The 103,948-nt window shown below is 36.5% G+C and overlaps 1 protein-coding gene and 1 long non-coding RNA gene across 3 annotated transcripts; one reads left to right on the top strand and one right to left on the bottom strand.

Moving 5' to 3' along the window:
• Nucleotides 1–3,465: 3,465 nt before the first annotated feature.
• Nucleotides 3,466–99,139, bottom strand: Itga2 (integrin subunit alpha 2). 2 transcript variants are annotated; one of them, XM_063258132.1, is made up of 30 exons: nt 98,633–99,139; nt 73,125–73,245; nt 60,248–60,357; nt 57,674–57,765; nt 54,442–54,556; nt 54,158–54,285; nt 52,526–52,674; nt 48,731–48,881; nt 48,284–48,449; nt 46,479–46,555; nt 44,627–44,765; nt 43,755–43,900; nt 41,963–42,106; nt 40,167–40,370; nt 39,328–39,464; nt 36,635–36,774; nt 27,138–27,289; nt 24,892–25,002; nt 24,249–24,331; nt 23,699–23,840; nt 22,481–22,573; nt 21,849–21,925; nt 21,681–21,764; nt 17,785–17,887; nt 16,519–16,629; nt 15,351–15,455; nt 13,456–13,569; nt 10,292–10,381; nt 7,843–7,959; nt 3,466–7,107 (listed from the first exon to the last, which is right to left on the bottom strand). In XM_063258132.1, the coding sequence occupies exons 1-30, from the start codon at nt 98,991–98,993 to the stop codon at nt 7,027–7,029; spliced, it is 3,843 nt and encodes a 1,280-aa protein (XP_063114202.1). In that variant the 5' UTR covers nt 98,994–99,139; the 3' UTR covers nt 3,466–7,026. The 2 variants fall into 2 exon arrangements, with proteins under 2 accessions (XP_063114202.1, XP_063114203.1); XM_063258133.1 differs by lacking the exon at nt 73,125–73,245 and having other exon boundaries at nt 98,633–98,791.
• Nucleotides 27,284–29,010, top strand: LOC134478089 (uncharacterized). The gene is made up of 2 exons (XR_010050471.1): nt 27,284–28,392; nt 28,811–29,010. It is a non-coding gene; the product is annotated as an uncharacterized LOC134478089 (long non-coding RNA).
• Nucleotides 99,140–103,948: the final 4,809 nt, after the last annotated feature.

The raw sequence follows: 103,948 nt of genomic DNA, 5'->3' as shown, positions 1-103,948 counted from the left end.
ATATTTCGTTATTAATCAGTATACAAATAAAATTGTTAAGAAACAACATGCTTTGTACTAATATGTGACTTAATGTTTAAAATGTAACACTAACACAACCGTTAAAGGAAATTATATTAAGAAAATTAATATTAGAGAAATTATATGATTGCTAAAGTATTTGAGGCTATTTTTCTCGATACTTATGCAGCATTATCATTAGTGAAGTCATTAAAAAATAAAATTTCTGTAATATTTCTGTATTAAATGATAATTTTTGGTTGAGCAGCCTATATTCTCCCTTGATAGTTTGAGTATGTAAGTCTCATTCTTTTTTTAAAAAAATGTTATCAGCCTATTGAGGTATATTTGACAAATAAATATTACAGATATTTAAGGAGTACAGTGTGGTGTTTTTGAAACCACACTGATAAAGGGATAAAGAGATAAAGGGATAAAATACCAGGATCTGAGTAAATTAAAGGTAAGATAAACCTTGAGAGAAATCAGCATGCAGAAGATAAAGGTCTAATAAAAGCTGCTGCTGATGAGAAACCTGACAAGCAGTAAGTAGCAAGCCCACCGTTTTGCCCTTCTCTGCCCCTTTGTCTGCCTTCCATGTGTGTGTGAGGCACAAAGCTGTGTATTAAGTGTCCAGATTCAAGCTTTGGTGTCCTTGCTCCCTCACCTAGGGTGAGCTGTCCTTTGTTCTAACAAATCACGCCCTGTACTGTTCCCACCACTTGCTATCTTGCTATCTCTTGTCCTCAGGATAAGAACCCAGAAAGTAATAAAATGTTTGCATAATTTGGATATCAGCATCACAAAATTAGCACTGTATAAAGAACAAAGACTATTTTGACTTGAAAGTTGCTGGGTTTTTTTTTTTTTTTTCTGTTGTACATCTAGTGATTGTGTTACACTAATGATAACATCTTTTATCTGCAGAATTCCACAAGTATTTATCAAATGCCTGTTTTGTGTCAAACAGTCATCCTTGTCTCCCAGCCTTAAATCCACTGAGGAAGGTGGTGCATCTTGTCTCTGACTGAGGGATGCAATACAGTCATGGTGGTTTTAGGAATCTCCTGGTTCTTTGAGGTCTGCCCTTAGCCAATGCAGAGGGACTAGGGCAGAATGAAATTGTGAAGGCAGACAAACCTTCCTCTACTTCTCTTCCTGAGTTAGGAGTCTCAGCCCTTCCTACTGGAGGTCAGGCTGGGCGTGGGACAGTCAGTTGCATTGTGTTTGAAAGCTCAGTAAGTTCATGGGATGATTGTATTGTTAACAATTGATTTCTGTTATTAGTAAGATGTGTGTTATATTGTGTATACTGTTTATATGAGCTATACATGGATTTCAAGGTTTTTGTTCTCAAATATTTTTAGATCTTCATACTAGTGATTATGTGTTTAAGAAGTGTAGAGTGTTCTTTACATACATTTTAAAGAATCATGTCATCACCTAGTAGATTTTATACTAAGTTTGGGACCCAGACTATTTAGCTTTTAAGTCTCCAACAAAGAGATGAAGGATTTCATCTGGAGCATCGCTGGAACTAAAATGGAACATTCTTGAAAGATTTTAGTGCTCTCTTCTAAAATAGGATCTCCATTAATTCTCACTTTGGAGTCACTGAGTTAATTGGTAGTTGAGATATTAAGAGCTGAATCATTCTGATATCCAGCCTTTGCCACTTGGCTATTCAAGTAATTGGAGCAGTAACTAAAAGAAAAGTAAGTAAATAAACAAACATCCTTTAAGCAGGTTGCTTGCAAAATTCTCAAGGACACTTAGAATTGTGACTGAACTTTTAGTGTGATCGCCAGAAGAGTTCACTTAAGGAATAGGGAACTCATATTTATGCTTGAAGTAGTTTTGAACAGGTAGCAAAATGGAAACGGTTTTATCATTTTCAAATGAAAGTAACAGCAGATGTCCAATGAGTGAAGTATTCTGTAGATGTTTTTGTTTTTTGGAAATGATGTTTAGAGTCAATACATTTGCCTCTTGTCTCCTTCCCAGCTTGCTGCATTGTTACGGCAGGTTTTGGCAGGCTACCCCTGCCTTTGACAGCCTTGATCTGTCTTTCTGACATTGCCAGGGTGTGCTTCCTCTCTGTATTTCAGTCTCTGATTAAATTTTACCTCCTCTGGCTACCCTTTGCAAAACCGGAATTCTATGTCTCTATCGAATGAATACCAACACACTTGACGTGTGTAGCTGTAGCGCTTTCAGATGTGAAAAAGCATTCGGCTAAATAAATGATTCTCAGCTGCAACTTTTGTCCTTCATTCCCTTCCCCGCTTCTATCCTTTGACATTTCACTGAACTTTTAAGTCTGGTCTTAAGGTATTGATTTGTGCCATAGTTAGGTGGATCATCCAGCAGAGGGCAGTAGAGTCAGGGCTATGGTAAGAACAACTTGTTTTTTTGTTTTTAAATGGAACAAAAAGTAGCAGTGTTCTTTAAAATAAATTTGCACAAACCTTAAATGAAAATTAGAATCAAATTTTACATCATAAGATGTCCAATCTTTAATTGTCATATTAGTTTAAAATACTAATGGGTTATGATGAGAGGAATTTTTTAAATGGTGTTTGCAGTTTTTAAAAGATAATATAAATTTAAAACATGAATTGCCTTTAAAAAGTGAATAAACAAAATTATTTTATAATTAACTACATGGGACAAAGTAATAGCTTTAATACAGTTGCTTAGTACCATTTCCTATATTACTATGAAAAACCAGCTAATCTTATTTTCTCTAACATTTTCCCCTCATATTGGAGAATGAACTAAGTCTTTACACTGAGCTACATTCCTAACTCCTGCTCTCCCTCTCGCTCTCTCTCTATCTTAATGGTGAGAAAGGGTCTCACTAAGTTGTTAAGTTGCTCAGGCTGGACTTGAACTTGCAATCCTCTTACCTTTGCCTCCTAAATTATGCCCAGCTCCAAGTTGTATCTTAGTACATGTGCTGCCAAAGTGAGCACTCTAGGTTGTATTTTATTGAGAGATAGATACCAAATACACTAACAGGTGATTGCTGCCCTAATGAGATGTTTCCTCACATTGAGGTGCTGAGGAGGCACGAGAGCACACTCGATTCAGGAGGCGGTGTTGGTGCACTGGCACAAATGGCAGTGCACATGTGTTCCACTCAGCTTCGCAGTGGTCTCCCCTCTGTATGGCGATGAGAGTCTGTGATCCTGATATGTACCTTTGAATTCTTCAGCCCATCTAAATTTTTAAAATATTTAGGCCCTCAATATATTTTTGAAAATTATATTTATTAACTCTACCTGTGCATCTTGTAGCAGTTAGCCTGTTTTTTTTTCTTATCAGACAAATCCTATGTCTAGTTACATCCCTAATCCTCTGAAATTGAATCTTGAATGTATTCTGAAGCCAGATAAAGCCATTATAAGATATATATATAGTGCAACGCATAACCTGTAAAAATTCACACCCAGAGAAAGTCACTTTATTTTCAAGGCAATTTTAATAATGTCATATGAAGAGTGGGTTTACATTTACATAAAAATTTTCTGTTTGGTTCTTATGAGAAAAGCTACTAATTGATCTGGGTTGATTACTTCCAATTTAATTTTCATTTCTTAGAAATCGAATTAGTTGTTCAACTTGATGTACAGACATACATTCACTTTTACAGTTTTAGTGGAAAGGAGACAAAGTACACAAAAAAGCAAATTTGATATCCAAGACCTGTGCATTATTTATGAAGAAAACAGGACAATTTTTCTAAAATGCAACAGTTTTGCAATATATACATTTATATTATGACTTCACCCGCCAAAATAAATCAAGTGCATATGATTTTTATATTTACATGATGGCTACATTTTTATTTTTTAAAATTACTGGTTAATATTTTCACCTGATCCCATGTTTACCTTTTGATTTAGATATTTAAGTTAAATTTTCAAATGGGTTAAAATGAGTATACTCACTTTATGTACATGAAAAACATAGTCCTAAAAAGCTATGTATAGAATTGCTGCATACGTGCTAATTGAAATATCAAAGATGTATTAGGAAACTAAATTTAATCTTGCCTTTTTAATGATGTCTTAATTTACAAGATTTTCACAGATGGGGTTATAGTTTATCAGGATAGTAAATATCACACCTTTTAGAATAGCTTTCAGTGTTATATGTGTGACATAATTGGCTTTAGTTTTTTTTTTGTTTATTCACAGTTAATAGATAACTTTAACTATTTTACAAAAATAAGACTGCCAGCTAGAAAAATGTACAGTTAAGAATTTCAATTTGCTGCTAAAATGAGTAATGCACAATTTTCAATCTCAGTGCTATGTCTTCATCAAGCTCTGTCACTATTTTGTAATGCCTGTGTGGCAGCCGTGCCTGAAAACAGTTTAAAGTTTATATCATATTCTATACAACTTGTTTATATACCATTTATGAAATGGAAATTATATGCTTAAAGACGTCACTTTTTTAAAAAAGTGTGGTTGAATGAAACATATAACTTGAAAAGTGTGCAATTTTTATTTTTTCTATGAATACTTGACGTTGCTTAAAAGTGCTTAAGAAGTACTCCTACTGGGAGTCACTTGGCAATGTCTGGAGGTATTTTATTATTGTCATGACTGAGGAAGAGGATGTTACCAGTATCCATTAGATATAGGCTGGGATGCTGCGAGATAACCTTTTACTCCCCCAAGTAAACCACCTGACCCAAAATGACAGTTTTATGAAGCCCAGAAAACCCTACGCTAGGGTGATAAATGGTTAGGAAATAAGTGACTAGCGCTTCAGCCTAGCAATCCAACTGCTCCATGGAAACTGTGACACAGGCAGATTGTGGCAAGGATAGCCCAAGTTCTCAAGCTCAGTGTGTGAAGTATGCGGCCTCTACCTCTTATCTAAGGGAGGTGAGGCAGGATCAAATAAAAGGGAAAATGTATTTTGTAAAGTACACTGGAAAACTAACAGTAGTTACACAGTTTATTAAATATTCTTTATCAACGTGATGACTAGTCTATTTTTTTAAAATAAAATTTTGTTGGAATGAAACAGTGAATCCACAGCTGTTAAAAGAACTGGGCTCTGGCTCACTTAACTACAGAAAATACCATGCTGTTTTTGCTATAAACCCATGATATTTTATTTTTTCTCTTGCTTTGTCGGGATAGTTGTGTATGCCCACTCAGAGGCCAGGCCAGCCCCACAGTCGAGTCCACACATAAACACATGGGCAGATTCCTGTTCTCCTCTGATTTCTCAGAGAATTGTCTGTACTATAGGAAATTGAGATCATAAACGTAAAAGTATCACTCCTGAGTTCCAACCTAGTCTCCCCATTTTATAATGAGGACACTGAAGTTTGCAGAATTAGAGGACTTGTCTGAAGCTTTATAGTGTCCCAACATGCAGTGGTCCCTGTTGCCCTTTCCCATGCCCCTTTCCTCAGAGTTATCCCTAGAGAATGTGCAGGCTCAAAAATGGAGACAAAAAAGTGGGAAATGCTGGTGTCCCTCAAAATATATCTACTACAGTATAATTTTGGGTGCTTGTCAAAATGCAAATTAGGGGGCCTCATCCCAATCTGACCATATAATCTCAGGAGTTGGAACAGAAGAATCCATCTTTTAAACATGCCCAAGTGCAATTCAGTCTTCTAGAAAAAAGAAGCACAGCAGATGCACCTGCTAATATTATGGTTTCTGATGCCTCAGCCATAATTTCTTGCAAGTTCCTAAGATGTTTTACCTTATTCTGTTTATACTGCCTGAGAGTCCAGCATTGAGAATTTTACCTAGTCTCCTTTTCTTGTTTAATAGTAAACAATGGCCTCCTAAAGTTAAGGAGCATATATAGTAATTCTCACAGGTGTGCGGGAGAGCTGATGGTAAAGGAAGGTAGATGACCACGGGAGAGGAAGGTGGGCTGGGAGCTTCTGTCACACAAGGCACATTGGGACCGTGAGAGAGTGTTCAGCCGGGGAGCAGAAAGGTTGCAAAGAATTTGCTCATCTTTTAAAAATTCATCAAATTTCCGCCAGCCAGCTAGCCAGCTCCTAAAAGAGAACTGTTGTGCATCCATTAAAGGAAGTTTCTTGTCCTTCCCTGGGCTTCCAGCAGATAGGATTTCACCATATATTGGTTATAGTACAGGATATAAGCAAAATTTTGTTCCATTGCTTCTAAACTGTCCTTCACCAGTTTAAGTGGAGATGTGTTTAGTAGGAGGTACCCTTAAGAGGAAGTATTGTCTATGCTGCTTCCAGTTATTTAAGCATATTTGGACAATGATAGCAAGGTAGGAATCTGAAGAGGTGGCCATAGGCCAAAAGAACCAATAACAAATTTTCACTTGTTATAAATAAAATTATCACTTAAAAGTGTAATCTGTTCCCACTCCGGATGAACAGCATAAGTTGAAAACAACCTGTGCAAATTTCGCCACTCTTGTTAACATTACCCATGATAATTTTATACATATGTAAAAATATCCAGCATGATATATAATACATATTATACATATAGTGTATACATATAATATGTATTATGTGTAATGTAATATGTATTACATAATATATTTTATACATATAAAACTGCTGTACATAACTATATTACTATATATTAATATTTATGTACAGTATGTATTATTACATATATACTTTTAGTTTTGCTGTTTAAATCAAACATTTTAAAAAAAGCATTCCCCACCCCCAAAATTTGAGAAAGTGTTACAATTTAATACTTGCGTACCTGGAAACTTGTTTCCAACACAATACATTAGAATGTAAATCCTGGACCAGCCAGTTTAAGGGTTACTTGTTTTTTGTCTCTGTAAATAATAAGTCTTTTGCCCTTTTTACCCCTAATCCTCATAATTTCTTCATTCCAAACTGACAGCAGTTTCTCTGAAAATATCAGGTTCATCTACCTATTAGTGAAAAACTTGGACTTAAAAGGAAGATCCATCCATGACAATAGCATATCCTGGCTGGACGCCGACAGTTCCCAGTGTAGTGGCGATTGCCTGCCAGATCACTCAGCTGTGGAGTTCTGTGCTCTCATCCATCTCATCTGGATTTTTCATCATTTTTTCATATTTTCTTTTGAAGAAGCCCAACTGTGAAGATGAAGATATAGTGTTACCACTCTGTGTTTGACAATTACCCTGACTCGAGCACTGCTCAGTGAGTACTGTATCACATACAGTTACCTCACACTGCACCCAGTGAGTGTACACAATTAAAAATGACATTTCTAGGACTTATTTCGTATGAAGACTTTGACATTCTTTGCTACCAACTACTTTTGAAGCACCTATGGGAATCCCTAAGGCTCTGGAGAAAGTCCTGAGCAGACTGTTGAATCTATCTGTCATCCTTTTAATGAGGAAATTTATAACCAGAGTTCAAAACTGCACAAAGATAAGTTTCTGCCTTTTTTTTTTTATAGTGCTAGGGATAGAACTCAAGGCCTCACACATACTAAATACTCTACCACTAAGCTATACTCCTAGACTTTATTTCATTTTGAGACAAGTTTATGAACTTGGAATCTTCCTGCCTCAGCCTCCTGAGGATCTGAGATTACAGTCATGAACCAGCATTTTCAACTTAGAGTCTATGTGTCTGAAGCAAAATAAAATGTCTAGGGTCATAGAAGGAAGGAAAATTTTTTTAAGAAAAATAAAATCAATGGGCTTCCAAAGGCATGAATGAGAAAGTGTAAACAAATTTATATTTCTTTTCCCCATAATAGAGGAGTACCATATAATATTTAAAATTGCTGTTTTGTAAAGGAATTTATGACCAGCTTTCAGGAACCCTGCCTTTTAGAATGAGAATTTTTTTCTTACCCTCCATAAGACAGAAACCAGAGCTGCAAGCAGAAGAATGCCAGCAATTACACTGCCCACTATGACTCCTGTTGGGACTTCAGCCTTCTCATTGGGTTTCATTATCATGAGAGGAATCTGAAAATACACATTCACACTTCAGTTATCAAATATTTACAGTAAAAAAAGGGAACGTTGTTCGATTCTGTAATTCTATAAATAAACATCCCGGCTCTAGAAAGGTGATGTGATTCCTCACTGTGGTGAGCATTATACAGAGAAATTCTTTGAGAAAAAAACCTGCAAAATTTAGATAAAGAGTGCACATTTTCTAGGTTTTTCCCCTTGATTGCATTAGTATTTTATATCTGTATCATGCCTGACAATCCTAAGTGCTTTGATTATTTGTAAAGTGGGGACTTTAGTGTCTGTCATCAGGTGAAACAAAAGGGCCTTGGGGAGAGAATTGGAGCAACCTAGCTCAGCACTGGGGCACTCGGGCTTGCGGCAGTACTGACTTCACCTAAGCCTCACTGCAGGTTGGTAGCAACTGCTGGAAAGTAGAAATAGTATCTCAGTGCTCGAGCTGACCTTTGCAAAAGTGAGGAGCTTGTTCGGAGGATATTTATGTCTCCTCATGCCCACTTCCTGAAGTCTTTGTGGTGCTGTAATGGAATGGCTGCCCTAAGAGTTTTAATAGCAACATTGTCTATTCTTTTTCTTTTTTCCTTTTCCTGTAATTGGGGAAAGAGTCTCAATCATTTCCTTCAAAGGATATTCTTAAAGACCTATATTTTATAGAAAAGAAGAGGACGATCTCTTATTTATTTGACAGTGTTAAATTTCAGTGGCGAATGAGCAGCTGTATTTTACAAACTTTGTTGAGCTAAACTGGAAGCTGGCTTGCTGACTGGATTTCTCATTATTAAAAATTTCAAAAACTAAAATATTTTTAGTAAGTTTAATAATAAAAGTTGTTTCAAATTCCTATCAGGTTTTCTGTATTGGCAGTTATATGCCTGCTTCTCTTTCTCTGGCCTATGGATCTCTGGAGTCATGAGTATAAAGTTTGATTTTTCAGACTTTTAAGTAGGCCTGGGATTGAAATAAATGTAACTACTTTCCTATAGGAAAATGTCACTTTATTATGTAGAATCAAAGCAGTATTTAAAAAATTATCCAAATTACTATTTGGATTCAAAAATATTTTTATAGATGCAATTAAATAAAAGTTGGCTTCTGTTTATTAGTATGAGAAAACGGGAAAAATATATTGGGTTCATTAAAATTGATCACTGGACTTCTCAGTGAATATATTTATGACTGCTTTCTAAAAAGAAAAGTCCATAACTGAGTGTTGCATATTTTTTGAAAGTTGCATTGTTCTAAATGAGCTTTCAACAAAAACGTACAGTGCTTTCTTCCCAGGGCTAAATTCAGAGCAGTTCAAATGTGAAGTCTGCATTTCCTTTGGCTCTATTTCCGACTTTCCATGCCAGTCTCTGAAGAGAGACCATGGGCTTTCACTGAGTTTCCTAAACTGGAGGCAGAAAACCTTTGTCTGTTGTGTGGACTCCTTTTCTCCGGGGCAAGAGTGGGATGGCACTGCTGTGAGCTGTATTCTCAGGCACTGAGAGAGGCAGGCAGTTCACAAGGACACCGGTCTTTTAAGCAAGACTGTGGGCTGGAGCTGTGGATCAAAGCCAACTGCCAAGTTGAACTTGGGGGCAGAGTCATGAACTCTCGTCCAACCTTGAACAAAAGCTGTGAGAGGAAAATGCCGAGAGCTCTGCCAACAGATTAGGCATGGAAGTCCCGCCATACCGTATCTAAAAATGGCATATGCTACCCAGAGTGTCAGTGCAAAGGAGAGTGGTCTGTGCCAGTTTCTGGAACAGAAATGCTTTGTTTTCTGTAAAAAGCACACTTCTCTGAAGGACCATTTCTATCAACGGGAGCATTATAGTTTTTTAGACTGTAAGACTTGCCACACTGTGACAGTCTGCTTGTAAGATGTACTATTAAAAAAAAAACCTTCAATAATAAATGACTGATTTATTAAGCATGCTTCGGTATTTCTTAAAAATACTCTAAATACAATTTATAATTTAAGTAGTCATAATGTAAAGCCTTCAGTCTAGCTGGTTTTATACAAGCACAGGGGAAGAAAGAGCAGTAGGGCTGGTGTAGGGCTGGAGAAGAGAGAGGCAAAGGGCATCCCTGGGAAGACGAAGCCCTTTTGTTGAGCCTTCTGTTGGATCATTACTTCTTGGAAGGCCAGCATGGGGACCTGAAGTGGGCATTTATATCACTGAACTTTCTGAATAGCAAACACCCTTGCCAAACACAAGAGATGTTAGATTCACAGAGTTTCAGTAAGATACTTCCTTATACGCAGTGGTAAGAAAAATGATTATCTGCTTCTATTGAAACAGAATGCCTTTTGGGGGGAAAGATGTGGTACACTCACCGTGACAGTGTTTTCTTCAATCACATATATTTCAGGATTATAGGTATTGATTTCTGCAGCTGCTGTCAGCTGTACTGTCTGGAAAGTGGACTAGAACACACAAGAAAGAAAATACTTTATTGTAGCAGCAGAAAACCTGACACGTTTATAAGTTATTACCTGGCAGAAAGTAATGAGCAAATGAATGCTAATTGTGAAGACACAGGAACTTCTGTATAACAGGCCTACTCAGCAAAAGTTGCTGGACCACTTTTAAAACGTGCACATGACTGGGCTCAGTCATTAAACAAACCTCTAGGGTGAGGTCCAGACCTAAGCCAGTTAAAACATCTCTGCAGGTGATTTGACTTAAAGAGGCTTCAAAATAAGGGTGTAAAATCAGTGCTTTTAATTGAGAAAGATAAGATTTTTTAAGAAGTTCAAGAGGTGATAGGCATTTACATGCAGCATTTTTATATTCTTACCTAAATGAACCACATATGGAAATGGAAAATCAACATTTAAAAGATAAGACAATTTTCTTTTGAGGTACAGATGCATTACATAACACTTTAAAAAATATACTTGAACTTTACCTTTTGACACATTTTATCATATCAGGAGTAATTTCACATTTCCTAACTTAAGTGTTTCTATGAAATTATACTGGATATATGAAGTAGGTGTGTAGGAAGGTCATATATTGTATGTTGACATGACTTGTAATTTACTAATATGAAAATATCTTTACACATATTCTTCACTCTATTTACAGAAAAGAATATTTTTCAATGGAAACATTGATGTATTTACTTCGCTGTGGTTGTTCTCTTTGCAGAACAAATATTGGGTCTGATGCTTACTGTCACTCAGATTTTAGAGCTGTTTCACATGTTCTAGCTACTAGGACTCAGTTTTTCTGGTTACTAGGGCACAAGATTCAACACACTCCATGAAGTCATTTGCTAAGCTGTATCTAGCAGCCAGAAAGAGAATATATTTCCAAAAAAATGAGCAATTTATTTCCTTCACACTAGCTGAGTCTCTGGTTACTTTTAATTGCCTCAAGATGAAACATTGCTTCAGAAGTTAACCCTCAGCACGGGTCCCTTAAATATATACTATGTGGGAAACATTAAGGCTATCAATAATGATATAATTTTGTTTTTAAAGAAAGAGGCAGTTAAGTGAATGCATAGCTGAAAGATACATTACAACACCGCTAGGCCTGCACTCCAAAGGCAGGCTCTTCCAAGTACACGATATCCTACAGGTTTAACAAGCAGAGGTAGGCAAACCAGCCATGGGAGAACCAAGTAGCGAGGCTGCCAGCCTTCACCACAGCTTCGTACAAAGGCATCCACTCAGTTAGGAAGGCTTTGTGATAAAACCACTTGAAGCCTTTGTGATAAAATTACTTGAAATGTTAAGTTAACTTGAACTATAATCAGAAAAAGAATGGCAGGAGAAGGCAGCACATCACTAGGTTCTAATAGAGAAAATAAGATAAATATTTTAGACTGGATCTCACATGTGGTCTCAGAAACATTTCCTTTGTTATTGAAACAGCTGGAAACCAAGGGCGTGGTGGCAAAGGTAACCTTTCCCAAAGAGAGATGATGTTTGAGACTTGAGCTTCAGTGACTTCTCAGGGATGTTTTCTCAGTTTAACCAACATAATCATGTTGAAAAGGATAAGCAATATACTTTATGTTGGTTTCTGAGAATGAAACTGCTGCTTCTAAAAACTGTTCTAAAAACTGTCTTTTAAAAACGTCTTCTAGTTAAAATGCTATAGCTTTAAATAAACTTAAGAAAAACCAAATGCTTTCTGCAGAGCTGGCAGGATTGTGTTTTGATGTGGAAAAGTCAGTTTTCCTTCCCATTTGGCAAAGTTTCCTATGAAAACACTTGTTCCTCAAACTCACAGAGCCAAAAACAAATTGGTGAAGCTGAGTACCAAGCTGCTGCAGCTAGGCACTGCTACAGCAAACAGCAGGCAGTCCACCTTAGAGAACTCTTCTTCTCAAGGCCTCAAAACAAATGCAACTAACAAGGAGAAAACAAGCAAGACAGAAAATCAAACTTCTTATTTCGTTACTCCTCCAATTCTGTATTTTTTTCCCCTGACCTTTGAATATTCCTTTTTTATTGCATCTTCATAAAAGAATATTGCTCATATTTTGGATTCAGGGAGAAGTTACAAAGGCTGTCAGTCTTCTAATCTTGCACAAAACTCCATGGCAAAGAATAATGGTTTTTGGAAAATACATGAAAAATACAAAGTAGAATATCATTCTAAGAACCTTGAGAACTGATTTATTTGTTTAAAAAAAACAAAGCAAAACAAAACAAACAAACAAAAAAGAAACCAAGAAAGTGAAAGTCACACACTATCCCAAGGTTTTAGACTAATTTGTATTTTACCACCTCAATCAAAGCCAGTGTTGGCAAATGGAATGGCTAATCACTAAAGCACCAGATTTAAGCAGGCCTGTCTATATGCATAGTTTTCACTCTAGATGGAAATTCTGGCTATGCAAATCCATAGTGAAATACTGCTATAGTAGCCACATGCTTACCCAACAGAAAAACCACACTGGCATTGTTTAGCACTTCCTTCAAATTTCGCATGGGAATTGAAATGATTTAAATGTTGTGTCTGACTGGGTTCTCAGCAGAGGGAAGGTAAAGCAAGAGAATAGAGGGTTATTGCTAAATAGGAAGATGGATCCTTTTGCTAGATTTGTCTCCTGGGTAGTTTGAGATCCATCCAACAATTAGATGTGACCTCAACCAGAGACAGCTGCATTTTGGTGGGGGTGTGGTAGAGAAGACCTGGAAAAGGAAAATGTGAGGACTGGGTGGAAGATAAAGCAGATGCCATCTGTAGTCAAGAGTAGCAGAGGTGATTTTGTCACCATTCTGTAGATACTGATGGCTGGCATCTCAGAGACCTTATGAAGCAGACCTTTTGATGAGCTCCCCATAGATTCCAAGGCACAGTCAGATCAGGTGAGCCCTGGAGAGGGATGGCAGCACACTGCCTTCTCCAGTAAAACTGCTCTGGGTTACTCAGCCACCACCATCAACCAGAATGCTATTTTGTCCAAGGGTACAAACTCTTTGACAATGAAGGTATATTTCCTTATCATTGATGAGTCCAATCTGATGCTGATACTTACTGCAGCGAAAGTCCTGCTCCAAATTCTGGTGGACACATTAATGAAGTATTCTTCTTTTATGTCAAGGTTTTTGAACATGCAGATGACATCACTACAGGAAGCAGTTCTGCAGTCCTTTCAGATTAGAGTCAATGGTGAAGGAAGAGAAGGTTAGTATGGGTGTAAAACAAAAATGAATGCTAAAAGTTTAAAAAAACACATAACCCCAGTACTGGGAAGGATTTAGGGAAACAGGCAATCTGATGAACTGCTTGTACTTATAATCCCTTCCAAGGGATTTTGGTACTACGTCATAAAAATTGCACTCTTTCTCCCAAGTTTTTTGTATTTGTATAGACAACTTCAGGAAACAAACAAACAAACAAAAAACCTAGAAGTGTGTGGAGCAAATATACAACTGTGTTAACTGTACTACTAACAATAGTAATAACAAAACACAGTCACTCAACTTGCTAACAATGTACTCATTAGGTAAACAACATTAAAAAAGAGTTATAATTTAATCATTAAACCTAACCCTAAAGATACATTGTTTAGATTTGAAAAAGTTGGTAGTAAAAGAATTGTGATTATTAGGAGTCTGGGAGGAAGAAGAGATGAACAGTTCTTAGAGCACAGAATTTTAAGGGTAGTGAAACTATTTTTATGATACTACAATTGTGGATACATGTCATACATTTTTCAAAATTCGCAGTGTGGATTTTTACGATGTTGACAGTAAACCCTCAGATAAAATGTGGAGTTTGGGTGACAGTGACGTCAGGACACCTTGTAACAACTGTACTACTCTGGCTCAGGACTTCGACAGTGGAGGACACCGAGATTATGTAAGGAGAGAGAGTAGATGGGAAATTTTTGAGGATTCCACTTAATTTTGCTGTGAATCTAAACTTGCTTTAGAAAAGTCTGTGTTATACCAGCCCATCTCCGAGGACAAAAGGTAACATGGCCCATTGATGCAACAGCATGCATATATATATCTCTAAGTGCAGTAATGCCATTAAATGAAGCACAATTTTATTCTATTTTTCTGCTTCTTTTTCATCGTTCATAAAATTAAACAGTTGTAATGAAAGGTTTAAACCAGGAGAATATCACACAGTATTTTTGATAAGGGAGAGTAATTGAGGGTTTATTGTTTACTCAATATTTACTCATTTGACTATTTACTATGTGACTTAAACATAACCCAAGCACTATGCTAGGATGCTAGACTAATGTCTTTCCCTAAAGGGAATAGCTCAGGAATAGAAGGTAATACGATATTAAAAGGCAGAAGAGGGTAGCATATTTAATAATTAAGTAAAATTCATCAGCTGTGCATAGTAATCTTACTTTTGTAATCTCAGTACTAAGGAGGTTGAGGCAGGAGGATCAATGCAAGTTTAAGACCAGCCTGGGCTACAAAGCAAGCCCAAGGCCATCTTGAACTGCATAGTGAGACCCTCTCTCTCTCTCTCTCTCTCCCTCTCTCTCTCTCTCTCTCTCTCTCTCACACACACACACACACACACACACACACACTCACAAAACCAACAACAACAAAAAACCAGTCATCAGTGGTTAACTTGCAGGGAGACTTGAGGTAAGTATATGCCCGTTCATTCACAGCTCTGACACAGTTTTTAAGTACAATATACAAACACAGTTATTTCACTTGTATCCTTTTGTTATCAAAAAATCTGGACATTTAATGTGGAAGTAATGGTTTAAGTAATAATATAATAACCTAGATTTGAGAATGTATTTTCTAAATCTTAATTCATATAAGCCATCAAAAGCAAAAAAATGAGAAAACTCTGTGACACCAGATGGTTGGAGAAAAGATCCTTGATTTCAGGTAAAAACAAACCATGAACTCCTGGAAGAAACTTCAATTGTTAATCTGTTCTTACCAATTCTTTTACGTGCCGAAAGTTTTCCCTCTTGAAAGATACAGAAGAAGAGGTCTGACCCAGTTTTAGTGGATTTATTTCTGCTTTACAACTGATGTCACCAGCCTAAAAAGAGGAACCTCAAATCAGATTTGGAAGCAAAATGTTTTTATGATGTTCTTTTCTCAAGTTAGGAAATCTTACTGTCATCTGTCGGAGAAGGGAGAGAGGATCTGTTAGGCTCTTTCCAAGAGCCCAGACCTAGCCAGACTTCCTGTGACCACTGATATCAACCATTGTATTCAAATCTTACAATGTGACTTGATAAAATGGCCAGGTTTTATAGACTGCTATGGCTTAGATGTGTTTTGTGATGCAAAGTTCACTGGAAGCTTAGTCCCAATGAGGACAGTGTTGAGAGGGAAGGGGACCTTTAATAGTTGGAGCTTATGGGAGGTCTGCATGTGAACTGGGAGCGTGTCCTTAGAAGGGACAGTGGCATTCCAGCCTCTCTCTAGTTTCTGATTTGGTCATTGTCTCTTTCTTCCCTTTCCTCTTCATTTTTTCCCTTCCTATTTCTCCTCCTCTTTCCCTTCCTCCCCTCCTCAAGCCCATGCATGGGCTTTTCCTACCTTCCACCATGAGATCCTCACTTGAAATGATGCTGAAATAATGTGCTTGAATCTCAAGGACTGTGAGCTAAATCTCTAGAACTGTGAACTTTAAAAAGATGTTTTTCTTTAGGAAGGTATCAAGGCTCAGTTTTCTTTGTAAGAATGCCAAATGGTTTCCCACATAGCTCATATGTAATAAGATAAATTTGTAATGCAAACACACTGTGAGTGATTAATTCAGGGTTATTTTCTGTGGAAAGGTTTAGGATTTTGATTTCCAAGTCTTGCCACAGGAAGACACCATTATAAGATGAGCACTAATACATTTCAACCTTTGCCTGACCAGACAAGGGATTTTAGAACAATTTTTGCTCTCTCTATATATCTAGACTCAGACATTCTTTTTAAAAATAATATATTGCTTCTAATATGAAATTAATGATAGTTAATTGGTACCTGGGATGCATAAGTATTATCTGCTGTTTTTCATCTACAAAATGTCAGAACTAATCATCCCAGGTGGTTATTTCCATCTTGAAAGTGCCCATTTTTATAAGCTATTGTGTTATTCTTACCTGGTCCGTGTGTATGTCAGTCAGGTACATCAGTGGGTTCTTTTCTTTGGTGTACTGAGGAATGTGGATGATTACAGATGCCATGCTTACTGGGACAAGTCCTGTCGTGACCTGTGTTGGGAACAAAATGTTCTAGAATCACTACGTGGTGTGATGCAAGGCAAATGATTAATAGTTCCTGTGCTGATGAGGGGCAACTATAAAGTACAAGTGATCAGAGATATGACTTGGGCAGAGAATCTCTCTCTGCTTTAATTTTTCTCATTCATATAACAAAGTTAATCAGAAATTCAGTAGGTTTGTGCTGGTAAACAAGCTGTTCTCACTGATGGGGATTTTCTTCTAAGTGGCAGTGCTTGTGCCTTGCTGGCTGTTAAATTTTTTAAACAACAATTACTACTAATAATTCTACTCTCATAACCAGTCTGGCAATTAAATAGCATAAAAGCACTTGATATAATGGCTTATACTTATTACACTCTATAAATGCTATTTTATTTTGCTGTGAATCAATTAACTACCCTACTAAAAAATGTGGCTACTGGATACCCTTCATACTTTATAAATTCCTGTATCTGAGTAACAATTCAAGATTCTTTTATAATTTTAAACTTCACAAAATTGCAGGTTGTAGCCAGGAAATAGACTCGTAGGAAAGGTACAAAAGTAAAATGGTTTTAACTCAAGGTGATGGATGAATTCTTTTTTACTTTCTAGAGTTTTCATATTATTGACATGCTATGAAATAGTAATTTTTTACAACTAAATGTCTTTTTATGTAATTGATTGTTTGTTTTGGATTAATACTTACTCATAGATATTAGAATTTGACTCAAAAATATTTTCAGATACTAGGCCTGGAGGTGTAGTTCAGTGGTTGAATGCTACTAGCATGTTCTTCTAGCATATAAATATATATATATTTTCCCTAATTACCTAGTCCAGCACATGTAAACTAAATGCCAACCCCTGTTCTTTACTTATCTGTTTTCCCATTGGTTCTCAAAGTATGGCACCTGGGTTAGTAGCATTAGAACCATGTGGGAACTTTTCACAAATATAGAATTTTTTAGACCCATTCTAGACCTCTCAATTACTCCAGGGGTAAAGGCTAGCATCTGTGTTTTAATGAATTTTCCAGATGAGGCCCAAGTTTGAGAACTATTGGTATATTTTGACCTCATTTAATTTTCCCCTTCTCTTCCCAGACTAGTTTTTTCTTTTCCCTTCTTCCTAATTTTCCATCCTTATGAGAGACTTACCAACCTTAAGAGAGAAGATGAACTTTGGACCAATATCTTCAAAATTGTGCACGACAGAAGGAACATTCTTATCCGAGGAAACTTCATAAAAATTTATGTTGGTGGATCTATTGGATATTTGTAAAGTCAATGCTTTTAGTTCTGTTGTTTTGAAGTTTAATTTCTTTTATTTAAGTATTTTCTAGCTTTCATTACAAATAAAACAGTTTATTTTTAGTTACAAAAGCACCGAATGACTATTCTGCATTAAAATCAACTTTTTTAGCTCTCTCATGTGAAAGACAATTTGACGTACTTGTCTTTCAGTGTCTGATCAGAGGCTGGGAAGGATGGTGGCGAGGGAGGGTAGAAAGAGGCTAAAAAAGAAAATACAGCTAGAAGTAGTAAGTTCTAGTTTTACAGCGTAGGGAGGTAACTATAGTTCACAGACACCTTTCATACATTTGTAAATAATTAGAAGAGAGGAGCTCAAAGTCTCCAAAGATAAAGTAATGACAAGGACAAAGAAATTCAAATTGCCCTGATTTGTTAGTACACATAAAATATACATATATTGAAATTGTATATGTATACTTAAATATATCATACCCCATAAACATGTAGTTATTTTTTGTGTCAAATTTTTTAAAAAAATTAAATAATGAATATGTTAACTATCTCTTGTTTTATAATACATTCTATACATTTTCTGAATTATCACTCTGAAATGCATGTATCTGTATGTACTGTCAAAGTTATAATAATAAAAGTCTTAAAAAGCACTAGATGAAACCAGTAGTTTGTTATGGTCTATGGTCTAGTGCATGCTTTTAAAACTAAGACAAATTCAAGATACATCCCTTTATGGCCTTTCTGCTGAGATTCTGTGTGTTATATACTTGTGAGTTGTCAAGTGTCTGAAATAACTATAAAAGTGTTACTTTAGAACTGATAGTGGAACTCTCTCCAGGGTTGCTATATTAACTGGTATTTTAATGTACTGGACACTGAATTCTTGATGATTGGACAGGATACATGGATTTATAAGCCAGGGCTTTCCTATTTGCTCTGGGAGAAACACAATGATGGGTTATTGGGCGTTAGCTCCTGCATTATTCATTACTAGATGCCTGTGAAACAGGATATACAGTCATTTTATTAATCCTTTTTCTTAGCTATTTCTAGTTCCAAACCAACTCTAATGCTTTGGCTCTGAATTTCAGATTTTCAAATTGGCTTCTTCCACTAGTAGAGCCACCTTTAAGATGATCAACCCACAAATTTTATTAGACTAGACTTAAAGGCATTGGACTGATCTGGACCTTTTTGCTTGAGATAGGCAACAAATGTCTGCAAGCACCTTTGTCAAAGAAACTGCCATAGGACCATTCAGACTGGTATGAAACTCTTGAAGCTCTGAGGTTGTATTCTAACCATGGCAGTTTCTTTGGATTTAAGGGTGTGGAGGAGCAGGTAAGCAGGAGAAAGAGTCTAACAAGTACTATGAATATCCTTTCCATTTATCCTTTATAAACCATTTATTGGGAAAACTAACTAGGATTTGAAATAGCCATTCTGGCTGTGTGTGCATGGATTATTCTCTTTGTCTACCGAATGTGTTTGTGTTAGTCCCTAAGCAGGACCAGTTTATAAACTGATTAATATTTTCTGCTTTTTGAATTATAAATGGATTTAATGATTTTCTACTTGTTATGGAAGTTCTCCTTAAGTTACTTAAGTGACAGTGTGTGTGTGTGTGTGTGTGTGAGAGAGAGAGAGAGAGAGAGAGAGTTTAATATATACTCAGCAGCCACAGCAGTTAGCTGTATTCAGAAGGAATCCCATTACAAAAATAATTCTACCATCACAATTTCTATCATCATATTCATACAATATAAGTGCACATTTATATAGTACCAAAGTAGTAGCTAAAGGATATACTCAGTTACTGTGTGGGGCTTTTTCTTAAGTTTGAAAAAATGTTGGTTAAAAATGTTTTAAGCACTATTGCTCATGAAAAAGAAACTGCAAAACAACAACATAATGTCAGAATGGCATATAAACTATAAAACACTCAGAAATACAATAAGCTAGATATGTTTGGCTTGATATGAAAATTTTTCTGATTACATAAAACATGAAATATGAATAGTATTTTATTGTTCCTCTTGAGTAAGCAACATATTGGCCCACAATTGTGTGCATGCATCTATGAGTGTATTCCATACATACATCTTAGTTAAAGCAACCATATGTCTGAAAAGTAGTCTCAAAGAATCACATTCAACATCCATGCATAATATCACCAGGGAGGAGAGAAGAAATGACTAGTTTTCATTGTGCATCTCTGTTTAATTCTGGATTTCTATCTATGGGGTATATTTTAATGTTTTTCTTTTAAGGAAAAAATCTAGAGAATTATTCAGATGTAGGAGGAGATATTACAGCTTTTCATAATTCTCTATATTAAATTTTAAAATACATGCTTTAAAAAACATTGTGGTATACTGGAATGCAAATTACCATCACAAAAATACATAGTTAAGATGTCAATAAAGAGTGCAGTCCCATTTCAAGTTTATGTTTATTTCATATTAAAATTTCTGGGGGAAAAATTGGCCATGATGGCAGAGTGGGTGACGAGTAGGCTGTGATAACAAAAGAATTTAGAAGAGAAAGAATTAGCATAAGTGAGAAGGAAATATTTAGGCAGTGTAGTAATACAAATCTTTGTGCCTGCAGTTGATTTCAGCATTTAGCAAGCGGGAGTCCTTTGAAATCTGCAGTTACTGATTAATTTTTCAGGGATGGATGACTTGAGTTGTACTTTGTTTCCACTCTCCCATTTGCCATTCACTTGATACAGAGACATTCTTTTCTTCTTTGCTCATGTGTCCCAGACAGGAGGACATAGTTTTCTTTTTGTTTTTGCTTAGTGATTTATTGGATGTTCTACATAATGCTTTTAGGGGTTGGGATGATAAAGTAGGAGATAGCAAAGCGAATTGTCATTGGGCTTTAGAAAATATGACATGTTTTCCTGGGCCAATGATCTGCACAGAGAAGCAGCATGGGTGCTTCACTAGGGAGAGAATACTGGCTGCCCACGTTGGAACTATGCATGTCCTGTGGCCTGTGCACCTGCGTAGCAGTGCCCTGGTGTGCCTGTGCCATGAACCAGTCTCACTCTGGAAAGCTAAACTGTTATTAGCCTACTGGCACCTGTGGGATTTGCATGCTATCCAATTCCCAAGGCACTTGTTCCTGGGAACAATTCAAAATAGCAGGCATATACTTGTCTATAAGATTTTAATTGCTGCTTTCAGGTTTACTTGCTTTGGTAAGGCAAGAAAACAGAATAAAGCATTTCTTCATGGTTGATATCCTTTGGAAAATCTCTCATTTCTTCCTAGTTGGAAAAAAAATCCTAATCTGTTATGTCAGAGATTTTCTACTGAGAAGCTAGAGCTGATCTAGTTTCTGTATCTGACTATGTGATGTGTCACTCTATTCAATATCAGTTGCAGGCTTCCCAAGTGCAAAGCAGGGTACTGGGGCCCAACATCCAGAGATGAATATATTGCCGGACATCTCATGTGCCCAGTAGGAAGTAAGAAAAAAAGTGCTAACAACTGGTAGGGTCCTTGAGTCTGTTTTAGCTTTCAGAGAAAGTTTGCAGCCTTTCCAGAGCCTGGAGAAGAGGTTTCCTGTGGTCAGTGGGAAAGTATTTTTCCTCTGTCTTTCAAAGCTGCTTTCAGTCAACAAATCTAAGTGTCACTCAAGATTTTCCTAGGTTCTGATCTGTCTGTGGATTCCTGGTTTAGCTGGCAAGGGGAAGACACATTCTTTAAGTCTGGATGTGCTATAAACCAGCGTGGTGTCATTGGCAATGGGCTACTTACTAGGACAGGCTTTGCTTACCTGGTTAAGTGAATTTCAGCATCGTACAGGAGAGGAATTTTGAGGTTGACTGAATTATCTGCCTTGTTTGCTTCCTCACTTTCACTATTGAAACAAACATTAGGAATTACTGAAAGTGAAATATTATATAAGCCATTGATCATCATTAATGGCTTCATCTTGTCTTACCTGAAAGCTTGGAAGCTGAAAGATGCCTGATTCTGAAGGTTTTGAAGATTGAAGTCGAAATGAATAGTGAATGTCACCTACACATGAAGTTAAAATTTATCAGTCTATGATGCTTCATACCCAGGAAAACAAAAATAGTCTCCATAAAAGCAAACTGACTTCAATCTGATCCTGAATTTTATTTTCCTTAACCTTTCAACTTTGTAGAATATTTTGGTTGGTCTACCTTACTCCAGCATGCTTCCTTTAAAATTAGGAAAGCTTAAATTTCAGCAGACAACTAGAAGCTATCCAGCCACACATATTTGTTTGAACTGCAAAGCTTTGTGGAGAGATGAAATTTAAATAAAGGGGATTGAGAAGTGATCTCTGTGACTCTATGGAGTCACAGTGTTGGTCAACATACTGAGACAAAAAGAACTTTGCATGTTGTGTGTGCTTTTGTGCATAAACTGCATTAAGGAGAACAGAACTTTATTATTAATTTTAAAGGAAATAATTTAGTTATGATGAAACTTTCTCTAAGTATTCAGTTGGTTATTTTGTGACTGCTGTCAAGTGACAACAAAGAAGATGTTGTGCTGAAGTATAGCTAAGTAAGCATGCATTTTAGGATGACATGGAAGTTGTACCTGTTGTTTGCTCTTTAAAGCAGGATAGCCCACGTCACAGGTAACAGATCTCTGAGATGAATCAACCTGACATATTACTTCAGTTCCATCCACCTGAACAAGACCAAGAAAGGAATTATGTTAGTCTATAATACATATATATACGCACACACTGAGAGATATAAAGAGACATTTATCAAGAAGATCAGTTCATAGTGCATTAGTCTATTGTCCCCAAAGCTTTGAAAATCTTTTACTCGCCAAGTGGCTAGCATACTATTTTTCTACAGCTAACTCTAATGATACACTCTAATATCTTTAGACATTTTGGCTTTAGACAAGCTAAAGAATTAAAAGTTTAATTTCCTCTCCCAAAGTAAATAATCATTCTCATAATTCAGAAAAAACAAATAGCTTTAATCTAGTATGTAGAAATCTATCTTTCTCTTAATAGTTTTGAAATTCAAGAGAAGGAAAAAATCATATTGGTCTTTGTATTTCAAATAGCTCGACAAATCTTTTTCTTAGTTTTTCCAAGTTTTCTTTTTAAGGAAAAGTCGCTTGGCGTAAGACATTTTAATCACTAAGGTCGGGACAGAGTGAGGACTCCAAATCCATTGAGTTCACATTCACTTGAAATGGAAAGAAATCATTTATTAAATCCTTGAATGAAGGAGCTCACTTGGAAAATGGCTTTTCCTTCTTCTTTTTTGTTTTCTCTCTCTCTCTCTCTCTCTCTCTCTCTCTCTCTCTCTCTCTCTCTCTCTCTCTCTGTGGCTAGGGATAGAGGAGGAAGAAAGAGCCTTCTGGTCAAGTTCCTTCCTGGGTTAGAGGTCAGGTCAGTGTGACCGCCTGCTCTGCTGGAAAGCATCATCTTGGCAGCAGCCAGACCTGTAGTTGCAAAGTTCAGACTGAGTGGCTCAGAGCAAGTGGACCACATCTGTGCTGGGCCACATCAGCCTCAGTGCACAGATGGCTCAAGAAGAGGTACAGGTGTGTCTGGCAAAAGAGTGCTCAGGGTGAAGGAAAAGGTGACCCAAGCTGTGTGGTGTAGATAAAGGCATATGGCCTGTCTCTTCATGCGGCTTTACTAAATGGAAGTCACACGCTAGGGCTGATTGTTCCCAGTGTTACGGTGCCTCTTAGACCCCTTAGAGGACTGGAGGGTTGAATTTAAAGTATGCAGTAATTGAAGCAAGTAGGAAACCCGACAGTGGTGTTCTGAGTTTTGTCACGTACCGGCATGGAGTACGAAGCAAAAAACAAGTTCTCTGAAAAATTAGCAACAATTGCAGTGTTGTACGCACTTTCCCCTTTGTTTTTCAGTGTTACTGAAAATGTTAACATTTTGTTTTGGTTGCTGACAATATAGGACTGTTTTCTGTTAAAATGAAAAGGAGAAAAAGAAAAAAAAAGGCCATTAAATTAAAACGAAAGAGAAAGGCCAGTATTTAAAAACTTCCTTCATTTAAGAAAACTTGTTTGTATCTATTTGCAATATTGAAAAAATTGCTTAATAACAAAATTTATCTGCATTTAAAAATGACACTGAAACATAAGTACATGCAATGGCACTTTTTCTTCATCTCTTTTAATTACATTTCAGGGGAAAGAACTATACAAATACCAATAATTTTATATTTCTTATTTTGTACTAGATTTTAAAGGTCTTTAGTATTACAAACATTTCTTTTATAGGAAAAAGATCTCTGTAAACATTCATTTCAAAGAAATAATCTATGTCACTTTTATTTCTACATTTTACATTAAGTTTTAAAGCAGAACATACTGAGTAGCTGGTAGCTGTTGGACATCTAGAACCAGATCAGAGATGCAAATTCCATCACCACCACAGTCTTTGTAGAAAGGAATCTACCAAAAAGAAAGAGAGAAAGTAAAAAGATAAGAAAGAAAATGATCATATATTTATTTCTGGATTTGAAAAGCACGATACAGAGAAATGCATACAGTGTTATTTCACTTAGTAGAGTTTCCAACAATGGAAAAACCAAAGAATATTTAGGAATATCTATGTGTTTAGCAAAACCATTAAGGAAAGCAATGACAAATGTTAAGTTCAAAATCATGTCTTATTTAGGGGAGCTGGATTAAAGTGGATGTGATGGAGGGGTAATACATACAACTTCATAGGCATTGGCAATATTTTAAAGTGAATGGTAAGTACAACTTGTTTACATAAGTTTTTACATTTAATTCTTCAGCTCTAGTGGCTACAGATAAAGCAGTAACTAAGAAAGACAAAATCTTCTACCTTCATGAAATAAACCTGCTAATGAATCTCACGTGCCGTTTCCTTTAGAAAATGAAGATGTTTAAGGCTGTGTCCTAGGTCCTAAGTATCTTTAAACACTATTGCAGTGACAATAAGATTTGTTACTTAGTAAAACTGCAGGCAGGCAAGAAACACTTACGCTGAAGACCTTGACAGTGTCAGAATAGGCTTCAAGTGCAGGGCTGGAACCAGGGTTTTCCAAACTGATGTCCACACGTAGATCCAAAGAGTTGACAACATCAGAGGGTTTCTGTACACACACACACACACACACACACACACACACACACACACACACACACACACAGAGTGACAGTGAGAGTTTATTAGGGCAACGAACTTTTAAAGCAAGAAAACAACCACAATGTGTTTATAATTAAGAACACAATATTGTTTGAATGGTCGCTCTTTTCTGTCATAATTCTGCTGTCAACCTTAAACTACTCAATAACCTAAAGAAACTTGATTTCAGCAAAAACCTGAAGTAGCGGTTCTTAGGGAAACTCATCAATAATCTCATTATTTATACATAAGTAATTATAAGTATTTAGATGATATGTTCAGCTTTTAATCTTTAAAATCCTCCTATGCAAGGTTCAGGCGCCTGAGTTATTGGCTATGTCTTTCCAATTCCTTTTTCTAAGACTTAAGAGCCCTTAGGTGTCCTGACCAATCCTCTGGAAGGAGTCAGTATGACCCAGAAGGGAAAGTGCCCAGGATTGGCTCTCAGATAAGGGACAAATATACTCCCTTTCTTATCAAGATCTGACTCTGCTCTACAGAACCACACAAAGATGAATCCTGTGTCCTAAATCAAGCTCCCCAAGCGCCCCAACCTAAATCTGACCATTGTGAGTCGTGTTGCTCCTCCATTGCACATGAAGATGATGCATATACACAATTAAACACAGCCCTGTCTGCACATAAGTGCTACTTCTGCACTTAGTGTCTGTATAGAGGGCAGAGGATTTGCAGCATTCTAGGAGGCACACTCTTCTTTCAATTTTTGAGGGTTTTGTCTAATAAAAGGCATAAAAATACCAAAAGAAGAATTTCATCTAGCAATCATCTTACAGACCTCTTGCCAGTTCTTGTCAGGAAAGAATACTGTCTACATTAGAAATTAAATAGAACTTAAAAATTGCATTTGAGAAGTAGTATTTTCATTGACTATTGAGCCCATTTCCTGGCAGAATTTGTTCCTAAATTTCCATCCCCCTGGTAGGCCTGCCTACGAGTTTCCTGGCTGTGAAGAAGGCTTGACACAGTGGATGCACTCAACTGGTATTGATAGAAAATACTAAATAGCATTTTTAAAAAAAAGAAAATAAGCCAGACTGTCTTGAATTCTTCACAATAGATTACAAGTGTAATTTGATCCACTAGTGGGCACAGGACACAAAAGAATGACACTAGCTTTTTCACATCAAAGAATCTGTGTATTTGGGACTCAAACAACAATAACAACAATAACAAAATCCAGTCCTTCACATACAACAAACCTTTAATTAAATAACCAGCTTTAACTTGTCTAACCATTGAGTTGATATTTTCCCAACTTTTATTCTTAGTATTTTTTTGAAGTGTGAGCTCTGTATAACCCATCCACATTAGGAATATCTACAGTATCCCTTTAACCTGCATGTTCTTTGTTTCTTTAAGCTCAAATTTCTGGTAGTGGGAACTCAAGAGTCCAGATTTTTATAAATTTTTTTTGGCAATTTCTATGTACCTTAGCCTGTGAGAACTGTATTAGGAAAATACTCAAGCAGTTCTTTTTAAATTAGTTTCCTGATTAAATTACACTTTCAAATATTTATATGTGGTTGCTAAGGGGAAATATTTTATATAGCTTATAAAATAAATTTTCAGTTGGAAAATTCCACCTGAGAAGCTTTTTTCCTATGTGGGAGATTTTCAGAATCCCTGGGAACTGTGGTAATTATAAGATTAAAACAAGTAATCTTTACCTCATAATCCACTATTATTCTTATATTAAATCATCAGTAGAAGCAACAATTGGAATTATCATTTTCAGTTGCATAAAATAAGCATTTTTTCCATGGAAAAATATCAAAATGGAATCTGTTATTAAAGTTCACCCTGCCCAACATTTAAGAAATCATTGGATTTTCAATTTCCTTATGGATATTATTTTTAACACTTTTAATTACAATCCCAAATAAAAAATAATGACACTAACATATAATAGGATGTGACCGAATCATCATAAAATAAATTTGCTCCCTGTTTATAGAATTAGACAAGAAAGGTATTAATTAGAAGGGTAAGAATTTTCTAGAACATAGTGTCCATTTTAGACTTGCAACATTCATTATTTTTTAAGAAGAAATGGGATGGAAAGAGAGGATTCTGATGCCTTACCTGTATTTGAATGGTGTGCTGAGTGCATCTGTTTTCTACATTTAGTACCATATTCTTCTGGAGGCATCGCTCATTATTTTCTTGAAATAAACCCCTGGAGGTCACTCTGGAAGAATATCCATCTGCATCAAGTGTGATGTTGTATGTAATAGCTATGACAAAAATCATAAAGAAATGTCACTACAAATGACCTTGTAAAGAAAAAGCATATTTGCTTCACTGTATCTTGCCAGATAAAGTCACTGACTTCAAGAAAATATAGGAATAGAATTTACAGTGGTGGATTATAAACGAAGGATAGCACCATATGGTGTTTGTAATTCTAGCTCTTATAAGATTTATGTGACTCTGGATCCAAAAAATTGTGATTCAGAGTAATGTGGCTTGGAGCAGGGACAGAAAACTGTGCTTGTCATCAGCAAATTACTCACTCCCTCATATACTGGCTTCACCATCCACACAGAGATACAGAAAGGAAAGATAGTTATTGAAGGAGTACAATTGAAGACACTCTTCATATGGCATCTTACCCAAGCTGCACAATAAATCTGGAAAGAGGATATTGTCACGGTTTCCCAGATAACGAATTAAAATAAAGGAAGCGAAATAGTTCATCTAAATTCACATAGCTGGAGCATGGCCAAAAATAAAATTTTGGTACATTTGAAGTAAAAATTCATGAGTTTTCTATTTGATGCAGTCATAAGGGCAGATATTATTGTGACGATTAAATGAGGCCCTCCAAAAGACCTTGTATAGGGTCTGACATATTTTAGATGTTTCCATGGAGAATGACATGCAACATTTCAGCAAGATAGTTTGAGTCAGAGTTGGTTTGAATCCTAATGCCATAGTCTCTGAACTTTGTGACTTTGAGCAGTTTGCTTAACCTCTTGAACTTCTGTTTCTTCATATGTCAAATGAGAAAATCAATCCAGGGAAATTAAAATTTAAAAAAATTAATAAAAATTGATGAGAGTAGCAGTGTCCAACCTATCAGAACTATTACCTTCAACTGAAGTCAATTGGTCATGTGTCCAAAATTTAGAGTGATTATCTGGTGCTATTCTAGCATCAACTATCTTTGGGTTTCTCTATTACATTTTACTATTTTCATCATTTTAAGGTTGATTATGTGTTTCTTTTAAATGTCTGTTAGAAATACTATATAGTTTTTTATAATTTTTCTTGATCCACAGACTTCATAAGTGCCATAAAGCTGGAAAAAAACCTGGAAGAGCCCAACAAACTAAAAGTATGTAGCGAATATAATACAAAGGAAAAACAATGATAGGGTCAAGAATATAGTTAGGCCAAAGATAGTACACATCATAATACTCTTTAATTTTTTAAAAAGCAGCCTGGTGAAACTGATGTATAGTCTCATAAGTAACGTACAAATTTTTAATGTTAACTTTAAATTGGGGTTAGAACCTGTTACAGTTCATAGTTAGATGTCCTACATAGACTCATGTGCTCATAGATGGGGCTTTGGGGAGGTGATTGGATCATGAAATATAGTACTCATCAGTAGATTGGTCCACCAGTTTATAGTTAAATGTGATGTTGGAAGGTGAAGCCTGGTTGGAGGAGGTGGGTTATGGGTGGACAGGATAGCCTGGAAGGGTCTATTTCCCTTCTCCTTCCCTTATTTTTCTCTCTGTTTCCCTCAGGCATACCATGGCTGCTTCTTCTCTATCATCTCCCTTTGTCATGCTGTTCTGCCTTGGAACCACTTGACTATGGATTGAAATCTCTAGAAACTATGAACCAAAAGAAACCTATCCTCTTTTAAATTGTAGTTGTCAGGTGTTGTATCCCAATGATGAAAAAGTAAGACCAGCACCTGATGCAATAAATATAAATGCAGAAACCATGTGCCTTGCAAATTCACTTATCATAGTTGTAAAGATGAGATTTGTGTCATAATACATTACTATTGCCAAGCAATAACATGATGGATGATCATCTCTGTGTGGACCTAAAGGTATCAGAGTAAAGAACTCAGGGGGAAAGATGTTCAATAGTAAGAAAGGCCCGGGACACTTAGCAGCCAGACAGTAGGAAGGAAAAATTTCTGAGAGTAGAAGATTTGTGTATGCAGCAACAGAAAAGATGACAGGCAGCCAAAATATGGAAGATATACAATACATAGTCATGCTTCAGAGCAAGGACAGCTGAGAAGCCAGCCATTCCTGCCAACTAATGTATTTTCTAATTTAATGTTTTAGGCAGATCAGTAACTTAGTGTTTATGGAGCAGTGGTTTTTGACTTAACTATCAAGTCTACTCAGATGGATGTGTAGACCTGCTCCAAGCCAGGTGTATCATGTATACTACTCCAAAGTGCGCCAGCATTTGAACATATGAAAAGGAAACTTCCAGATGGATAAAAAAAGTAGGAAAATAGAGAGGAGGAGCTGGGCAGATCTGGGGTGCCCTCACCGGCCTCTCTGCGTGTCTGGAGGACTCTGGATATCTGCACCCAGACTGCTGGAGTTCCCTCAGGCTTCCAGGTGCAGTGAAGGGGAGAGGTGGGTTTGAGGCTTCCACATCAGCCTCCCCATTCCCGGCTTCACTTGGAGACCTGCTGAGCTCCCCATAGGTGGGCTGGCCCACACTACCAGCCTAGCCCAGCCTGTTTAGCTGCCGCGCCTGGCCATAGGTCTGCAGAGGAGGAGCTGGGCAGATTTGGGGTGCCTGCATCGGCCTCTCCATGTGTCTGGAGGACTGTGGATATCTCTGCAACCAGGGAGGGTCCACAGGTTCCTGAAGCACTGCGGCCTGTGGTGAGTACCCTAACCCGGCTGCGATTGAAGAACTGTGGAGCTTCCAAGGGGCAGGTGGGCGCACAGTGTCCCTGAGGCCCAGCTTGTCTGGAACTGCGGAGTTCTGAGCAGGCAGAGGAGGGCCACTGGTTCTGTAGGCCTAATGGCTTGGGGTAGCGCGGCGCCAGAGTCTCAGTAGCTCCAAACATAGAAGGGGATTTTCAACAGATCCTGAGGAAGCTTTCAAATAACACTTGAAACACAGAAATATAGGAAAATGACAAAACGAAAGACCAAATTACAACCTAAAATCTCCAGCCCATCTCAAGAAACCCTAGGAGCGATATATATAGAAGAAAATATATCCCATCCACCTCATATATCGGACACAATAGCCACTGAAATTGACAAGCAACTCCAGGAAGCTTTAAAGAAATTCAAACTCAAAATAATCTCCCAGATAAAAGAAGAAATGATAAAAGAAATGAAAGAGATTCTAAATATATCTAAAGAAAACACAGATAAAAAATTGGAGGAACTAAACAAAAAGATAGAATCCCTAGACGAGCAATATAAGAAACAAACAGAATACATAATGCAGATGCACAGAGATATACAGGAAATAAAAAACTCCACTGAAAGTTGTAAAAACCGCCTTAATGAAAGTGAAGATAGAATCTCAGACCTTGAAGACAGGATTGCAGCTAGTGAACAGGAAAGGAAAGATCTTTTGAAAATAACAAGGAACCAGGAAACAACAATTCAACAACTGCAAGACGATGCAAAGAAGAATAACATAAGAATGATAGGGATTAATGAAAGAGAGGGAGACAACATGAAGGATGTCAGGAGGATATTTAGAGAAGTAATAGCTGAAAATTTCCCAAGCATGAGATCAGAAACTGACATCAGGATCAGTGAAGCATATAGAACTCCAAACAGTCATAACCAAAATAAAACTACACCCAGACATATAATAATCACCATCCCAGAAATCCAACACAAGAATAGATTATTAAAAGCTGTCAGAGAGAAAAGACAGATCACTTATAAAGGAAAACCTATCAGAATCACAGCAGACTTCTCAGCACAAACGATAAAGTCAAGAAGAGCATGGAGTGAAGTATTCCAGATCCTAAAGCAAAATGATTTCCAACCAAGACTGATATATCCTGCAAAACTATCATTCAAAATAGATGGTGCAATACGATACTTCCATGACAAAGAACAGCTGAAGAACTTCATGAACACCAAACCAACCCTGCAAAAAATATTGAAAGACAGTTTAGATACACAAAGGAAAAAAGCACTAAGCAAAGCAAATAATTAAACAGAACAGAAAGATAAAGATGCAACAGCAGAGAGATAACATTCCTACAATTAACCAGTATTTAACAGTAATAACCATTAATGTAAATGGTCTCAATGCACCAATCAAAAGAAACAGACTAGCAGAATGGATCAAGAAACAAAATCCAACCATATGCTGTTTACAGGAAACCCATCTAACCCAGAAAGATACTCACAGACTGAAAGTCAAAGGATGGAAAACAATTCTTCATGCAGCAGGAATCCAAAAAAAGGCAGGAGTAGCCATTCTGTTTGCAGACAACGTGAACTTTAAACCAACAATGACCATAAAGGACAAAGAAGGTCACTACATACTTGTAAGGGGAAAACTCCAAGAGGAAGAGATAACTATCTTAAATATATACGCACCAAACTCCAGAGCACCCAGTTATATAAAACAATTATTAACAGAAATGAAAACTCAAATTATCAGTAACACAATTGTAACAGGAGACCTTAATACACCACTGACACCAAGGGACAGATCAACCAGACAGAAAATGAGCAAAGAAATAACAGAACTGAATCACACCTGTGAACAAATGGGTTTGATAGACATATACAGAATGTTCCACCCAACAACATCAGAATACACATTCTTCTCTGCAGTACATGGATCATTTTCTAAAATAGACCATATATTAGCTCACAGAACATATTTAAGCAAATGCAAAAGAGTTGAAATCATCCCTTGCATATTATCGGATCATAGCGCTCTGAAATTAGAAATTAATGACAAAGGATACTGCAAAAATTCCGCAAACACATGGAAACTAAATAACACACTCTTGAGTAATCAGTGGGTCACAGAAGAAATTAAAGAAGAAATTAAACAATACCTAAAAGAAAATGAAAATGCAGATACAACTTACCGGAATCTGTGGGATGCAATGAAAGCCGTTCTGAGAGGAAAATTTATTGCACTGAGTTCCCACATCAGGAAAGCAGAACGAATACAAATAAATAACTTGATGCTACACCTCAAACAGCTAGAAAAAGAAGAGCAAGTCAAGCCCAAAGCCAAAAGAAGAGAGGAAATTATAAAAATCAGAGCAGAAATCAATGCAATAGAGACTAAGAAAACAATCCAAAGAATCAATGAATCAAAGAGTTGGTTCTTTGAAAGAATAAATAAAATCGATAAGCCCCTAGCCAACCTTATTAAAAAAAGGAAAGAAAAAGCTCAAATTCATGCAATAAGAAATGAAAAAGGAGAAATCACTACAGACCCAATAGAAATACAGAGGATCATCAACACCTATTTCGAAAACCTCTACTCTCAAAAGTTTGATAACACAGAAGCAATAGACAGATTCTTAGAAGCATATGAAGTACCAAAGCTAGATCAAGAGGATATAAAACTGTTGAATAACCCAATCTCTGCTAATGAAATTGAAAATGTAATTGGGTCCTTGCCCACCAAGAAGAGCCCAGGCCCAGATGGATTCACTGCAGAATTCTACAAGAAATATAAAGAAGACCTAATGCCGACACTCCTCAAACTATTCAATGAAATTGAAAGGGAAGCAATCCTTCCTAAGTCATTCCTGGAAGCAAATATTACTCTAGTACCAAAACCTGAGAAAGACCCAACTATAAAAGAGAACTATAGACCGATCTCCCTAATGAACACAGATGCAAAAATCCTCAATAAAATATTGGCAAATAGGATCCAGCAAATCATCAAGAAGATTATACACCATGACCAGGTGGGATTCATCCCAGGAATGCAAGGATGGTTCAACATACGCAAATCAATAAATGTAATCCACCATATCAATAAAGCCAAAAATAAGAATCACATGATCATCTCTATAGATGCAGAAAAAGCCTTTGATAAGGTCCAACACTTATTCATGATAAGAACTTTACAGAAAATTGGAATAAATGGTCTTTACCTCAATATAATAAAGGCCATTTATGACAAACCAACAGCCAGCATCATACTAAATGGCCAAAAATTGAAAGCCTTTACTTTAAAATCGGGTACAAGACAAGGATGTCCTTTATCACCACTCCTATTCAATATAGTACTGGAAGTACTAGCCAGAGCAATTAGGCAAGAAAGAGAAATAAAAGGGGTAAAGATAGGAAAAGAAGAAGTTAAATTATCATTGTTTGCAGATGACATGATACTCTACATAGAAGACCCCCTAAACTCCATTGAAATACTCTTAGATACAATAAATAAATTCAGTAATGTGGCTGGATACAAAATCAATACTCAGAAATCAATAGCATTCCTATACACGAACAACAAAATTACAGAGAGGGAAATAAGAGAAACTGGACTATTCACATTAGCAAGCAAAAAAATGAAATATTTAGGAATTACTCTTACGAAAGAAGTGAAAGACTTATACAGTGAAAATTATAATACACTGAAAAAGGAAATTGAAGATGATCTCAGAAAATGGAAAGACATCCCTTGCTCATGGATAGGAAGAACAAACATTGTGAAAATGGCCATTCTCCGAAAACTGCTATACAGATTCAATGCAATCCCAATAGAAATACCATCAATATACCTTATAGATCTAGAGAAATCACTCCTAAATTTCATCTGGAACCAGAAGAGGCCTAGAATCGCAAAGGCAATTCTAAGCAGCAAAGACAAAGCAGGAGGCATCACAATCCCTGACTTGAAGTTATACTACAAAGCAACAGTAGTAAAATCAACATGGTATTGGAATCAAAACAGAGCTGAAGATCAGTGGAATAGATTAGAAGATACAACCACAACTACGAACACACTCAACCACCTTATTTTTGATAAAGGAGCCAAGCAGGTTCACTGGAAGAACGACAGTCTCTTTAATAAATGGTGCTGGAAAAACTGGCTCTCCATTTGCCGAAAACTAAAGCTAGACCCATGTCTATCACCATGTACTAAATTAAAATCTAAATGGGTCAAAGATCTGAATATTAAAACAGAAACACTAAATCTATTGGAAGACAAAATAGGTAGAAACCTTGGAGACATAGGAGTAGGTAAAGAATTCATGAACAGGACTCAAACCGCACGGGAAATACTTCCCAGAATCAATAACTGGGACCACTTCTTATTAAAAAGTTTCTGCATGTCAAAAGAAATCTCCAGCATAGTGAAAAGAAAACCCACAAACTGGGAAAAGATTTTAGTGAACTCTCTCTCAGACAAGGGCCTCTTGTCTAAAACATATAAAGAATTAAAGAAACTCAGACCTCCGAAATTCAAAGATCCAATCCAAAAATGGGCATCTGAGATGAATATGCAATTCTCAGATGAAGAAATGCAAATGGCAAATAAATACATGAAAAAATGCTCATCATCATTGGTCATTAGAGAAATGCAAATTAAAACCACACTGAGATACCATCTCACTCCTGAAAGAATGGCCAGGATCAAGAAAACCGACAACAAATGCTGGAGAGGCTGTGGGGAAAAAGGAACTCTCCTGCACTGCTGGTGGGAGTGTAGACTGGTACAGCCTTTGTGGAGATCTGTCTGGAGATTTCTCAAAAAGATGGGACTGGAAATCCCATTTATTCCAGCTATTCCACTTCTAGGCATATTCCCAGAAGAACTGAAAGCATCATACCACAGTTATATATGTGCACCTATGTTTATAGCAGCACAATTTGTAATCGCCAGATCTTGGAAACAACCCAAGTGCCCATCAACTGAGGAATGGATAACAAAGTTGTGGTATTTCTATACAATGGAGTATTATTCAGCTATAAAGAAGGATCACATTGAGATATTTATCAATAAATGGGCGCAGCTTGAGACCATACTCATTAGTGAAATAAATCAATCTCGCATGTGTGAATACCGAATAGTTTCCCTAATGTAAATAATGATTCAAATATATAAAAATATGTGGTAATCATGATTCCCCATTAGGTGGCCTTGAAGCCTTATAAAGTTTTCACTCATTAATTAGAAAGGCTTTATTCTGGGCTTCTTGATATGAAAATATTTGAAGCTAGAGTATATGAAGTTTTATCCAAATATTTCAAGGAAAAAGACACTATGGTAACTACTATTAAGTCAGGTTATAAGGTGGTGAAGTACTAGGTTGTTGAAACAGTCATGCTGTGACCTCTATTGTTATATTGTTATGTCCTGTTTTATCTCAATCTCCCCCTTATTGTTTCAAAAAAAATTATTTAGTCATTTCTTATGTTTGTCTTAATTAAAGAAAAAATTCAAAAAAATTAGGATATATAAATAGTAACTCTTTTTGATTTCCTATTAACTTGTTTTGAAGTCCTGTAGTACTCCCACGATCTTGTTTTGACTGATTAGACTCTGTTCCATTCTATATGATAGTATCAAGTTTGAAGACATAGGCAACTACTTTGAAGACAATAAGATTCACTAAGATACCCATTCTGGTTTGACTATTGTCTTCTTTGGAAGTCCTGTAATGTTTACAATGCCTAAGTTTTATTGGTCTTGTTCTCTACTGTTTTGTCCAACTTTATAATATCTAATGAGATAGACAATTCTTTTTAAGGAAACAAGGGACAACGTTGATAACCATTGTTGATAAACTTGTACTCTGTTCTACACCATGTGCTATGTCTATCCTTGGTATTGACTGACAGCTTTGTTTTGCCATATTTGACTGTATTCTTCCCCCCCCCCAAAGAAAGTAATAAGCACTAAGGAGTAATAAAATCCAAGATGTGTAAATTTTGTTGTAAAAAAGAGAGGGAAAAAAAAAAGAAAAAGAGCTCTAACGGATATAACAGCAAGTGTGTTTGGGGGTGTTAAATAGCTGACTTTATCAATGTTTTTGGAACATTGAACACAACTGTTTGCAGTCTCCCTGTTTGAATGTCCACCTTGTGTTCTTAGATACTGTGATTTGAGGAACTATTTTCAAGAAGATAGTGTGTAATCTACTAGCAGGTGATTTCTTACTGTTATGTTTTTTTGTTTTGTTTTGTTTTGTTTTGTTTTGTTTTGTTTTGTTTGTAGTTCTGTATTGCGTGTACCCTTACGCCGCTTTGGTTTGTTTTGTGTTTTTCTCTTTTTCCTCTTAAATAAAAAAAAAAAAAAAAAAAAAAAAAAAAAGCTGCAGCAGTTCAGAGAGGTCGGGGTCACGTGCACTGAGAATTTAAGAGAACTGTAAATAAGAGAAACTCAAAGCATGCAGTTGAGAGAACCCCTGGTTTTTGCCACAGAGATTACAGCATTCTACAGACTGTCATTCTGTAGAGATGAGGAAGAAGGATCAAAACAAATGTGACACACCTAATGAACCATTCTTAGGCACTTTAAATGTGTGACAATTTAAGTGTCTGCAAGTAAGACCAAGACACAGGTTACGTTCAAGTCTAAAACTATAATCAAAGCTATCCCTGTCCAGGTCATTTCAGGTTACCCACCCACTTGGCTGTTTTGGCGAGTAGGTCTAAACTTCGCCCTGAAGCAGAGTTGGAGGACTATCTGAGCATTCTTGTTGAACAAAATGATTTTTTCTGGATTGAATGAAGCTTCTACAGACACATCAGCAATGCTTTGTGACCTGAAAGACATAAGTGGCAACAGGTACATGAACATTGGTAGTGAGCACACACATGACCACTACATAAAGGACCCAATACCAGCACTAATGCGTCTTTCTTTCCATTTTCTATCTGAGTGCTTTGGCAGTATTTTCCAGTTGAATACACTTATGATGGTAGGCAGAGACAAAGTCTTTTACGTTTATGACAGCAACACAGCACAATCCACATACAGTATTTTTATAAAATAAGCACGATCACAGGATGGAAATCTGCAACCTCTTTTCAAGTGAGATTCCAAAGTATGGTTTCTGGTATGTTTTGGCAAGTAGAAGCAGTGTTTTTTTTTTTGTCATCCCACAAAAGCAGGGAAGAGGGAAGATGGGGATGTGGAAGTGGCATAGATGAGGAGTGTGGTCATGGCTTTTCCCCACTACCTCAGTGATTGGTAGAAATCCTTTGAAAGGTTTATGGCCATAATGATGGCAACTAGTTCCCTATCAGTAAAACACTGAGGAGTCCAGTCGGCAGGGTGCCATAGAGCTCTGACCCTGGAGCAGCCCTTTACTATCTAATAGATGGCTTCATTTGCTCCTTATAACACTCCTATGAAATATGAGATCACATACTCTGGCTACTGAATCGCAAAAAAGTCTGAGACTCTGACATCTGGTGGCCTACCAGTTTACTGAGTAGTAGCCCGTGAGAAAGTAGAACCTATAGTCTCTGAATTCCTGATCAGTGGGGTTTATACTTCATCATAATAACCCCCTGTGTGTACCTTCAACTATCTACAAAACACCATCAATAATTAGCACATTCATTATTTTGAAAAGTACCAGAAGACACAGAAAACCTTTCCTTTTAATTTCAGATAGGACTCCAGTTAACTGAAAAATTATTTTAATAGTTATTACGTATTTATTGGGCCTCCTAATAAGCAATTATAAAACATTTAATGAGACATGCAAACAGTATTCAAATGTATGAGATCTAAAATTCTTTTTTTTTTTTTTTTGAGATCTAAAATTCTTTAGAGAATGTTTTCTTTAAGGGATTCTTTTTCTGAGACTAAGTACTTATTTCAAGAGAGATGTCATTGATTTACATATTCTGCCCACTTATTTAAAAAAATTATTCTTAGGGAATTACCTGGTAAAACCAGTCTAAGCACCTAATGGGAAAGTAGCCACAAAACAACATTAACCTGACTTGATGGGTCATCTCAGTACACTAAGCTGACTTCACATGTCTTGATTTTCTTTAAAAAGTCTCAAATCCAAAGTGAAAAATTTGGGGACTGGGGATTTAGCTCAGTGGCATAAAGCGCCTGCCTTGCAAGAACGCAGTCGTGAGTTCAATCCCCGGTACTGATAAAAACAAAACAAAACAATAAAGTGAAAAGTTTGGCTGTTACTGACTACATTAAAAAGGAGTGTCATTTCATACCAAGACATTCACTGATATGATTTTTATTAAATCATTTAAAAACAAGCCATATAGATATATATAGATATATCACATTTTGCATTTATTCTTGGCATGAGATTCTTATATGATTTTAATTAATTTTATTCAGTAAATATATTTTCTTGTTTTTCATAGTCCTAAGTACTATTTCTTATTTCCCCACATAATACAATAGTTTCATTCTGCAATAAAAATAATACATTTTATTCATTTAAAGCATGTGAGGTTTGCAAATTGCATCGTTAAATCCAGAAGTCACAAAACATCAATAAATAATGTTTTTCTGTTATTGATATATTTGGGTATTTAAAGCACATTTTAAATACAGATGACCAATTGAATGGGGACACTTAATAATCAACTTTGTTCTAATTCCATCCCCTCATCAGTCCATGTACATATTTTTGACCTTTATCAGATGACTTTTAAATCCTTTCTTTACCTTTTGTTCTTCAAGTACTACAGAAGTCAAAGAGAAGTCAGATAACCCTAAATAATAGCTTCTTGCTTATGACTAATAATTTTAAACTGTACCCTTTAATCCATATGAAGTTTTACTTGTGTAATTTGAATGTTCAGTAATTTCAGTGCACTTTTATAAAACTTCCTTGGTGTAAGATAAGGATATTTATAAGATAAAATTTGTAAATATCAGAATATCACTTCAAGGGTTTGTCTTTTCTATGTGATCTTTTTACCATATAGAGAAGATAAACTTGATTCTAATACATACATTTATATATATATATGTCATTTGAATCAACATTAGAATTATATATATATGTACACATATTCCCATCCCCATGAAAAAAATTTTTTCCTTTGTATAAACTATGATATATAAATTCCCTATGATCTTTAATAATGCATGTGACTTTTTTTGGTTTTGTGAGACAGGGTCTTGCTATGCAGTTTAGGCTGGCCTTGAACTCACTTTGTAGCTCAGGCTGGTTTTGAACTCACAATGATCCTCCTGCCTCAGCCTCTCAAATATTGGGATTACAGGCATGCATCACCATGCCCATCTAATGTAACATTGTTAAATAGCAGTATAAATAGATATTTTTAGCTAGTTAGTTTGTGTCTGGCATTTACTGACTTACCAGAGTTGAACCACTTGTCCAAAAGCACCAATGGACACATCCGTGATAGAATCCCCGTTTAAATCTCCATAGCCATCTAACGATCTCCCAAAGAACTGGAGCTGACTCCTAAAAGCTCTATCAGAGCCCAAGATTTTCTGAAAAAGCAAGTTTGACATGAAATTATAGAGCCCAATGGCTCAACTAGAATAATGACAACCTCTATATTGCTTCATTATATTCTGTATGTATCATTTTCCAGGTTCTTTTTGTCCTCTACAAAATTCCACTGATTTTTGAAAATCACATCTTATCTGATCTCTATATCACTTTTGCAGTCCTGTTTTCATCACAAAAACAGTATGAATCTTTAATTCAAAATCGCAACCAACACAAAATAGTGAAAAGGTGTGTGGATGGGCAGGAGGTGATCCAGTCCAAAACGTGATTGCTATCTTAGCTTTCTTCCTTCGGGTCTACTCAGCAAGGCTTTCTTAGTCAGTATCTGATGATAACTTTCATCCTTGAAATGTTATTCTCTATCTTAGTTATATTTTCTTGTTTTTATTCTTTGCGCATTTATAAATATGTGAGAACATTTTATCTTATTTATCTATCTCTTTTCCTTCTTTTGTTTCTTCTATGAGAATACAGGACCCATGAAGAGCAAAATTTTGACTTTCCTACTCTTTAACATCCACAGTTCTTGGAACTTAATAAACACTCATTAACTATTTTCTTAGTGAATGAAAGAAGTTTATAAAATAAGTGGGATGGATTCTATGATATACATGATACTGCCTAGCTTGAACATGATGATATTCATATGGAAATACATTATTGTGTAGCTCATCAATCACCTGGGAATACTTTGTGCGAATAGTACCCTGATCACCATTGTAAATGTATACAGCTCCAGAATTCTGGTTTTCTAAAGGGGAACCAACAATCACATCATTATAGCCATCCATGTTGATGTCCGAAAGAGCTGCAATTGCTGATCCAAAGCGAGCATTTTCAATCCCTTCAGGGCCTTCAAGAAATTGGTGCTGATTCAAAATGCCCTAGCAAAGAAAAAAAAAGATGGGGGACAATTAAGGCAAACCTATCAACTCATACATAGTAATTAATATTCATAGTAATTGATGTCCAAATAATTTTCAAATTGCTAAAAGTGGACAGCGTTTTAAACATAGAATTCAAGGGCCAGGTCCTGAGTGTAAGATCCTGAGTTTGAGTCCTGCTATAAATAAATAAATAAATAGAAAGAAATATAGAATTCAAAATACTCTATTCATAGTGAGAATTATAAATACAAATTGCAGTGTGTAAAGCCATAAGAAATCTGCTCATAAGCCAAGGTGAAAAGACGTCATTTCCTTTTCTATAGTGGAACAACTTACATAAAAGTGACCTTGCATTCCTTTATCTCCATTTTCCTTTGTTTCTTCACCTGTTTCCAAACCTTTTATTTAAACCTCCTCTGATAAATATGTAGTATCCTCAATTACATTGCTAGGCACATACACTAAATTAAAATGTGATAATCTCTATTTTACCAGTAGAGGCATAATTATAATGAAATAGGAAGTGGAAAATGAGATTGTTAATATTCCATTAAAAGAAACATTAAATAATTCTACCCAAAGGAAAAGATATTTTCTGGTACAACATATAGTTTTTCCTTCAGATTTTGTAATGCATCTGGAAATATTTCATGACTTCACAAGAAAGCCATGCTCTCAACAATGAAATTTGTTCACTATTCTTCTTCTTCCCTTAAAATTTCATGGAAATTAATTTGGTCTCGATTTTGATAATATATTAAGGGATATTTTACTTTTCAACAATTAATACCAGCGTGGCATATCTGACATGTAAGAACCATCTAAGAAACTAGAGATCTATTGAATTTTCAAATAAGAAGATATGCTTTCCCCTTATACAATTAAATATTGTTTATGCATACAATTATAATGGTTTTAATTGCTTTTACTAAAAGTTTAATTTTGCATTAATTTAAATAAATATGACAAATATCACAAGCAAATGACCATAATCATTGCCAAATGTTACCTTCATTCTCTTATTCCCTTTCTAGTTATCTAATTTTCTATGTAAATCTGTGCCTTTAATTAGGTTTTCCAGTCTTACTATGTTTATCTACATACATCTGGAAAGTTTAGTTTACAATTTGGAAAAATTGTGCTTTTTTGTAATAGGGTGGGCTAAGTTTTATACATAAAGATTTGAAACTCCAAGAGTTGGATATATGCCTACTTACACCAAGTAATGGAATTTCATGACAAACTAATGTAAAAAGCATCTGATATTATTATCTTTTTATTTTTAAAAATTGTGATACTTGGAAAATGTGCAAGGTTTATATGTATACATATGTGTATTTCAAAAATGATGTTTATTTATAATGATTTTCTTTATATAAGGCTATATATTCAAAAATGACTTAGAAAAATAGTAATATAGTATATATTAAACCCTCATGACTTTTATGGTGATTTTTAAAGTCAGAACTTAATAATGACATCCTCAAACTTACGAAATTCAAACTGTATTAACCATGAAAATTCAAATTAATTCTTTCAAATCTTATCAGTCTAAACATGTATTAAAATGTCAGTTTAATTTTTCTTACCTTTGCAATAGTAAAAAGGTAGACTCTTCCCTCCTCTTTCTTGAGGTCATTCATGTATGTTGGTGCACCTACCAAGAGCACATCTGTAATGGTGTCTTTATTCACATCCACGGAGCACAACACACTACCAAAATAGGAGCCAATCTGAAGCAGTAAAATATATTAATCTTAGGATTACTGAGATTTATATACATGTAATGCTAAACTGTTGTTAATTCATGTTTACTACTTGTAAAGTGTTAGGATCATAAATATAAGCAACATGATCCCTTCTACCATCTAACACTTGGTTCTTGAATCTTACTGTACTTAAGAAGAATCAAGAAAATTTCTTTGGAATACAGATTTCAGAAACCCATCTCTAGAGATCCTGATGAAATGCCTAGCATGTGATTCTGAAAAAAAGCATTTTAAAATAAGAACTCCAAGTGTTTCTGAAGCTGGCAGGCCAAAGGACACATTAATGAGGGAAACCCTTAATCAAGATATATTGTAGAGAAAGGCAGAAGTAGACTCAGAGGGAACAAATCACCATGCTTCTGTGGTAAAATATACTGTTACCCAGTCAAATCCCTGATGCAGACTGATCAGAGTAGAGTAGAGTCAGGATGCTCAGAAAAATCAAGTGGTATTTGCATTGCATCTTAAAGAAGACAAGGAGTGTCTATGTGGAGAGAAACGGGAAAGAATGAGTGAGTGATTTGTCCATCACATGGCCTGGGATAGGTAAGTGGTTGCCAGATAGATTAGGGCAGGAGGAACAGATACAGACACAGTAAAGGAGACTAGGAATATGAATGCCCATCCTATTCACCAATGTTCAATTTGTGCCCACATGAACCCTTCTTAAGGATTCAGAAGTTGATAAGACATAATTGCTACAGAATAATTGCTATGCATTTTCTCAAAGTAAATACATTCTTCTTTAAAATTTAAAGTACATAGCAATAAGTAGTTGTTGACCAAAGAGGTGAAGAATGCAGAGTTTACTCTAGAAAATTCAGAGCAACAGCAGGATTAGATTTAATACCAGAGAACAGAAATCTGCACTTAGTGTTTCCTTCCCACAGAAGGAAATCAATTTCTGTTGGTTGTCAGGGTACAGGGCTGCTTGGTTTAAGTAGATATGAAGCCTGTGGGACAGAACTTCTTAGAGAGGAAACAGGAATCACTGATTTGGTAAAAATATAAAATTAGTTTTACCGGTTAAACAGTGATATTTGCTACAATGGGTTATGCTAGAATTCACCATAGGGTCTGACCAAATGGCCACACATAAACAGAAAGTGGCAGGTAAAAAAAGACTTGTTTGACGTCTATAAACATCAAGGAGAACAGGACACATTCACAGGCCCAGATGTAGATATTTCATTTTTATGATGCTATACTATTTCCTTTCCTTTATTTCTCCTCCAGATCCTTGGTTCCTAACATTGTCTTGCCTACAAAACAGTAATTAGATTCCTGCCACTAATAGTCTGCATAGACAAAAATATGGATGAAAATGTAACCAAACAACAGAGGAGTTGAGGCCAGATAGAATTGGGTTGTAATGACAGTTCAACTCCAGTAGAGCTACGTGGTCTTAAAAAGCCAGTTAAACTCTCAATAACCTGTCAAAAAGGGATGGTAGGTATTTTAATACAGTTGTGAAGATTTAAGATATACTTGTACACAAAAGAGTGGAAAGTCAAACACAAAAGAGGCACTCAATAAAAGTTAGCTTTCGTTTTTACCCACCTGTTCCAATTGCCCTTAAAATTAGTTTTACCTGTTAAACAATGATACGTACCTGATCCCCTCTATGAGTCTGAATTATCGTGACATTGCCATGCTCATCAAGATTATATAGAATTATCTGGCCAGTATAATTTGCCCGAGGAGCACCAGCAACAAAGTAGACACTTTTTTCAGTAGAAATTGCAGCCACAGAGTAACCTAAATGAGGAGTCATAGAGTTAGTGGCACTGACTATTTCAGACAGATAAGGTTTGCAAATCTAGTAGAACTGACAAGAGGTCCTTTTGTGTTAGCTGTGATACACAGTTCCTGGTGCCCCTGAGTATATGTGTCTGCCTATTTCGATAATGCACTGCTCCTGCCCTTTCACTTCTATCATTGCCTAGCACGGGGAGAAATTCATTTATACAGGCAGCCCTAGATTCTGATTCACAGCATCAGCCTCGAATTGTACATTTGCTTCTTAGTAGATTGTTTCAACTTTAGGCAAGTTGGTAGCCCTTCTGGGTATAAGAGTAGTAGGATTTCAAAGTTTAGGTAGATAGAAAAACCAACTCAGGAACTGCCCCACAAAAAGTGCTCAGAATCAGTGGTTCTTTATAAGAGAAGCAAAATATTAGTGACTCTAAAAGAATATAAAGTTATACCTCAATATACCGACTTTAGAAAAAAATTTCATTTTGGAGGAACACAATCATACTGCAGGAATTACATAAACTGATTGGGCAGCCAAAGGAGATTTGTGTGTCAAACACAGTGCTTCATTAAGTACATAGGAGCAGACGCTTGATGGCAAAGAGGCACTTTTATCGTACATTAGATGGCAGTCCAGAGGTTTTGCTGAACTGACCTTGAGATTCAACAAAGAGCTGGTTTAAAGGAAGGAAACTTTAGTTAGGTGAACCAAACATGCCTATACCTTACCTAAATATGAACTGTGATTTCTATCTTGCAGAATTTGGTCAAAGGTTTCTTTAGGAAAGATTGTGTGTCCATGGGCAGTCTCCTGGACAATGGTCCCACTCCAGGCAAAAGCTCCCACTGCACCTAACATCAGAATATCCTATAATAATTGAAAAATGAAGATCATTAAGATGAATGACCTCTAATGTATAAGAGAAAAGCATAGGTAAATCAATGAAATAAGTAGTCTATATTTAATGAAAATAAGCATTAATGAAGTAAACCATACATACTTATATGACAATATATCCCAGAATTTTTAAAAATAAACTAGTATTAGAAAACAAGCCTTACCATTGGCTATATTATCTTGGCTATGTTATCTTGGCTTGTACTTACTCTGACATATGATACAGATAAATCTTTACAAAGAGCAGCAGTTACACAGCTATCTTCAAATTTCCATTCAAACTTATACATTTGTAAGTTTGGAGCCCTTCTGAGCTTCTAGAAAGAGTCAGAAGTGAAAACTTCTAGCTCCGCATGTCATTGGAAGAGCCACAGAGGTTAGGAGCGTGCTTGTGTGACAAGAAGTGCTGGCTTCAGAGTAGGGAGGAGCCTACCTCTGCTCTCTGAGCCATGTCAGGGCAGGCCCCATTCCCACCTTCTGTATTTTCAGTTTCCTTTGTTGTGTCTTTCTCAAATGTTCCTCCAATATCCTGATATCCTATTTATTTAATAATACTACAACTATAAAAGGCTCCTGTGGCTATCACGGTCCCATCTATTGAAGAAAAATAGGCAAAGGATTTTCCTAGGTCAGTGGTCAAACAAACCAGGCTACTCTGTACTGGCCCAAACCTGATCTAATTAGTCAAAGATACAAATCACCAGAGGAAGTATATTGGAGATCAGGGAAGACGTTATTTTTGAGTTTTTGGTGCTAGATATTAGAAAACGTGGATATGATTTTGGATTAAAAATAGTGAATAGGGAAATGATGTGTCCAATTTTGAGGCTAAGAGACCAAGAAATTACATGAACATGAAATCAGAAGCTCTGAATGGAGGTTCATGAATAGATTTTAGGGAATACAGAACACCTCATGGAGTTTTATGTGAAATATTCTACATGTAGATTCATTTACATTTTTTTCTATGGGAAAGAGTTAGAACTTTTATGAGTATCTTGAAAGATTACTGACCCAGAAAAAATTAGTACATTTTGTTTTAGACCGAGAATGAGATGTTCTTGGTCCTCGAGCTACCCCTGAGTTGATATTGTTCCCTAACTAGTTCCCAGGGCTTCACATCTATTTGATCTTTCCACTTTCCCATTCACATCCTAGGGAGAATGAGAATCAGAGGTTTGGAGGGGGATATTTCTGACAAAGAAGAATGAACTTCTCAGAGCGAAGAAGTCGCTCCAATTCCATCTCACATTTTCCCCTCTCATTGGTTTTCCAACTATTTGTCTCTTTTCTTAGAAAATGATAATATGGCAACTCAGAAGGTAACAATGTCAGAAATGATGAGAGTTTGTGTTTTTGATGAATGTCTGCAGCAGTTAACTGATTCAAAGGAAATCCTGCCTGAGTCAGACTGAAAATTAATATAGTGAATGTACCCTGGAGCATGCAAATTATTCCATTATATTATTTTTTTTTTCTTCCCCATAGAACATCTCTGAAGTAGGGAAGACATTGTTATCCTTAATGTGTTAGTTGGTAAATCAGCAGCCCGATGAAGCCTGACTGTGAGTTCTACAATTGTTGGTCACCAGCTGACTGTTTTTCTGACTTTATGTATAAGCTACGTGTCTGGAAATGTCTTACAAAAGAACAACATGGCTTAAAATTATCCAATATACGCACATTTTGAGGAGAGTAATCTGCACTGAATCCTACTTGTGACATTTCCAACTGGATGTTCTCTCCTCCTTGAACAGTACCTGAGAAATACAGTGTCAGCGCTTACATTAGTATCAGCAATTGCAACTCAGGTTTTCAGTAATAGGCAGACATCTACACACATATATATGTACCCACACATATAGCATTCTAATACACATCTAAAAATATATACAGAGGATTCTAGAAGATAAAAGTGCTAAGGAAGAGTTCTAACATAATACAGAAGTCCACAGTACTTGCAAGGTACTATTCAAAGTTAGCTTTAATATTAATCGGGCATTAATATATTTAACGGAATTATCATGAAATTTCTAATACCAAAAAAAACCTCAACCAAAGAATAATATGAGGTTAAGACAAAAATTTAAGTCCTGGTTTTATTTTTCATTTATCATTACTACTAAGAGACTAAGTGAATTTTTAGCTATCAAATGCTGGTACCACTAAACACACAAATATCTCAGGTGCAGTTAGAGTAGCTAGGCAATTGATTTACAGGGGAGCCTATGCTCAGAAATATTTAGGTTAGCCATTTGGAACCAAGATTCTGGATTGAGTGGGAGTTTTATCAGTTGCTAAGTCTGTCCTAGTTTTACATATGTACGTGTCTCTGTCTCTGACACTGTAAAACTCAATTAGTTCTCATTCATTTTCCACGTAGTTTGGTAGTGAGCAAAATTTATGTTTCATTAATGATCAGAAAAAGGCAACTAAATCTTAGACTGACACTGTAATAAAGAAGAAATTGTACTATATGACATAGTCTTGTTTAGAAGATGCAATAATTTACATAAGATGAATATAATTGATTTTTAATAAAATAGCACAGTGCTTCTCAAACTAATAATGTATAAATAATGTACAAAATCATTTCTAGTTAGTTTTCAGATGAGATGAAGTTGTTTTTTTATGCCACTATAAACAAATACGATTAAAAGCATTGACAGCTTGATAATCTTATATTATCTCAGAGAAAATTACATTTTGGTAAGAATTTAAACAACTTAAAAGTATTAAAGAAATAACAAAACTGTTTGATTAGAAATTTCAGAAGATAAGGATCAAGATTGGATTACAGCAATGAGCTTTTTAAATTTATGCAATCCCCTTCTGAGCAGTACTTGATGAGTAAGTGTTTAATAAAACACTTTCTTCATTTTCAAGGGTTACTTGTCTTTATCATCTGGAACCAGAATTTGAGTTCTGTGAGACTTTTTACTCACTTTAAAATGTGTTCCAATCCTCCACATGTTGACCTTCTGGAAATGTGATGTTTCTACACTGACTAGACTTCCAGAGTTACATAAGTAAATTATTTTAGGCCCAATAAGTACTCCCTCAAAACTGAATAATGGAAAATTTACACTGTTATTTTTATATGTTTTAAAGCACATGTATTTATTATAAACAAATTCAAGAACTTCAGAAATGATGTAACATATAGAAGATAAAACTATGATTATGATATTGCTAAATTGTCTCTTACCAACTGTGTATGAGCTTCTTTGCTTCCAAGTAATCTCTCTAAAATTCAATATTATTAAAGTGTGCCATTTCTAGACAATACAATAGCGGTTGAATTTACATCTTAAACTGAAGTTGAGAATATTTTTTTATGTTTACTGACTGTATTTTCTCTTTTAAAATAATTTTGTCATTTTTTTCTTACTGATCTGTAGGAGTTCCTTTTATACAAGGTACACAAGTTATCATTTACAGGCCTAAAATGTGATCATAAAATAAAATGTGATAATAAAATCTTTTACCTTCAATGCTGAAAATGTGTTCTCCTATCGTCCCAGCCTTTTCTAGTAGGGCTGCTTCATCAGCCACATTGAAAAAGAATCTTTCTGTGGGGATACTAGCAATTGATTTGATTTCTTTTATTAAATTTTTAGTGTCAAGAGCATTTCTGTTTAAGTATCCAAGAACCTAGAAAATAATGGAAGAAAACAAAAGATCATTCCCTCTGTTCCACATTTTTCTAGTAGCATATTCTAGTCTATGCCTGAGCATCACAGTTCCTCGAGAAGCAAACCAAGTAACATTCCTGTAACTGTTTATTTAGTTGACTGAAAATCAGCAGGAAGTAGAGCCAGAAAATCTTTTTATAATAAACCACTAGTCAGTGAGAAAGTGCAGGCTTGAAAAATAATGCCATCAAGGAACATACACCACCAACAACAAAACAAGTACAAAGAAACATCACTTACAGCTATACCAAACCTCAGTATGTTGTCGTTGTTGCACTGCTCAATCACAGATTTCAACATTGAACCGTCATGGGATTCTCCATCAGTTACAACTACCATTACTTTGGTAGCACCTGGGCGACCACCAGAAGCTGCTGAATAAGCGTTAGTCCTGTAGCAGACAGAAGACTCCCCATCAATAGATGAAGTTAACAGGTTTGAAACAAAAATAAGAAACTAGCTTCTTTAAGCCCAACCTATCAGGATTTAGAATTGTTGATATTGGTGTTAAGAGCCCTCTACTGTATTTGTAGCTTGTAGAATAACATACAAAAATAGAATTCTTGCTTGGCATTGGCAAGAATTCTTTCATGGCATATGTATACATGTGTGTGTGTGTGTGTGCGTATACTCCAGGAATCCTTAGAATAACTATTTAAAAGAAAATTCAACTCATTAATATTAGTCAACAGAGCAAAGATACTATTGTCATAAATTTAATTCACTGGACCCATGTTTACTTTTCCACACCATTTTTTAAATAATAGAGATAATGGTCAAAAAATTTAAACTACTTAACTTTGCATAAAAAAATTTGACACTAAGCTCCTCCTCCAAAGGTAGTCACTAGTCTCAGTTTCTTATGCTTCCCCCTAGAAAGTGCTTTATTTATAATATAGGCATAGTGCATAGTTTCTTCCTGAACTTTCATACAAATAAGGGCATGTTTTGAATATAAGTGGTTGTTTTTCATTCTTACAGGAAGTTTCTGTATTATCACATATAGAGCCCTAATTCATTTTTAATGTCTACATAATATTTCATTATTTGGAGGTACTAGTTTATTTAACTCATTTTGAATTATTAAAAAATTTAGGCTATTTTGAGATTTATAAGTAATGCTATAATAAATATTCTATATACACATTTTTTCATACTTTTCCAAATGTATCAGTGAGATAAACTCAGTGAAATTTTTAGGACAGTTTGTATACATGTTTAAAATTCTAGTAGATAACATAAATTATCTCTCTGACATTTCTGTCAGTTTATATTATCTTTTGTGTAAAAGTAAGAATGAAATTACCTCTTCCCTGACAATGAAGTTTATTAAAATTTTTTAAATTTGGTACTGTGATTACTGAGAAATAATACAATAAAATTTTCCCCAGTTCATTGATCATCTTTTGGATTTCAGTATACAGAAATGTTATGTGTTCATGTAATCAAAGTCATTAATCTTCTTGTCCCTTTTATTCTTGACATGGTATTTTACAGACTTAAAACCAAAGATATTTTTTAAGTCACAGGTTTCATAAACCTTTAACGGTTTGATTTTCTCCGATGTAAAATTTTAGTCCAGGTGAAATCCACTTTGATGTGAAGAGTAAAGCATGTCTGCAGCTTTGTTTTGTTTCTAGATACCTGGCCAGTTGTTGAACAATTTGTTTTCCTTCTGACTGTTGGATTGTCCTGTTACACATGTCACCTACTCTTTTTGAATAAACTACACTTATATGATACTTTAACACTTATATTTTCTGCTGTTTCTTTCATCTTCAAATTTATGTATCCATGTTTACTAGATATTTTTCCTGAACATGTCAGGAGCATTGAAGGTCAATGTACTTAAAACAGCTTATCATTTATTCTTGAAGTATTTTGTGTAGTTTTATTAAAAGTCAAAATGTAGTAAGCTTTCCATAGCTCCCAGCTACAAACTTATAAATTATAATACTCACATCAAATCCTTTTTGAGTAAAGTATATCCCTTATGACATACTGTCCATTTCAAATATGTTTATAAAGTTTTGAGGATTAAAATAGTACCTCATTTAATTTTGATTGTCTGCAGACTTTGAGCAATAAACTGCAATATAACCATTCAGAAGTAAAATGAATGAAAACACGACAGTATTTGTTCAATGTGTGAGAAATGTATTGAGTAATTTAAGGAGCAGGGGGAGGGAAAGAGATGGAGAAATGAGTAAGAAGTTAGATTCTTCTAGCAATAAAGGATTAAGTCATGTTAGCTTGAGGAAAAGTGGTGCTACAAAGGAGGAAACCAACGTTTTGGAAAGATGATGAAAGCCAGACTTTCTCAACAGATAGTGACCGTTATTTTGGAGGGAAAGGCTTGTCAGGCCTTGGGCTGCTTCCAGTGGCAAATGCCACACCCACACTCCCGCTGAAAACAGGTACTTCAGCAGTTTCTAATCCTAACGAAGTTGCCTTGTAACTCAACAGTATTTTCTCCTCTTCATCTGGTTCACTGAACCAGAAAGGACGCTTAGCCTAGTAATGATAGCTGATGTACTGAATGGCAGAAGTATAGGAGGTGACTTGACCCAAAGTGACAACTTAATAGAGACAAGACAGATTAAAGCAGTTGTATCTTCTTTTGTGGGGACTCTCTCTTTGAGACATATGAAGACAGTCATTAATTGGTGGAAGCAATAACTAAAACATACACAGAAAAAAATGCATATATAAAGGGAAATGCAGGAATAGAAATAGCAGGATGTAGTGACCAAGCAGATGTGTGATATAGAGAGAAATGGAAAAAATAAAGAAAATAATGATAAAAATAGTCATTTTATCTGAATGACTGGGAGCGTGAGCAGTAGCATGAAGCAAAATGGCAAAGTCATAGAGTGGCAGGGAAAGCAATAGGCCATGTTAGGATGTTCTGAATTTGGTAGTGAGCCAGCACTCCCAGCACAGCTCCTCAGCATCAGCCGGATGTGGGCATGACTTGGAGAGAAGTCAGGGCTGGCAACACAGCAGCAGGGTGAGCCACACAGAACATGCTGATGCCATGGAGGGGATACAGTGTCTAAGAGAGAATGGTGAGGAGGGAGAGAGGCCTCTGTTCTGTGGAGAAAATCTAGGAGAAAGATTCAATAAAAAGGCAGAAGTTGCTGGCAGAAAGTTGGCAGGGATCCCAGAAGATAGTGGTGTGACTACTGGGTTTAGAAGAGCAATGTTCATCTTTATCAGTGTTCAGGGGAGCTAGAGGATGAGACTGGAGGCACGGCTACTGGGCTAGAAAGATTCACAAGTCATGCTCATCTAGTGGAAGAGTTACAGGCTGCTAGGGAATAAAGGAAGGGATCACAGGTACTTTTTTCAAGGAATTATGGCATTGGAAAGAAGCTATTCAAAAGATGAAAAGGGCCCGAGCAGATTTAAAAGGAAGACAAGTACATCATTCCTCACTTTTTTAACACTTGAAAGGCACAGAATTTTTACAAAACTATCTAGTTAAATAAAGTAAAGGCAGAAGTAATGGAGCTAAACAAAATAGAGAAAATGAGGAAGAAAAGAATAGAGAGACTTAGGTATGGATGAGGTCAATGGTACATGGTTGTAAAGTTCATGCTTCCCACTGAATGTGCCAAGTATCATAATCTCATTCAATGCAATCTAAGTTAATATGTTTAAAATTCTATGGCTCTTGGTAATTAGCATTAAATGCTCATTGACTTAATTTGTGGGAAGTTTTGACAAATATTAAAGGGCATATTTCTTCATTCCTTAATATTTTAATCTAGATCTGCTCATTTAATTTACCTCAAGCAAAGAATATAAAACCATGTCACATCTTATGAAAATCCTAGAGTTAAAGATTTTCCTCTTCATTTCCGAAGTGCTTTCTCAGAATGTTCTAGTCAAGCGCAGACAGATGTCTTCTCTGTTAGTTCTCACTCAAATGTAGCTCCCAGATATATTACTTTTCTTTTTGTTTTTTTCTTTCCTTTTTCTTGTTAGCATAGGCATGGTGTCAGAATGTTGGCCTTTAACATCAAAACTTACCTTGCAAATTGAATTGCTTTGAAAGTGTTTGTGAGGTCCCCGCCAGCCTGGTATGTCTGGGATGTTGCTCGAATCATTTCATCTTTGGTTTTAAAGGTGTTCAGGTTATACACAACTCTTGGGTCATTGGCATACTGAATTAAGGCAACCTTCAAAAGAGCAGAATCTTATTAATGGCTGCCATTATGTTTATAAATAATTTCTATTTAACCAATATAGCAAAAATCAAAAGCGCACATAAATATGGTCTGATGGCTTACAGAAACCACTTCCATTATTTGTTTTCTTGATCACTATATTTCTTTAAGGAGAGTGACTTCTTTATTAGAGGCTCTCATGTATGACAGTAATACTATTGCCCAGAAAGATGATGTGTGACAATCCAGGATTGGCTCTCAAGAGTGATAATTGCAGCATTTTTCATGAACCACTCTATAATCTTTAGTATTGATGAATATTACAATGAAGTTTGTAAAAGACAGATTAGAATGGGTATAAATAAACTTTCTAATTACAGTGTACATAGGGTTGCATACAACTATAAGCTATCATAAATGGAGGGTAATATCTCATCTATTGAGGGGAATTATGTAAGAAAGAATCAGGGCTGAATAATTAAAAAGAAAGAAAACCAAAGTACTCCTGAAGAACAGAGTCCATTTTAACTGTTATCCTGGATTTCCTCTATTGTAGGTTTCAGTATCTTTAGAGAAAAGTGGTTGGACTTGCATGTGTGGTCTTTCAGAAATAATTCCATTAGAGGACCTTATTTGAGAGAGCTGAAAGAAACCCTCCGAACAAGACATTTGGGGATATTTTCTAATCATGGAGGTCAAGAATACCAGAGCCTCCCACAAATGTCCTAGTTCTCAGCCACTGAACTCATTCCCCCTGCCTAGGTGCTGAGGTTTTCTGAACAAGAAACAAGGAGTGAAGGGTAAGAGATTTCCTAGAAGACATTAGCACTGGTCAGCGAAAAGGAAAGGAAGACACAAGGGCTGGATTCCTGAGTTCTGTGCGTTACTGTTAGAAGACAATACACTAGGTATTAGGAAGATGGTAAGTAATAAAGCATGCCTCGATCCTCTTCATAGCACAGGATGTGAGAACTGAGCCAGGGAGAAAGATTGAAAATAACTGAGAATTTCAGTGTCTTATATGAGAGAAGATAGTGGGGTACAGTGAACCCCATGACACCACCCCATATCTTCTTTGTAAGAAAAGGGAAGCATGACTTAATTCCTAGAATTCAGAGATAATTGTTTTACCCTTAAGGAATAAACATAGGAAATTCATTACTAGTCCACATAAAACATAAAAAACACATATCCAATTTTAAAATGTATTAATAAACTCATGGTTTCAAGGCCAAAAACAAGCAGGTATAAAAGTATGAAAATGTGATATTTCCATTCCTCATACCTATTTCAAAAACAAAACTCTAAAGTCAACAGCAAAGTCATGAACAAAATAAAAACTAATAGTAACATAAGTCTCAATTAACTTTGAAGGTTATCATTAAGTGTATTTTATATAGGGATTTGGCAAATGGATAAATTATGAATTCATTTCTAACATTATTTTCTCAGGAAGGAAGCCATAGACTAGTTCATGCACTGCTGATACCCATACCTGTGTCTTTCTGGGGCCTATATCCAGACCTTGTACAAATTTTTCCAAAAAGTTCTTTACTGCCTCCCAGGGATAAATACTGTTCGATTCATCACACACAACCACGACATCTACGAAGGAAGGGCAGGCTACATAGGAAAAGATGGGAGAAACACATTTTATGAGTAAGTAAAGTTTTATACCAATATAAAAATGTGACTTGCAGAGGGGTTTGGTAGACTTGTTGATATTCCACCATTTCAATGCAAGGCATTGTTCCGACCTTCCACACATTCAAGACTTACTCTGAATTGCAGGTGCAAAGCTGGCCAAGTGCTGAAAATCAGGACTGATGTCACAGCAAACACCAGTTGTATAATACTGACTGCCACACTGCTGTGCCCACAGAGGACCACATGTCTTTGAAGAAACAAGAAAAGGTAAATGAAAACACAGTGGGTATGTTTCCCTTCTTGCTCTCCATTTGTGGAACCCAAGAATCATTTCTGTTCTTTTCTAAGACACCAGGAATTGTCAACTCTGGAAACTTTTAACTGCCTTTAATGGAGAGAATCTACTGAATAGGGCAGCTGAGATGGAGAAGATGTAGGTGGCAGATGCCCTGGGACCACTGCAGGCCTTGCAGCAAGTGTAAAGACAATGGCATCATTGGGCTGAGGTCAGAGGAGTAAGGAGCCCAAGGGTTCACTCACTAAGCTGGATTAGGCCTGTTTTCTTACAGGGGACATCAGGAGGACAAGGCATACAGAGCTGATGTATTTGTCTCAGCTTCTTAGGCCTCGTATGCCTCCTATTATAACATGATGACAGTCATATTTACCTCCTACATAGAGTAAACGGTCCACAGATACAAAACCCTTAGAACAATGTCAGGGAAACAGTGAGGGCTAAGTACTTATTAGCCACCCTCTCTGTATTTGTTTTAACATCAGGTTCCTTCTCCATTGTACTCAGAAGAAACCATCAGCCCAAGTGCCTCCAAAGGCCAGAAGAGAACCCTCCAAGAGTGTTTGGGGCCTGTAAAGACACCACAGTGAATGAAGAACCAGTTTTTTGTACAGGAACAAGCAACTGTATCCCTGCCTGCCACTGCTGTGAAACAGACGTCCAAGTTTCTCTTAGAGAGTCATAGAGGGAACATTTTGTGTCATTTCAAACACTTTAGCTGGGTGTGGTATCACAGGCTTGTAATCCCAGCACTTGGGAAGCTGAGGTAGGTGCATCAGTGTGAGTTCAAGGACACCCTGAACTACATAGCAAGACCTTGTCTCAAAAAAAAAAAAAAAATTATGAGTTATTCAAACACAAATGCGGTTCGAGCACTGCCAGTTTTTAAGTTTTCTATAAAGTGTTTACTTCACCTTCAGAAGCCCTTATTTTCCCTTCCTAATTTATTCACCACCAAAATTGCCCAGCATTCACCCCCTTGCCCACATCATCCATACTTTCATTCTTACATTACCAAGTCCAGTTCTTTGCTGTCACTAGCTCTTGGCTAAATGACAAGAACTTCTGATTCAATCATGATTACGGCATATGGGAATATGCCATTTAATTTACGGCAATAGTAAATTAAATGATCTTACAAATATTAATTTTTTTAAAAAAAGGAGAGAAGTGTGAGAAAGAGAAGTCTAAAATTTATCTTCAGTTTTATATTATCTTAACCTAGGGATCATATTTAAAACATTAGGAAACAATTGATCTTAAAACCAATTATTAAAACAGAAGAGGAAAGTGTGAACTTGTAAGAAGCAACTGGAAAAAGAAAATGGAATTTATTTGACCCAGTTTAACTGTCAGAAGATCAATAGTTAGAAGCAGCTGTGCTCGTATTTCATGCTCAATGAACAAAGAATAGCTTTCCTTTTGTTAGGAAAACAGGAAAAAGGCATTATCAAAGCATCTGGCTAGTTTTCCAAATAACAGATACTAGTTACTTATTTTTGTGTCTATAGTACTGTATTTTTTATATCACCTTGAAAACTAACTCATGAAATATTAAAGAATAGATTTCTTTTATAAGCAATGGAAAACAGCATTAAGAAGTTGAAATTAGAATATGCCAATTGTCAGTGCCAAAACATTCTTGCTTTAAGCCCAGAATTTAAGAAGGTTCAAAAATGTGATGATTGTCCCATCTTTTCCACATTCTTCTTAAAAATATCTGAAGATTTTGACCTTTTAGACATGTAAAGAGCACTTTATACTCTCTTTCTCTCTCTCTCTCTGTCTCTCTCTCCATCTCTCCACCTTCTTATGTGCTATATTGACTTAAATTAATCTCTCAAATTGTCTTGCAATTTTATTTTACCTTATCTGGAGTTACTTACTATAATTTCTGGAGCATATTCTATAATCCTTAATTCTCAACATATTCCTCTTTATGACTTACTCAACCTTAAAAATTAAAAGTACCCTATTGTAAAAATTTTGGAATATCATAAATCATGAAGTTCCATTCTAATATTCATTTATACACTAATGTATCACTTATTACAATTGATGTTTAATTTATTTAATAGTATCAAAGTTCCCTGCATACTAATATCTGTTACTTCAAATAGAATGACACTGTTTATAATTTTTAGAATAATCCAGTTTTAAAGCAGGCTTTTAAGTTAGCATGTTAATAGCCTAGATAAAATTAATATAAAGTTAACTTAGGCTTTTTGAGACAATTTTAACAGAGTTATATAAGTAGGCTATCCCTATGTGAGTCAGTGGAAATTTCTAATAAGACTGAGCTTTTATTTGCTTTTCAACTTTTTTCTTTAGGCATGTAATATTTTTCATTTTTTGTATAGTCAAATGTTTTCAACATTTTCTTATATTATTTCTTCTACTAGTTCTAAACTCAAAAGCTTTTCTCTCCTTCAGAAGAAAAACTATTTGCTTCTAGCTTTTTATATTAACTCTTTAATTCACTTGATGGGTTTTTGATTATGTAATTAATCAACTAATCATACTCAGATCTCTTTTTTAATTAAGGCATTTAATTTTACTGATTTGTGAGATTCTTTCATAGCATTTTAGAAAGAAAAATGAGAGTAAAAACTTATGTGAGACTATACCATGTCTTAAATAAATATCAGATTAACCACCCATTATAGCAAGTAATGAATAATAAAAGTACTCTTTAGTTGTGAAACCTAATTTCTGGGTTTATGGTACAGAAGTTGAATGCTCCTTTAAAAAGCAGAAATCAGACCTTAGATTTTGCTATTATCAGTGAATATTAAGCACACTTTCCAAGGGCAAAGTATCAATGTTCTTGTCAATCCATTTTTGTTTCCTCCAAACATTTTGTGATAGTGATTTGGTTGACTATCTCAAAATCCCACACATGAAGAGACCATCATTTTACACTGGGTGCTCAAAATGATATCACCTACCCACAAGTGGGTCCTACCTAGTATTTAAATCTCAAGATTTGAATGGATGGAAGGGGTGGAGAGAAGGCACTGACTCCAAACTTTCTCAGGAGGGATGAAGACTTGAGAAGCATACACTCACCAGAAACCCTCCGGTCCCCGTATTCCTCCTCAGGGTCAAGCCGAGGCTCATGTTGGTTTTCACCTCAGTCACATTTTGGATGCTGGTTGAAGCTGTCAGAGGGAAAGGCATTTTAAAAAGAGATTAAATCTACACTTACTTAAGATTGTTCTAAAAAAAAAATCCAAATAGATGTTCTCATGTTTAAAAGTAACACTGAATCTAATATCAGATATTCAGGAGCCTCAGTTATAACAGTGAGGTGCAGGGAAGTGAGATGCATGCAGTGACCTGACCGCTCCCTTTTAATATGTGAGGATACAGAGCAGAACACACTAGGGGCGAGGCTCTGGAGAGGGTATTTAAATCTGATTATTTTACAAACAGTGTTTTCACTAAACAAAACACTGGAGGACACCTTTTGTTCCTGCCTGCTATGTCTGTTCCTTCCAAAGTCATACTGACCCACATAATGCTTTTCTCCCTGGATTATTAAAAAATACATTTAAAAAATTATCAAAGAGTGTCATCTGATAGAATTTGGCTCAAAGCATAGAAAGAGTGGTAAACTGTCAAAGGAAATCATGAGACCAACCAGGTTAAATAAAAACATATCTCCCACTGAACTAAAATAGCAGACACTGTACCCACTCGAGCTATCGAACATTACAGTCAGTTCTCCTCAATAACATCTTATCGTTATGGTCTCTCGTCTCATCCTAACCATCACTGCTACCTCCATTTATCCTTAGTTGGATCCCTTCCTCATCTCCCAGGCCGACTGCTAGAAAACTTCATGCTTCTGAAATCTCCAACCTCAGCCAGGTCCTGCCATTCTCAATGAATAACATGTCTACGAATCTCACTCTCAAGGTAAGCTCAGGTCCTCTTATCATTATCTGAGGCTCATTAGAAATCTTACTTTTTCACTACTTCCCTCTCTGTGTCTTAGCGAAGGGAGCATTTTTTCTAAGAGTCACTTTTCCAGCCCCCAATGACATCAATTCCATCACGAACTCTACTTTGACTAACAGTCATGCCCTTTCACCACCTCTTGACACTCTCCTGCAAATAAGAGTGTCTCCATTAGGTAGACGAATCTTCTGTTATTCCAGTTACCTATAAAACTTTTCCCAGCTCTCCTTCATTATTTAGTTTCTAAAAATGGAGATCGCTGTCACTTCTTATTCTTTCTCATTACTCACCCCTTCTTACATGCTTTTTTTATTGGCTCCCTGCAGAACTACTGAATTTACAGCCTAAGTGAATAGGTTACATAAAATATGATTTGCTAACATGCAGGAAGAAAAGAATAGAGAAGCCCTGTCTTTAATTTTGGAATTTATTTTTAGGTAAATGAATGATTTAGAATATAAAATGTCAGTACATAGATATCCCTTTAAACAATAATACAAATATATACATTAGAGGTGAGTGTGTAAAAGTTAAGGATGATACATTAGAGATCTATTAGAAAGCTATTAGCACTATTGTACTAAAACTTTTGAACACTTACTTTTAAATATTTTTATTATTATAATTATTAAATAATTTAATTCATAAGTAATTAGATATTATCATTATACAGATATGGTGAGTGTTCACAATGTTTGGAAATCTCTAAACTTGAATTACCTGCAACTTCCTTAAATATGCTGCAGTAGCTAGCCCACATAAGTCAATTTCTACAGTATGTGATGCCATTGATATTTCTTCCACCGCACTGAAAATATGTTCACTGAGCCCCTACTATGTGCCAGAAATTGTGCAAGAAATTAGATATAAAGACGTATGTAAGAAACATCTCTGCCCTTGTTTCAATTTTTTTTTTTTTTTTTTGCTCTGGAACTCAAACCCAGGCCTCACACGTGCTAGACAAATGCTGTTACAAAGCAACATCTCTAACTTCAAACTCTTCTTCCCTTGATTTCACAACAGTTGATCTCTATGGCATCGCAGCATTGTTTTTTTAAATGCCAATTCTGATAGGATAGGATGATGATCCAATTGAGCTTCTTCTTATTTATTTACACTAGAAAACAGTGTGTGGAAGCATTATTTAACTGTTTCGTGATCTTCAATAATTTTTTTATTTTAATAAAAAGCACCAGCGATGTGGGTAATTAAATAGCAAATAATTCCAAATTGTAAGCTTTTTTTCATTAGAATTCAATCATTTACACATAAAGTAAGAATACTTCTTAACACTTCCATACTCAGCCCTAGAGCTGATGTTTTTGTTCCTAATGTTTCATTTTGGAACAAGGAGGGAGAGAAACATAGTCTCAGATTTCTGTAAATGATTAGCAAAATAATCCTAACACTGACAGAAATCTGTCCATAGTCAGGGGTATATTGCTCCAGGAAGTACCACATTTCCTATGCATCCTGTTAACCCAGGTCTTCCAACTGTTTAGGAAATTTGTATTTAGTTAGATCCATATGATTTAAAAGATAAAGGCAAAAATACATTTAAAAAACTCTTTGACAATTCTTTAAGACAAAATAGTGACTGTTTCTGTTATTTTTCAGTGGAATATATGACAAATGATAATTTGCTATTTGCTAGAAATCCTATTAGTAATTAGGACTTACTTTGCAGATTCAATTTTTCACATGTAGCAGTAGACAGATCAACAGGGCATTTATATACATCTCCCATTCTGTTTTCTGGAAAACCACTCCAAGGTGAACCAACCAGTATCCTAGAAACAGGGTTTTTAAAATTAGATGTAATATGCACAGATAATAGTTAAAATGTTAGAGACAGCTTCTTAAAGATAAAATGATGAAAAATCACTTCAAACATATTTAATATTTGTTGTTATAATTCCATCTACTTTTTTCCTCTTAGCTAATCAAAACTCTTCATGAATACCTATAATATGGCTAACATCACACATCCTGGGAGGTTTCACCAATGAAGTGCTATTCAAGAAAAATATAATGCAAGCCACAAATGTTAGCCACTATGTAATTTTAAATTTTACACAATAAACCACATTAATAAAATAAAATGCAACAAACAAATCAGGTTTAACAGTGTATTTTATTTAACTCAATATATCCAAGCTAGCATGCAGTCAGTATAAGATTTACAAATGAGCTATTTTGATTCTTTTTTCCCTACTAAGTCTTAGAAATTCATTGTGCATTTTATATTTAGACCATATCTCAATTGAGCAAGTAACATTTTAATTACCCAACAGCCACCTATGGCTTGAGGCTACCATATTGATCATCATAGCTCTAAAGAATGAAATCATATTAAAACCAAGAACAACTAATATTTATTGAGCACTTTCTACACCCTAAGCCAGATGAGTTACTAAAATGGCTTTATGTTTATTGTCATTCTATGGTGATACATAGCAAAAGCACAGAACATATTAAGAGGTTCTCATTATGTGTAACATTGTGTGTATAACCAAAATACAGGATGATGCTGGCACTCACATCCTTCCCTTGGTTAGTTTCACTTCCTTCAGAGCTTTTCCAACTAGACTGTTTCTCTGTGAAGCACTCACTTAACGTTTCTTTAACAGTCTGATTTTTAGAAACTAGGTTTGTTTTTCAGCGACATAACTACTAAGGAAATATATTTGCATCAACATTTTTTTTCTTACCAAAATTAGGAAGGATTAGATTATCTGTGAAATTTAAATTCTTTCACAAGTTTTCTGTATAATTTGTTATCAGTTAAACACATGTGTCATGGTTTATGTCAGCGGCACCCAAGTCTCATGCAATCATGGACCTAACTGAATCTAGTGTTTGCGACTGGCTTGTTGTCTAGCACTTGGATTGGTGGTGTGAGTGCTATACCCACCCAGGGTTGGAGCCAGTATACAGTGTAATGGCAGGAAAAAGGTGCCTCTCTGTCTCTTGCTGGTGTGCGCCTTGCTGCTGCAGGAGCCATAAATGGCTGGCCCATCATGCCACCCTGCCGCTTGGAGCCAACTAAGTATAGACTGAAACCTCCAACCTGTAAGAAATAAACCTTACCTACCCTAACTTTGGACGTCAGGTATTTTGTCTCAACAATGACAGAGAAAAATAACTAAGACAACATGCGTCTATGATAAGATGCTATAATGCATAGAAGAAAACTAAGGCAGACTCCTTTCCACTACATGTAGAAAAATCATTTAAAATATATGACAACTAAAATAATAAGATAAATGAAATAAAAGATATAATTTAGTTCTTCTGTGAGCCATTAACATGTTCAAAAGATGCAAACAAGAACAAAAGGATGGAAGTGTATAGTTCAGCAATAAGCGTCTTTCCTTGTGGATCTTGAAATTATTCTTGCAAAACATTCTGCAATACTTTTTTTATTAAGGAGAAAAAGAAAAAAAACACAGAAAGGGTACAAGTTATACAGAATTTCAGAAAAAAAATAAACAATAGGAAATCACTAGTTAATAGACTACATATTTTTATCTTAGAAATAGTTGTTCAAGTTACAAAATTAAAGCATATAAAGTAGACTTTCAAACAGTGACACTGGAAACAGTTTTGTTCAATGATCCAACAAAACTCAGTAATATGGTTATCTATCTTATACACTTAAATATATATGCGGTTATATTCTTTAGCGCACTTTCTTTTCCTTTCTTTTGTACAATGACAATTACACATTTTGGGTTTTATTACTCCCACAGTTCTTATTACTTTTTTTGAAGGGAGTAAAACCAATTGTGACATAACAGAACAGAGTCAGTCAAATCAAAAGGATGAACATAATAGATAATGTAAAAACAAAATACTAGGTGATCAACAATGGTTACCATACTGCCTCTTGCTATCTTAAAAAGAATCGACTATATCATCAGTTATAATGAAACTGAACAAAACAGTAAAGAAGAAAACCAAAACATTGGAGACATTACAGGGCTTTAAAAGAAGATAATAGTCAACTGGAATGGGCGTCATAATGAATCTTATTGTCTTTACAGTTGCTGCCTATACTTTCAAACTTGGTACTATCAAGCAAAGCAGAAGAGAGTAAAATCAGTCAAAGCAAGATGGTGAGGGCTATACAGGGTTTCAAATCAAGTTAATAGGAAATGAAAGTGGGTTACTATAATGTGTCCTGCTATTTTTTTTATTTTTCCCTTAATTAAAAAGAAAAAAATAAGAAAGTAAATAATTCAAAAAAAGGAGACTGAGATAAAAGAGGGCATAACAACAAAACAGTGCAGGTCAAAGCATAACCATTTAAGCAAAATAGTGTTTCACCGCAAGACATCCCAACATAATAGTTACCATAATGCCTCTTTCCTTGAACTCTTTGAGTACAACTTCGTATACTGTAGCACCAAACATATCAAGACAATGTAAAACCATTCAAGAGAATGACAGTATTACAGGGTATTTAGAACCAACTATCAGAAAATGAACAATGGTTTCTGTATAATCTCCTTGTCTATAAAAGTTTTTGCTTATATTATCACATATAATAAAATCCAGTAAGATACAATCTGTTAAGACCAATGGAGACAGAAGAATAAAAGCTTGATGGGACTTCAAAGCAAGATGATACTAAATCAGCACTAGCTAACTTTGATTATATTTAGAATCAAAAGATTTTTTGTTGCTATATGAGCAGATACTATAACATTATTTAGCTTTATTATTCATTAATATTTTCTATTCATTATTCACTTAGCTTTATTATTGTTTACAGTCAGAAGTATGATAATACCAATCAGCAGAAGATTTTTGAAAAAAAAATCTGACTGTTGGATATTAGAACATCCCCATATTCACCTCAGTGGACAAAATGACTTACTGGGAGGATTTCAGTGTACGTTTAAGCATATCTGATGCTCTTCATATTCATAACCACTCAGAGGAGATTAGGAATCTGATGAAGTTAGTATAGAAAACTCTTTTCTACTAGTCTTTAGTTTTCATTCATAGTAGTACTACACAGCAGTCTTATGATATTTTATGTTCTGGACACATTTTAAAGCATAACAAAGAAGCAAAAATGATTGAGCCTTTGCTTTCTTCTCCAACCCTGAGTCTTTCCTGGACCTTCTTGAAATTCCACTATCGCAATCATATGCAACTTGACACCTCTCCAGACCAGATTCTCTCTCGCTCCCAAACATTCACACTGGGTGTTCTGTCTGGTGATTTCTACTCATTGTTTTTGCCTCCTGTTCTACACTCTTTCCTATAGGAAGTAACTCTGGCTCTTCCAGATCTAGGGACTGGATCCCTCACTAGAGATGAAAGATACTTAGGGATCACGTGCCTGTAGGACTGAATAATTACTTGTTGAACAAGTTAATGAACAGTCCTATATTATGATTTAAAGGAACTATCTTGGTTGAGGAAAAGTTAATTAGAAAATGTTTATTTCTGTTCTACTTGAGGAGTATTTTTTAATCTAAATAAAAGTTTAAAAAAGAGGACAAAAGTAAACCAAATCAAAATCAATCAAGTCAAAGTTATTTTGTCAGTTGCTTCTCATTCAGTCTCCATATATCTACCACATATCATGGTTTTATTTTTTTCTGCAAAAAAACTGATTATAGAGTCTGTGTGAGGAAAAGAATAGCACTTTATAGCAGGGGAAAAAAAAAACCTCTCCTAGGAATATGGTTTTGTCCCTTGTCATACTGGAAATTCCTATTAATTACAGGAAGTTTTATATTTCCTAGCAAGTGCAAGACTTTCCATACATTTTCTTACTTAATCAGAAGAAAGTCTGACACTATTGCCATGTTATAGATGGAATCACTGATACACAGAAGGGTGAGCAACTTCTTCAGGATCAAGTGACTGGGGCAGGCTGACTGCACCCAGCACTGAAGCTGGACATTTGAAAACTTCTTTCTTTAACCTGCAAGAAGCCCTAGCATAGGGCTGAGACTGAGATAACTGTGAGAACTCAGAGCAGCAACCAGAAATGGAGTGTGAAGCTACGCCTATGAGGAGTGAGGCTGCAGCTCGGAGGGTGAAGAGGGGCTGCAGCCCAGGCGCCTGCCTTGGCATCCCGTGAAAGCATATCCCCTCAGAGGGTCTAGGCTGCACTGTTGGCAACGGCAAGTAAGGACAGGGCGGTTCATATACTTCCAAAATCTGTAGTTCAACTGACTTCCATTGTGCACATTTCCGTGTGTCTTCCCTGCAGCCTAAGAGAGACATACTGAGACAAAAAGTCTGTGTTTCTGATCTAAAATGGAAGTTTCTTGTTCCTCAGTGCCCTCACCAGTAAAGTCACACCACAAGTTCTCTGTTACTGCCATCAGAAGTTACACAAAACTATTTGCTGCTTCATGTCAATTAGCATTCCCTGAGTACTGTCCGCCTCAACTCCTCCCATCTCAATTTCAAGATCTGGTAACCGTGAAGATCAAGGGGTGTTACGACATCACCCCACTACTGTGAGAACTATGCCCCCTGAGTTAGGCAGCTGCTCTGCTGTGTGCCACTCAACAGAGGAATGTGGAAACACTCAAAATTCTCTAGAAGAAAACAAGTAAATACAAATAAAGCTTTGACAGTTTTATGGTGTGTTAACCTCTTAATGCAAGAAAAGTAGAAAACATTGAACAACCAGAGCATTCTGGTAACTGTTCAACATCAAAATGTCCTAGTCAGACATTCCTCGCTCCCTTACGTATCTGGAAGCACATTAGAAAGTGGTCTCTGTGTCATATTAATGACTACAGAGACAGTTTTAAAGACTACCACCCATCTCCTTCACTGTAAAATCCCTATCAGACAAGTCCTCACTTCCTCCTGAGGCCTCAGTGGAATCTGGTTCCTGACGACTCACCATCCTGGGAACAGCCTATGACATCACTCCCACGGGCCACTCCCAGGGGATTGAGACACTCTTAGATTAATCAGACAGGAAGTTAGGGAGGCTGGTATATTTATCCATAAAACCATATAATCAGTTGAAGCAGGAAGAAAGACACCAGGACAGAATGTTCGAAAGGAGACACTGGTGGACAAACCTTGTGGAAGTATGATGTAATGGATTAATTTAATCTTGGCCAGAAAAAAAGAGCCACCTGAATAGCTGTATGTGCTGATTCTCTGGTACAAAACAAACTCCCAAGATATAGACTTTTTATTTCCTACAGTGAAACTAGGAATTTTTCCAAGTCTATTTTAAATAACACTTACTGTTCAATTATCTTGTGGGAAAATAGTGATTATGCAGACGCCCAAAACATAGCCAATTTGCCTACCTCCAGTGGAATTCAAAATACTTTAGTTAGTAAACAGTCTTTAGAGCAATGTAGGTAGGGTAGTCCTAAACCCACAATCCAGGAGCTTTTATAAATAATCTCTTTGGTCTCTACACTCTCCAAATGTTCCTTCAATACTAGGCCTTTTTCTAGAGATTACTGAGAGATATACTTAAAATAAAATGGCAAAATATTTTGTTCAGTTCATTAAGCTGTTCAGTACAATTAAGCTCAACGTTTGTTGAACTCTATGAGCTTGATATGTTTCACATCTCCATGGGAGACCGCTGCCATATGAACTATGTTCCCTGGCTTTGTGCCATACACAACCTACGAGGCTGTACATAGTGGACAGACTTCCTAGGAGCCACATTTGATTCTAGGTATTGGAGATGCATTATTGAATAAATCACTAAAAATTTCTGACTTTGGAGCTTACATTCTAGTGAAAGAAGACATACAGTCGTCTCAGAAATAAAACGTAAGGTGGTATGAATCACTTCTTTAGAGGAAAAATGAGCGAGATAAAGTTAGGTGTGTAGCCTGGAGCATGAAATACTCAGAAAAATGAGGTGGTATTTAAATCAAGCCTTGAAGACTATGAAAGAAAGAGCCATGAGACTTTGGTGAAAGCATAATCAGGGTACAGGAAAAAATATAAAACCTTGTGGCCAGGACAGAGTACAGCAGGGCAAAGTGGTAGTTGAGGTCAAGCTGACAATGGAACCAGATCCTACAGAGGCAGGCATAGGCAGGCTTTGAAGGCTTCACCTTCTTTTCTGAGCTAACTGAGAAAGCTTTTGGAGGGTTCTCAGTAGCCAAATGACCTGACACACTGTACGGATTCTGAAACATTTCTGTTGAAATGATTATCCTGGAGCAAAGATGCACAAGTGAGGCGGCTAGAAGGTAACTGCAGTAGCCTCGGCAAGAGAGGACAGAGGGCTCCTAGGAGGCAGAGAACCGCTGGTGAGTTGGAGAGGTGTTCTGTTGAGGTGGATTATGAAAGGGGTGGGGTGGCCGGCAGGAGGTCTGAGGGACAGGGCCTTAGAATTAACAGTTCAGCTAGGTAAGCAAGGAAATGGGGAAAGCAGGAGAGCAAAAGGAAGAAGAAATGAAGGAAGAGAAGAAGGGAAGGAAGGAAGGAAGGAGGGAAGGAAGGAAGGAGGGAGGGAAGGAAGGAGGGAGGGAAGGAAGGGTGAGTCAGGTATGATCTCATGGCTAAAAAACAACAGGTTTCAGAATTCAAAGCCCTCAAGGCAGGATCTTACTGCTAGGTGCTTTAGCTGATTGTTTTATCAGTGATAAAAACTGAAATAGCAACAATGCTACACTTATATTCAGTTTATAAGGCACTTTTTATGGGGACTCTCTTCTTTGATTCTTATAAATACTCTGAGATGTTATAACTTCGGTTTTCATTCTTGCTACTTTCTGAAGCAGCTCTGGAAGTGCCCTTTTATGAAAGCACTTTATGAAGAGTGACAAAAAACACACCAAGTGCCACTGCCAATTACCATCCAACAGAGAGGTAGTCTGGGACCAGGGCTATAGCTCAGCAGCACAATGTCTGTGTGGCAAGTATAAGGTACTGAGTTTGATTTCCTGGTACAAAAAAGAAAAACGAAGAGAAGAAGAAAGAAGACAAAGAAGACGAAGAAGACAAAGACGAAGACGAAGACGAAGAATAAGAAGATGAAGAAGAAGAAGAAGAAAAAGAAGAAGACGAAGAAGATGAAGAAGATGAAGAAAAAGACGAAGACGACGACGAAGAAGAAGAAGAAGAAGAAGACGAAGAAGAAGAAGAGGAAGAAGAAGAAGAAGAAGAAGAAGAAGAAGAAGAAGAAGAAGAAGAAGAAGAAGAAGAAGAAAGACAAAAGAAAGATAGGCTAGTAAAAACAGCACAGTGTGCCCTCACCTACCTTATTCACCAGATATGGCATCATTTGACTTCTGGTTCTTCCTCTAAGTCAAAATGATCATATAGGTAAATATTTTCAAACCATTCAGGTCATGGAGGCAGCCATGACAGCACAACTAAGGGTAGGAAAACCTTATTTATCAAAGAACATAAAGGTGGATGTGACCATCATCCTCGCCCAGCAACGCTGAGCAATAAAGCCGGGACAGAACGACAGGATAAATTATGTGTAACAGATTCTAATTCAAAATTCTGAAAGCTTATTTTGCTTTATGAAGTTGATGTTAAAATGTGGATGCTTATTTATAAATGTTAATTATATCCTACCAATCCCTTCTTTGGATACTTATATAAAAAATTATACTCATCTCGAAGAACTTATCTCTGCTTCTCATTAATTTACTCCATCTTTAATACTTCTAAGCTCTACATGTAAACTTAGGCCAACTGCCTAAATTCTTTCAGTCTCACTTCCCTCATATGTAAAAGAAGTAATACTTTTCCATATCACCTAGAGTCATTATCAGCATTATGCACTTGGCAAAGAAAGAGTACTCAATAAGTAGCAAATATTGTTATGGCCAAAGTAGTGAATGACATAATCGTTGATGTCTATAAAACTGAACATTTTTATTATTTGTTTTACTTAAAATCCTCTTTTAGATGCATTTGTGGAAAACAACTCATGATATTTATAATATGCAAAGAGCTTTTAAAGCTTTTTCTTAATTAAAAAGGTAATGCTATAAGCCCATATACAGATGGGTTTTTAAAAAATTTTGTTATGACATGTTTATCTTACTTCTCTCTTTGTTTCATAAACAAAATGATTATTTATTTATTTTTTAATTTATGGAAAAAAGAAAATTTCATAGCATAGTAATAGGAGAATAACAATAGTCAAAGCATTACATGTTGTAATCTCTAAAATAGTTACTCAGAGTACAAGATATCGGAATTAAAAAATTCCCTAACCATTGATTGTACCAGTTCTCACTGGAACAAGGAAATGCATTTCTTCAAATGGAAATACCCCTAATTTTCAATCAGCCCTTAGCATGACACAGTGTTTGCAGTTTTCAGTGACTTTCGAGTCATATAATGAGCTCAGCTCATTTTGGGGATGGGCGTTTAGATTTCGCAAACTTAACCTCAGCTCCAGGAAATGATTTGAATCATAGCTCAGTCCTCTGCAGATTGTGATAAGGATTGCATTATCTACATTTGAACATCCTGTGTGTAAAACGGGAGCTCACACACAGAATGGTCCTCTTCCACTTGCACTGAAAGCAGAACCCAGCTTTCTCACAGCCAGAGGGCTGCACTGGTGCTCTGCTTGGAGGTCATCTTGCTTTTAAAGTTATGGAGCTTACTTGAGACTGTTAAAAAAGCTCAAGAATTATCAAAGGTACATCACTGCTATTGTTAGAGAAGTTTATAGTGTAATAAAATCTAATAAATAAAATCAGTAAAGGAGCCTAGATTATTTTGTTAAAATCTAGTAGATCCTAGTGTAAAAAAATAAACCTGTATATTGAGTTTTCAGAGAAAAGGGATGGGCTGAGAGATGAGAGTCAGGCTCAAAGAGGCAAATTAGAAAGAAAATCAAAGTAAGCAAAGGCAAAACGTAGCAAAATCTCAGCTTCAGAACAAGGAATAAGCAAAAAAATGGATATGTTTGAGTATGTGTACACATGCACTAGCATTTTTACATGTGCGGGTGCTACATAATACACTCAGGGGAAAATACTCAGCTTGTAAAAGGAATTCATAGCAACACCAGTTTCTATGCCCCAAGTTAACTTGATTAGTATCAGAAGGAAACCGAATGTTTAAACGGTCCTTCGCACATCTGCTAGTTCCATAATGTCTGTGTGACTGTCATAAATTAAGAGTAGGTAAGGGCACAGTGCCAATTGTCAAAACAAATAGCAATTCTGATTCCAAGTTTTACTTTATTTTCCTTGAGAGCAGTGAAAGCTGTCTGTCCTCACCGTGGTACCGGCGTGGCATGGCCCACTCACTTGGACTTTGGACTCAGCTCTGCCCACTGGTAGGATGGGGCAAAATGACATGAGGAAACCTTTCTCCTCAAATGCCCCTGTCCTCAGAAAGAGAAAATGAGCACTTCATACTAAGTTAACGTGGGTAGAGACACTAAACAAATGTGAGCGCTGTTAATGAGGAGGGGCTGGCACTCAGGCACACAGCCAGCATTGTGTGTGGCTGCCTGCTCTGCTTAGAAATCTTCTTCATTGACAACTCCGTGCAGCCTGTTTTGTACTTTCTGCACCTCACATAGTCCCAGTCCACAGTGAATTAGGTTATGCTCATGGCTTGAGCTCTTCTGTTTATATAAAGAACCCAATTGAGCTCATCACCAGATTCATTTTCTTTCCTTCCTGCGGCTCCTTTCCAAGTGGTTCGGCTCCCCCAAGCCAGGTAGGTGCTCTCTATCATCCCCCTGGGTGCTGGGGAAGCACCTACCAGCTGGTGGGTAGAGATGGACTAAAGGCAAGACTCTGGACCTAAGCTTACTGTCACTTCTTATCAGAAAAACTCCACACTAACCTGGTCAGTAAAGGAGTGCAGTCCTGTCAGCCAATAACCCCTGTCTGGTCTCTTGGGGAGACTACAAGCAGGCCAAAGTGCCTTTAGAAATGCCTGGGCTCCTGGGTCTTGATACCGGCCTAGCCTCAGGCTCTCACTATAAACTGCTCACAGATTCGTCTTTTAACAAGGTCTCAAATGCTTATAGAGCAACCTGGGGAACAAAAGGAGAATGGCTCCCTCTTACTTTCCCAAGACTCACTCTGACACATTCCTGTCAAGACTTTGAACTTTGAAGTCTTACCAAACTTTCGGTCAGAAATTGGCAAGTAATTGAATTTCCTTACGGCTATGATGTCGCTTAGCCTAACATTTCACCAAACACTGTCAGGAGCAAATTTTTTGGAGTAGGACTTTCATTCAGTCATCCAACAAATAATTATGATCCTTTAATTACAGCCAGATAACACTGGGAATCTGGGTGACACATCTGCCAGTAAAACAATGTCCCTGTACTCAGAGACAAGGATAGAAGACAGCTACTGAGCATACGAACAAAAATCATTTCAAATAGTAACAACTTGGAGATAGAAGATAAATCTGCATGCAAGGCTGGTGAGTAACCAAGAAGTGTGATGAAATGTTGTGTATAGATACGTATGCTCTGCAAGGTCTATGAGGAGCAGGTATCTGAGCTGAGACTAAAAGATGAGAACCAGCTGCCCCATAAAGATCTTGGGGAAGGGAGGATCCCAGACAGGGGAGGAGGACATGCAGGAGCTTTAAAGCAAAAATAAGCTTGGTGTGCTCAAGAAACATAAAAGACAAAGTTTAGGGAACACAAGACACAAGGAGAAAGGGTAGATGATATGGCATGGAAGGCTGGCATTTGATCGTGAAGGATTTTTAATTATTAAAATGTAAATATAAATTTAAATATATAATATAAAGTTCCTTTAAGGAACTTTAAATTATTCTAAATAAAATGAAAACTACAAAAGGGTTTATTTTGGGGATTCAGGCACAGCAGTCATAGAGAGGAGAGTCAAATAAGGGCAGGCAGGAGGGAAGCAGTAGGTTGAGCAACTATTGCAGTGATACCTAGAGGGAAGAGCCAGTGTTGGGTCCCTGTAGGATGGGGGCAGGAGAGAGGGCAGAGGAGGGGGCAGACATCATACATATTTTAATGATGAATCAACAGAACTGGCTTTTGGATGAGATAGAAGAGGATAAAAGGTCAAGGCTCTTTGGTCTTATTAGCCAGTACAGAAAGTTGAATATCTGTATTCTCCCAGTTACGTTTAGTATGTCAGTTAGGCATTAAAGTAGAGATGTTAGGACCAGGGACTTAGCTTTGTGGTATAAGCACCTGCCGGGAAAAAGCAAGATCGTGAGTTCGATCCCTTGTACCTAAATAAATAAATATTAAAAAAAATAATTTGGAGATATTGAGTGGATTATTTGCAGTGAGTGTCTACAGGAAAGAATCAGGGCTGGATATTTAAAATTGTGGGCTATCAATAACTCTGTCTGCTAAATTCCAAGGTCAAAACACTGTCTTTCTAGCCTTTTTATTATGTTATGGGTATCAAAGCAAAATTTGATGGTGGACAGAGAGATAAAACTCTTTCTCAAATTCTAAAATGTTACAGTAATTTCTAAACTTTGGGTTTTCCACCAGCCACTTTTATCCTTTCAGATTACTGACAACTCTCTCCAACATAGTCTTATTACATTATTAAATGTCCATCTTTAGCCTGATCACTTCCAATTAAATCCACCTCATGATTTATCTCCTCCCTGATGGCTTCCAAAATGTCCTGCTCTTGGACAAGACAATTTCACTTGTTTCCTCATTTTGCAGACTGGCATGCTCCAACATGCAAACATATTAGATTTAAAGTATTTAATTTCAATTGTTTGAAACATTAAACATAAACTCACATACAAAAAATTCATATTATATCTCATATTTGTGAAGCCAAGAGCAGCCCACTTAGTCACTGGGAAGTGTTCCAGACGGTGGGAATCAGACACTGAAAATGCAGAGTGAGTGTGACAGTTTGGAACCTTCTGCTGACAGGGGGATAAGGTTCCATTTACAACACCCCTATTGCTTTATTTGGACAGCAACCTGGGCACAGAAGACACTCTAGATCTTCTAAATACAGTGTTTAGAATCATCTAATTTGCCTGAGCTCATTTGCATTACCATAATGGGAAATAAAACCTGTGGTTTATAAATGTAACCCTTACAGAGCATTACAAGACTGGGAAGCACTCTGGGGCAAAGATAAAAGCTGGTAAATACACGTGGGAAAGGCACCTTTGTGAATTTTGTGTAGACGCTTGTGAGGCCCCATTCCTCTGTAGCATGGGGACTTCTAACTCGGACTGAAGCAAGTGGACAAAGCCTTGTTCAGGAGACAGTTTAAGCAGCAAGTCTATCGGCTAACAATGACCTTAAAATAGAATAAAACTGAAGCCAATATCTATCATCTGTTATCTAGTTAGCCCTCAAACATTGATTTAAACTGGTATTATAAATTTGCTATGGAATATTAGAGAAAATTTATTGAACAAGTTTTTGTCTTTAAAGGGACCATTATATTCCATTGGTTATAAACATGTGGTTGTTAAATGTCAAAGAATGATCCTTCATTTAGAAATATTTGGGAGCTATTAATAGTATAATCATGTAACCCATTAAGTAAGCAATTGATGTCAAAATTAAATTTATATACTATTATTATTGAAATTATAAAGAAGAGAGTATTCTTACCAGTTGCCTTTTGGATTTATAAACTGCTGCACTGAATAGCCAAACTGTTCACTTGAAGGACCGGAAAATATTTTTGCTTCTGAGAGACCAACATTGTATGCCAAACAACAATTTAAAAAACCTATTAGGAAAAATGAAAACATAATCCATATTTACAATTTGCAAATATATATGTATAATATAATTGTTGAAGGCCAATTAAAAACCTTTTTTGGCCTGACAATTATTGCCGTCAGTATTTAACAAGGATTAAAAGCAACTGCATCTAAGGTATTTATTTGGGATCCTGGAATTAGCTAAGCACTGCTAATTCATAAAAATCTATCTGCCATAGAAGATGGGTTACTACTATTATCTTTGTTTTGCACAGGTTCTAGGAGGTTAGTGGAGAGTATTATACAGAAGGTAGGATTTGAACACATGAGTGGTCAAGATTCTGAACCCTCAAATGACTGCACCAACTCTAAGGATTCTTAAGTAACTTGAGTTCTGCTTTTCCTCACTAACACACAAGACTCTAAGGCACCCAAGTTCTGTTTCCTCTAGATTCCACTGTAGATCTTGACATGGTTTTATATGAAGTTTACAATGAAAAAAGCAGTGATGGTGATATCAAAGGAGGTAGAAAGCATAGCTGTTTGAAAATTACATTATTTTCTTTCAAAAGAGATTCTTTTGGAGGATAAAAACGTAAGGAAAGGTATCATATAATTTTTATTCCAAGGTAACTGTCAACAGTAGTTTTTCTTTCTGATGCTTCTTTGTAAATTGTCAAAAAAAAAAAAAAAGATAATCATTAGAAAAAATATAACAAAGACCAAAGAAGATAATGCTTTGGTAGACTTTTTGAAAATGCTTGTTTCTGATGAAAAAGGAAAAAGCAGAAGGAGTAAGGCTGTCCATACTTCCTCCTTGACACAGATAGCATTAAGATAACTCGCTGCATTCTATAGGAAAGTTTTATGGCTTCCCTTACAGATGCAAATATTCTACCGGTTGTGTAGGATATGTATTTATCTTGGCAGACTCTGAAGCCAGTGACTCTTTAGGAATGTTCCACCTTCGTGGTAGCACTGGAAGCACATAGAACTTCAGAAGTCTATTGTTCTAGGCACCGCAGGCCCTGTTAGTCGTTGTGCCCTCCTGCTTCTAAGGACAAACGCTGAAGAGTGCTCCACAGGATACATGGAGTCAACCATGAAGCTTTAGCGGCTTAAAGTAGGCAACAATGACTGTCTCAGTGTCAAAATCACGCACCGAGGGATCTTCTCACTAAAGAAAATTCAGCTCATTAGTTCTTAGAATTATGTGTTATCAGGAAGAGAATTACATACATTAAGTTTGAAATACTTTGAAGCAAAATCTTACAGCTGCACTTGCAAATTTCAATGGTAACATCTACTTTTTTACAGGTAGCACTGCTCCTTTATATTTCTGAGGAGGTAAAATGCACAGCAAATTAAATGGAAAACCAGAACTTGCATTCAGAAATCTTGTGTTTCAAGTCAGAACTATTTGAATTTTACCAGTTGTCAAATACACCAGCAAAAGCTGAAAAACATGATGTTAAACTGTTCCCAGTTTTAAAGTATCTAATGCTAAAGTCAACTCTATTTATAATGCACCTTTGACTTACATTATTAAGTGCAGGATAGGTATGGCCCCTGAAAAGACACTCTGTGACTATGGATGGAGACAGTGCAGAGGCAGGAGCCATAGAGTTTGCTCAGCAAAGACAACAAGAAGCCAGCCTATCCGATGGCCCTCTCTCACTCACAAGCAACACTATTTCTAACAAAAATAGAGACTATTGTAGGGATGACAGATGAGATAAGGATCCTTACAGAAGCCAGTCTAGGACTGCCTCTGTATGGCCAGGACAGGCAAGTCATTTTACCTAATCTTCGTCTTGCTTTGTTGAAATAGGTTTTTAACAAAAGAAAACACAAACATTAAAAAAAAAAAAAAAAAAAAAAAAAACACCTTAATGTGGGAAAGAATAGATCTAACACATAAAATGACTTCTATCTCTCACAAATAATTAATCCTTGACAAATAATATAATGGCAAGAAATTGTAGAGTTCATTTCATCATCTAACAGTTAGATTTTAACTTCATTTTAGTCATGCCTCGCTTAATGACACGTGTTTAGAGAAATATAGCATTTGGAAATTTGTTATTCTACAAACGCTAGTGAGTATATTGAAAGAACCTATAATATAGCTATGACATCCCTAGGTGATATAATATTATGGGAACTCCTCCAATTATGTGGTCTATTATTGACCAAATGTCCTTATGAAGTACATATTGACAGTATATGTCTATTGTTTTATATGCCTATATGTTTAATATTATCAATATACATATAAGGAGACTAGAGTTTTATCATCTAGCAGTCTAATTGTATTACATATGCATGTGTACATATGCACAGTTATATGTGTGCGTACATGTAAATATACACATATACACAATATTATTAACAATGTGAAGGTGATCATTTTATCCTTCTGGTTCCAAAACATCGTGGTCATGCTAGTGCACTGAAAATAAAATCCATTTTCTTTTTGACAGTTTCAAAAGTCTTTCAAGATCTGGCGCTTGTGTAGAACTCTGCTCTGTTTACAGAGACCTCCTTGACGCCTCTATCTAGGAGCAGCACTCCTTCCCTATTTTATTATCATAAGTTATCAGCTGACCACATTAATGTTTTTGGTTGGATCATTGAACACAACTGTTTGCAGTCTCTCTGTTTGAATGTTCACTTTGTATGCTTTGATACTGTGACCTGAGCAATAATGTGTAGTCTGTTAACTGGTGATTTCTTACTGTTTTTTTTTTTTTTTTTGTAGTTCTGTATTACTTGTAGCCTTGCACCACTTTGTTTTGTTTTGTTTTTTTCTCTTTTTCCTTTTAAATAAAATTTAAAAAAAATAAGTTATCACCTGACATTATCTCATATATATATAATGTTTGGTCTCTGTTGCCGTCTGCTAAAAGCTAAGTTCCCTGAGAGACTAAGGGCAATGTAAATCAGTTAAATTTCACTTAAAATTAATCTATGTCCCTCACTAATGATCTGATATACAGGGAATACTGAGATGGAAAAGATCGCAGAGACTTATGTATATTCAATTAATGCAAGAGCAATTAAATTGGATACATTACTTTTTGTATCTTTCTCTTTATACTGTAATGAATACTCAGTTTGTATCCCACTACTTGTTCTTGGTAATGTAGGAAATATCTTGCTTCATTTGATATCCAGCTTAAGCCTGTGCAACAGTAAACTTCAGCTATTGTTGCTATTAATTTGCAAATAATAAAACTGGACCTTGTGAAGGTTCAATGTCTTTCTTGATCACTGTTAAACACCTGGTGTCTGACATCTTAGTCTTGGTTCAACATTTCCAGCTTTACTATTGAGCATTCTACTCATGAATAATTTACTCATTCCCTTACATAACATGTCATTCACTCCCATTGCTTTATTCCATGGATTTTAAATTTCTTTTTGCCTGCTATTGAAATCTTTCCCTCAAAACTTTGTTTTATTAGTTAAAACTAGATGATATCACTTCACAGAGTATTTCTCTTAAAAATACATTTATAATAAAATATGCCTAGCTTTCCACATTTGGCATATCTGATCATTGACATCTGATCAATGTCATCCGATCAATGACATCTGATCATTTTATATACATTTAATACTTTTACATAGAGTACTGTCTGACACAATGACTATTTCTTCTTTGTAATCTCAGTGATTATAACATGTTTCTATGTCTTTTGTCAAAATCTAAATGGGTTATACAGAGATTAAGAACTATTTTGTTCATCTCATTTCTTCCATTGCATCTATGCCCACATTTCTGTAAGTAGTAACAAATGAACCACACAAAGAATATACAGATCCTTTATGCAAGAAATTTTTCTAAGTCCCGAGAATATAGCAAATAAACAAAATGGACAATGCCCCTACTCATTCAGCTGATTTGACTAAAAGTCAAATTATTTTGTTTTTTGTCTTTTTCATTTTTATCAGTACCTGGGATGGAACTTACGACCGCTTGCTTGCAAGGCAGGTGCTTATGCCGCTGAGCTAAACCCCCAGCCCCCAAATTATCTCTTAATATGCTGTGTAAAAATGCAGAGAGGTACACTGCACTGAGTCAAAAATTAAGATTGGGAGTAAATTTTGTTAAAGTATCACAGAAGATGTAGAAATTGATCTGGACATTGAAGGATAAATTGGAATTCACAACCTTAGAGGGAGACAAAATTCATTCCAGGGTCAAAGGACTTCATATGCAGCAAGCACGAAGAAATAAAAGAATAGTGTGGGAATGGTGAAATGTCTTGCTTTAGAATGTTGTCAGTCACTTCATTAATGTAAACATTTCCAGATTTGTATTAGGTACAGTGAGTCTCAAACATATCTGAACGTTTCCCACCTGGGAACTTATTATTCAGAATGTAAATCTTTCTTCTTTGTTCTTGAGTGATGCCTGTGAGTATAATAACAGTATAACAAACTCAAAGTATTTATCAAAGGTGACCTTGAAACACATTTATTAAAGAGGTCAAAGAATTTCCAGTAAATTTCACCAAAACTTAACACAAATATAAACATTTGTCTCCTGCAGTATTAATTGGTTTCTTCTGTTTTCTCAACAAAAAATTAATTCTGTTTCATCCTTGATTTTAAACTGGCTTCTTGCCATTTTAATATCTACATGTAAGCTTGATAGTTAAGCACAAATTAATTTATGCAGATTTTGTCAACTCATTTAAAAAATTTAATGAAAATATAAAAATGGTATTCAAAATAGAACAAAAATATAAAGTATTAACATAGTAAGCAGTCCAATCATGAGTGTATTTTATTTTGCTGCTCTCAAAATTTCCCCTAGTGTATTATAATACAACCACACTATATAGGAATCAAAATATAAATAATCAAAAAAGCAAACTACTTTGTTATCTAGACTGGCAGGACTATACACATGACTTCAACTTTATTTACAATGGCTCATTATCCTACTCATAAAGATATCATTTATAATATGGTATAAAGGGAAATAGTGTCCCATTAGTGGGATTTGAGTCAATTTCATTTGTGTCAAACATATACAAAGATCTGAATCTCTACATTTATGCCTCTACATATAAAAGAGTACTGGTTAAAAGTGTCTTTCATTTCTATATCTTAAATAGGCACGCGGTAACATTTTAATTCCATGAACGTCTATGTGGATGTCTTTTCAGTTACAGCTAGAAAGTAGCAAGAATGACAGGTTACGTGTGTTCAACACAAGGGAGAATATTTTGAGGGGATAAATGCCACTGTGTTTTTCAATGTAATACATTTTAAAAATTTAAACGCTCACCATATTTTTCAGACACACTTACATAGTGAGGAACATTGAGAGATGAAGTAATATCGCCCACCAGGACAACGAAGGCTCGTGGACGATGCTACAAAATAGTAAAGTCACCAAGCTCACGCTTCTTTCCTGTAACAGAACCCACTGTGTGTGCAGGTGTCTCTCTAAGACCCTTAATGCAGCTACTAGGAGACCACAGAGGCCAAAGGAACCGACTTGAGCGTACTCGTGCTGCTTGCTGTGGTGTGAGTTGTAAAGTCCTTTTTTTTCATGACGCAGTAACAGGCTAACATATTAGCTGGTACACAGGGCAAAGCCAAATGCCAAATTTAACAGAGTAGAGAACAAAACTCCATAGCCATAAAGTTGGAAGCCAAATGACAGTGAAAATGTACTATTTACCAGAAATGTTCAGAAGTCTCAAAGTACACTGAATTTTCTTATAGGGATATGAATCTTATCCCAATTTTAAGAGACAGGGAGACAGACTCTAACTGACATCTCACAAATAGTATTCTATTCATGATTTGTGGCTTTTTAAATAGAATATGAATTCATTCTTGACACTCTGTGTTCATATCAAAGGAATGTGAGCTTTTCTTCCATGGCCAGAAATAAACCTTTGCTATAGTGTTTACTCTACGGGATAACACAGACTCAACTATGCCTCCCTCAAAATTCATATATTGAAGTCCTAATTCCTAATATGACTGTATTTAGTACAGAGGCTCCAAGGAAATAAGAAGGGTTAAATAAGAATATCACTGTGGAGCTCTAATCCAACAGGATCAGAGTCCATTTAAAGAAGAGAAAGAGAAACATTGTTCTCACACAGCACACGACCAAGGAGAGGCCATGAGAGAATGGAGACCGAAGGTGGCTATGGATAAACCAGCAAAGGAGTCTCCTGCAGAAACCAATCCAGAAAGACAGCACCTTCATCTCCAAGTCTCGGTCTCCATAACTACAAGACATATACTTACTCTGTTTAAACCACCCCTTCTCGGGTATTGTATTATAGCAGCTCAAACAAACTAATAGGGGAAATCAGATGTTAAGAGTATATTAAATTTAACATTCTACATTCTGTCACTACACAGTGTACATAGATAAACATGAGGTGAAATACATACTAGTTCCACTTCTATCATTTAAGGCTCATATTATACATGAAAAAAAAAATCCATGTCTTTTAGACCAAGCAACTTCACTGACTCCTGTACTATGTGACTAGGTCACTTCAAATCCTCCCTCTGCTTCAACAATTCAACTAGAAGGCAATAAACATTTCACAAAGTTCAGTGTTATTGTTCCTTTGATCCATTTACTATGACTTAATGCCTTTTACAACTCAGTATATTCTCTTCTTTTTCAAAGGGATGCTAGAGGCTGAGCTACATCTGGCAGACTCGCTGTTCCAGGGCTGAGAGGGAAACAGTGAGATACAGGAGAAAGAATGTTGGCCCAAGAATTACTAGGACAACTATTAGCAACGTCATTTCTTGAATTCATTTTATATTTTTCCACTTCCTCCTAAATTCCTTTTGTGTGAAAGAAGAAATTCCTATCTCTCACTCACCAAAAAACTAACACTATCTATTGATTAACTTTACAAGTAACAAGTTATATTTCAAAAGTATTGAGGTAATATATGGAGAAAAACAGACATAACTAAAATTAGCATTCTATTATACTTCTCATCACAGGCCACTTCTCAATAAAGGACTGGTTAGGAGTGTTCGCTGACAATCTGAGTCTCTACACACCTTTCCTCAGACTTACCTTGATATTTTCCATTTGCATCTCCTACCACAGCATACGGCCTGGAAATGTTGCTGGACCATCCTTGTGTGTAAATCTGAGCTCAGCAGCTGCATGATCGCCCCTCCCCTACTTCTCTTCCTAAGACACTTTAGCTCAGTGAAGTAGAGTCTTAGCTCCTCTTTAAACACATTCTGACCTCAGCCTTTTATGGCTATTTTGCCTGCTTGGAATGCTCTCTTTCCAAGAGCTGTGTATTCATTCACTTCCTTTCAGTTTCCTTCACACACAAACTCAGAAATGTCACTCACTCCCTGCAGTAGGCTGACTGTAGAGCACCATCCACTGACCCCCACTGGCTGAGACTCACGCTCTTATGTAAAGACAGGAACCATAGATTTGAAGATTCAAAAAGCAAAACCAAATGTCACAGATAGAACTTCTTTAATTACATTATATAAGACCATAACTTTCACCTTGCTGACAGGTGCTTTTCCTTGATGACCTTAACCAAGCGCAGAGGACCCCAAGGCAAGGAGCTGAGGCAGCTTCTGGTGGGGAGATGGAGGAGCAAAGGCTCCAGCCAAAAGCCCTTGAGGAAATGGGTTCTATTGATAATCAGAGTCAGCAGAAAAGTGAGTCAATCGGGCACTCAGATCAGGTCTCAGCCACTCAGATCAGTTCTCAGTACTGGCTGACACTTTGATTACAGATTCGTAAGAAATGGAAGTAGAAGACCCCAAACAAGCCATGTTCAGACTTCTGACCCTGAGCAACTGTGAGATAAATGTATATTACTTTATAGCAGTACACGTGTGGCAATTTGTCATTCAACAATGTATCACTAACACAGAACACTACATAAAACATCTGTACCTCCAAATTTATTCTAATAGAATAGTCACATTATGTCATATAGCCATTATTTTATTGTCTGCTTCATCATTAATATTTAAGGGGAAGGTACAAATTTTGTAGGGACTGAAGATTTTGCAATATAAGAAAGACTGTATAAAGGGAAAAATTGCTGAACAAATTCAAGTGTAAAATTAAATATTTATTAGGAATGAATAAAGCAATCCTAGCAAATTAAATATTTTTCAAAAACTGAAAAATTCAAAACTTGCAAATGTTTCACAGATTCCCTGAAACAGAGCTGTAAGCTTCCTTTCCCTACAGTTTCCAGCTCTGCATCTTTTGGTCACTCTTTCACATCACAACTCTTTCATAAAATCAAATTCTTTAAAGATAGTGAGAGGATTTACTTCTTCTACCATGACAAGATGTATTTTATAATAAAGGAACATTGCTTTTATTTTCATACGTGTTTATTTGTAATGTCATGAATTTTTAGAACTTTTCTAATGTCATAAGGGTGCTATAATATTTTAAGGCACCTCACATATTACAATAACTAATCCGAAAACTCTGAACTGGCGAAATTTATTAGTTTGCTGCTGATGTCCTCCCCTTGCTGTTGCAGTATATTATTCTAGGGTTGAAAATCACCAGGGACTTTAAATTTTGTATGTTTAACAGAATATCAGGGTAAGGACACATGAGAAGGACCCCACACTTGTTTCCTGGGAAATCTACTTTATTCCTAACGGTAGGATCTGGGTCTAGTTTGCTAATCACCATATCGCTCTGTTATCATAATAGTGCACTGCAGATACACTCACTGTTTCACCATTTCACCAAACAATATGTTATATATAAAATGGAACAACATTAAAATCAATTTAAATAGTAAATAACTCCTCAGAATTCTGGGTTGGTTAGTTCACAGGAAGTTATATGAATATAGGCTACTGAGCAGATATGGAGACACATAGATTAATAGATATATGAGTAAATATCAAATGTACTTGTTATATATAATGTAAACGAACATACTACTATATATTGCATATTTAAATGTGTACATATGTATAAGTTTCTGCTTAGAATTTTAGAAAAACACTTTACACTTTCTTTTTTTTTAAATTTCATTTAAAAGGAAAAAGAGAAAAAACAAAACAAAACAAAGCGGTGTAAGGGTACAAGTAATACAGAACTACCAAAAAAAAAAAAAAACAGTAAGAAATCACCAGTTAATAGATTACATATTATCATCTTAGAGATAGTTGCTCAAGTCACAGTATCAAAGCATACAAAGTGGACAAACAGTGAGACTGTAAACAGTTGTGTTAAATGATCCAACCAAAAACATTAATATGGTCATCTATTTAACACCCCTAAACACACTTGCAGTTGTATCCTTTAGAGCACTTTTTTTCCCCTCTCTTTTTTACAACACAATTTACACATTTTGGGTTTTATTACTCTTTAGTTCTTATTACTTTTTTTTTTGGAAGAGAATAAAGTCAAATATGGCAAAACAAAGCTGTCAGTCAAAAAAAGGATAGACATAGCACATGATGTAAAAACAGAGTACAAGGTTATCAACAATGGTTACCATAATGTCTCTTGCTTCATTTGTTATAGTAGAGCTCTTAAAAGAAGATCAGTTATATTTGATGGTGATCAAGTGGCTGCAGTATGCCAGAGGTAGAACTATAGTAATTTTTAACAAAAAAAAAAAAATATTTACAGAGCAAGAGCAAGAGTATATGGTAGTGTCCAAGAGTTACACACACAATTTTCTATTTAAAATTTTAGAGCATATTTAACACTGCTTCTTTTTTGTTAATATATGATTGGGATATACAGTAATTATGTTCATCTGGGGGAGTTGGTACATACACGTATCACATCTTGATCATTTAATACTTTTTATCTAGCTACAGGACAACCATAAAAAGAAGATTATATTTGAGGGAGGAAGGGATGGCAGAAGTTTGCTAGAGGTAGAATTCTCATATTTTTTAACTGAAAAATTCATCTATTGAGCAAAGACAAGAGTATATAGCAGTAGTGTCTGAGGGTTGGACAGCTCTGTGCCTTTGACAAGCTTCTCATTCTATATAAGTTACTGCTTTATCAGCTGTAAAGTAGATGTAATATATATGTCTACCTCATTATCATCAAACAATTTATAAAAAAACTTTCAACCAGGCACCTAACCAATGATAGGCACATCGTAAAGCTAGTTTGCTTTTACTCAATAGCATTATGTATTACTGAATGTAGCACACATTTGGAGACATTTAATGTCATATCAATTGAGAATCCCACTTTCACCACAAACATAAAAAGCATATACTAAATAGATTTCTATTTAGGTTTTGAGATGACATGTTGCTGCATTCTGCTGAGGCACATAAAAAGCAAACCATAAAAAGTAAGAAAATATTATCTGTTCATGGACACTGCAGGAAGCTACATTGACAGGAAGTGGCGTTAGTCAGATCCTGCTTCTGCAACTAAGCAAACACACTTCTAATTCTACAGTAGCTAATCATTACTCAGGATATATATGACCACAGGAAATGGTCACAGGTCACGCCGGGTCTTTAAAACACATACATAGTCACAGGAAATCTCATTGTTATTAGCAGATAGAAACTATACTGTCCAGCCAAAAGCCTCTAAACTTAGAAGCTAGAGACCACATAGAAATGACCCCATACTAAATACAGAGTTCAGCTTTCTAATGTCTGGCTTATAGGTATTACATTTTTTAAAAGTTAGTGCACACTTCAAAGCACAAAATGAAATATAAAATTGCTTTTGGCTGCAGCAGCACAACAGTCCCTCTTGCTTTTATTAAGAAGGAAAAATGCAACTTTCTTTAAAAAGTCTTTAAATGTCAAACTATAGTCAACAGATGTAATTGCTACCATTTCACCTCCACAGGTACCGTTAGAAAGGGAGAGGCATCTCCTGGAGAGAACTGCTTCAGATCTTCCGGTTCTCCAGGTACTTTGCAGGCACGCTGGACACATCATCATTTAAGAAGAGCTTTTTATCAAGTAAATAAACAGTAATAAAAATGGATGAATACCAAGTATATGGATTTTGGAAAAAACATATGTGTGCTCACACTCTGCAAAATACTTTGCCTTTCACAATCCCACTTGATACTTGCAGTGACCCAATAAAGTAGGGAAAAATTTGCCTGTGAATTTTATCTAAAGTCACCTAGAAAAATGATAGCATTTAACTTAGTCCTCAGAGATAGTGGTATCATGAGCATTAAATATGCTTAACTCAGTTGTTTCAACTGGAAGAAATTCTGTCCATCTGGACTTTGACAATGTCTGGACTGACTGATGATTGACACTGGTATGAGGGTTGGAAATGCTACCATAAATAGATGGAGGACAGAAATGTTATACAGCACTATATCCCACAATGCATAAACCACTTCCTTTTACAACTCTCCTAGAAGAAATTGTGAAGCTTTAAATCTCAATAAGGTTGATCTAAACCTTGGTCTAAACAGTGAACACCATTATAAGCACCATTAGGTTAGTTAAGATACTATGGTGGTTTTAAGCATGTGTGAAAATATTTTTGGATTCTCTCATCTAGGAGACTCTTCCTTCCCAAGAATGTTGATGGGACTTTGTCATTGTTTTGATAAATAGATGTAACTGTGATTTCTTAGTCAAACTTACAAAAAAAAATGTTGATTCTACCAATTTGCACTTGACTTTGGAGCCCAACTCATCATGCAAGAAGTGGAGCTGTCCAGAGCATGCATGGTGGAGAGACTGGAGATACCACACAAAGAAAGAAAGGTGTCTGCTCTAATATCCACAGATGAGAGCCCTAAATCCAGAATGACCTCCGGGGTCATTCTCAAAGTTTTCCCCAACAACAACGAGAGATAATTAATGATGGCTGTGGTTTTAAGCCACTAAGTTTTGGGGTAATTGGTAACATAGCAGTATTTAACCAGAGCAATCTACAGATTCAGTTATGAACAGTCAAGTGCTCTGGCAAACAGAATACTTTCACACTCTGTCAAAGGGTTATGACTCATGGAAACACAGAAACATTAACTAGTGGTTATGCTCCTCTAGTGGAAATAACTGTAGTTAGCATGTGAAAATAAGAGAAAAAGGGAAGTCTTTTAAAGAGATTTTCGAAGATTATCTAGTGGTTATTTCGAAATAATAGAATACTATAGGTTGGAGCCCTGGACCTTAATTACTTCAAAAGTCAATTATTATGAAAATGCAAAGGGATGCTGACTATATATCATCTTGAAGTTACTTCTAAGCTTAACTTTTAAAGCCATAATCTGCAAATATTTTTGAAAGACATTTTAAAATAACATGAAAATTTATTCTCATGAATAAAAATAATGAAAATTAAAATAAATATTCAGCACTACTTTACAGCCATAGAAATATAAAATAATAAATGAAAATCTAATGTCAGCAAAATTAGTAAACAGCCACCTTACAAGTGGCCACACTGTTCAACATGGGTGAGAGTTTATAAAAATATAAGCATAATCTTTGAAAGAATAATGCCTCTGCTGGTAATCCAAAAACAAAAAGAAAAAAATGTATCCTGTATAATATTTTTATAGCCACATTATTTACAGAAGGGGAAAATTCACAGGAAACAACCTAAATGTATAACAATGAGACCATAGAAAACTGTGACATGGCAGGATGTATCAATGTACAGTTATAAATATGAAACGCGTTTGGAAAAATACATACAAAATACACTGAGAAAATTATTCAACTGCATGCATACAGTGAAGACAGCAAACAAAATCTACACTTTTAAATATCAAGAGAAGAAAGCCTATCTTTGTTAAGATGCATATTGTACTATTTGTCATTTTTGTATAAAGACAATTATTGAGTTTTTTAAAGAGCAGTCTTTGTAAATTGAATTATTAATGAAGTTTAATATTTCAATAGAATAATCTACTTCACATTAAGTAAAGGTATCAGTTAATATAAGCAAATACACAGATTTACGAAATTAAAGTTAAAATTACTATTTTAAATTTAAAAACTTTTTGATGTACCAAAGACTCTATTACTGAGCTATACTCTAGTCCATTTACTTGCCTATTTATTTATTTAAGAAGTGTTTTGCTCAGTTCCCCAAGCTGGCCTCAAAATTGAGATCCTCCTGCCTCAGCTTCTGAATTTGCTGGGGTTATAGGAATGTGTCAATGCATCTGGTTTGTTAATTAAAATCTTTTCTATCATAAAATTGAAATTTTAGAATACCAATCAGCATAGATCATCATTTTAACCCACTGTGCAAAAATAAAATAGCCTACTTTTCCAACAGTTTAAATGTCAATAAATAATATACAAGAAATTTGGAAAGTGAAAATTATTATGTTTTTTAAAAGGTAACCCCTAAAATGTTACTCGAGATTTTCTTGTTTGGTAATAATGGACTTCATTATTTGAACAGACTTTCCCACTGCAGATGGCTGAAAAACTTATAAGAAATGAAAATATACATAGTCTAACATAGACTTCCTGACAGGACTGAAGAAAGAAATTCAGGGAAGAGAATTAGGCTGTTGGATGGCTTTTTGCATTACGAGAAGTGGAGACAAAGAGATTTTCCAATACTAACAAAGTCCATGGCAAGGCACGGATGGTGGAGACAAATGTTAGAGGAACGTTGCTCACTTCCAGGATTGGGGGGGGGGGGGTTAAGACAGAGACAGAGACAGAGACAGAGACAGAGACAGAGACAAAAACAGAGACATACAGAGAAAGAGAGGAGAGAGAGAGAGAGAGAGAGAGAGAGAGAGAGAGAGCACAACTATTAGCTCATTCAACTCTACACGCGTCAATGAATTAATCTAGGAGAATTAATCGATGAGTTAGCACCGGTACGATCCACTCACTTCTCTAGGCCGCACCACTGAACACTGCTGCATTGGCGCAAGCTCTCAGGACACGAGCTTTTGGAGGATACTCTGCATTGACCATGAATGACACTCTTGTTTCTAGAACGCTGCTTCAAAAGAAGCAAATGCAAATGTTTTTCTTAGAAATAATCGTCCTAAGATTCGTATTATATTCTCAAAAAATTTTTCTAATCTAATATCCAGCAAGGCAAGGCGGGCAGGCAGGAAGACCCTATCTCAAAATAAAAAATAAAAAAATAAAGGACTTGGGATGCAGTATGAAGGCATTTAGTATGAAGGCCCCAGATTCAATCCCGAGTAAAACACACACACACACATATACACACAAACACATATACACACATAATGTCTATTATGAGCATATTTAATAATGTAGTATCAAAATCTTTTTACTAAGATTGTAAACATGAAAATGATGTCTTTAATGTTCTACATGTTGTTCGTTGTTGTATTGGAAGCGCCAGTTGGTTCAGTGTGGCAAGAAAAGATAATGAAAGATGAAACATTTGGGAAAGATGAAATAATATACTAATTAATAAATGATATGATAATGCACAGTCTGAGAGGACTAGAAAAACGCAATTATCAGATTAGTAGATAGGAATACTTCATATTATAAATATGTCAATTATTTCTCAATTAATCAATACAGTCATGCAATTAACATTTTAAAATATTTTAAGACTTAAAAGATTCAAAGATATTAACAAGCTCATTCTAAAATGCAAAAGCCAAGACACTTCTGAAGGGGAGAAATACTGAACCAATTTCTCTATGGGAAAACAGGACTTTCTGTAAATTTTTAGTTACAGTAAAGTGATACTGAAATAGAGCAGATCGGTCAGAAACAGATCAAAGTATATGTCACATTTTATATATGAGAAAGATGGCTTTGTAGATGGATTTTCAGTAGAGCTGAGCTAATCAGTTATCTCTTTAAAAGATTTTTAAAAATATCTTTGACTCCTACTTCCCATCATTCTGAAAAATCAGCTACAGGACAATACAGGTCTAACTGAAAATACAAAACAAATAGATGTTTTTGATGAAGTAGAACAATATCTTCAAGACCTTGAACTAGGGAACTATTCTTTGAACACAATACTAGGGGGGAAAAAAACTTGATACATTTAACTATAGTAACCTTAAGTACATTATTAAAAGGAGCAAGTCCTCCAAATGAAAGGATATATTTGAAACAAACATAACTAATTCATATTAGGACATAGAAACAACTACTAAAAATGAACACAGACAAATCCCATTGAGAATGGTATAGTCATTTCCATCTGGCTACCTTAGGTGTCCCATAGAAAAAGGAATAAAAATGTGTAATAAAATGAAAGCATATTAAACTATATTAGCATGCAAAGAAATGTTAATTATAGTCATAATGAGATGCTCTCAACAGACAACACATGGCTAAAGCTTAAAACTCCTATTATCCAAAGTAGGCAAGAAGACTATTAGCTCAAGCATTTTGAAAACTATCAGAATTTACTAAAGATGAATATTTGCATTCCCTATGGACCAGAAATTTCAGTACCTGATCAGTGCTGGTAGAAATGTATACAGAACAGGATTATTTATAATAGCTTATAACGTAAACTGATCAAATGTCCAACAATGAATGGGTAAATAGCTGCAGTATATTTAAACAATGGAAATGTAGTATGGACATAGCGGTGAAAAAACAGGGGTGACACATACATACAACATAAATAAATCTCACACACAATGTTAACAGAGGTCAGACAGAAGAATTTGCACTCTGTGTGCCTGCACATGCTTGTGCATTGAAAGCCAAACAAAATCAAACATTAGAGTTTAGGAGATGTATACTTTTCTAGTGAAAGTATAAATAAAAGCAAAATGATTATCAAAAAATAAGAATTTTTTATTGGGGGGAAAAACACATTGAGTACTCCTGATTCCCTGGCATTTTTTTTAACCTGAGCTGCAGGTACATAATTTTTTTAAAAATAACATGTCAAATCCAGCAGTGCTGGTGAACTTCACAATTCCAGCATGCAGGGAGACTGAGCCAGGAGCTTGAGCCTTGCTTTGGGCAGCAGAGGGACTTAGCAAGACTCTAAAAAATTAAAATTTTAAATTAAAAAAACTTTTTTAAGGGGATACAAATTAGTGAAAAGGCCCTGAGCTCAATTCCCTACAACTGAAAAAACAAAACAAAGCAATATAACCCATATAAACAAGATGGCTAAGCTGTGGTGGGGAACATTTCTCCATGGATATCTCACAACCCTCCTTTTCTGCTGAAGATGTGAAAGATGAAAGATCTTATGTGGAAAATGCAAGCCCCTGACCATTCTTTGTGTTTTCTGTAGGCTACTTTCAGAAATAAGGATTGTTCCTGCGGAGCACAGAGCAGATTGGCTGCTGCTTCTTATAAAACAGCAGGTTCACCAGGCTCAGCGCTCCTTTGATGCAGTGTAACCTGCTGCATGCGTCGGAGTCTGTCTGGACACTCTCTGCGGCTGCTCTGTGACGCAGGGGCCAGATGGAACAAACACAAAAATGCTGACACCCATATTGCATGTTATTTTATGAGCGATAAAGATCTTTGTCTCTGATCCAGAAATCTTGTGTCATTTGCCAACATCCATGAAATAGTAACAAGCATGGTTACTAAATTCAATAGGGTGAACTCTAATCCAAGTCCTGAGAAGTTACTTTTTATGAATATTGCTGTATGTTACATTTTACAGTTAAAAATTTAAATGTTAATGAAATTCTATTTTTCTTTTGACTCATCATTTCTGAGTGCTTACTACATGCTAGGCTCTGCGAATACAGTGATCAACAAAACAAACATGATTTTTAAGAATATTTTCAATGACAGAGTCAAGCAAAAGATAAATTATAGTGCTGCTTTTTTGAGAAGAAGAGAAAAGAAGATTAGGAAAGGATTTGGAGAGGTACAAAATATAACTGAACGTCTTAATATGTTTATCAATTGTGTTCCATGGCAACAGAGCAAGAGATATTTCAAGACAAAGGACAAACATTTGTTAAAAGCAAACTGTCAATGAAATGTAATCTAATTCACTAACTAAAATAATGTTTTAATAAATTCAGATAAACCTACAGATAGAGTGATTTAGACACATATTTAGGGGGAAGAACTAGGAACTTTTGAGCTTGACATTTATCATAAAGTGTGGCTTTTATTTTGTGTTACAGTAGCAGCAGTATATGGTTCATACATTTATGATTCATTCAGCATCAGGCTGCCGAGGTAGTTCTCAGTGCTTGCAGTCTGCAGCTGTGGATGAGTTAGTGAAACAGACTGTGACAATGCTATGGAAGGGGCAATGGGAGAAATGAAATTTAAATCAGGACTAGAGGATTGGTGTGCTTCCCATGACTGCGAGAACTGAGAATCGTTTAAATTGAGATTTAAACGATTTACATCATGGGAGATGGGAGCTGGAGTATTACAGAATAAGAGAAAATGGACAAAGGCAAGAAAATGCAAGGCTGTGTTCTTAAAAAGAGCTCATTTGGATCATAAGAAAAAAATGACACTAATATTTTGAAGTCTGATTATCTGGGGTAAAAGTTAACCTCTATAATATCAGAGACTTCTCAATTACCACACCATTTATATAATTTATTTACTTATTTTTAATTTCGCATTATATTATTACTACTACATTTTATACTGAAAGAAAAATAGATCTCATATAAAAACGTTCCAGTTGCCTAGGCTGTTTTTCTCCCCGCCCCACTACCCCAGAAGCATGTTGGTAAGCGTAGAAACGTAAAGCACTTATTGTGAAATATCTATTTGATTCACCAGGATTCAGAATATGATTTAGAAGGAGTTATAAAATCCAAGAAGGTTCATCTTCTGACAAGCATGCAAAAAGTGATTTGGTTAAAGGAACCGAATGTAACTGGTGAACAATTTGGAATAGAGTTGTCTGGCTGAGCTGACCAGAGGGAACTTGTGTTCAGCCCACATTTCTACATGGTATCCATGGAAATAAGATCAGGCCTGCACAAAGACAAACAAAGGCCACCTTCAAATGAGTCGGGGAGAGTGACAACTGCCAATGTTAAAGGCATCCACTGGCGCAAGAGCTCTGCTCTTGCTTTTCAAAACACAATGAAAAAATCTCTAACACTGAAAATACAGTGTCTGACACTCTTTTGTTTCCACGGCTCTGTTTAAACATTAACCTCATTTTTGTACAGAAAGCCTTTCAGTGATCCAGAGTTATGTGTGGCTTTTGCAGGAAAAACTGTCTCTAATCACTTTAAACTATTTAAAGGAAGAATGACAGTCACAGTTTCAGAACATAGAAAAACTAGGCAAGAGTCTTTGCTGATAAAATTGTACAGTTCCTAATAACTAAGTGAACGACAAACATGTAAGTCTCCCAAAGGAAGTAAAATACATTTGGAAATTATTAACAGCCCCAATATCCTACGAGCTGAAAACATGAGCACAATATATGGCCTGAATTGGTCCTGGTTAGTAAATGTTACTTACATGTACAAGAATCATCCGGCACAGACTATGTAAAACCTTGAATATGAGCAATTTATACTAATTAGAACTCTACAAGAATTAAGAAAGACATCAAGCTGTGTTCTAATTTATATGGTTAATTAAACGTGCTTTGAGGAGATCATGAGATAGAATAAAAACTTTAATGTTTTACTAATGAAACTTTTCAAAATGCAACACTAATTCTCTGAAATCAATTATTGAAAACAATTATGCTAGACAGAAATAAAAGATCAAAAGAGAACCAGAGGAACATTAAGTGTATATCTAAAAGAACAAGTATGCTTTCAGAAAACCTGCCTAATGTACCGATACTAATTCTGAGATCAGAATCAGAATGTTGTTCTATACTACACACCCTAAAAGGGGTGTTAGTTACACCGACTAAAGTGTGGTGTGTTATGAAACAAACAGAAGTGTAGAGAATGGCTTCTTTCCTATCCAGCGAGCACGCTGTTGTATGGAAGTGTCTTGTTCCCACAGCTTTTGTTTTCTTGGCTTCCTCATAGCTCTTCTTTCTTAGCCTCTTTTGCAATTTGGAACAGCCCCACCTCCTCTCCTCTGCAAATATAACCTCTCCATTTCACATCCCGGAACACACTTTGCCTTTCTTCTTGGGACCATCTGTGGTTTCTAGTCAGGTACTCCATTTTGCCAGAGCTGTTGTTGCCACCTGCCAGCCTTTCCCCTCCTTTTTCTCTGGATCTGTCCATTCCATAGATATCAGCGTCTTCCTCTTCTCTGAGTTCCTCTTGTGTTTCAGGCTTATGCCACCTTCAACTACCTCAATAAAATTTTAAGAAATTATAAGTGACCATTCAGTGCCATCACCAAGAGAAAATTTAAATTTTTATTATAATTTTATGCAAATATCTCCATGTTTGTTTAGTTGCTTTAAAATAGCTTTTCTTTCTTTTTACTACCAAACTTCCTGATACTACCTACATTTCCCCAATTCTACTTCCTCCCCAGTCTGTTCCATTCTGATTCTTATATTTTGCATTTCACAGGAATGGCCCTTAGCGAGGCCATCAGATTTTCCTGACTCCGGAAAAGAAACTGACCCTGTTGCTAAACTCTTCCTTCTCCAAATATTTCTTCATATGCCATTTCCTGTTGTCTTCTATTTCTCCAGCTGTCTTTCCCTCAACTATCTTCCCTCAACTAAATCTTCTAGTTCTGGAGTTGTGCCCAAAGACTTTTCTGGTTTCTACGCCTTACTAATTTTATTGTTATCTTCTATATTGTTGATAACTCTTAAATCTCTATCCTCATCTTACTCCCATGCCAGCTCCTAAGACCTCTACATGCAGCTGTCTACTAATTAGACATGTATATCTAGATATCTCAAACTCAGATTATCTGGAAAAACTGGTCATCTTTTTCCTCCAACTTTCTCTTCTTTGGTGTTCCTTACTTCAACTAATAACACTGCTTTCATTGAGTTTTCTGTATCAGAAACTTAAGCATCTGCTTTTTCTCCCCCTTTCCTGTGCAACTAAATCACTTGCCAAGTTCTGTCTATTCTTGTTTCTTAATTATCTTTCAAATCAGTTCCCTACTCTATTTCTTTACTGCTACTACCCAATCAATATTCTACCACTAGCATCTCTCAATTGGCACACTAAACTAATACTAAAACTAAAACCAATTATGACCTAAATGAATTTGGTGACCTCTATCTGGTCTCTGTCCATCCACTCACCTCTCTGTCATCTGAGTAATCTGCCTAAAGAACAAATCTGTTCTTATCATCTCCAAGTCAAAGTCACCCAAGCCTTCTCATGGTCCTATGTTTCTTATCATGGTCTAAAGGACTCATGTCTGAGTGTCTGTTTATTCTCTCAGCTTTTACTCTCTGAAAACATCATAAGCATTAGTTTCTGGACATAATGAATTTCTGCTTTCACTATGTCAGTTTTGTCTCATGTGGGAATGAGGAGGCTTGGTTCCTACTCTTAGGGTCCTACAGCCATCAAGATTTCCAGGAGCTTTCCCTAATAGCTCTAAATTCTAATGATTTATTCCTATCCCAATAAAGATATCTCTGGAGGTGTGACATTTCAGTGTGTCATGGTGACATTCCTCCATCCTTTGAATTCAATGTTTAGTTCTCTATCACTCATTATTTGCCAACACATGACATCAATTATATTGTAGAAATGTGTTACATTTCCAAATCATAAAAAAGCTAAGTTTTAAATTATGTAAAAAATTAAGATGCTGAGGGAAGGTGATCTGAAATTTCTATAATTTAGAAGCTCAAAGGCAACATCAAGGATTCATTTTCTCTACTTCTTTCTACGTGGCTATACATACTATATTGGCTTTACTATTAAACTAGCTGACATAATGGTTCCAAGATGGCCATAGCTGCTGTGAATTTCACATCTAAACCTGACAAAGTGTTTCTTAGGAACAAAAATTCTTTTCCTCGAATTCCTCCAGAAGACACCCCTCCCCAGTGAGTCACTGACCAACACTGCATTATCAGCTGATGTTTGTATCAGACACGGGTGAAAGATTGCTGGATCTTCTGGAGGTACAAAAGACACTAGTAATTCTATAAATGGCCTTCTGCTAGAAAAGAAGGTGATGATGATGAGCTGAAACTAGTGATATTTTCCTTCAGGTCTGAAATAATTTACTTCTCTCATGTCTGGAATTTTCCCAAACAGACAGTAGCTTCTTTGAGCCATGTTTCTGGTTTTTTCTGATTCAGCCTTGAACCTACCACATTGCCTCACATAAAGTAGCTGCTTTGTAAAGATATGATCAAATGTTAGTTTTATGGGATTCTCTGTAGCCACAACAATAATGCCCCTAGAGACCTTAGGGGAGACAAAGTAATTATTGACATACATAGAATCCAGGCCTCCACATCCTCAACAGTAGGATTTTTCTTTTTAGAGAAGCATTCCTCTGTGCGTTCTTCATGGTAAACCATCGATCACTGTATTAACTTGATGAAACAACAACTCTCTGCACTTTTGACTTGCTGGTTAGAGGGCCAAGACTCCTTTTGTGCTGTGCTGAATCTTTCAGAAACATCCTAAATTGAACAGAATGGTGCTCAAGACTAAAGCTATGTCTTTAGTTTTAAATTTATGACGCTAGTATACTTTGGCCTCAACTATTTCCATATTTTTCCTTAATTTTTTTGTTTTTTACGTACTGACTGAACACGTGCCTTTATTTTGATGAATATCTAAAGTTCCATTGTTAGAAACTCATCTCTTTACATTAATAGGCTTCTGCTTTTTACTATACCCAAGACTGTTAGCAGATACAGACAAGGAGCTGTCATCATCCACTTTAGAAGGAATGCATTTAAACTGATGCATTCACTGACTCTTGGTGTTGAAATTTACCTGTCTTGTGTTCATCTCACAAGGAGGTACAGGCAACATTGGAATTTTAATTCATTAGGAGATGGGGAGGCAGTGATAATATTTAAGTAATCACTTCCAAACAAGACTGTATATCAGAAATACAGGAGTATTTTTAACTATAAAATCTTGAGTTCCAGTCCATAAGTTTAAGTGACAGAGGCTCAAAGAGGCTCACAAGCCACAGCAAAACTTCACTGGTGTTAGGCAGGTAGAGCTGGTAAGCCATGATGGGGTTGTTCACCTTATCAGAAGATGGACTAAGGATGTTGAGGGGTGGAGAATGAGAGGAAAGAAGTGGTTTACACTGAATTCCAGAAAGAAGAGATTACTTGAAGTTTTTCTGTTTGCTACAGAAGAAAAACTGCCCTGCTTTACAATTATGTTTAGTGATTTTTTTCTAAAAGTGAATGGTCAATTGCAAGGAGTTGAGAGAAAAAGCAACAAGGCAAAGATATAGTCTGGCAAACGTTTTAACTATAGTACCATCGAGTCTAGTTAGAACACAGAATGGTGCATATAGCTATAGTTATAGGGCTTTGGAGTATATGTGTGTGCCATGTATGGTGTATGTGTTTTTGTGCAAGAAAGAACAGGGTAAACAGAACCTGTAGAACGAAGAGGACGTTCCAGCATAGAAATCTGCAAACACCAGCCAGGAATGGGACAAAGAGACGAGCCTTTGATGAAGATGGAGAGAGAGGACAGATAAGGAAGAGAAAATCAGAAAAAGAACCGAGGCAGAAGTAGAGGGTATTTCAGGAGGAAATGAAATATTAAAAGGAAGACTTTTTATTTGAGGGAAATTAGAATATATACAGACTAAACTGGAGTTATATTAGGGAAAGAAGGTTGATCACTCAGAAAGCTCCAGAGACAGTGAGAAGAGGTGAAAATCAGCATCCAGGTGGAAGGGTTACTTGGTGTGTTAACTTACTGGAGAGCTTATATGATGAGATTCTTTTGGCAAGAGTGGCCTTTTGTCTAAGGACTTTTAGTTTGTTTACCAATTATCTAGACCCCTTGCAACCTCTCTTTTTCCATCCTCAATCTTCTGGTAAATTGTAAAAGCAATAAACATGGAAATAAACTATGAATACAGCATAGCTTAAAGCATATATGAGGTGTGTGGAAGCAAATTTGAATCTGGGTTAAAATAAGACTTGTGGGTATGTTTTTAGGTAATCTAAGTGTATGCAAGAGAGAATACAAGATGTATAAACACATATATATTTAACATTCTAACTTTTGGATGTGTTTATCCCAACACAATTCTCTATGCATATAATTTATAAAGGATTATGTATGTGTGTGTTTGGTGATGAAGAAAGTTCAAAAATTTTACATACATGATATTTTATACCATACATGATACAAAACTTTTCAATATGAAGACTTAGCAATTTCAAGTGTTCATATCAACCGAGATACACAAGTTATCAAAAAAGAATGTTGCTTCTTTAAAGAGCTAAATTGATATCACAAATGACAATGCTTTATTATAATCATTTTAAGTTGAGAGAAAACTTGTTCCTTAAATATGAAAATAAGTGGACCAGGAAGAGGAAATAAACACATGGAACATTTTTACAGATGTCATTTTAAATCACCTCTATTTGCTTGCCTTGAGCTGTCCTTATTAATGAAATGCAGGTTGAGTCTAAACCTGACTTCATGCCCTACAGCAACACATTCCACTGATGTGTGTCTCACTGTTCTGCATAAAACAAGTCTCAACATTTCAAAGATCAGAAAAAAATGATGTTAAGTTTCTGTGGCTGCTTTTAATACCTGTAAATAAAGAAGATGAAAAACATGGATTATATTTCTATGAGCTCTTAGGAAAGCTGTAACATTCCAGGGACTGATTTTCAATGTCAAATCTACCTCTGTCCACCATCCATGAACTACAGTCAATGGTCTCTAAAAACAACTCATATGTCCTCAGGGGCGAAAAAATGCATGAAGCATGAAGGAAGAATACTATGAATGTTTTTAAAATTGTATTTCACTAAAAGACACGTTGTCATTAATCTCCCTCAAGCTACTGCCCTGGCTTGGAACACATTTATCTTACTGTTCTTGTCACTTTCTGAAGCAACTTTTGAAGTCCTCTTTCTTGAACGGATATGTTTGTTTTGTTGTGGTGGCCTCAGTATCCTGAACCATTTCAAAACATTTACCTTTCATGGTCATTTTGACTCTGGGGGAGAGCCGGAAGTCACATAGTGCAGTTCCAGGGAACAGGGTGGGTGGGGACACCCCAGAATGTCTCACAAGCCTGCCTTTCTGTTGGATGGCCCTGGGCAGCAGCATTCACCGTGCTTTCTATTGCACCTCCTAAAAGCACCCACAAAAGGAGACATCCAGAATCGCGTCAGGAAGTGGCAAGAATGATGGGAAAACGTTGGAAACAAGGGAGAATCACTTTGTGGGGAATTCATGCCAGTCCGACGTTCACTGCAAGAAGTTTTTAAAATGTAGACATCTGCTGTGTATTTGGGTCATATCTCTGACACAAGTTAGACAGCAACCTAATGATGACAGTACCTCTGGGTGGTGGATAGGCATACTACCTCTCTTTTATCTCTGACCTACAGAAACTATTGCAGGCTGGACCTGGACTAAATTTCTTCCAGCCTGAAGAACAGGACCAGGAGAAATGTCAGCCCCAAAGCAGCAAAGTTTAAAATATTTTATCTTGTTTGAAAAAACACTCGAAAATCAAGACCATTTTTGTTTTGGTTTAAAAGCTGTTCAGTCTACAACATTCAGTAATAACCCCTCCCCTACAATAAACTAAACTCCAGCACACACTTGGCTGGGGATAAAGGCTGGGAGGAGGTCTTCTGATGGTCTCGTGCAGCGTAGCGGAGCGTCCCACTCGCATTTCCCCCCACATAGTGCCAAAGAAGCCAAGCACCGAGGGCTTCCCCAACTACCCCTCAGCTGGAGCAGCTGCTCCTTGGCTAATTTTCCACATACGGAGCCTAAGAGCAACAAAAGGGAAAGAAAGCACTGGCCTATGTTCACATTCTTTGAATGTTACAACAATAAGAGGAAGGCAGAAGGCAAGGAAGGATCCCCCTCTGCCAAGGACTTAAGAGGCCCTTGCTTTTTCTGTTTACCATGGAAAGAGCAGTGCCGCTTCCTGGAATAAGAAATGGGGACTTTCTTCACATCCTTGAGTTGAAAAATAAGCATTTCAGAGTCTCTCTCAAAGCCAGCAGGCTTTGCTGGGAAAGCCTGCTGCTGCTCTGCACGGGATCCAGGCGCGGCACCTGTGTCATCAGCCAGGGGAAGTTGGGCTGCAGCCCTCAGGGTCTCGGGACCGCCCACCGAGCCTCCCCGAAACACAAGCGCCGCTGAAGGGACAGAGCTACTTCGAATGATGTTTGCAAAATAAAAGAGAGGGAGAGAGAGAGAGAGAGACAGGGAGAGAGGGAGACAGGGAGAGAGTGACTCCCCAAGCAGCTCCGCGTGGCTGGGATCCCGGGTCCACGTGGAACCGGAGCACAGACTCGGCTGCCAGCTGCTCCCGGCCCGGCAGATCCCTTCCCCATGTCCCCGGACCCACTCAGGTCCCTCAGCGCAGAGGCACAGCCAGCGCCGGACTCACCCTGACTGAGCGCTAAAAGCAGCCACAGAGACAGAGGCGCCCTCTGCGCTGGACGCATCCTGGGACTGTCCTGGTGGCGGGAGGTGTTCTGAGTTTGCAGGAAACTTGCTGGGCGGAAAGAGATGACAGCTTGCAGACTCCTAAAGCTGTCGGGAGGGCTCCCACTCTGCTCAGTGAGAGCTTGGAAAAGTTGCTGGAAGCTCCTGCAGCGCTGGGCCCGCCTCTCCCGCCGAGGGAAAAAAAAAAAATCAGATTTGCCTGCCACGCCCCGCCGAGCCCAGCCCTGCAGCCCGTGGCTGCAACCTTCGCGGCAGCGCACCCCAGCAGCACCTGGCTGCCCCCACTCGGCCCAGCCAGGCATCCTGCGGGTGACGGGGATGGAGACAGAGCGTCCCGAGCCAGAGCACCAGCAGGGTCACAATCCGAGTTCCCAGGAGACCCGCAGTCCCTGCCCAGCCCTCTGTGGCTGTAGGCCTGAGAGTGGGGGTGCGGTGGAGGGACCAAACAGCTATGCATCCGCTTCTCTGCCTACCCTGAGGGGGCGGAGAAAGGAGCAAAAATAAGTCTAGAATGACTAGGTTAGAAACGAACTCATGAGGAAGATCTGCTCTCAGGTTATGATTATCCTAGGTGCTATTTAAACAAGGCCTGCTGCAAAAGCAGTGTAAACACGTGTGTGTGTGTGTGTGTGTGTGTGTGTGTGTGTATAGAGATAGAGAGAGAGAGACAGCGACACACACACAGAGAGAGAGAGAGAGAGAGAGAGAGAGAGAGAGAGAGAGAGAGAGAGAGAGAGAGAGAGAGAAATCACCATTCATTTCTCCTGGAGAGCAAAAGTGCTGAACTGATTACTGAATTTCAGCGATTTATTTCAAGACAGGTGGGAAGTGTGAGAACCCCTAGATGAACTCAGTACTCTTCATCTTAGTTTATCTTACAATGCGACCACCTTCTTCCACGCTTTCAGTCAGTTCTGAAAAGAGAACATACTGTAAATACATCTGAAACAGTTGATTTACAAACCTAAGAAAAGAAAATTCATTTTTCATTTTCATTTCTTTAAATCTGATTTTTCCTCCAAAAGCTCACCTATAAATTCCCAGCAAGTTGCTTAAAGCCAGAATTGTTCCAGTGACCACTTTCAGTGAAGTAATCATGTGTTCTCATGCATGAAAGAGTTGTTTACATAATCAAGATTAGTAGCACCATTCTGAGTCCTTACAGAGTGGCAGCTACTAGCAGAAATGGGGAGCCTGGGGGATTGTTAATAGTGCATCTGGTTCCAGGTGAGAGCAACTTAATTAATCAGTGAAAAACAAAAGCTTTTAAAAATATATTTAACCATATGTAGGACTGAAGTCTTGATTTCTTAAAGTGTTAAACTGACATCTATCAAATGTTACTACTTATGGTCATGACTGTAAATCCAACACCCTTGAATCCAAAATACATAGCCCCAGGGCCTTCCTGTTTTCTTATACATCACTTACTAATTTTTTTAGGAACTCTGACAACACTCAAAGGTATTTTTCCTGACCGTCTGTGGCACTTGCTTGCTTACTAAAACACCAGCTACACCTGAGAAATCTCAGGTGGCGGCTCACTAACTCTGACACATAGCCTCAGCTCAGTACAGATTTCTTGTGGGAAGTGAGCCAGGTTTCAGGGAGATGAATATCTGTCTGTTTCCATCTGACTCACTGAAATGTGAGTAAGAGTTTGGAACAGACCCTTGTTTGGGAGACAGAATAGTTCCTTAATGTGCTTTGTCTCTGGGTGCTGGAGAGTAAAATGAACCTTTTTTGCATTTGTTCTCAAAACTGGACAGATTAATGTTACACAACCATGAGGTGCATAATAGATCAGGAGCTGTATTTTTTAGGAGTAAGCCGAAATTTTAGGGGAAAAAAAAGCAAATTCTTGCCTCACACAAATTTAAAGATCATAAAATATTCTGGAGACAACCGCTTGACATCCCCTGCCTCCTTCCTCCTAAGAGCTCCTCCTAGCAGCCAGGTGTATGTGCCGGACATCACACTGTGAGCAGGAAATAAACAAAGCTAGGTCAGGTTTCTCAGCCCTGATCTCAGGAGTGCTGTATACTTCAGACTACTTCAGAACTTTTGTGCCTATGGACTATTCCTATTGATACTTACTATTGAGAAATTAAAACAGATCATTTTTCAGATGCTTATAATTAATCAATAATTACATAATAGTTACCCCATTACATGTTAACATACCAGACATTTTATGAAAAATAGGTACATCCTTAGGATAAAACAAGCTATGAAAAAAGTAGAATTGTACATTTTTGCCAGTTTTTCTAACACTTGCCTTTAAAAAATACACAATTTTATTCCCATACCCTGCTTCTGGCAATCTGGCTCTTGTGATAGGTAGTTTTGGTTGAATTGTGAATTAATGTGGAGTCACTTACGTATGCAGGTAGAAAAATAAAAGATAATTTTTGGATAATCCTCCGATACTACACCAAAACTCAACAAGTGGTAACTTCTTGAAGTCCAGTTGAAATCTGAAATCTGAAATCATATCAATACTTTTCCTACTTTGTAGCCTGAAAAGTTTTGGTTTACTGACTTCCCCCCATGCTCAAAGGTTACTAATGCCTGTCATTTTTTTCTTTGTAGTGGGTAAGAAGTTAAAGACAATGACAATGGCTCAGGGTTATTAGGAAAGTAACTTTGACATCATGGAGCACTTGCTAAGTCTTAGAACAGAGACCGCACTCTAAAACCACTGAGGAAAGGAAGCAGGCCCGTGTCTCTTTCCCTTCTCTTGGCTCCAGGCAAGAGTATCAGATGACTTTTCCCCAGTGTTCTCTCTTATCTACATGGCCTGCTCTTCTTTGCTTATTTCACCTCCACAGATACAATTGCCTAAACTAGAAGCCCCTGCTTTCCTCCCTAGGGCCACCACTAGCCCTTCCTGCTGCCACGGCAACTGTCTGTATCCTTTGTCAAAGTTGTCTGCACACTGTCTTGTGTTCTCTTCTGATCATTCACTACCATGATATCTCATATGTAATCTCACTATCTCTGGTCTATCCTTTGTACTCACAGTCACAATTCTCTTTCTAAAATACACATTTGATCTTCTGAATATATATATATATATATATATATATGATAAACTGAGCATTTAAAGTCCCAGCTGAGCCCTAACCCATATTCTATTTCCATATTCTATTTCACTATTTTTCTCTAGATAAAACTATATTTAAGCTGAATTCACCTTTTCACTAGTCTACCTCTCCTATTTTCCTTGTTATTTCATAGATATTTTTCTGTTTATGGCTTTCTCATTTAAATGCTGAATCTCTGGAATTCTTTTTGCTTATATCACAAGTGTCTATTCTGTCCTTCGTAATAATAATTCCTAGTAAATAGTTACCATGTAAAAATGAATTGCTTAACAGTCTAGACCTGAAAAGGATTGTGAATGTGAAATTCTATGTAAGTCCTGGAACTTTTGAAATGAGGTAAGCAGTGACTCCTCAAATGGTACTATGTGAATCTAAGACATGACAGACCGAAGTTCAGGGCCCTTTGAATCTGACTCACCCACAGTTCTCCAGGAACTGAGTCATATGTAATGTCTCCAAATAAATAAATAAATTAAAGGGGACTTCTAATTTAAAAACAAATAAAATAGAAAGACAAAAATAAAACATTTCTTGGCTCCCCACCTCGATCCATCAATACACCTACAGATTTCTTTTTAATCCTTTTAGCCTTATTAGACTTGATTGCTCTTACTTGGTTTTTGTTGTATAGCAGATATGCCAAATAATGGCCTGCTCTGCATATGGGGCTTTCTCAGACCCCCCCCCTCCACCCCGCCAGAAGTCATTGAGTAGACACATAACCCTGCCTTACAGTCACTGCAGCTGACATCCGATCCAAGCTGGATTTGATTCTTTCCTCCAGGGATATATATTCAGGACTTAAGGATTCTAGAGTCTTCAGACCACATGAACTAGGAATCTATGTTCATTTTGCAAAATATTTTATTTAATAAATACAGACAGACAATCTACAGATTTCTGTATAAATACAGAAAAAGTTATTTAGACAAAAGAGCACTTAGACTGAGAAACCAGGCTGGTGGTGGGAAGAGTTGCTTTACTTCTCTGTCCTCTGTTTTCTGTTTTCAGTCACTTGGAAGATCTAGCTGGCCTTCCTACTTTTAATTTTATGAAGTATCCCTGTGCCCTCCTATCTTCTCATTCTCTCTTAAAAATTGAGCAAGTTTCTATTTCTTGTACTAGACTGTCTTTAAGATAAATATCTTGCCTTGCCCTTAAACATAGTGAACATGTCTCATTAACTGCTAAACTCATACTAACAGAGCCCAACACCAAGTTAGTGCCCAATCAGTGTTCATTATAGATGAATATATTTGTTCAACAAATACATTTGTTCAACTAATGTCTAATTTCTTACTTTAAGATGAACCAGAGAAAAGGAGTTTATCTCTTACAATGTGGAAAAGCTTAAAAAAGGGAAAATTATTCATATGCTATTGCAATTTTTTAAGGAAAAGAATTGTGCCTTATGATGGATCACCGCGGCTGTGGCTATCTGCTTTTCTACTGCCTCTGTATAATTTGAATATTTTTGTTACTTTCTGAGCAAGAAAAATAACACCTACTTAAACTATAAAGAATGGCACCTTATACTGTAGACCATATCCCAAAACAACAGGCAAAACTTGACTCTCAAACCCGACAGAGAAATAAATGTGGCTTTTTGTGTTTTCAAAAACAGAGGTAGCAGTGACACTTGGAGTTCTGAGACAGGTAAACCGACACAAGGTGGAGCTGTCTGCCCCCCCCCATGCCTCAAATGCAGCAGAGGGACATTGGGCAAGAAAGTGCCCCATGGTGGCTTTCCTTTGGGACCTTACCCCAGGGCTACTGGACTGTCCTAGCCCCCAGAGAGTGGGTAAGCCATCCTAACTTCTAGCCCTCACAGCAAATGCCAACACTGCCAGATTCATCGCTGACAGATCTGCTTAAACTTGCTGCTGAAGACTGACGGGGCTCAGAGCCAACAACAGCCCATTTTAAGGTGTCTGTCTCAGAGTCCCAAGTCCCACTAGAGGTCTCAGGTAAGACATTCTGTATACTTGTGGACATAGAGGCCAGATATATAAAGTTCTTCCTGAGTTTTCAAGCTGCTATATTGTCCTCAGTCTCTATAGGGGGTATTGATGGCCAATCTATGCCATTTACAGACAGGGCCTATTTCATGCAGGTTCCAGACTGCTTCTTCCCAATCCACCCAGTGATGC

The sequence above is a fragment of the Cavia porcellus genome, unplaced genomic scaffold (assembly GCF_034190915.1).
Source record: "Cavia porcellus strain 051 isolate PalLab524CR breed Dunkin Hartley unplaced genomic scaffold, mCavPor4.1 scaffold_11, whole genome shotgun sequence".
Classification (NCBI taxonomy): Eukaryota; Metazoa; Chordata; class Mammalia; order Rodentia; family Caviidae; genus Cavia; species Cavia porcellus.
This window is presented reverse-complemented; position numbering and strand designations above follow the sequence as displayed.

Bases quoted from the DNA above. Each gene is read 5' to 3' on its own strand.
- Itga2 (XM_063258132.1), bottom strand. From the start codon at position 98,993: ATGCCTGGCTGGGCCGAGTGGGGGCAGCCAGGTGCTGCTGGGGTGCGC. The intron at 57,766-60,247 runs GTAAGTCCTAAT...TCCCTCTGACAG, and splicing joins TGAAAAATTGAATCTGCAAA to CTTCAACCAGCATCCAAAAT. The intron at 54,557-57,673 runs GTGAGTGTATGC...GTTTCTTCAAAG, and splicing joins CGGGGACCGGAGGGTTTCTG to ACATGTGGTCCTCTGTGGGC.